The 104,229-nt window shown below is 41.0% G+C and overlaps 8 protein-coding genes and 2 long non-coding RNA genes across 10 annotated transcripts; 4 read left to right on the top strand and 6 right to left on the bottom strand.

The window, feature by feature from the left end:
- Positions 1-7,005: 7,005 nt before the first annotated feature.
- LOC145448541 (small ribosomal subunit protein eS12-like) lies at positions 7,006-10,975 on the bottom strand. Its single transcript, XM_080326949.1, has 5 exons — positions 10,860-10,975; positions 10,598-10,632; positions 7,425-7,569; positions 7,150-7,347; positions 7,006-7,093 (listed from the first exon to the last, which is right to left on the bottom strand). Exons 2-5 carry the CDS (start codon positions 10,612-10,614, stop codon positions 7,028-7,030), a joined length of 426 nt encoding a protein of 141 aa, XP_080183075.1. The 5' UTR covers positions 10,615-10,632; positions 10,860-10,975; the 3' UTR covers positions 7,006-7,027.
- On the top strand, positions 10,011-10,894 carry LOC145448542 (uncharacterized). The gene is made up of 2 exons (XR_013917948.1): positions 10,011-10,082; positions 10,129-10,894. It is a non-coding gene; the product is annotated as an uncharacterized LOC145448542 (long non-coding RNA).
- A 1,400-nt stretch (positions 10,976-12,375) lies between the features above and the next one.
- LOC145448229 (GPI ethanolamine phosphate transferase 3, catalytic subunit-like) lies at positions 12,376-21,344 on the top strand. The gene is made up of 14 exons (XM_080326588.1): positions 12,376-14,545; positions 14,596-14,796; positions 15,739-15,891; positions 15,966-16,081; positions 17,292-17,422; positions 17,480-17,576; positions 18,371-19,274; positions 19,333-19,489; positions 19,547-19,737; positions 19,793-19,869; positions 20,416-20,572; positions 20,632-20,828; positions 20,888-21,003; positions 21,145-21,344. Exons 1-14 carry the CDS (start codon positions 14,226-14,228, stop codon positions 21,328-21,330), a joined length of 3,003 nt encoding a protein of 1,000 aa, XP_080182714.1. The 5' UTR covers positions 12,376-14,225; the 3' UTR covers positions 21,331-21,344.
- LOC145448230 (cilia- and flagella-associated protein 263-like) lies at positions 21,270-26,281 on the bottom strand. Its single transcript, XM_080326589.1, has 9 exons — positions 26,054-26,281; positions 25,865-25,991; positions 24,494-24,670; positions 23,914-24,069; positions 23,770-23,850; positions 23,558-23,713; positions 21,860-21,967; positions 21,645-21,800; positions 21,270-21,582 (listed from the first exon to the last, which is right to left on the bottom strand). The coding sequence occupies exons 1-9, from the start codon at positions 26,164-26,166 to the stop codon at positions 21,484-21,486; spliced, it is 1,173 nt and encodes a 390-aa protein (XP_080182715.1). The 5' UTR covers positions 26,167-26,281; the 3' UTR covers positions 21,270-21,483.
- Positions 26,282-30,135: 3,854 nt separating this feature from the next.
- Positions 30,136-30,894, bottom strand: LOC145448839 (thiopurine S-methyltransferase-like). Its single transcript, XM_080327293.1, has one exon. The coding sequence runs from the start codon at positions 30,892-30,894 to the stop codon at positions 30,136-30,138; it is 759 nt and encodes a 252-aa protein (XP_080183419.1).
- An 11,679-nt stretch (positions 30,895-42,573) lies between these two features.
- LOC145448309 (YTH domain-containing family protein 2-like) lies at positions 42,574-49,844 on the bottom strand. The gene is made up of 6 exons (XM_080326686.1): positions 49,705-49,844; positions 49,477-49,570; positions 47,670-47,753; positions 46,530-47,482; positions 43,845-44,499; positions 42,574-43,175 (listed from the first exon to the last, which is right to left on the bottom strand). Exons 2-6 carry the CDS (start codon positions 49,498-49,500, stop codon positions 43,113-43,115), a joined length of 1,779 nt encoding a protein of 592 aa, XP_080182812.1. The 5' UTR covers positions 49,501-49,570; positions 49,705-49,844; the 3' UTR covers positions 42,574-43,112.
- A 10,850-nt stretch (positions 49,845-60,694) lies between these two features.
- Positions 60,695-61,506, bottom strand: LOC145449041 (uncharacterized). The gene is made up of 3 exons (XM_080327500.1): positions 61,350-61,506; positions 61,081-61,182; positions 60,695-61,020 (listed from the first exon to the last, which is right to left on the bottom strand). The coding sequence occupies exons 1-3, from the start codon at positions 61,417-61,419 to the stop codon at positions 60,827-60,829; spliced, it is 366 nt and encodes a 121-aa protein (XP_080183626.1). The 5' UTR covers positions 61,420-61,506; the 3' UTR covers positions 60,695-60,826.
- A 14,983-nt stretch (positions 61,507-76,489) lies between these two features.
- LOC145449177 (uncharacterized) lies at positions 76,490-89,062 on the top strand. The gene is made up of 5 exons (XM_080327648.1): positions 76,490-78,851; positions 82,469-82,635; positions 85,614-85,670; positions 88,328-88,501; positions 88,748-89,062. The coding sequence occupies exons 1-5, from the start codon at positions 78,782-78,784 to the stop codon at positions 88,898-88,900; spliced, it is 621 nt and encodes a 206-aa protein (XP_080183774.1). The 5' UTR covers positions 76,490-78,781; the 3' UTR covers positions 88,901-89,062.
- On the bottom strand, positions 83,209-84,845 carry LOC145449179 (uncharacterized). Its single transcript, XR_013918160.1, has 2 exons — positions 84,302-84,845; positions 83,209-83,581 (listed from the first exon to the last, which is right to left on the bottom strand). It is a non-coding gene; the product is annotated as an uncharacterized LOC145449179 (long non-coding RNA).
- Positions 89,063-92,478: 3,416 nt separating the features above from the next.
- Positions 92,479-102,143, top strand: LOC145449178 (uncharacterized). Its single transcript, XM_080327649.1, has 3 exons — positions 92,479-93,039; positions 94,439-94,591; positions 100,595-102,143. Exons 1-3 carry the CDS (start codon positions 92,906-92,908, stop codon positions 100,926-100,928), a joined length of 621 nt encoding a protein of 206 aa, XP_080183775.1. The 5' UTR covers positions 92,479-92,905; the 3' UTR covers positions 100,929-102,143.
- The last annotated feature ends 2,086 nt before the right edge of the window (positions 102,144-104,229 follow it).

The raw sequence follows: 104,229 nt of genomic DNA, 5'->3' as shown, positions 1-104,229 counted from the left end.
CCATTGACAGTCAGTACAATAAGTTATCAGGTACTGATTCATTCAATCATATCGTGCTTGGCCTGGAATCGGTGTCCTGTGCTCCCACTATGTTTTATGTTTTAATTTTAATCATTTTTTATAAAATTAATTCAACTTGGAAAATCAGGCAACGGCCAGCCCAGCGATTCCAATCAGGCTTGGCCAAATGACAATACGATTGTATAGGTTAAATCCAGATTGTTAAGGAATATAAATCACGTTTTGCTGAGCTCAATTATCAATCAAAAGTCAAATATTCAACATGGTGTTTCAATGGAAAAATTAGTGATGAGGTTGTTATATGATGTCAAGGCCGCATACATGACAACTCGAACAAACAACAGAGACTGTATCCGCTTTTAAACCTGTTTTTTCATGGGGTATGTCCTCGTTTTGAATTTCTTTGATGTTACACTTATAAGTATGGTTCTCTCCACTTCAAACCGAATCTAGGAATACCTCGTTAATCACTCGTATATATACCATGTATTATGCTGCTGTATATGCACAGGGCCTTCTCACAACATACCGATAATACATAATTCGAAATCGAATTACCGACCGTAGTCGTCTCGAACCGACAGTAATGCATTCCGCCAAAAGGCACTGATTGACATATTATGTTAAGAAATGTAGCTGTTAACGTGACACAGACAAAAATTTAGACAAACAATGACGTTTAATACTCCGACAATCCATACAAACCTGCCCGACTTTACCAACCCGCTCTGAATTTCGATCGAATATTGCCTCGTAGCGGGAGCAACTAAATTGAATTTATAATCGGTAATATAAAATGTTTCTCACGATAACTCTGCGACGGATTTGAGGTAATGATCTCTATTCGGAGAGCTACCGGTTACTAAAACGACTTTGTTCGAAACGTCTGGGCGCTGAACGATATGGGGGTTACGTCCTGGGCCTGGAGACAGATTAATAAGTTGGAATTTGGATTGTTCTTTCTCGGTTGATCAGGAGCAGATATCGTCGGATTCCAAAATTTCCGAATCCGAGTCCATCCGGCTCCGACTTGCAATTTGAAACTCGGAGTCCGGAAAAATCCTGTCAAAATCGTGGTATTTTTCATTTTTCAGTGGAAAATTCCACTGAGCTATATAAAGGCGAATTCACATACGCCCGGTTCGTACGGTAAATTCGCAAGATCGAATTCACGACTCACGATATTACTATAGATTACTAACCTACGGCGTATATTCACACAGTCTCGGTCGTTCGTCCGTCAAAGCAAATTCATAGTCCGGATTCAGTACGGCTACGTCGGAAATCGATGAAATCCTACTCCAGCTCTAGAAACGGATTGTGGCCGTCTCTGTTCAGAACAGGAGTCGAAACCAGAGTGGCAGTTTTCAATTTATTTGAGCCGATCAAGATAGCGTAATGGTTAAGCGTCCGGCTTCTTGATCGGTAGGTCGTGGGTTCGATTCCCGGCCGGGTCAGACCAAAGACCTGATTAGTAACACTGGTATCCATGGCTTCCCTGCTTGGCGCTCATGCATTACTGGGAGAGCATGGAGGGGTGGTGCATGACTTAGAAAGTCGTAAAGGCTATATCTGCACTTCATTGTCCAGCGGCATATGCACATCATGCACTCATGGTATGCATATGCGCAGATCGTGTGTATGTATAATTGTATATCATGAGTCGGTGTATATGCCGCAAAAAACATCAAGGACAAAAATAAACTACGTCCTTTCCTTTCCATCATCATCATTGGTTTATTAGTTCAAAAGGCTACACCACAAAAATGCGATACAATGAAAAGATGTGTGCTTGGTGGGTGGGCATTGTTTAGAACAATCGGGTAACCGCAACTCAATGACCATAACAATGACCCGTTGCGACTCTCAGATTGTTCGAACAATGCCGATATTTCAGACTTGGAGGACAGATTCTAGGTGGATCAGTGCCTGATCATTATTTTAATTTATATTTTCGAAATCGGTGCAACAGTAGCTTTCGATCAAGACCAGATTCAATAATTTCTGCGCTCGGGAAGATAGCTTTTGGATTGCCAGAAATCCTACAGTCGCTTACGCAAAACAATACTCCTCTCCAGCCTCTGCGAAGCGGAATGAAGCTGCAAAATCGGTCGTTGCCGTTCCATGTTTAATTTCCATAGTTAAACCAACAAAGTAGTTACTATGAACGGGCGTGTCACGGTGATCTAAGTTGGCTTACTTCTATTCAATCGTACATCATGCACTCGTGATATGCATAATTACAATGCATATGCACTGATCGTGTGTGAGTCGGTGTATGCCACAAAAACATATAACGTCCGCTATTCTCCATCAGTTTTGGACGTTTCCAGTATGCGTGATCCGTTGCAATACCAGATATTTAGAAGGCGATGCGAACTCTTCGATTTTGGTTTATTATAATTATTATTAGATTAGGGTTACCAAATTTTAGGATCCGGAAAGAAAGACACTTTTACAATTACAAATAAGTTAGATTACTGGACTAAAAAACTGCCGATTCTAGACTTTTTACGGGAAATCATGAAAAGAACGAGGTCATTTTTCCGACTTGACTTCAGAATGCCCCAATTGCCCCATATTATAATACTCTGCTGAAGGTCATTTTTCCAGTCCTACTCCCGGAAGACCCGTCCGAACATACGCATTGCAGATTTTTCGTCATTTATGCAGATTATTAGTTGTGCCTGACCATCCATTAGCCTGGCTGTTGAAGCTGTGAAGGGGGACGAATTCCCAAAAAAGACGTCCTTCGGACGACATTTTCGATTTCCTGAAAAAGGAGGACAAATTCTAATAAATGAGGACATAAAAATGGTAATAATCCTATATTTGATGAGCATTGAGCATTCGGGTCCCTCGGATAAGATTATGGCGACAAGGGAGTTATAGCGTAGTAGTGGCTATACCGCTGCTAGCTACGCAGGAGGCCCGGGTTGAATTCACGCCGGTAGCGGAATCGTCGGGTGTTTATTACCTGGGTTGCTCTTCCCCGGGGCCCACAGAAAGGCTAGATGAAGCAAAGAATCAATTGAATGAAAAATGGCAAGGAAGAGCTGTCTATGAAATGACAAAGACTGGAAAAGATCGAAAGCAATGTTATCGGACCGAGGTGGATGTCAGATTGAATGACCGCAGCTGGGCGTTTCGGAATCCTGCTATCTCTATTCGTTACATCGCATTGTGTCTTGTATATAGCATTGAGTGTCTTGATCGGATGAAGATGTAAAATTTGACGAATATGGTCCTCCCTTGACAACTTTTGGCGCATTGTGAGCATCCCTTCTATAAAGATTTTCTGAGGTAGGGTTTCAGATAATACAGACTTGAAAGAATTCTATACAGTTTCGTCGACAACTAAAACTAACACATATTACAAAATTGTTACGGCACATGTATCATATCATCATCATTTCTCTATCAATCAATGCACCACAAAATTGCGATACAGTGAGAAAGGGGGGTGCCGAAACGTCTTTAAATCAGGCACTATTGGCCTATAACACGTAAAAAGGCATATGCAGCGCACTGAATAAAAAAAAGGATCACACAAAAGTAAGCAATAAAAATGAATGCTGCCTGTGTCGATAGGCGAGGTCGAGACGTCAGGTTCTGGTCCGGTAATCTTTAGGGTTGACTAGTATTGATCCTGCAGAAATTGCTTGTATTTCGATTTGAATGTGGACGGGTCAACTGGACATGCTCGACGACTGTCGGATAACCGGCGAGATGCGGTTCCACCAATTCACGACAGAGAGTGAAAGTATCAACTCACGTGACCGTCATTAGACCACATGCTGTTGGAAAATCGCCCTAATTGCTGGCCCTGGTCGAAATCAACTGCCAACCACAAAACTCAGTACTGCCTTTCGTTCCATACCGACTGCGGTGGTACAATCCCATGTTAGTGACTGGCATAGGGTTGTGAGAGATGGGTTGTCCTATAGCGACGGCGAAGTATTGAGCTTTATCAGTTTTAGATTGAAGGCTCTGGTCTGACCAGACTTTGGATTGAACCCACGGTTAACCTATCAAGCAGGACGCTTCGCTCGATTGTGAAAGTACTGATAAAAGTGTCCTCCGTCTGTCAGTTATTTATATGTAGCGGAAGTTTGTTTACTAATAACCTCCAACACTGTCGATGATTTGCATGCATCTGTGAATAGGGAACTCCCAAAAGTGTCGAGATGGCTGCAAGCAAACAAACTAAGTTTGAATGCAGATAAAACCGAGATGCTCGTTTTAAATAATGCCAGTCATAATTTCACTGTGAACATCAATCATAAACAAATCTCAATATGTGACTCAGCAAAATATCTCGGCGTCACCATTGATTCCAAATTGTCTTGGAAGCAGCATATTGAATGCACAATATCAAAACTAGCTCGGTGTGTGGGAATAATGACCCGTCTCCAATCTTTGGTTTCCAGATCAGTACTACGAACCATCTACTTCTCTCTTTTCCACTCGCACCTGCAATATGGAATCGTAGTATGGGGAAATGCATGTACAACATTTTTGTGCAGAATTCGAACCCTGCAAAACCGTGCGATACGGCTGATCTCATCTGTACCTTTACGTACCAATCTATCGCCTTACTACCGTAAGCATCGAATTTTGCGAGTTGATGAACTGTATCGCTTCGAAGTATCAAAAGTTGTTCACAAATATTTTTCCAATAGTCTCCCTCCTGTGTTTGATGACTTTTTCATACCTGCTAAACATGTCCATTCCCATTACACGAGATCTTCGTCTAAAGGAAACGTCTACTTACCCCAACCCAATAGCAACCTAACTAAGAGATCTATCGACTACTCGGGACCTATCATCTGGAATGCATTACCATCACATATCCGTGAATTGCCTTATAATAGATTCAAAAAAGCCCTACTTGATCACCTCTTGTCGTTACACTAACACTGTTGCCCTACCTCGCCCAGACATTGCTTCATTGATCATTTGCTACCATTGTTTAATTTTTTTTATATTTTCCTTTCCTAACTAAACATTTTTTCACAGCCAGACTGTTCTGAGTCAAGTGTACCTGTTTGATGCTGGTGTGATCAGACTAGATGACCTTCACGGTCTTATCGATCATTCCTATCTAATACCGAATACTGTGCACGCATATTTTCTGTACCACCATCACTGCCGTTTGTTATGTATTTTGGTTCGATGAAAATAAAGACTCTCTCTCTCTCTCTCTCTCTACTTTGCTGTTTTGGATGAAATTTGACTAGGCTGGTTTCTGCATTATTATACCACAACATTGAATAATCGCTAATAGCAATCAGAATGCATTGCCAAGGCATAACTATAGAAAACTGCAGGAGCTATGAGCAGGATATTTTTGGCAGGGATATCCCCATTTTTGGTTCCGCATTGTAATTAGAATACCGGATTCGGTTGCATAAACAGGAGTGAATAAAAAAAGACGATTGTTGATGTACAATGTTCTTTTCAATTCTCTACTAGTTGCTGACGAGTGTCAGCCGAAAATATTCGGGTTCATTTCAATATACTATTTAAAAGACGATCTGTAGAACTCTATAATCAGTGTGAATCACCGATACCGGTGACGTGCGGTTCATGTCGCAGTGCTACGATTGTCCAATTGTTAGCGAATAGTTCACGAGGCTGTTTCGTTTTGTGCCTATCCTAGCTATTGTTTCTCTGCGATGGCATTGTCTGTAATAAAGCCGAATGCCATATTCCTCGGCGATTTCTGTTGCTCTGACACTGTTAATATTTGGATTTTCGGAATTGGTGCGACGATATCATTTGATTGACGCCAGTTATTATGAATTCTGAGCAGTGTTGGGATCAAGTCACTACCTTCGAGTCACGAGTCATTTCGAGTCATTGCACATTTTGACTCGAGTCAAGTCAAGTCAATCGATTTTCGAAGGTGACTCGAGTCAAGTCAAGTCAATCGATTTTTGGAGGTGACTCGAGTCAAGTCGAGTCAAGTCAAGTCAAGTCACGAGTCAAGTCACAATTCAAGTCAAATTGCCTTTTCGAGGTATGAGGCGTGATTACGTCATTGTATTTTGCTAGCTGTCTGAAATACAGATTGAGTGGTCATTGATTTTGAACCGATGAACGAATATAGAGTTAAATATACGTACCCAAGTAAGGTGCTGTATCGCTCAGATACGAGTAGAACTAATAAACTACGTAAGTAATTGCACAGCCTCAGTTTATAGTTACCAGTCAAAATAGAGAAACGAATTGATAAGATGCAATACATTACCCTTTTGCATATTGATATGATACAATACGACCCTGCGCCAATGGTTGAGGACTATGTATTTCGAATTCAATTTCAACAAAACAAGAGGTGTGGTCAAGTTAAGAACGCAGAACAGAAATAGACATTTTGCTATTAAATTACCTTACTATACTATAGTTTACGACAGGGGAGGCTGAAAGCTTCGATCACTTCGTTTGCGATCAATATATTTGTGAGAGAACAATGGAGGCTCAGTAAAACGCACGATCATTAAATGATAGGTAGCTCTCACGGGTTACACCAGCGTTGCGCGAACAATCCGAACATATGCAAGATTACAGTGATTTTTATCGACACTGATTACTTGCATGATGACTTGAAATTGACTCGTGAATTTTGCTCCGAGTCACGAGTCAATCCACATTTCTGATACGTCGAGTCAAGTCATTTTAGCAAAGTGACTCGAGTCAAGTCAAGTCATACGAAAAAGTGACTCGAGTCAAGTCATGACTCGAGTCATCCCAACACTGATTCTGAGGTATTTATGATGAATTGCATTGTCGCAGGTGAGGCACGACCCGCCCGTGCTAAATATAAATGTACTGCTGCGTTGCCAATTTCAGGGATCCAGCAGCTTCTAATCATGTACGAATTGAAATCATTCGCCTTTCCGAATTCACAATTGTTCCTAATTACTCCCATCGAACATAACCCTTGCTTAGTCAGCGAATCTGACACCCAACACAACAATGTACAAAGCGGGTTGCTGTCAATTTATTTCTTGGCAGATTTGAGATGCTCTAACAACACGTCGTGAGCTTGAGTTTCTTTGCCGTAATCCTGAGAAATAGAAACATGTCACCATTGGCGTAGAAGCACATTATCGAAAAGTATACCTTGACAACAACACAGCTACAGCCCACAATCTTTCTCGGCTTGCCCTCACGGTCAATCTTGCACAAACCAGCCCACTCTCCCAATTTCTTATTGTCTTCAATTTTGAGGAGTGCGATCTGGTGCTCGAAGCACAAGGCCTCAATGAGCTTGCCATATCCAGGTTCGTCACAGTTCTTTGCGAGGACGCAAAGGTGAGCCTGTATTTGGTGATAAAAATACTTACCAACATGCAAAGGATTTGCGATCAAAATACCAAGCCAGACACCACACTAACCTGTCGCTTATCCAAAGCCCTGGCAGCTTCATTGAGTCCACGGGCCAATCCATCGTGGATCGCCGCCATCTTCAATACCTCTTGTAAAGCAGAGTTCAAGTCCATGCTGGTCTGTTCAGGGGCTGGCGCTGCTGGAACATCATCTCTGTAATATACTTACCGATATTTAGGATCTCAAGGAATAGCAATTTACTCAACGTCGCGGACATCATTGTAGTGGAGGTAGTCGCATCACACAGTTCTTCCATTATCAACATGTTTCAAATCAGGGGTTCCCATGAAATATATTGCAAAATTACAATTACTTAAATTTGTACTTGTGTCTACCTCACTATAATTATAGGCACAATTTTTTTAATGGAAATGTTTTTTAAAAGGTTTCAAAAATAATATGGGGACAAACGAGTTTCCAAATGGGGCACTGGTGTAGATAAGGTTGAGAACCCCTGTTCTGTTCTAGGTAAATTTCATAAATAATAACTATTCAGACAATATTGGTTCAGCATATATACTGAATTGTGCGGTAACATGTTGGTTATTGGCTCGAGCAATGCATAATTCCGTTATTTCGCCAGATCAAAAATCAGCAAAATAGTGACCAAAACATAGACTAACCGAATTCCGATGGTGAAATTCACAACCACAATTCAATACCAATTTTTATGTAAATGGTATCCGAGATTGTTCAGTGCCCAACTTGCTCATAGCGACTGCTCAGTACTCTCATTGTGCACTCAGTTTTGATATATCATAGAGCTGATATTTTTTACAGAATACTGGCATCTTGAACTGATGAGGAACAAATTGATAGTTTGGATTTGGCGTGCATTATGTTTGTCGCGCCTGCTCATACTTTGCACTGAATTGAACCAACTTTGAACGATATTGTTGCCCTCCGTGCATTTCACCTGGTCATACATCTGACGGTTAAGCAACCATCAGCACAGTACCGACTTGGTTATACTATTGGTTGTAAGTGAATTCAGCACTTGCTGAATTCGGCCCCACGAACTCGGCCTATGAAGAATTTTGCGTTGAAATGCATAAACAACTATTATTATGAATTCATAAACCCATAATATTATTACCGGTATCAAGAGATTTGTGAATATTGTACTGAGGTCATGGCGTGATTAGATCACGGATTGCCTGAGCGCGGGAAATAAAGCGACATTCATATATCGACCACGCACGGTGTGCTCGTTACTGGTAATTTGACGACGCGAGCGACGGACGTGTGAGTTCTGAGAAGATGGATCTTTGCGTTGTATGTGAGATCCAAGTTTTAGAAGATCAAGTGATGCTTTGCTTTATAATCATGACAAGCCAGCGTTCCCTCATGACATCAACAAATGTTTCCCATGAAACACAATAAAATAAATCGTTTTTTGCCTTTGGAGAGATAGATATTGGGGGATGGGGATATTAGGGTCGCTGAACGTTAGGGTTGAAATTGGCAGGATATTAGGGCTGTGGTATCACAAGATTACGAGATTTACCAGGGCACGTAAAACTTTCCTATCTGAGAATTTACTCATTCATAATAAATGCATTTTTAATGCAAAATTGTTCAGGGGCCGAATTCAGCACGTACCGAGTTTACTGGTGAACATATTATTATATCATTCAGATGTAACATAATTAAAAAATGAACATACATTATTTCACTGTTCAACTCAAACATGAAATATATCATTTTACTTGGCATAATTACAGCAGAGCAGACTATATGTATTCACAGGATAACTACAAATGTATCAACGTATGAAGCGCCTTACAACTCTATGTTCCCATGAACATAGATAAATGTGCAGAGCCTTCTTGAATTACACATTGACACGCATGTATACGAAAAACAGATATTCATATCCAAAACAAAGGTACTTTTGAATGTGTAGCTGTAGATGCATCTCCAAAGTGATGAAAATTTTGTAGAACACTATTCACGATCACAGAAAATACGACATGTACATAGAGAACACATATGATTTTTATTGTTGTGAGGAACAGTGGTATGGGAGTTATGTTATATGGTTGCCAGTAAACTCGCCCCAAAGTAAATTCGGCCCAGGCAAATTCGGCCATTACATCAGTAAATTCGGCCCACCGAGAATATTGTATTAAAATGTATTACCAACCGTTAACATGAATTAATTACATAATTATACTATTATTAAGTGATTTGGATGTCAGGGTATGCGTAGATCGCGTAATCACGGGAGATAGCGCGGATATTCACGGGGACCGAATTTACCGACGGCCGAATTCACCGGTCAATTCACTGGTTACTCGGTCAATTCTGCCCTCGGAGAATTTTTTACAAAAATGTATTACCAACTATTAATGTGAATTAATTTCATAATTATATTATTATCAAGTGATTTGGAGAACAGGGTATGCGTATAAATATATATATGTATATATATATGCCGATGTTTACGGGGCCGAATTTACCGACAGCCGAATTCAATCGGTATATTCGGCCCTCGGGGAACATTGTGTGAAATTATATTACGAACTAATAATGTGTATTATATTACATAATTATAATATTATCAAGTGATTTGGAGGTTAGGGGTTAGGTTCAGGGTTAGGATTAGCGTTAGGGTTAGGATTAGGGTTAGGTTAGGGTTAGGATTAGAGTTAGGTTAGGATTAGGTTAGGATTAGGGTTAGGATTAGGGTTAGGTTAGGATTAGGGTTAGGTTAGGATTAGGGTTAGGTTAGGATTAGGGTTAGGGTTCAGGTTAGATAATGGTATTGTAACTGTTGTTGTTACTCTGGCCCTGGCCGAATTTACCGAGGGCCGAATTTACCGAGGGCCGAATTCATCGACGGCCGAATTCACCGACGGCCGAAGTGACCAAGGGCCGAATTCGACGGGCCGAATTTACCTTGGGCCGAGTTTACTGGCAACCATGTTATATCAAAGCGATAAATATTTTGTGGGTGATTACTAACATGTTCATGGTCTGTTCTATATAGATACTACACTAGGTCATGTCTACTCCCTCCTATATTTCATTGTATCTCAATCATTCTTTGATGTTTTGAATCGATGAAAACAATAATAAATGAACATAGACAAATACGGGTATTGGAACCCGTAAAAGCACCATTGTTAGCTAAGAATAATCGTGATATAACGCATAAAATGTAATAAATATCACTTACCCTTCCACGTCAGACATAATGATGGGTTAGTCCTCCTGAAACCACAGAAATGCGGATCAATTTTGCGCCGAAAACGAGCGGATTAGTGCTATACCGAGGTCCGTGTCAGGCTACGAATTATCACTCGTCCTAGGTATATTCACAGTGTAAAAACGTATTCCCTTTGACTGAACGACTATGAAATGTGACTATCATTAGACTTCAGTGACAATAAGTTATATACTAACCAGGATTACAACAGATATTCAGAAATCATACTCACGATGCGTCCTTACAGCGGATAACTTCTTACCAAAAGGATGATACGTGAAAAACATAACGTTACGTCATCACGGCAACTATATTCAGGTGGTGTACACATGTAAAATTCTATTTAAACATGTACAATTGTTCCGTAGTCCGATAACTTCGCCAGAAACATGTGAAAATACAACAATGGCATTCAGTTGTGATTTAATTGGAGCGTATAATCATGATTTGAGTGTAATCTGATCAAATAGGTAGGGAATTTTGAGCTTCCCAACAGAAATCAGGTCACGTACTCTCGGACAGCTCAGTGGTCGAGAGTCAAAAAAATCAATCCGTCGATCAAAGTGACACAGCTGATGGCGTGAACCGTGCAGAAGTGATCATTGTAGTGATTCTCCGTGTATCTCTAGTGTATACTCAGAGGTGGTCAAAGTAGTCAAGAAAGCTACTCAAGTAGAAGTAGAAGTAGCCACGCAAAAATCTACTCAAGTACGAGTAGAAGTACTTCTTCCTTAAGCCACCTAAAACTACTTGAAGTAGAAGTAGAAATAACTTACTTTAAATCTACTCAAGTAAGTAGGCTAAGTAGTTTTGAAAACTGTCTTAATTCGTTCGCATGTACTGTCAAAAGCTGCCAATTGAGCTATGCGGAAGGTGCAGAGAGCTTTATTCGTATTGATGCATCCCAGGAGGTATCAATTTCCGACAGAATAAGCATTCTTTCGCATCATGGGATGCAAATTATAGTATTCCCCATTGGAATCGCTGGCCGTTTTGCCTGATATATCAGGTGAGCAGCGTTGATTTTCCAAGTTAAAGTAATTTAATAAAAAGTAATTAAAAAATGAAACATAGTGTGAGCATAGGGCACCGATTCCATACATGAATTAGTATTGATATGAAAATGCGATACTAACATCATGGCTTGGCGCCCTACCCCATATTATAAGGTCCCAATTTTAGGCAAAGAGCAATACGGAGAAGTTGTATCAGATACGGTTTCAACACTTTGCGCGATTAGAATACGGTAATAACAAATATTGTGGATCGTAAAATATATATTTAATGTAGCTTATTTTCGGAAAATAGAGGCATTTCTACACTTGCTTTTATGCTTCAACATGGGCACTTCTTCGTTATTCCCCACACATCGGAAAAATGATCCCCATGACACCAATAAATGTTTTCCCATGAACATAAACAGAAAAATTTATAAACGTCAAAATGAATTTTTTTTCGCGTTGGGGTGGGATAGATGGAAATTAGGGATGGGAGAGAGGGATATTAGGATGGGTTAGGATATCCTAAGATTAGGGTGGGGGATATTAGGGTCGGGAGATATTAGGGATGGGGAGGGAAATATTGGGGTGGTTTAGGATGTCCTAAGATTAGGGTTGGGAGATATTAGGGATGGGGAGGGGGGTATTAGGGTGGGTTAGGATGTCCTAAGATAAGGTTTGGGGATATTAGGGTCAAGGATATCCTAAGATTAGGGTTGAGGGTGAAGATTACAATATTCCAAACCCTAATCTTGATTCTTGGGATACCCTGACCCCAAATTTAACCCTAATCTCGGGATATCCTACCTCAAACTTGACCCTAACCTACCGTAGCACCCTAATCTTAGGATATCCCAACCTTGACCCTAACCCACCCTAATACCCCCTTGCCCAACCCTAATATCTCCGACCACAACCCCAATACTCCCTTCCCACGACCCTATATTGCCTTCCCCGACCCGACCATAATATTCCCCTAGCCCTAATCCCAGAAAAAGAATATATTTTGACGTTTATAAACTGTCACATGTTCATGGGAATCATTTATTGGTTTCATGGTGATCACTTCTGGATGTGTGGGGAATAACGAAGAAGTGCCTCAAAATGTATATGCTGCGGACAAAAGAACTGAAAGTAATTGGAACTGAAAGTATGATACTCGGAATTGAAAGTGAAATACAAATGCCACTTAAATAAAGCGGAAAATTTATTTCATGTCTTTTGTCGATAAAGCTTCAAAGGTGATCTGCTAAAACCGGTGTAACGTTCAAAAAAGCCGGATTTTCCAGATTAGCAGGACACATCATGGGCTGCTAGATTCTGATATGATAGTTAATTGCTAGATTGTGAAACGGTAGTTTCAAACGTTATGGTGGGCCATATTTACTGTGATGAAATATTTGATACGGGCGACAATGCGGTGTGAGCGGAACCAAGCATTCCGTTCCCAAAATTAATTTCACTGATACTTTCGTGAAAACATATTTGTCACTCCATAACCACTGTGCGTGAAGCACAACAAAATTTCTGGGCTTTACTTGACTTTTATGAATATTAAATGTTGGTACTCCGTGAAAACAGCCCCGAAATTCCTCAGGCTATCTTTCGTATTGGGGGATTGAACTACTTCTACTCGACAAACTGAAAATAGCGAAATATAAGTGAGTAAATAAAAAAATATTATGAAGTAGAAGTACAGAAAATCAGATCTACTTGAGTAAGTACCAGAAGTAGAGGAAAACTACTTGAGCACTTCCAAAAAGTAGAAGTACTTCGTTGCTGACCACCTCTGTGTACTCAGATAGCTCAATAGCGGCAATGCACCAATCACTTTTAAGTGTCCTGATCAGATCTCTGTGTGGGGGGTTTCCAAAAAATGCGAAGTGCGCGCGTGTACGTGTATACATCGTAGAGAACACAGTTGATGATCACGTAAAACCGTTCAGAGAGTTTCATGGGGAACACTTGTTGGTGACGGCCATGTTTTGCGGATAAGAAAGTACACTCACACTGGACTCTAAAACAGGGTCAAGCACAGTCAACTGCATACCCGCATTTCTAAAAGTGTTCAAATCTGCACTGCATATCACTCCATATCTGACATTTGCTCTATCTTGCATATGAATTTGCACTATCCATCATCATGTAACTAATACCCAAGATTTACAATTTGTGCATTATAACATTTAGATTTTGCACCCTTTATGCACATTTTCATTCAAGATCGGCAGTCAACTTACAGTTTTGCTTTTCTCATATCAATTTACCAACATTACCCAAAAACCTGCCACTGTTAAAATGCTAACATACACCATAACTAATTAGCGTCCGCTAAGGTAGAAAGGGTGTAGAAATATACTACTTCAGTCAACATTGTAATTCTCCCAAGTGTCTGGCTATTAGAGGTGAAATACGCTGCTAAAGTAAAACCTGATAATATGGGTAACATTAACAAGCAGGCTACTTGAGTAGCATAAAAATACACCTAGCACATATATTTGTATACTTCTATATGATTAAGAGTCATATTTCACAGATAATACTGATTAATCTAGCAAGCGAGAATATTCAAGGTTCAGACATTCTTCAAAGATGCGAATATGAATACTCTGCAGTGCAACACCATACTCGTAGCATGTGCACTAGTATTCTTCACAAAAGGATTTCTATTAATAAAACTGGAAATTGGGCATAAGAGCAATTCCTGTAGTGGAATGCCGGATGGAGATGTCAATTGCCACAATCTCATGGGGAGTGACTCCTTGTACAAGAAGTTGGTTATTATAATCATCGACGCTTTGAGGCATGATTTTGCCTTCTTTCAAGGGGACAATGTGACCAAGATGCCGTTTCACAATAACATGCCTGTTTTTCATGATATGATTGAACAAAAAGGCTGCAAAAATGCCCAATTATGGCGGTAGGTTCGAATCTCATGTTTAGTCCATATTTTATTTTTATTTTATTTAGGTTCAAGGCTGACGCTCCAACGGCGACTATGCCAAGACTGAAGGGTCTGACGACTGGCAGCCTGCCGACGTTTATTGATGTGAGTGGGAATTTTGCAAGTTCCGAAATAACGGAAGACAATCTTTTGGATCAATTTTTACAATCAAAATTGAACATAACCTTTATGGGTGATGATACGTGGATGGGGCTGTTTCCAGGAAGGTAAAATTATCAATCTAGATTCATGCGTGCTCACTGCTCATGCTCATAAAAGAATTCCTTCCACTTGAGCAGTGTTAGGACTTAGGACCAACTAAGACACTACCTTTTAGATTTCAGTCATTTCAAAAATTTTCAAGATGCGATTCTAATTCAGGAAAATTTTCAAACTGACTCAAGTCGGGTCATCTTTGATTTCCTGTATAGCCATACCAGGTGTATGAAAGCTAATAGTGTGACTGAAAGCTTTAGAATACTATGTCAAATAGACTACTCGATGGCTCGCAAATTGACTGGAATACTTGACTCGAGTCGCGAGTCACTTGATGCTTTTTCATCCAATAAGTACGAGTCAAGTCACTCAAAAATATCGCTCGAGTCAACCTGAGTAGATTATTGGGAATTGCACTTTCATGTCAATATTCAAAACTCTGTCAGTGAGATTACATTAGGTACTATTTGTCATCATTCGGTAAAATGATTACGGTATGAAATTACTGTTCATGTGTGGAACAATTCTGGAGTGGTCACAAATGTGCAAAACGATACATGGAACTGTTTTACAAAACCAGTTAGTTACTCGACTGCTTTTACAACAGTCTCTCATTTTTTCTTCTACTTGAAGTAGTGTTGGCTTCTCGTAAAAGGTAGGCTAAGTTGCACTTTTGAGAAAATTTTCAACACTACGTTCACTTTACGTTGATTATCATCAGTGAGCAATCCGACCGTTACTGTCTTAATTTGACTGCATCACATCTTGTGCATTAATAGCAGCAGTTCGAGGCAAATTTTGTAGTTGCAATTTACCTCTGCTCGACACAACTAGTAGTTGATTCTGATACAGGTATTGCAGGCAATGCAAAAGCAAAGTAGGCTTCTGTCAACCTACTGAATGTAGAAGTAGGATTACATTTTTCCTGGCCATTCGTATACCTACTTTGACAGATTCAACAAAGCCTTTCCATACCCGTCCTTTGACGTCAAAGACCTCCATCTGGTTGACGATGGCGTTATCGAACATTTGTTGCCGGAGCTGGGGAAAACTGATTGGCAAGTACTAATCGCCCACTTTTTAGGCGTTGATCATTGTGGTCATAGGTAAGATTACAAGACGAATTATTCCGAGCTTAATTTCTATTGCAACAATGCGGATTGTTGAACTCTCCTTGCAGATATGGACCGTTTCATCCCGAAATGCCGAAAAAATTGAAGCAAATGGATGGAATTGTGAGAGATGTTATCGATGTCATTGACAATGACACGCTGATGCTTGTAATGGGTGATCATGGTATGGTATTTTATGTTGCTGCAACACCTGTTCTCTAATGCATTGCACAATATCACATCCTCGAAAAGTACACACAAGTACGGTTAAGTATTTACTAATATTACTCAGAAGGAAAAGGAGTGTTGCAAAATACCATCAACAATTTCCAATACTTGCCAAAACTACTTACTAGAGGTAGTCAATGTTACTACTCAAGTAGAAGTAACCCTATAATATTATTCAATTCCAAGTTCAAGTAGCAATTTCAAAGACATTTCAAAAACTACTTCAAGTTGAAGTAGAAAATTAAGATCTGAAAGTACTCAAGTAAGTAGTTTCAAGAGGTAGATTTGGTCGATGGCTCGTATACTTTGAGCAGTTAATAATCTCGAGGTGACCACTTTCGAAATTGTAGGGTGACGGACGTCACTACAAATCGGTGCAATTTTTCAAAATACATCCAGTGATATAGGGGCTATCAGTGCTGTAATGACTCGAGTCACGATTTTTTGGTGACTCGACCTGACTCGAGTCATTTTTTCAAATGCGTAAAATGACTCGACTCGAGTCAATTTGTGTATTGACTCGAGTCATTGAGCATGACTCCAACCTAATCATATGACTCGAGACTTTGGACGGCCAAGACAGACATTTCATTGCGACTTCGAAGAACGGTAAAGTCACCACGTCATTGGTTGAAAAAGTGGGTTGACCGGGACTGAACTCGAAATTGAACAACAATGAACACAAATACTTGGACTCGGACTCGAGTCACAACACTACGACTCGGGCTCGACCCTCTACTTAGCTCGGACTTGACTCGGTGGTGAATTGAAAATGACTCGAGTCAAAACTATAAAAGTGAGATTGACTTGCGACTTAGTTACAACTTGCAACCCTGCAGGTTATTTCTCCTAGTTACCATGACAATTCCACATAACTACCTGAGTAAGCAGTGTAAGTAAGCAAAATCTACTTGAGTAGAAGTACTTTGTTACGGACCCCTTCTGAGAATCAATAACAATTTGTGTTTTTGAAAAGTACACTCGTAACTTTTAAAGTAATTTTGTTGTGTTCCCCACTTCTGAGGAAGTGAAACAGTCAAAGACCCATCTACTTGCCTGGAAGAGAATGACTATAAATTGCTTTCAAGGAACAAGTCCCAACAATATTCCGTGGCTAGTAAGCTAGCAGGGTCTTGCTTGAAATTGTGCATATTTTTCGCACTTAGGAATGACCCCTACTGGTGATCACGGTGGAGAAACGTTCAACGAAGTGTCCGCCGCTTTATTTGCTTACAATGCAGCCGGTTTATTCAGCGAGTGTAGCGATGGTGAAGATCCAGAACGCGAAGTGAATCAGGTCAGACGTTATTCATGTGTTTCATGATGGATTGAAATGAAATATGCTAATTTGTAGGTGGATATTGTTCCTACGATTTCGCTGCTACTCGGCACTTCGATACCTTTCGCGAATTTGGGGATTGTCATGAAAGATATGCTCCCGAAATCTGAAGGTGTGTCATGTAGCATTGCAATTAGTGATAGCCAGTACTCGAGTTCTCTATAGGTGGTCACTCTTCAGTAGCAAAGTACTTGGTCTTTCTGAAGTAGGCCTACTAAAGCAGGTGGGGTTATGTTTTTGTGACTGCTTCCAGTTTTCAGGCGAAACTTCAGTACTTTACGGGAATTAAATTTTTACTTCCACTTGAAGTAATTTTGACATGCGTTGGATATTGCATATTCTACTTGTAATAGAGTAGAACTTTACGATGTTACTTCTAAATAAATATACAATTGAAAAGTATATTTATATTGATATGAATCCGAATATTTTCGGCTGACACTCGTCAAGGGTAATTGTCAGCAACTAGTAGAGAATTGGAACATTGTATATCAACAATCATATCACAAAATAAAAACCGACATGAAATTTCGAATAATCGGGGCGGAAAGAGCGCTTGAGCTCTGTCAACTATTATTAGATGGTACACAAACTCCTTTAGGCACAGGCTTGGCTGGTGTATTTTGATAAAAGTTCACTCCAAGGCACCCAAGTGGAAGTGTGAATGGTCTCTCCCGACAACACGGAATCTGTCATCCCGATATCGCAATCAGGATTATCCAACAAATGTTTGCCAATGGCATAATTTATGGCCTTTGTCTGTTCTGAATCAAGCTTCAGAGGATGAGGTAAGGGTGAGCCTTTCACCGAGCGTGATGCGAGTGTTCTTCTAAATCGAGCGACATGTTGTTTTGTGTGGTCCTGCAAATGTTGTTTCGTTTTTCATGCAGTTTCTTTGCCTCACAGGTCATGTCGCGAAAGCTATCCTTCTGGAAGCATTGGCCAAAAATTTGCAGCAAATGCACGCCTACATAAAAACTTACCAGAAAGTCACCAGGAGTCTGCCGACGGAACAATATCAAAATCTCGAAGACGCGATTGAGAATTTGCAAAACGCACAAGCGACCAACTTGTCTCACAAATTTTTGGAAGAACAATACAGAAAAATAATGCATTCGGCTAGGGACATGTGCCAGATGGTCTGGGCGAAATTCAACATTGGACTGATGCTGTGTGGACTGTCTGTTTTGTTTTATTGGTTATTTATCACTTGTAACGTGCAAAAGTCTCGCTTTGTATATTTTAATTTAAATTCTATGTCCATCATAACTTTCTTGCTATTGTTTGTGTGCATTTTTATACCTAACTTAACAATCATTGGGGGTGAATATATTAGCAATACACTTAGTTGGGCTATGGTGATATTTATTTCCATTGCAGTAGTAGTTCAGTCCTGCCGACCCACGTTCGTATTTGACTCTAGAACACTGTGTGCACTTGCATTTGCAATATTTTACGCAATTTCCTTCACATCGAATAGCTTTGTATTGAATGAGGACATTGTTGTGTTATATCTGCTGGCATCCGCATTAGCCATTTTGTGCTTTGATTGTTCGAAGTTTAATGTGAGAAAAGCTTCCGAGAGATTACATAATGTACCAGATGAGAATGTAACATTATTAGCGTATGTAAAAGATTGTGTTATGCTACCAAAATCGTATACAAATACGCCAGGTTTTTGGTACATTCTGGTTATACTAAGTTGCGTTAGATTTTCATTCTTTTTCCGTGTATGTCGTGCCGAGCAATTTTGGTGTTTCGACGAGAATTCCGCAACTACAGCAACGGACCATACGTATGTTACTTTCTGGTGAGGTTACGACGTTACACACTTTGCTACACACATATAACAATGTACTATACTTCAGGACTGTCTTATCCTGCCTGAGTTTGGTGGCGTACGTACTTTACGCAGTTGCACGTACAAAATCTTATCGAGGAATGGAATCATACCACAATAAACTCATTATATTGTCTTCCATACTTTGTGCAACACATTGGATATTGTTGACCTTCCTGGACAAGGTGCATTATGCATTGGTTCATACAGAAAGCAGTAATATATTCACTATTTCTTCGCAGGTTCATGAAACTTTACCTTCATGGATTGCCACCTTGTTCCCGAGATGCACCTTTGCAATTTTGCTCGTTCATTTTTTATTTCAATGGATTGATCCTACCATCAGTTGCATAAATATTGAAAAATTTAAAAGCAAGCATTCGACATCGCATTGGACTGAAATGGTGTTTGGTAAAGTAGATTTGGAAAATTGGTAGGTGAATTGCATTCAAATCAAATTTTGTGATGCAAGAACTTATATCTTGAAGGACCAAGAAAAATGAAGATCGGCTCCCTTCTAAAGATTGTGATCTTGCTTACGTGGATGAGAAATATAAAACACAATGTAAGTTTTTCCATACATTCCACATGCATGCAGTGGGGTGCACAGAGAAAAAAATATGCTGAAACATAATTATTTTACCACCACGGCACTAACAAAATAAAATGTGAAAAATAAAAATGAATGCATTGCCTGACCTGTAATGTGACTGAATTTATTCAATACCTTTAAAAGGCTTTTCACGCAGGAAGTTCACCTGTGCTTTCATAAGGGTTAAAGTCAAAGTTCTAAATGAACGACTTTCCCTTTTATTATTGACGGAAAAGGATTTCAGTCCATAGTGTCAACTCAGTAGCCTGCGACATAGCAACAAGCCTGCAATCAACAATGACCCGAAATTCTCCAGTCTTAGTAGATTTGACATACTGGTGCAAAATCAGTATTTGCTCCTAATTGTACTGTAAACACTCGAAGTCATATTTGAAGTAGAGACCAATTGAAGTTCACAATGTATTTTTTGTTGGGGGAAATGATAAGAACTACTGACATATGATAACTAAATAATTTTGTAGTCTTGATATTCTTTCAAATCCGCATTTTATTTTTCAGATTTGCACCCACACCAGGCTGTGATGTACCTCACGGTGTCAAGACTAATACTGTGCTTCACAGTTCTATTCAGCCTGTTGCTAGGGCCCATGCATGCAACTGCTATCCCATTGTGGATGGTCGCCGCACACTGTTATTTTAGATCAATTCAATTCAAGTTCGTACGAAGATCTGCCTGCGGACGCAACCAGATTTTTGTATTCATTTTTTTCATAGAAAACCCAATTATTTCACTGTGATTACCTGGAATCTTCTATGTTCATATTGGTGGTTTGCGACCGGACACCAAGCTTCTCTTTCTAGCATCAGGTGGGATGCTGCTTTCGTGGGGTTTCAGGGCAACCATGTCACAAACGTGATACCGGCAGCGCTTCTTGTGCTGGACACATTTTCTGTGCAAATACTTTCGTCAGGTATGCCTGAATCCTTGCACTACAGAGGTACTAGATATTTAATTTGCTCATATTCGCAGTGTGCCTTCCGATTCTGCTTGTTACTGCAAGGATCCCTGGTAAAAACGCGAGCGATGTGATAGAAAAGGATTTGCTAGATATTTACACTAAGCATTATCTCTACCACGTCATAAAGGTACTGTAGCGTGTTATCTGTTTTTAATCTTAGTTGTAGAGCTACAAAAATACCCTTCACTACACTGATTAACGACCATTGAATCCTCTACATATCACAAGTGCTTAAAATGTGATTGTATCGAAAAAAACTTTCGTTAAGATGATTGGATGCATGGTCGCTGCCCTCATACACAGAAGACACCTGATGATCTGGTGGATATTTGCACCACGCTTCATATTCGAGCTGCTATCGATTCTCTTTGTGATGCTGTCGAGTCTCTTCACTTTTACGTTTGTTCAGAGGTGTAATAGAAAAGTTCAGCTTTATATTAATAATATGAAATAAACTTTTGTATGAAACAGCGGGTGCAGTTGGTGTTGGCTGGGATTTACGATAGGCTGATATCAGTCATAAGTTGATGACAAACGGGGCTTTAAGAAGTCTCAAGCTTCTTGATTGGCCATGAAATAATTTCAATGTCTGAAATGTGGTAGCGGCTCAATTCTGAACCATAAATTCGTGCGGCATCCAGTCGTTAGTTCGAGTCTTTGCCGTTGTCAGTAGTTTCCACGACTTTTTGTGTGTGTTCAACGCCATCTGAACGGACGAATCCGGCTCTGTCAGTGAATGAACTGAGTACGAATGAGTATCAACTGTACCTGTGCGATCTCTACTTTCCTCTCCCAGCTTTTGACGGTTTTTCGTAGCTCCATCAAAGAAGCTTTCTTACGTACGTAATCCTGGACTTCCGGCACTTTATAATCTGATAACTTTTGCCTTTGGAATTTATTACTCCTCTCTGCCACGTTTCTTTCCTGAAATAGTCCGATTTCATCATTATCAATGCGACGGTAGTTTTATTCGCATTCCGTACCTCTTCGACGATAACAGTCTCGGCTTGCAGCTTCTGTAAGCTGTCGTTCCTCGACAGCATATCGCTTTGCAACTGCTTTGAATCGTTGGTCAATTTATGCAGCTTTTTCTATAATGAAGAATAGATTGTGACAATCTTGTTCATTAACGTTGGAAATTGGGCTTGACTGAGAACAGCAGCAGTTACAACTTATGAGAAGGGCTAGACACAATGATTTGAGTACCATAATCCGAGTTGAGTATAAATTGCAATGATGCGAGTCGAGTACCGGTAGTGAGAGTGTATTTTCTAATGATGAAAATACACGCCCTTTACGTTTGATCAACAGGCAATATAAATTTGATACTTTTGCCCAGGGTTGTAACCAAGTCAATCTCACTTTTATAGTTTTGACTCAAGTCGAGTTAAATTCACCAGTCAAGTCCAAGTCAACTAGTTGAGGATAGAGTCCGAGTCATTATGTTCAGTTTTTAGTTCAATCTGATTCAACCCACTTTTTAAAACTCTGCTCGAGTGATATAGAATGGCTCGCATTCATAATATAGCAATTTTTCAAGTATTAACAGTTTCTGGCCTTATTTTCCAAGTATCAGGACTGATAGACGAAATACCAATACGGTGACTTTACTTTCTTCGAAGTTACAATGAAATGTCTGTCTGAGCCGGTCTATTCTGGAGTCACATGACTTGGTTCGAGTCACAATTTGACTCAAGTCGAGTCACCAAAAAATCGCAACTCGAGTCATTACAACCCTGCCTCTGCCCCTGTGGAAGCCTCAAAACCTCAGTCGTTCACAGTTCTACTAAGGTTGTGAACAAACCGACATATTCATGGAGACTTGAAAGAACAATTCTGTGAGTTAGCAATCGACCCGAGGCATAGCTACAAAGTGCTATGATCAAGAAAAACAAAATTACATTCAATGACAAGTAACTGACATTACTGCCCTTGGGGTGCCAAAAGGTTGCATATTTCAACTTCCCAGGATATAATCATTGCAATGATGTCATAATAATAAATAGGTGGTACTCGACTTGAAGCTGAATACTACCCGGTCCTAGTTATGAGATGCTCGATTATAAGAAGCCATTTATCAATGGGAACGCGCTGCAGCTATTTCTGTTGAATTTGTATTGTGATATGAGATGTCCCAACATAGCAATCAGGTGTCGCGGCAGGTTACACTAGAATCCAAACATTGCAGTTGGTGTTCTAATTCACCTCTTCAATATAATAAAATGTTCACTCTGAACTTGGCAAATCAACAAAAATCGTACTAGAGCAAGTGCATATCGCACAATGCCTACATTGTATATCCAAGACAGGTGTACTAATTTAAAATTTTCTACAGCTGACAAACTTACGCTAATTATTTACCGGTGGTACGGTAGAGGTTGTCAAATTGATATCAATAACGAAAATGAAGCTAGATATCCCTGCTATACTGGGTACAACACATAAATATTCAAGTAAAGCTGTATGTCATAAATCTCTTATGGTATAAATCTCTTATGGCTAGGGTAATTCATTAGCCTATAAGCTACACTCGAGAAAAAGCGATCACAAACTAATTTCACGCCAACATGAACTCAAAAAATTGCTGGATATGTTTGATCTCGGCCATTACCGAAATTGTCCAGGCCTATTGTGGTTCAACTTCAACTATAAATATACAAGGAATAAAAAGTCACTTTTACCTTTTCTTGGTTCAGTACTTGCAGTGTATTGCCCGCCATCAGCTTCAAGCGTAGAAGTTCTTGATTTTTCTCTTCAATCTTCTCTTGGTATTGCTGGTTCTCGATTTTTAATTGATTAAAATCAACCTCGTGCAGAACCTCCCCCATCTCTTCTTTCTGTACAACGAGAAGAAATTCTCGAACTGCCTTTGTACAAAGAGTGGTGGACCAACCTGTTTCAATTGCAACTGTAGTTTCTTTTTCTGAACCCGTAACGTTGAATTCTTCAGTCTCAATTTCTCGATCAGCGTGTCCTATTATTCAGAACAACACAAAAATTTCTGGGTGCTTGTAATTCAGGTTTAACATTGTCTTACTCTTGATCGTAACTTATCTTCGTAATATCGTAGAACCTTTTCCGCGATCACCTTGTTGGTACGTGGATTAACCGATCCTTTACAAATATCTCGGTCGAATTCGTAATAAGCTTTTTTTATCTCTTGAATTTTCAGTTCGGCTTCTTCTATATTTGCCTGAATTACATAGCGTACCTTTGTATGTTAGGATTTATCAATGAGTTGTGGGTTTGCTGCATTAAAACCTTTGTCACTTTTTTGATAGGGCATACTACTAACTAAAAATTGGGAAATCCCTTGAACACAATTCATAAAATGGGACATTGTTTCACTGACAAATACTTTTCTGTTCTAAATAAAACATAGATGCCAATGATCTGCATGAATATTTGTATCACATACCAATTATACAGTGACATGTCTATGAGAAGCAGGTTAACACACCCAATATCCTTACCAGATAGATGATATAATTAAATCAAATGTACTAACACTATTTGAAAGGACCACATATAGACGGTATTTTGAACTCAACACTGTAGCATATAACGGCCAATTTAACCTGTATAGCAACTGAACTGGCCAGTAAAAACTATTTTACCCTATAATTATCAAGAATTCTTTCGGAATCATCCTTCAGTTTTTCAATATCGTCTCTCAATTCCTCGAGCTCGCGTTGCGCTATATCGCATTTCTGCTCTGCCGCAAGTTGCAGTAGTTTGTCTGCAGCGCTTGTCCTTGATTTGGACTTCTTGCGATTGCCTCGCGTCATCTGAATCTAAAGAAAAATAAAAAATGCTAATCATGTTCTATTTCATATGGAGAATGAGAGAGCTCTGGATAAAATGGGATCTTTCCAAATACGAATCAAAATCAGTCAAATATGTTACAATGAAACTATTTTTTTTCTATGATTTGGAATTTTCATATTTCTCCAGCAATATGACCTATCTTGAATTTTGTGAATAGAAGCCCTAACTTTGAAATCATCAACAAATGAAAATAATAGAAAACCCCTGAAAGAAGTCGCAGAGTCATACTTACAAGCAAAAATTTATACAAGTCTTGTACTATTTTCGGAGAAACATGGTAGGCCTATACATTGATAAAGGTGATTTTTAGTCAAATTTCGTAGTATAATATACACTGCCATATAAGAATTAATGGCTTTACAGGATTGGAATGATATCAGGGGTATGGCTGAGGTTGATGCAATTCAGTGCACAATTTTGCAGTAGTGTCGTCCGGTATCAATTAACAAAATAGTCCATCGATCCTTGTATCAACTCATTCCACTAAAACGGACATATTTTACATACAATGCACCAAATAATTTCATTGTTGGCGAGAAGTGAGAATGTTCGCAGCTATTACAGAGAAATATCACGCCAGAAAGACAAAATATAGTCACTTTCTGCATGAATAGAATGGCTCATATGAAGGACTATAATGACTCGAGTCATGACTAGACGGAGTCTTGATTTTTGGTGACTCACTTTAATGGAGTCATTTTTTCAAATGCGTAAAATGACTCGACTTGTACTCGAGTCTTTGTGCATGACTCGTACCAAGTCATATGACTCGAGACTAGGACAGCCAAGACAGACATTTCATTATAACTTTGAAGAATAGCAAAGTTACCACATTATTGATATTTCATCTATCAGTCCTGATAATTGGAAAATGGGGCCAGAAACTGTTGAGACCAAGAAAAATTACCATATTATGAATGCGAGCCATTCTATATCACTTGGGCATATAGTTGAAAAAAGTCTGTTGAACTGGATTGAACTGAAACTCAACAGTGAACATGATGGCTTGGACTCGGACTCGAAACCATAAAAGTCAGATTGACTTGTGACTCGGACCCTTGTGATTTGGTTACAAACTTGCTCGTATGTCAATCAGGAAAAAGGATGGATGTACCAGGGACATTAGTACCTGACGAATAGCTTTTAATCAGTCCACTTACTTCGTGAGTTTGAGGAAGGGGTGAAGTGAATTGCGATTGAACGACGACGTTCGTTTCCTTCGGCTCCACCCGCCGTAGATATTTTTCAAACATCTCCGTTTCACTTTTGATGACTGCATTTACGCGTCTGTAAAAGAGTTTTCATTAAGGATGTGTCCCGCAAAACTGTGTGAAAGTGCGAAAACCTACTCGGTATCTTCTACAAACTGCCCCAGTTGTTCAAAAGTTAAATCTGCAATCGGATCATCCTGATCGGTGCCGGTAGCCGTTGCTCCCGACACAACGCTGTCGCTGTCCGCCATTTTTTCAATATCTAATTCAATTCATAGTTTTAAATAAGAAGCAATAATCCTATAATCGTAAAAATTTCAGACGAAAATAAAAATCACGGTACCATTCATGTAACAAAGCGTTCCGTCAATCAAAACATCGTGATGTCGTATCTGTAGTTATGGCAACGCCGTTGTCGATTGCTGCGCTAGTGAGGTTGCATGGTTCATTAAACAGCTCTATGGGAGCAAGAGCCAACAATTTATATATCATTGGCAAGAGCATAGTCGTTCACAGTAAAACGATTATGGTGAGAGTATCGTGATGTGATCATTCGATTATTGCGAAAAATGAATGGAAGCTGCTTACAAAATCATCAGCAATCTAAGGCCATCATTACTGCCATTGGCAAACATCTGTTGAATAATCCCGCTTGTGCGAAAAATTATTGAGACGACAGATTTCGCGTCGTCGGCAGGGGTCGTTCACACTTTCAATTGTTTGCCTTGGAGTCGACTTTTATCAAAATACACCAGACAAGGCTGTGTCAACAATAGGAATTCGTGTACCATCTAAAAATAGTTCATTGAACGCTCTGAAATTTCATGCTGGTGACGTCATATTTTGTGATACAATTGTTGATCACTGAGCTATATAAACAATATATATATATAGATAGATACAATGTTCTTTCCATTTCTCTACTAGTTGCAGACGATTGCCCCTGACGAGCGTCAGCCGAAAATGTTCGGGCTCATTTCAATATGAATATATACTTTTCATAATGAAGTTCCGTACCTCCAAGTGGCTCCAAGGAGCTCTTCAAAACCATTAATGTGGTTTGGATTCCTAAACGTACAAGATATGAGCAAACTAGAAATTGTCAAGTTTATGCATCAGTTCTATTGCGGTCACTGTCCCGGAAAATTCAATGACTTCTTTACCTCAGAAACGGATATGAGTACAGCACACGCACGTCCTAGTCACCCAACTACCACATGCTCGGGACGAACTACAAGTGCTCGCATCGCTCTATCAAGTATTCCTGTATGTAGAACGGTAGGCTATTTCCAAGGCATTCTGACCATAGCATTTAAAGACCATGATGTGAATCAGAGGTGTCAATAAACAACCGGTCGCAGGCATGATTTAAACTTTCTGATCGCTCGGGGGCCGGAGCAGTCAAATGATTCCAAAATATTACCTCCAAATCCATATCGTTGTTTTTCACTGAAATACTGCATTCAAGCCTTGGGTCAGTAGCGATGTAATTCTACTTTTTGTAGTAGGCTACTTCAAGTAGATTTTTCCTATTGCACTATACTTCCTCAGGTTGTTATTATTCTAGACTACTCCTACTTTCACTTGACAATCTTCAGTTTCTTAGGCAGCACTAGGCCTAACTTTTTTACTCACTTTATTTAAATCGCTACTACTAGCCAACTTCTATTTGACCGACGATGACCACCTCTGTACGGATCGTAGGGGCTCTATTCTAGGATTCATATTCGCAAACAGTGACATTAGCAAAAATACGATAATTTACCGGTTGAATAACCGCTAAAACAATGACTTTGATGACGATATAAGTTGGAATATTTCTGTGATTCCATTTTTTAAGTCGTAAATGTCATCGGCCCTGCGTATGTGTTGTGAGGAATACAAGAAGTTTAGCTGTAAAAGCGGACGTTGGAATTTGGATCAATAAATTATCGCAATTTCGACATTATCATTATAATCCTCATTCGGGTTTCTTTGGCGGCCGGGGAGATTTGGAGTCAGTTACAACATCCCTAATAGGATTGCGTTTAAAACAAAAATAACTTTAAAACAAACATGTTTAAGACATGACCCTTGTTTAAAACATGTTATTCATTGTTTTTAGCCATGACGTCATGAATATTTAATTGTAACGTCACAGTGGATTGTCATTGACAATTGAAAATATAGGGTAATAATATGGCTCATTCGACGAAAGGGCCCTCGACCACTGTCATAAACAGACTAAAAATATCTTCAATCAGTACTACATCATTATGCAGCATATTTACTGTCGGCGGGAATCATCATCAGAGGACCCATTCCATACCAATGATCAACTTGTGGTACTTATACTCAAGTAAATCTCATTTTCGCAACGTCTACTTATACTTCGTAATATTTTGTGATCTGCACTTACCTACTTTGCGCTATTTTCTGTTTGTTGAGTAGAACTAGTATAATCCTCTAATTCGAAAGAGAGACTGATAATCGCAGGGCTGTTTTCCTGGAGTACCAACATTTAATTTTCATAAATGTTAAGTAAAGCCCAAAATTTTATCGCGCTTCGCGCAAAGTAGATGTGGCGTGACAAGTATTTTTTCACGAAAGTATTGTTGAATAGGCTATAACTTAAGTAGCGGTAGCGTGGATCCCTATACTCACATCGCATTGTCGCCCATATTAAATATAGTTCATCATAGTAATTACGTCACATCATAAGGTTTGAAACTAGTAGCTCCACAATCTAGCATTTACCTATCATATCGTAATCTAGCAGCTCAGCATGGCGTGTCCTAATCTGGTAAAGTGGTCTCTGACTTTTTGAGCGTGAGACCTGTTTTAGCAGACCGCTGTTGAAGCTATCTGGACAATATACATGTAATACATTTTTCGCTTGTAAGAAGTAGTGTTTGTATTTCTCTTTTAATGCCTAGCATCATTAGTTTGAGTTTGGGTGAGGGCGGCGCACCATGACGTTTTCTGAAACTGGGTGTTCGGGTAAACAAAGATTGGTGTACATAGCGATTTCCACAGTGATACTATCATTTGCATCCCATGACGCGGAGGAATACTTATACTCCCGAAAATTGATACCTCATTTGATGCATCAATATGAGTCAAGCTCTCTGCACCTTCCGTGTAGCTCAATTTGCAGCTTTTGGAAGTCCATGTATTATGTCCACGTATTATGACCGTTTTCAAAACTACTTTCTTACTTGAGTAGATTTCAAGCTGAGAAATTTTACTTCTAATTCAAATAGTTTTAGGTTGCTTTCAAAAAGACTACTTCTACTCGTACTTGAGTAGGTTTTGCGTCGCTACTTCTACTTCTACTTGGGTAACCTCCTTGACTACTTTGACCACACCTGTGTCTAGGTAGATATACTTAACTTAAAGTAGCAGACGCACGTTCCTGAGTTCGTCCTTGATCTGACAACTAAACGAGAATGCGACGACAGATATTGCCTCAGATACATACATTGGTCGAATGGATGGAATATACAGTAGCATATGGCGGTATGAGTCTGCGTATCATTAAAACACGCGTTTATAAATGGCAAGTCACGCGGTAACGAGAAAAAAGACATAAGTCACGTTATATACAGATATATGGTCGGATGTACCACAATGAGATGCCATATCTTATAAGTTTGGGTTACCATATTTTGGAAATCTGAAAAGAGGACACTTTTTCAAGATTTTCAGACTTGCAATACCGGAGGCAATTCCTGAAAAAATGGTAAATTTTCCACACTTCGTGGTAGGTTGACTAAAAATGTAAAAGGTCAGCTTTCCTGCTCAGCTCCCGAAATAGCCGCAGGAGCGTTAATACTTCAGTGCTAATTTACTGTATCTCAGTCAGATTTTGCTCTATATTTAACCAGGATTCTCAAAAAAGAGGACGACATTTGGGCGTCCACCGAAGACATTTTCAAAAAAGTCAAAAAAAGGGACAAATCCACTTAAAAGAGGACGTATTGTTAACCTTATTTATTATAACTGTATGAACCGCGAAAGCGTGCGGGGCGACCTACAATGGCATGCTATTCGTGTGAAATTTGACCGTTGTGACTTCTAAAAATCAGCTTTGATGAAAGTGAATAGTGATTGCACTGCGCGTTAGCTGCCGATGACAATGGAAAGCAGACGCATAGCACTTAGAAATCTGAAGTAGCCTAACATACAACGAATGCTGTAAATATAGGTATACAAGTACACTGTACGTACACGTATAGGTTTTATTTTATTTTTGACAATATTGATTTGAATTGCTTAAGGTCTGGGGATATTTCTGGAAGAAACCCACCAGTGAGCATGATCTTCATCATTAATGTTTTTAACCGAAGGATCGACGTGTAGATAAAGCCATCCTGATCTTCATACGTTTCGAGTGTGCTCACATTGAAATCAGCATAATCTTTAGCTATCCCTTCCATGGTCATAGAGTATGGCGGCCCGCAAGCAAAAGACCGGCCGTGTTGACGGGTTTCCAGTAGGATTGCACCTCCCGTATTCAATAAAGACTGAATGACACTGCAATACGCTTTACGCGCAGATGGACATATGGAATTATACCCGCCGCGGTCAAACGCCCCGTCAAACTGACCACAAATTTTGGTAGCCATGCTGAACACGTCGCCCTGATATATTTTAATATTCTTTTCGTTGGTGCAATAGAGAACGAAGGCCCCACCGTCCACATCATAAGTGGTGTAAGTTAGCGAATTTTCTATGTGAAACCTTTCAATAGCGTTTTTCGCATATTCCACTCCAATAACTTCGTGACCCATATCTGCTAAGTAGATCATATCGCGTGCTTTTCCACAGCAAGGAACATACACCCTGCTTCCATTTCTCGGCTCGGGAAACAGGGCGTTGTGGTTCTTTACAAGTGATTCCGAAAAATTCTTCCTCTGGAAAATTGGGTCCGTGGTTGAATCGATCCAATACATTTCTTCCCATTCTTCCTTCGTTGCAAGAACAATTTCAGATGACATTTGAAATTAAAATCACAAATTTTTGATTATTAAAGCTATATACTGAGGAGATCTAAGTAGTCAGCATTTCCACCCAGGTAAAAGTAGTATAATAGTATCCATTTTTAATAGGGCCTACATACCAAAACTACTTCAAGTAGAGGAAATGGTGCAACAGTAGTAGTCAAATGAGTTGCTAGATCGGGTTTAAATTGAACGAAAAAAATCCACTCTTTTCAAGGAATCCCTTCAACCAGTCTGACTATTGTACCGTTCTAGATTGCCGGTTCGACGATGTGCACAATTGCACATTCCCGAAATCTGACTTCTCTGGGATTGTGTAGGGCAGGGAATCACCCCGGCTGCTCTCGGCGTTACTTCATATTTTTGATACTGAAAACTACTGGATCAAAGCAATATTCGAGAGTGGTTTCGATGTGAAGAATCAAGGGTGGTTTAGCTACTCTCATTCAATATGTTCGATACTAGCAATAGGTCTATATGCTGACTGGTTGCAAATTTCGGCGTACCTCTCCTGGTAAAATTTAAGGGTCAATCGTAGGCCTTCTTTTCGGAATTGGATACGCATAACATTAGATATATTGTTCACTGGATCATTTCGTGACGTCTATAGCGTGACTATACAAAACAGGCGTCGGGAAACTTTTTCGTCAAAGGAGCCATATTGGCCCTATGTTTTCAATTGTAATTCCCAAAGAGCCATATAACTATGATACTAAACTGTGACGTAAAAATTGAAGACGGACTCATATCAGTCGGTATAGGCATGCGATGCGAGCCCATCTTCCCTTATAACCTAACGCACTTTTTCTGATCAACTCTTTATAGCTTTCAATACAACATCCATTGTATCAGTATATTTATTAAACTCGAAGACTATTCGGGTGCCTCTTTTCAAGAGTTATCGGCACACTGAAGGGATTTAAACAGATTTAAAAGCAAAACCAAAAAGGCACAGTATGACGCAACAATCAAAATCACAGACCATGAAATTCGCATTGTATCAATGGCAACAATAACAAACTACGAAGTATGCGGACATACGGTAGGTTGCCAGTAAACTCGCCCCAAAGTAAATTCGGCCCAGGCAAAGTCGGCCATTACATCAGTAAATTCGGCCCACCGAGAATATTGTATTAAAATGTATTACCAACCGTTAATAATAGTATAATTATGTAATTTAATCATGTTAAGTGATTTGGATGTCAGGGTATGCGTAGATCGCGTAATCACGGGAGATAGCGCGGATATTCACGGGGACCGAATTTACCGACGGCCGAATTCACCGGTCAATTCACTGGTTACTCGGTCAATTCTGCCCTCGGAGAATTTTTTATAAAAATGTATTACCAACTATTAATGTGAATTAATTTCATAATTATTTTATTATCAAGTGATTTGGAGAACAGGGTATGCGTATAAATATATATATGTATATATATATGCCGATGTTTACGGGGCCGAATTTACCGACAGCCGAATTCAATCGGTATATTCGGCCCTCACAGAACATTGTGTGAAATTGTATTACGAACTAATAATGTGTATTATATTACATAATTATAATATTACCTAACCTGAACCATAACACTAATCCTAACCCTAATTCTAACCTAACCCTAATCCGAACCTAACCTAACCTAACCTAACCCTAACCCTAATCTTAACCCTAATCCTAACCTAACCCTAACCTAACCTAACCCTTACCCTTAGGTTAGGTTAGGTTAGGATTAGGTTTAGGATTAGGGTTAGGTTAGGGTTAGGTTAGGATTAGGTTAGGTTAGGATTAGCGTTAGGTTAGGGTTAGGATTAGGGTTAGGTTAGGTTAGGTTAGGTTCGGATTAGGGTTAGGTTAGAATTAGGGTTAGGATTAGTGTTATGGTTCAGGTTAGGTAATGATAGGTAGGTTAGGTAATAACTTATTTTTGGCATTTTTCGATTTTTATTTTTGGCAGTTTTGGCATCGTCCTCTAAATCAGTGGTTCTCAACCGCCGGTCCGCGGACCGGTGCCGGTCCGCCAGGTATATTACAATTGTATACCTTAAATTCAAGATGCAATTATAGAGGATGTAGGTCTCTATACAGTCTCTATGATGCAATGTTGAAGGCTTGTCCATTGATAAAATAAATAAAACATCAAATTTTAAACTGATTCAGAACTTCGTGAGGTAACATTAGGGCTGGACACATGTTCGATTAGACTTAAAGTTCAAGACGCATCATTTGACGACATGCGAGCGACAAGTACTGTACAGGAATGAGCTAACTCATCGCTAAACAGCGCAGTTTGCGAGATCATTCGTTTTCGATTCATTCATTTTTTGCCGGACTGGAACCGGGGCACCCCAAACCGCCCGATGGGAGAGGGGCCGAGTTTGAAAAGAGCTCAAAATTATTATGCAAATGTACATAAATAATAGCGTATTTTATTGAAACTTTTTCCAACATTTTTTAATTTCTTTTCGTGCTTTGCGCGATTTAGTGTCTCTAAATGTCTTGCTTATTAGGTGCCCTTCTCCGAGAGATACGCATGATTTATAGAAATAGGCATTTCAGCGTCAGCCTTTATCGCGTCACGACGTGCCAACACATAATGAAGTTCAGGCTAACATGGGACTCCGATAGGTGCGCCAAAAATTCGGCAGCGAGAAAACCGATTTAGTCATGAATGATCGAATGTTTTCGCTGTTGGCGCGATTAAGCTACATAAACTCTGTGTTTACACTGAGTAGAATAAATGGGCTCACAAGTACAGGGGAAAACATCCGCCCAATGCCCAACTGTGGGGTCTGGGGGCGAAGCCCCTGGAAGTTTGGCTTATCGCTCTATAGGGGCCCAAAACCAACGTTTTGGGGAGGGCTGACGAAGTGCTTTTTCGACACGGATTGGCTGGTGGTAGATACAGTTGCTGTGCGGTGTTTTCTTGCGGCACGCATTGTATTCGTAGTTGCCAGAGTAGCCCATGCGTCCGGTGGCGGCGGGCAATGACCAAGGCAGCACGACAAGATGCTTGGTTAGACTCCGAAACGCTTCTTCTCTCGATATTGTCAAGGAGAAGAATATTATTCGAGTTGGCGTGGTTGGTTAAACCCACGTCCTTCGGCGCGAAAGACTGTAAACGACTCTCGGCGGTAGCACGTTTATCTGGACAAGGCAATTTTACCTCGTATCAGCAGACTGACTACCTTAAAATTACATGGATGCCATCATGATCACGATCAAAACTATTTAAATATCCCTCTCTAGCACCATATAATTGCAAAAAACGGTTGCATATTTTACATTTTGAATTCATTTGAATTTTGAAAGTTGACCGGTCCGTCAAAACATTTTTTGAAATTTTACCGGTCCGTTAGGTGAAAAAGGTTGAGAACCACTGCTCTAAATAGATAGTTTCAGCCTCGAATTAGTCACAAAAACGCTTTATTTGGGCTAGTTTGTCAAAAGACACCACAAAATGTGCAGCATCCACGTATAATCAGTGCCAACAAACAATAAGAAGAAGAAAAAAACTAACGATTTCATAGGTTAATAATATCAAACGAAACCACAAAATGTGCAGTAGGCTATCCATCGGAATCGGTGCCAATAAGCAAAAAAAAGAAAGAAAAGCCTAAGAAACACGCTCAACAGCTGATTGTTACAGCTGTTGAATAGACTTAAATCGTTTGCACGGTAACAGTGCTTCCAAACTCAGGTCAGCTAAGTTTCTCCTAAATTCTTTTCTCGCCCAGCGAATCTGGGAAATATCGGCTTCAACAGTAGCCGCTGAGGGAAAGAATGTTGCCAGTCATCCACCAAAGGTTTTCAGAGCTTCAAAATCTTTGGAGGGCCGAACCGGCTTCCATGCATCATGAAAAGAGAGATCACTTCGCCAGTGCCATCGATCTTATCGCGGAAAGAATTTTCTTCCCGATCCTTTTCCAGGAGTTTCCTGTGTTGTCTCTCAACACATTCTATTTAGTAGCCCGACTATCATTTCCCCTTCAGTCTACCGATATATTTTCGGAGGACTTTTGTCACTTCAGGTGGCTTTAATATTACCAACTCGCATGGAAGAGTCCTGGGAAAGTTAGCTTGTTTAAGAACATTGACGCAACAAGACTGTCTGGCAAAACGAGACTATGCAGCTCAGAAATAGCCAGACAGTTTGTTGCGTCACAATGTTCAACTCGATCACAATGCAAAAATTGTGGTTGATTTTGGGGATTCCAGTTCCATGAGCAGAATATAATTTAGATTTTAATAATCAGAACTGCGGCAGCTTCTCATTGATACCCGTTTTATCAAATTTAGTGCCCGACAAGCCGGTCAAAAATGGTTGTAAAATTGCCTTTCGACAAATGGAAAGTATGACGTAAACCAAATGCAGTCAGCCGTTCAATCTCGCGGTGTCCACACCATTTAGGACACCATGCTTTCCCCCTAATGGGTGGGCTGGACCCAGATTAAGAAACCTGCCTTTCACAAACGCTCTTCTCGCTTGTAACGAGGTCCTGCTAACACAACACCATGAACGAAATACACTATTTGGCAGGCCGTGTTATTTTTGGCATATGCCAAAAATTGCTTATTTTTGGCATTTTCAAATTTTTATTTTTGGCAGTTTTGGCATCTGGCTTCTGAAATGCCAAAAATAACACGGCCTGGTATTAGTACAGGGATATCTAGAACTTCTAGAAGTTTTAGATATCCCTAGATTAGTATCGCATTTCCATATCAATACTATCATTTTCATTCCATAATGTGGATGAATGCTTATGCTGTCGAAAATTGAATACCTCCTTGTATGCATCAATATGAATCAAGCTCGGCTCCTTTCGCATAGCTCAATCTTTGCAACTTTTTACGATCCCTGCGAACGAATTACGATCGTTTTCACAACTACTTACTTACTTGAGTAGATTTAAAGTCAGTCAATTCTACTTCTACTTCAAGTAGTTTTAGGTTGCTTATGGAAAAAGCACTTCTACTCGTACTTGAGTAGATTTTTTCGTCACTACTTCTACTTCTACTTGAGTAGTTTTCATGACTACTTTGGCCACCTCATTTGTATATCGAATATACGGAATACGGTCAAGCTATTCACTCTCTTCGTTTAGAGCTGTGTGCCGAATGTAATGCTGGCGGAAAGAAGTTGAGGGTCTCGATCGCTGAGATGTCGCATGTGAACGCACATTCGAATTTTGAACTTCGATCAAAGAAAAGTTAAGGCGGATACTGCAATATGAGCGAATGGAGCAGAAATTCCTAACAGAGTTTCTCATTCCGATTGTTATCTCCGATGAGTGGCATAGGAGCTCTGGAGCTGCTGTCGCTCCTGGCTTTCGTTGAAAATGCCACCCTAAGAAGACTGTAGCAAATTTTGAAATAGTTTCATGTTCAAGCAACCATTTTACTAAACATAATTACAATATAAAGCAGGGTTATAATAATCTGGAATCCGGAAAAAGGAGACTTAAAAGTTAGTTTACCAAAATCCTATGTAAAGATGCCAAACACGGGACTGCAACGTTGGAAAACCGGATATGGTTTAAAACTAGATGTCGTAATCCTATAGCTTGCGACTCGAGTGCAAGATATTTAAACCGGTCCGAAACGTAAGCTACTAAGGCACTCGGTACAAAAATATCTGTTCAGGTCACAGGACTGCCCCTCCGAAATCCCACTCGAAGTTAGTAATCGGCATTGTTCCCGACAATGGTAAGGCCGCGAAGATAATGACCGACGAAACACTCCCACTCATCTCCAGCGTCAAAATCGCTACACAGTACGCAGCGCTCCGATCGTTCAGAACAACGCCGATTCCTCACTTTAAGGACAATATAATTTTGATAGCAGTGCCATGACCACTGACCAGGTTATATTTTAATCAAAAGCATGGCGGCAGTAGCTTTCGTTGAAGACCGGTTTAATAAATTATACTGTACTAAAATATCCTAGGAGATATAGTGCTGCAACGAAATCTAAAGTTCAGACATTAGCATCCACAGCGGGAAACGAATTCATGACTTTCTTCGAGACCTCACTTAACTATAACGTCAATTTTCAGTTATCGAATAGGAAGAGCTTCTTGGAGGTACAGAACTTAAATAGTATATTCATATTGAAATGAACCCGAATATTTTCGGCTGACACTCGTCAGGGGTAATCGTCAGCAACTAGTAGAGAATTGGAAAGAACATTGTATATCAACAATCGTATCACAAAATATGACGTCACCAGCATGAAATTTCGAATGAGAGAGCGTTCAATGTACTATTTTTAGGTGATACACGAACTCCTTTTGTTGACAGAGTTTTGGTTGGTGTATTTTGAATAGGGTATCGAATAGGGTAGTATATTTTTGTCCCTGATATTTTTGCAGCATGTACTGTATACAGTTTACCGACTCTTGATATACAATTATACATTCATACGGTCTGTGCATTAAGCATAGGCTACGCATACCTTGAGTTAATGTACAATATGCCGCTGGACAAGGAAGATGCAAATATAGTATTGTAAGGCCTTCTGAGTATTGCACCACTCCTACATGCTATCCCAGTAATGCTGCTGTGCGCCAAGCTGGGAATCCATGGATATCAGTATATTATAATCACCCGCGAAATCGAACTCTCCACCATTACACTATCATGTAGGTTGAAGCGGACATAGCGCTTTCAAGTCGTATTGTTTGTAGGCCTCTGCCTTATTTTAAATATTCATAGTGTTCTTTTTAGACACGCCCCCCCCCCCCCCTTTATGATAATTAGGGCGATTTGTTGCCTAAAAACGGAAGATTTCGACCTAAAAAATCAAACTTGACATTTTTTTACCTTAAAAAACTTTTGACCTGATGTATATGTAAATTGTAAATTAGGTGTTTTCCTACATAATGCCAGAATGGTTCTACTTATCTTCATTTCTGGTTGGAACTGTCTGTCCTTACGAATAGTTTGGCCTGAAAAAACTTTTTTATTTGAAATCTGACAAATATTTACGTGAAAAAACTTTATTTCAACGAAATCTGGATCTATGAAGAATTCCAGTAGTTACATCACGCCTTATGGTGGAACTAATTAAGATTTGTAGTAGTTCAACGAAAGATACTCTCCATCATTCTCGGGTAGAAAGTATTTGTCCTTACTAAGTAGCTTGCCAAGAATGGAGAAAGAGCGTTCAACTGCCGAATGTAAACAGAATGTTTACATTATATCGTTCAACAGCAGCAATTGTTGGCTGGCAACACTGAAATTGTACAATGTAGGCCTACATACACTGCTGGTGACACACCGCGTTTTGTTTCATTCTGACAATGTTTTCTACATTACCATTTTTGATCATGCGCTTCAGGATATAAAAACCAATGCCCACACAGTCTTGCGTCATCATCATCACTAGTTTATTAGCAATTTTTATCAGTTCAATACACCACAAAATGCGATACAATGAAGAGATAGGAAAGTGTCAAAGCGACTTGGAGTAGTCTATGGAATCAGACACCTAGGCCACCTAGGCCTAGGCGATGTAAAGAGGAGGCATGCACATTGCACACTGAATGAAAAGTAAAGAAGATAGTACGGAAAAAAAGCAAGCCTGAGTTAGGATATTGCAGTTTGCCTACAGCAGGGGTGGCCAACCTTTTTGTCATTCACGGCCGCATTTCGACTACTCATGTAGCCGACGGTCGCATTCCAAGGCATAGTCCTGATAAATTAGCTGGACGCCAAATGCCCATGTTAGAGTGTCTATTGTTCATTTCTGGTGAACTCCGGATTAATCTATTTAATGATATAGGCTTACTATACGCACCAAAATCGTGAGTGGTCACTGGTCATGTTCTGTGTCTGGACATTGTCGCGCAAAGTGCGATAATTTTTTCAGGTTCACTAATGAATTTCGTGATTAATATTAGTATAGTTTTCTATATTACTATCCAATATTTATCCTTTCTCAACCCATGGATGTGATCAGATTCACCGGTAGAGTTGATGGAGGGGGTGTTTTCGAAAATTTAGGTCAAGTTATAAATCAACCCAACCTTTTTCGACTGACCGCCCTCTTTTCAAGCTCAATCAATCAATCAATCAATCAATCAAGTTTATTAATATTTTCATCGTTTCAAAACATCACAAGACTGCGATACAATGAAAAGATAGGAAGGTGTCGAAACAACTTAGAGTAGCCTTTAAGATCAGACACCCACCTTAGTCTAGGCCAGGGCTGGCCAACCTTTTCAGCCAACGGGCCACATTCGATTGACGAATTATTGCGCGGGCCAGTAGCCGCGCTAAGCGCGAAAATTTTTTGAAGTTCATAGGTCAATAATATTATCACTTGACTATATTGCGGGCCTGTTGTATATCGCTGGGCTAAGTTTGCGAGGACTGGGCTATACGGCGCACGGACATATCCATATCGAAAGATGCGACCAACATGCGTCAATCATTTCGTGCCTAGGTTTCATAGTCGACGGTCTTACTGCGAGCGCAAACGCAAGGTCGCATATGTTGAACGACACTTTGTCTCGTAATCGCGAATATGGTTAGACTCGATGTGATACATTAGGTATTCTTCCATTTTCACAAAAGGGCAACAATATTAAAAACAAGAAATCGAGTGACAACATGTTGCGCCAAGCTTGTAGAAAATTTTTACCTTTGATAAATCTATCGCAAATTAATCTGCTTTATTGTAGTGCACGAAGATATACCAATATGTGAATGGCTGACGAATCTGTCAATGCGTCGGAACTGATATTTTAGTCATCACATCTCAAGTGTTGCGGCCAGACTAATCAAATTTTTGGATGGCCTTGCAAGTTCACAATCTGTGCAATCCATTGTCGACGACATTAGAAATTTCGGAAATTACCTCGGGGGCCACTTAAAACCTTCTCGCGGGCCACGGGTTGGCCGGCCCTGGTCTAGGCGAAGTAAAGAAGAGGCATGCAAACTGAATGAAAAGTAATGCAGAGGATACAAGACGCAAGCGACAGAATGAGGTGGCACGTGGCGGAAGGTGAGGTCGATGTCCGGTAATCCTGAAGACTGGCTAGTATTCATTTAGAAGAAATGGCTTGTATTTCCACGTGAATGCGGACGTGCTCGACGACTGTCGGATAGCCGGTGAGATGATGTTCCACAATTGGGGTCCAGCATACTTGATAGAGCAATGCGTTTTCTTGTAGGCTATTCAGTCCTGATCATATGATAATGGTTCTTCGTTGACGCGCGTGTGCTGTACTTGTGCGCTTTTGCTCAACACCGATCATCGCCCCCCCCCCCTAATATTGGGAACCGAAAATGGGCATACAAACTGTATATTCACCGGCGAGTTGAATAAAAAACAGGTCAACTTTCCGGCTCGACCTCTAAATTACACTTTTACAGCTAAATTTTTGTGGGTTGACTAAACAAAATATGAAAAAGGTTATTTCTCCGACTTGACTAAAATATATCCGTTTGAACGCGCCATCGCCCCCTTCGTTATTTTCGCCCCCCCCCTAGACCGCCAAATCGCCACCTGGGGGTGATATCGCCCACGTTGGGAGCCACTGTTATGATGATGCATCTTCGAGAGGGTCAAGTGTTATTAGTCACTTTGTTGCGTGCTCTTATTTTTGACCTCCCATCAGGACTGTCAGTATAGGAAAGGAAAGGACGTAGTTTATTTTTGTCTTTGATGTTTTCCTGCGGCATATACACATACACACGATCTGTGCATATGCATACCATGAGTGCATGATGAGCATATGCCGCTGGACAAGGAAGTGCAGATATAGCCTTTACGGCGTTCTAAGTCATGACTTGTGACTCGGAGCCTTGTGACTTGGTTACAACCCTGCTTCGTATAGACAGGCTATGGTTCATCGACAGTGCATAAACAATTAAACATCTACGATACAAACGAAATGCAGGTTGCAAAATATTTTTACAATTTTTCGACCTAACGCCACAATTTTGACAAATTTTGACATGTCAAAAAAATCGCCCTAATGATAATGAAAAAATTTTCGCGTCCCCCTTATCGTCATATCACAAAACGCAACCAGAATGCTAACAATCCCAACGGATAGTTTGGTGGAATGGAAGGATTATGAATGTTGATGAGAGAATTCTCAATTATGAAATTCGGCCTCAGGGATTTCTAGAACTCGCGTTTGGAATGCCCTGCGCTGGGTCGCTTGATTCACCCTTTTTGTGACGTCACACGCGCAGTATTCCATCCCGGAGTTCTAGATAGGCCTATTACTGTTCGGATTATACATTGAGAGACGACAGATTTCGCGTCGTCGGGAGGAGCCATTCACACTTTCATTTGTTTGCCTTATTGGAGTGAATTTTTATCAAAATGCACCAGCCAAGGCTGTGTCAATAAAAGCAATTCGTGAACCATCTAAAACAGTACATTGAACGCTCTCTTACTCGAAATTTCATGTTGGTGACGTCATATTTTGTGATACGATTGTTGATATACATAGTTGCTGACGATAATCCCTGACGAGTGTCAGCCGAAAATATTCGGGTTCATTTCAATATGAATCTATTCCCCAGCTTCGCACCCCTCAAGATCCTTTCACGCCCCCAGCTTGAGAACCACTGGTCTAGGCCGAGGTAGGTGTATCATTTTTATCACCAGCACGCGGAAGTTAATGGAGTTGGTCAATCTGGTTCTAGTCTCGGCTGCTGCAATTCTCGAAGTGCTGTAGTTTTTTCCTGAGCTCCTCCTACTCTGAATCGCTGTTCGTGGACTAAAACCTGAAATGAGCATGGATTTGGCGATTATACCCGCTTTTCGAATCTTCGTTGATGGATTTACGATTACCTCGAAACTGGATCCGGCATGAAATTTTTTTGAAATAATTTCACCAAATACCGGATTCGGACATCATACCAAATTTTCTCCGTATTCGGATCTCCAATCCGTGCATCCGACCTACGAGTGATTGGCGCATCCATAACGCCATTCCTCGATGTACCAACCGTTCTGACATTTTAACAAAACCAGTAAACCACATCGCAACTTACCCCGGGGCATTTCCTGGTATCATCATTACCGCCGAGATAACTCTAACATCCACTTACGAAACCAGACTGAGCAAAAACACGAACCGATAATTGCGAATTGAACTACATGATACCCACTATTATCACGGAATCCTAGTCCGGTCTAGCAATGCACTAAGAAATTTTGCCACGTCGCCGTTCTATACAGCGTCCTTATAAATTAGCCCAGGCTCGATGAAGGACGGATTCAAGGAAAGCGAACGAAAAACAGCAAGGCATTTGCGTACGAAAGGAGCCGACGACTGTGGCATCGGGCATTAGACTAATGTTACTCTAAACAGCTTGTAGTTGGTCGTTTCGGCATCCTCTTAACTGCTAATTACGTCACGCTGTGTCTTGTGCATCGCATTGTGCATTGCTCGTCTTGGTTGGATAAAAATAATAGGGCCACTGATTATACTTCAACGATCCCGGAAAAATTTGAGGCCAAATGCTGCAAATCAGAACCATTCTGCGGTTGAAGACACATTTCGATCCTAATAAATTTGATGTCCAAGCATCCTGACATTCTATAGGAGCGTGAGAGCGTCCAACAATAATGCTGCTCGGCTTCAACAAAAATAGAAAATGACTGTACAAGTGTACATGGTGTCACGCCACTCATATTAACCACAGTTACAATACGACTCCTTGAGAATTCTTGATTTTTACAACAATCAAAATACTACAATAGCTTGATACACCGCTAAGAAATGAGATATCGCAAAACATAGGCCATGTGAATAGTCCGTAAAATTTTCAGAAGCGAAATAACTATGATCGACTACAAGAACGATCATCAGAAAAAAGACTGCGCAAATCGTAACATCTTACCCGTGACCTCGCGTCGGCGTATCATGATATTTAATAGGCGTCCACCTCGCATTAGCAACGACAGTAGCCTACTAAATCTACAGAATCTGAAATCGCGGCCAATTCCCACAAATTTACAATTTTATACAAGCCGCCGTCAAAGGATACCCTTCGCGACAGCTGCTGGTGGAGGCAAAATTTACACATTGTTTGATATCGGACAAGGAGAACAAGATTTCGCGATACCAATTGTTTCCACAATAGAAATTGGTGTCATAAACACAACAATTAAATAGGAGCACAAGTACAATTATAGTAAATGAGTTGGTAAGACATCCGCCAATAAGGGTAGAGTATCCACGGGTCGAGATATATCAAGTGGAGACGTTCTTTACAGCAGATGGCGTATGGGAATCGGTCGTTTTTCTCTCCCGGCTCTGAAAAACAACATGCGGGTAGTTACGGGCACTACTTTATAGAGGACGTCAAAAAGTTGGTTCCCAAGTAGAAAAACTCTTGACGGGAAGTATGCGAAGAGTTCTTCGAGTCAATAAATGTTATTATGAAGGTACCGTTGAAAGCTGTGCGCAAGTTCTGTACCGCCAATCAGTTACTAAAACTCAAACCACTACTTGATTGCACGCGGTAGTGGCAATTGCCAATATATGTCAAAACTACTTCCAACATGAAAACATGACTACGTAAATTCCCACCCAGGCACAAGTACATGGAGGATTCCCAAGTGAGCAAAAACAAACCACTCTAGACCTAGCTTTGCATAAAAACAGAAATCTCAAATCACCAGTAGGCAAATTCCTATTCGAGTGCTTAATAAAAGTAGAAGCAAATCTTTACCGACCACCTCTGAGTAAAAGGAAGCAAAACCCACTCAAGCGCACCGCAAAAGTACTGCTTAAAGTACTCCGTTACACCGATAGTGGCGGACTGCTGGCTTCTCGGGGTGCGCAACTAGAACAAGAACTACTCGATTTTTAAAATCCGAAACTAGAACCGCTCAAAAAACCGTACGTTAGTAAACCGTCAACTGACTAGTTTGTACAAGCCTGGTCAGTTACCACGTCTCCAGTCTTCTATCCGAGACTTACATTAACTGCTTGGGCGGCTCTAGTTTTCTGATCGTCTTCCTCTTGCTGCCGACGTTCGTAATGACCGAAGTCATCGAAAATGCTGGTCTGATGTTTGTAGTTCGCGATAATCTTCAGAACCTGACGGCCTTTCTCGGCCGGCACCTCCTGCGTGTCACGCGAGTTGGTGACCGGCTTGTTATCGTTATTCTCCAGCCGAATGTGCCGAAGGACAGTGTTCGGGACGTCCTTGACGTAGATCCACTTCACCTGAAACTGCCCCTTCCACTTGTCCTGCGACCAGACGCCCGGGCGTCCGCTGTAATCCACGCAGGTTTTCATTTCCGCGACGCCGCAGAAATGTCCAGAGCCGTTGACAGAGTACAACAGCAGCACCGGACCCCGGTTCTTCTGCGCTCGGAAAGTACCGTCCAGCCTCTTATTCCCGTGCTCCGTCGAGCACCAGATGTTGTACTTGATCGACCGGTGAATGTCGTCTTCCGAGTAGGACTTGATGACGAAAAATCGCGAGTTACGCAAGTCCATCGTCAGACGCTTCGGGTTGTACTCGTTCTGCAGCTGTAGCTTGTCCAGCACCGGGTGCGCCATCGGGGCCGCGCCGGATTGGTCGCCCGATTTGCCGTCGTCCTTATCGGAACGGGAGCCGTCCTCGTCTCTGTGAGTGCGCAAAATGAAAGGTTAGAGCAGTGGTTCCCAACGTGGGCGAGATCGCCCCCAGGGGGCGATTCGGCGGTCTAGGGGGGCAAAAATGACAAAGGGGGCGATAGGGGGGCGAAAATGGACAAAGGGGGCGATAACGCGTTAAAACGGCTATATTGGAGTCAAGACGGAGAAACAACCATTTTCTTTCAGTCAACCCACCAAAATTTGGTTGCAAAAGTGTAAAATTCGACAGCGAGCCAAAAAGTTGACCTTTTCTTTCTTTTTTTAGTCAACCCGCCGGTGATTTCAGTTAGTTTGTATGCCCATTTTTCGGTTTACAAAATTTGGGGGGACGATGATCGGTGCTGAACTTGAAAAGGGGGCGATGAGTCAAAAAAGATTGGGAACCGCTGTGTTGGAGCAAGTTTAAAAAAACAACAACAGGTCAACACTCTTGCCCAGTCCTTATCACCAGTTCACGGCCTTTTTGGTAAGCTGACGACTAAAAATAAAAGACATCACCTTCGGCCAGCTGTGATCACACACTCATCGCCGCAAATAAGGACACAAACTCCCCACAAATAAGGACAAAATAGCAACCCTGGTCAAAATATGGGCGAATCGAATGAATAAGTGCCAGTCTGTTGGTGCATCTAAAGAAACTTTGCAGAAGACGAAGTCGGACATTCGTTCATAAAGAGAGAATTTGTCAATCGGACGTGCACATTTGCGGTACAGGACAATGCTTGATAAGTATCGACCAATAATGGTGATATGATTGATTGCCAGAGTTAATTGATAGTTCAAACATAACAAAGTCTTAATTATAGAATATTGGAAGAAATATAGAATAACGTTACCGTATAACGTATTGTGCAGCAAAGAAATCCTTTCTCTGTATCAGTGGTTCTGAACTCAGAAGGGTCACAGCTATTTTGATCGTTGTAAAATGAGTGAGAAATTTTGGTTTGGTCGTCTCGTACTTTCATTCCTCCAACTAATATATATTCATAATACCAAATTTCATGCACTCCAAGATCTTCAACTGACTCAAAGGTTAATTACGAAAACCACATTCAAAATAGCGAAAGACATAAATAATTATGACAAGTTGGCTCAGTTGTCAACATTATAAAACCAAGATCAAATTTTATCCTAGTATCCTAGTCATCATAGCACATTGATTATAAAACTACTATACCTAGTTTGTGGAGACAGGGTGATGCCAACGTATAGCCTACTGCTGGTTATAGCATTGTATTGTCCGAAGTTTGAGTGGATATGGACCAGAATAGGGACTGCAGTCCAAACTCTCTATGGCTTTGATCGGTCTACCAATGTACGTTGCCTGCATACCCAACCAGAATCAATATGATACTAGTTCACAAATTGGCATATCAAATCACAAATATTTTACGATGCAAGACAATTGTCAAATGACAAAAGGTGAAAGCACCCCATGCCGAATTTTATGTTGCTGTTATTTTTTTTTCAGAATTGCAGATGGTAGAGTATTAATAGGCTTACAAACTGCCCAAATACTCTCTACATAAATTTATGCAATCATGCGTGGAGCTGATGCAGATATCTTTATAAGTCACAAGGATCTCCGGAATAGTGGGTATCGATATCATTAGGGGGGTAAAGAGTTGGTCATGACTGATTAGCGGGTCTTGACACAAAATAAAAATGAACGACTGATTGGCCTGTGCCAAGCTCTCAGAGCATCTTAGCCCAGCGAGTTTGCATTAGATCCCCAAACCAATCTGCCAATCTGCGTCTACTTACAACAAAAGATATAACAAGCACATTATCAAGCCTCCCATGCCATAACCCTACAAGACGACAACACAAGCACTTTCCATTGCAACAAACATTGATAACTAATGGGTGATATGACTGTTGATATACAAAGTGCTGACGATTACCCCTGACAGGTGCCAGATTCGGGTTTATATCAATATGAATATATTATGAAATTGTATACGGTACTGAAGTTTCGTACCTCGAAGAGTGTCTACAACTAATAAACTGGTTACTCACTCAGTCAAATGACCAGGCATTTTTGCGCCATTCCATCCAAAGTTTCTCGGGCCATTTTGAGACCCAGGTATTCCACGTGCACTGGGTTTACTACCGTCCCAATTTGCAGACTCCATACCATGTTTAACGGGCGCAGGTAGTCCGACAGAAACCTTCGGTTTGGGCTTAGCCTGCGGCTTAGCGGGTTTCGATGCAATGGCCGCCCATGATATAGGTTTATTCACTGCCGCCGGCTGCGGGCTGTTGCTAACGGAGTTCAACTTAACCGGAACCTGCGAGTTGGTGTATTCCACTTGCTGAGAGGGTGTGTCAGGTAGTGGTGGACCGTTACTCATGGCCGGTTGAATAACTTTACCAGCAGGCTCGTTAACAGCCGCAGAGTTGGTCATTAGATTTTGCATACCGTGTTCCAAAGAGTGCATCGAGCTCGAACTACCGGGCATCTTATTAAGAGCGTCCCCGGTGGTCGAGAATACGCCGCCCGACATAAATTCGACTTGCTGTCCATGACCAGTTGTAGGCAGTGTGCCTATCGCAGCATTATTACTCATATACTCGTTTCTTTCGAGGTAATCCTGTGTCATTGTCGTCGGCAAAATCTGATGGTAAAAGTCAGCATTATAATTGCTGCCTCCGCTCTGATGACCGACGCCAATGTCCAAGCCACTGTGACTCGATGGCGAAGTCCACGCGTTAAAATCGTTGCCTTGTTGAAAAACAGGCGGGTTAAAATACGCCTGTCCATTCCCAATAGCGTTAGTCTGCTGGTTGAACATAGGCTCTTGAACGAAGTTCCGGTGCGGCTCCCCGTTACCAATGTTACCGTACGGATGGGACATATAGGAGACGGAATCGCCGCCTGTTGACCATTCGCCCATGTAAGATGGGAAGGTCATTTGTCCATAGTAGTTTTGGATGAACGGTTCGTTCGGAGGGAAGCCGTAATTTGGTTGCTGAAAAAAATTCCATTATAAATTTCGATGCAAACTACAAACGATAATATAATGATGCTTATCAATGCTGAATTGTACAAGGAAAGAATAACGGAGAAAATATAACCGCACAGTAACGGAGTGATGAGCGATCAATATCAGAAATACATATCGGCCTGAGATGCCGTTATATATCATCTTGCCATACCTGCGATGATGGTTGCATGTAGTTTGAAAAATCTTCTTGTAAACCGTCTTTACCGCCGAAACCGTTTTGTGGCGCTTCACCACCCTATTAAAGCACAAGGTGTTGTAAATTGCTGGATTTCTGACAACAAAGCTGTTAAAATTTTATCTGGTCAAAGATCACACGATTAGATTGATCCCTAGCCTAACACAACACATTTTTGTTAATGAAAAACAAGTAGGCTATTCGTAAGAAACCCACATGTTCATTGTGCATCAGAATCATATATATCATTGAATTCCTCCTAGTTACAGCGAACTGCACTTGCTGCTATACAACCTTAGTCCTGTTGTTGATTATTATGGAAGGCCCTCTTTGGTGCATAAAGAAATTTTTGCATTATTTGAAATTCATAACGCCTGGGCGGAATCCCTTTCCCCATTTTATTGCGTGTAATTGGTAAATTCGCTGCCCTACAGAGTTGATTTAGTGATGTGATAAGACTTCAGACCAACAGCGTAGTGTTGCGGTAGAGCATTGGATTCACGGTCAGTATAGGTCTTGGTCCTTAATTCCCGGCCAAGCGCCAAGGTAAACCATCGACTCTCCCGTATAACTGGTATCCACACCTGTCCTGGACAGGGTGAATGGTGGCGATAACTCCATATCCAATTCCAGACAGGTTCTTTGTATACCCACCGTCAAAGTACCATGATGGTTCAGAAAAAAAAATCAACTGCCTCCTTTCTTAATCTTACGAAGGGTTGCCGGAGAACCCGGCCCTTGGAGAACCCGGCCCTACCAACTCGGCCCTCGGAGAACCCGGCCCTCGGTGAATTCCTCTTGAAATTAAGTGTATTCACAAGTATTAATATGAATTAATAAAGTAATAATGTTATTATCAACTGATTTGTAGGTCTTGTAAGGGCATGCGTAGGTCACGCAGTCACGGCGTGATCACGGATTGCGCAAGCGCCAAGCGCGGGAGAGAACGCGACGTTCACATATCGATCACGCGTGGTCGGCTCATTGTTGAATTGACTTGGCGTGGGGCAGACGTGTGATTTTCGAAAATATGGATCTGTGTGTTATATGTAAAGAAGCTTATTAGGGGTAGGGTTAGGGTTGCCGGAGGTGGGATATTAGGGTTAGGGTTGTCGGGGTGGGATATTAGGGTTGCCGGAGGTGGGATATTAGGGGTAGGGTTAGGATATTAGGGTTGCCGGAGGTGGGATATTAGGGGTAGGGTTAGGATATTAGGGTTGCCGGAGGTGGGATATTAGGATTGCCGGTGAATACAAAATTTCCCGAGGGCCGGGTACACATTTAATGCATTTTTAATTCCAAATTGTTCGAGGGCCGCATTCATCGAGGTCCAGAGTAGTCGAAAAACACCGCGAATACCACAACAAGTAGACCACGCGTGCTTGATATACAAAATTTCCCGAGGGCCGAGTTCGTCGAGGGCCGGGTTCTCCAAGGGCCGGGTTCTCCGAGGGCCGAGTTGGTAGGGCCGGGTTCTCCAAGGGCCGGGTTCTCTGGTAATCTTACGAAGTACCGGTACCTAAATATTTGGTTACTGGAAGGTTGCGTGGACATGGGCTGGACATCAAAGCATATTTTGTACTGACAGATGATTTTGAGCCAAAATTTGGATGGGTGGAGGATAGGCTACTGGTTCCTGCCATTTTTTTTTTACAATTCATTTGGTATGGACACACGGTTACCATGTTACCGCTATATATCATGGGCCATATGATTTATGTTAATGTTCATCGAGATTGATAAGGTTCATGAAAATCAGCTTCCTTGGTAGGGTGTAACTTACTTGGTGAGAAGTTACGTCAGACATTTCTATTATTCCAAGTTTTTCAAGGTAAACTTCATACAAACACGCCAGTAAACTCCACAAGTGCCCAGCACTGAAAATAGATAGACATTATTAAAAATATAGAATACGATTGAAACAACTTGCTGTCACTGATATCTCTGCATATGCATGCTTTGGACCAAAATCGCACGAATTTTCTTTCAGAATCCAGAATAACTGAACTACCTTCTAATGCCCACTGAAATTCAAGCAATTCAACGGCAGTCCATGGGCGAGCCCTCTTCGAATTCGATCATTGGGATGGGATGAGTCGATGATGAGGAAAATCTAACCAGAAATAATAGATGTTGCACATTAACAATATATATAGAGTCGACGACTATAAAATGACCACATAAAGACAGATTCTACTTCTACATATACTCTAACATTTAATCCAGCATCATTTACACGATATTCCAATGATTAATAACCCCATAACCCACACATTGATTGACTGCCAAATACACCATACACTTCATAAATTAAGTGCTGTCACTTCCGGTTCTCCCACCACATCGAACCGGAGTCCAGCAGCCACTCACTATTTTGTCGGAAAAAGGTAACTGAGGTTGATATGAGATTATGTTGGGGAGATGTTCGTTTGTCGGATCAACTCGAATAACTCCGCTTCTAGACTAAAATTTGTTTTGCATCTTCCTTGAAGGCAGCTCAACAATTTAGTGAGGTCGACAGAAAAATTTATTTTCTTTTTTAATTTTCCTGATAAATTTAAAAAATTTAATTGGATCTACGGAGTTGTAACTTGTTAAAATTGAACCAAATTTGGGGTGCAGCGTTTTTTAAGGTAATCTGACAATTTAATCAGTGAATGGCTGGAATCGGAAAAAAGTTATCTTTGAACAGCCGTGGTGTACAGTTGGATTTCTTCACTTAGCTAGACATTCAGAGCAGTGGCAGGGTTTCCGCTCCTTACCAAGAACAGATAACTCTCACTCACCGAGTCACCGGGATTCATGCCAGCGTCTCCGGGCTCATTTACGTTACCGCACTGCTCTCTGAAGCCTTAATATCCGCGTCGAGACTGGAATATTAACTAGATTCCCGTTAAGACTCCGCATGGGCGAAGACGAGCCATGCCCCGATCGAAAATTTCGTTCGTATGTTTCTTAGGGTCGATTGACCCATATGTTCAACTGATGTTCATATGAAACCCTTATCAGCCCCCCCTCCTATTTTCAAATCTCTCATTTGAATATATGCTACTGCGACCGCGAGCTACCGACAGCTCGTGGCCACTACGTTGAAGATCCCTGGTCCACAGCAGTGGTTCCCAAACTTTTTCGGTGTGAGGGCCAAATTTAGAATTTCAGAGTACGGTCGGGACCGCACGAATACTACGGCTATGAAACGGACCCAAACAGTCATCATGGCTATTTCGGAGTGGTTTTATCGTCCTGGTGAGATTTCCAAACTGTATACTGTTTACCGCTACTTATCTGCTACATTGGGTGTCCGTTGAGTGAATCAGCTTTTCTCGCCTAAACGCGCGAAGCGCGAGAAATTTCTTTAGTTTCATGACTTAATCGGTCAATATATGATCTGGAAACGCATGTATTGCTATCAATTTTCATCCTGTCTCTGTTCATGTAATCTGATTTACCGGTAGAGGTGCGGGGGGTGTGTTTGAAAAGGTATAGGCCCCCTCAATAGTAATTAAACATCTCCGGGAGTATACCCGTTGGCAGGAACGTCAGGACCCAGGGCTCCCATAGGGTGATAAACTGGCCCCGCATCACGTTGTTCGCTTTTGCCAGGAAATTAAAGTTGTACTGCTTAGTGAGACAGCGCGACATGCGAATATTTCGATAATTCATGATAAAATTGGTGAATAAAATCGGGAATTGCATGGTTGTCCTCTTTGCCCATCACGCAATCAGATTTACCGGTAGAGCTGAGTGAGAGGTGTCTTTGAAACTGCAGACCCCGTAAAATTAAACATCTTCGAGCGGGCGGACCCCTAGGTATAACTTCTTTTACATGATGTTATTTCGTGACCTCCTGTCTGCTATATCAAAAAATGTAGAATTGCCTAAAAAACCTACTAAACTGAAAGATCACACGATTTCAGATTGGTATTTCTTCACTGGCATATTATTTTCTTTCCTGCGGGATGGTATTTGTCTTGTGAGGTTCAGATTGCCAAGACAAGAACATTCGGCATCAGTCATTTAGGCGCCTATATAGACAATTAAACCTATATGTATTTGTATATATAACGAAGTTTTGGGTATTTCGTAGTCTTTGGTCAGCATAAAAGCAGTCCTTTACGGCCAAGGCTTTCTCGCTGCCAATCGTTCTGACACACTTCTTGGAGTCACATGTTACATGGCCTAAAACTTTGTCTTGGTGCGTTGTGGTGCGATCATGGCCAACGCGGATATGCCCATTTCTATAAATCTTGCGAATTTTTTCTTGGACAAGAGTACCCAATAATCAAAATATGTGGCGAATTGAAATCGCGCAAGGCGCGAAAAATTTGCATGAAAAAGTTGCATAAATTTTCAAAAAATACTCTATAATTTATGCTAATTCACGAAATAATTTTGGGCCCCCTTCGAGCTCGGCCCCCCTCAATTGGGAGGTTTGGGGTGCGGCAGTTACGGCCCTGACTATAGGACTACCAATTATGCTGCTTTTAGCCGGCTAAGTAGTATGCATCTCGGCGTATTCAACCGTGAGTCACGTGTTGTACATCTAGTTATCACAGGGTTACCATTCGTCCTCTTTTAAGATGATTTGTCATCTTTTTTGATTTTTTCAAAGTGTCCTCGGAGGACGCCCAAATGTCTTCTTTTTTGAGATTTTGGCTTCTTTTTGAGGATTTTGGTTACATATAGGGCCAAATTCGACTGATATACATTAACTCAGCACTGTAGGAACGCTACGGCGGCTATTTCGGGACCCGGGAACCTTTTTTCAGTCAACCACCTGTTAACGTGAAAGAAAAACTGTATTTTCCGGGAGTTGAGCCTCTTTTTCTTTTTTGGTCAAGCGAACACGAAGTGGGAAGAATTTACCATTTTTCAATATTTTCCTCCGATTTTGAAAGTTATCAATACATATTTATATCTATAGCTACTGCTCGTTCAACTGGAAAGTTAGGGCACATTGCATTGACACAGCAGTGACGTATCGTTAGCAGTCTATACTCACAACTTTTCTGCAATTCTATAATTAAAAACTACAGAGGCCAGCCAAGCAAGAGTATTTTATAAATATAAATTTTATTTTTTGTCATAAATCGATTTCTCAATATATTTTGGGGGCCGCAAGAAGGCTATCTGGAGGCCGAACTTGGGAATCACTGGTCCACAGCATGTAAAACTTGTAGCATAAGTGGCTGCGCAATATAAGCATGATCGTGGAAACGCATCTCTATAAAATGGTGATCGACCTGAAACATTTTCGCTAGGAAGTAATAGGTTATGGCCAAGAAATATAAATTCACTTTAGTTAGTGCGGTATATCAAAAGCGCATGTTTTGATTCTCGACACCAGCACCGTGATTACGAGAGGACAAACTAATCACAGGACCAAAGGCCAGTACACATGCAAATCTGATAATGTGATATATTTAATTCGTTGCAAAAAGGGATGTGATGCTGCGTGGTACATTGGCGAAACTGGCCAACCACTCCACAGAAGAATAAATAGTCATCGACATGACATTTTTAAACGAAACAGATCGAAGCCTGTCGGTGAGCACTTTTCTTCTGCGGGACACTCGGAAAATGATATGATTGTTAACGTGTTGGCCGGGAACATCGCGGACTCAACCCTGCGCAAGGCCACTGAACAGAAATACATCGACCAATTCAATACGTTCCATCAAGGGCTTAATATAGATCGGGGGTGCATGTCACATTACACCATGCAAATCTGCAGTTGAGAAATTCGGTGCATATGTGCATGCCTCCTCTTTACTACGCCTAGGCCAAGGTGGGTGTCCGATTCCATTGACAAATCCAAGTCGCTTCGACATCTTCCTGTCTATTCATTGTATCGCATTTTTTGTGGTGTATTGAACTGATGAAATTGCTAATAAACCAATGATGATGATGATAATCATTGTATATACGCTTTCAAACCTCATTTTCAGTGCCATAACTTGCTGCAGTCCTTTCAAATTACAATTTCGATTATATTGTCTATGACGTCACAAAGGTACAAACTTTTTCGGCCTGAAAGTTATCTTCCCTGTGATGTCACAATACGCGTATATGTTTGAATCCAGAATCGCTTTGCGTTATTTTCATTTCAACACCTGAAGAAGGAGCGGAGCTCCGAAAGCTCGTGTAATAAATAAAATTATTACGTTGCAAGTGGACGCTAAATAGGGTGTGAAAGCAACCAAGATCCTAATATTTATTCTCAAAGTCATTCTAATGATCACCATGTTATGACGTCATAATAATTGATACTTGACTCGTACTCGAATCACTCAGGTAGGTCCTACTGGATTTTGATGTATGAGTTCATTATTAATAGTAGGGTTACCTCCTTTTTGAGAATTTTTGTTAAATGTTGGGCAAATTCGACTGAGATACCGTAAATGAGCACTCAAGTAACGCTCCGGCAGCTATTTCGGGAGATGAGCCGGAAAGTTGACCTTTTTTTTCTAGTCAACCGAACACGAAGTGGGAGAAATTTAACATTTTTTCAAGATTTCCGTCCAGGATTCTAAGTTTGAAAATTTTGACAAAGTGTCCTCCTTTCCCGACTCCAAAATATGATTACCCTAATTCATAGTTGTGACTGTGTGGTGAATAAGTTATAATGTTACATAGTAGGCCCCGATATCAGTGGTTTGGTTACCGTACGTCCTCTTTTAAGAGGATTCGTCCTCTTATTTGACATTTTTGAAAGTGTCCTCTTTTATGAGAATTTTTCCTCTTTTTCGCAAATTTTGGTTAAATTTATGTTAAAATCCAACTGAGATATAGTAAATCAGTACTGAAGTAACGTTCCGGCGGGTATTTCAGGACTTGAGCCAGAAGGTTGATTTTTTTTAGTAGTCAACCAACGGAGAATTTAATAACAGTTCTGGAGTCGAGTCGGAAAAATGGCCTTTTACCAATTTTCCGCATTTTACTCCGGTATTGTAAGTCTGGAAAATTATAAACAATGTCCTCTTTTCAGATTCTTAAAATATGGTAACCCTAATCAGTGGTAGTACACGGATGGAAATACATACTATTTTCGCTTACAGTGTAGTATATGGATATGTCAAACATCCGACTCTCTGACGGCCGGATCATTTCATTCAGCAATGCTGTAAATGAAAATATATGCTTGTATTATCCAGCACATTTTCATCACAATGTTGCGTTTTCACTCTAGTCACCATCAGAACCAAATCTGAGACATCGGCATCGAATTCCAAGAAAGTAAAAAAATGTGCACACGTAGTTCACAGTTTTCACGGATCATGTTAATAAATAATGCAAATGTCTGCTGTCGCAGTTGCCATCAAACTTCTCTGATTCGGAAAGTCCCCGGCATTACAAGGTCATTTGGTTCATTCTATCCATCGTATGACGTGCACTATCAAAGTATATATCAGTTTACAATTCTCACTGTTTTGTGGTGTGGGGATTTGGTTCAGTGCGGTGGTCCAATAACCTTTCTTATGGCTTGACTCAAAATCGAATCCATGGAAACCCGAATGGTGATTTAATTATAAAAATTGTTAAAACCAAATTGCAAGAGCTCGTGCTGTTTACGGTAAAATCGGCCGTCCTCACAGCGGCTAAGACTAAGGAACTATAGGGAGCGTTAATATGACAAATTATATAGTCGCGACCGCATGTTGGAACCAATGTTTTAGTGGTTTATGATTGTAAGCCAGGGACGGACAGCATACGGCCCGCGGGTCGGATCTGGGCCGCGACGGGATTTTGAGTGACCTGCAGAGAGTGTCTGTCCTGAAAGTGGAATTCTAATCTGAAAGTATTGACAAATTTTATGCGTCACAGAATGAATCAAAGTTCGCCAATCTGAGACAGATGGTTCTGAAACTACTTGTTCTGGACGGGTCCACATACATTTGCGAGCAAAATTTTCGACCATAGGCCTAGACCAGGGGTTCTCAACCCGCGGCCCACAGACGGGTATTTTGCGGCCCGCGACGTCTTTCATTATGAACGCAATTACCACTGGCAGTATTGTTACATATTGATTGTACTTGTAATTGTAATTGACTGCCGTACTCACTATTTATTCTGTTCTAGTTTCTTGATATATGCTCGAGTTGATTGCGATTGTTTTGAATCGGTATTCGGCTGGACTCTTTGTCCAAAAGAATCCCGCTGTGTAGTAGGCCTACACTTTTAAAGAGTGTTTCACTCGCCGCGAATGGTTCGAACAGAAATAAAGACCCATGGATCCCACCCGAAAACATTCGTAAATCGCATGCTGATGTGCAAGGGCCTTCAATATCATAATCATAATCAAAGGTATCCTATCCGCTCCAGACACACAGCCTATAATCGGATAGATACGAGATAATGCGATGAAATCAACATGAACAGATATGAAGATCAAGAAACGACCATTGATGTACGGTCTATCTATAGATAACTAACCTACGGATAGATGCGCAACACGTGACTCACGGTCGAGTGATGCGACAACGGCAGATTTGTTGTCGCTTCATAGCATGAAACGGGAGCGTAATTGCTAATCCTGTAGATTACGACACTAGCGCTCAAATTAAATAAAGTTGATCTTATTTGAAAGCTATACAGTCGCGCTGATTCTGATAATATACATTAAGCTTTCCTCAAGGCAATGAAACCACCCCGAAATAGCCTTCAAAGTCTGAAAATCGGCATTGTTCTAAACAATCGCAACGGTGCAGCACAATGACATAACAACGGTCCGTGCGTGGTGACGATTGTCTAGAACAGTGGTTCTTAACCTTGCCCACAGCGCCCCCCAGGGGCGCTGGCGATTTTGAAGGGGGGTGGAAGCGCTCAGGGGGCGATATGGGGGGCGCTGGGCTCAGGGGGGCGGTATGGGGGGCGCTGGAGAAAAATGGCTTCGCAGTAGATGATGTGGTGATAGGACATATCCTTGATGAGTATTCAGAGCAAATTAACACCGAAAACTTCGTTACATATAGCCTTCAAAATACATATAGGTTTATTTGTCCATGGGCGCCTAGATGACTGACACCGAATGTTCCTGTCTTGGCAATCTGAACCCAAGAAGACGAATTCCATCTGGCAGGGAAAAATTATATGTCAGTGAAGAAATACCAATCTGAAATCGTGTGCGTCTTTTAGTTTAGTACGATTGGGCGACAGGGATATTCCTGTTGGGCGATATCCCCGTAGAGCGATTCTATATTTTTTGATATTGCAGACAGGGGGTCACAAAATGACATCATGCAACGAAGTCATACCAACGGGTTCGCCCGCCCGAAAATGTTTACTTATTAGTAACGGGCCTCACAGTTTCCAAGAAACCTCACAATGTTCGCTTCAAGTTTTGATGAGTCTGCGCACACTCGACAACTCACTGCGCTGACCCTTGGACAACAGTGCGTAACGACTAAAAAATGGTAATAACTTCGGATTTGTTGTGCGCAACGTAGATTTTCTGTGCGCAGAGACCGTGTCAGCACTGCGCACGTGCGCAGCTTAGAGGGAACATTGCACCTCACTCAGCTCTACCGGTAAATGTGTTTACGTGAGCAGGAAAAGGATAAAAATTGATCTCAATTTACATGCAATTCCCGATTATATTGACCAATTTAATCATTAATCAGTGAAATTTTTCGCGCTTCGCGCGACTAGGTGAGAATAGCTGCCTCAGTAAATGGACACCCAATGTAGATACCTAATAGGCTATCAGCAAATAGCGGACAGCCTAATAGGGCTCTGGGAGTGAAGTCCCCCGGAAGTTTGGTTTATCACCCGATGGGGGCCCTGGACCAACGTTTTTTCGTTTGGAGGGGGGCTGACGAAGTGCTGTTACGGCCCTGGTAACGAATAATTGTACCTGCGCACACGCCCGAATATGTTTAATTATTAATTACGTGCCCTTTATTTTCCTATATAACAGCTCACTCAGTGCTACTGATTAATCTGATTACGTGGGCTGAGAGGATAAAAAGTTTATAGCGACTTATTTATGTAGGCTAATTATCACCTATTCATTCATGCATTATAGAAAATTTTGGTACCTAGGGCGACCAGGCCACACAAACTTTGCTGACCATCAAAATCACGATATGGGGTTCCTTGGGTCGAAGCCCTCAGAGGTTCAGTTTATCACGCTATGGGTGCGCAAGGCAATCGTTTTTAGGGGGGTTGACGAAGTGCTGTTACGGCCCTCCCTCTTACTCATTGTCTTTATTACATTCCTTACAAAATGAAGTTGGGGGGGGGGGGGGGGGGGGGGCGCTGGAGCACGATGATTTTTGAAAGGGGGCGCTGGAAGAAAAAAGGTTAAGAACCACTGGTCTAGAACAATGCCGATTTTTTTTGAAGGCTATTTCGGGGTGTTTCCGTTGCCTTGATGAAAATTTAATGTATATTATCAGAATCAGTGCGACTGTAGCTTTCAAATAAGATCAACTTTATTTAATTCGAGCGCTAGGGTCGTCATCTATGGGATTAGCAATTACGCTCCCGTTTCATGCTATGAAGCGACAACAAATCCGCCGTTGTCGCATCACTCGACCGTGAGTCACGTGTTGCACATCTATCCGTAGGTTAGTTATCTATAGTCTATCAATCTAACATCCACAACGGCCTACTGGTCTTCCTACAGTAGGGAATTTCCCGGACATGGCCGGGATTTTACTGTTCAAACAGCGTCCGGGAGGAACTTCTAAAATATGCGGAATTCTGAAGGCTTGAAGTAGACAAAAATCGTAAATCAACATAAACAAAATTATTGTTAAGCCAATGTATGCTGCTTGATATATTTCTTCGCGCACCGCGCGATTTAGTGTCACATTTCACTCATATTGAATTTAGTAGGTGGGTCCACCACCCTCGCAAAACATGCAATCAAACATGGGAAGCGAGTGGCGCAGTTGGTTAAACACTGCAGTCACGACACCAATGGTTGCTGGTTCGAGTCTCGGCTCTGCCATGTTTCTATGTGTCGGAGGTTTATCTGGGCTCCTCATCGCCGACCTCGCTGTGAAAGCAGCGTCTTGAAAAAGCCCAGAAGAAGAGTGAGCCGCGCTCGAAAGTCGGCAACAGAGACCTGAAAGAGGACGCACGAAACGGAGAGAGAATGGAGAGTGGGAGTGCGCGTGGAAATGAAAAGTCGTCCTCATTGCCAACGCAAAGACATTGGACTTTAAGAAATGTACGGTTGTGGCGCACAAGGCCTAAAACAGGCGATACGCGCCACTGTAAAATGTGTATTAATAATAATAATAATAATGCAATCAAACATAAATAACTTGTATTGTACAATTACCTAATTTTGAGACCCGCTAGTAGGCGCTAAAGCGTGTCCGGATTTTGAGCCTGAAAAACATGGTAAACCTATATCCTATAGTGTTATGGTCCGATGCAACATTGTTCGAACTTGGACTCCCGGCTGTCTCTCATCTGAATCTTCTGTGCTCCTTTCAACCCTTATACTTGTATTCGCCCGTCTCTTCTGTTATATTCTCCAAGAACGGCGGGAAAGAACGACACAGAGCGGGAGGTGGCCACTGCCCATATAAAACTCGACATCGAAATGTGATGCAGCCAGGCATCTCTCTGCGTTGCCATGTATGCTTTAGTTTCGAAATAAATAAAATGGGGTTCGTTCCGATTACGCACGGTAATCACAAACCATTTCAAAAAGTTACCAGTCCGCGTGCCACTGGGCGAAATCCAATGCTATGCGGATGCGCTATCACACACGTCAGTGTATTGAAGACAATGTCTGACGCCGGTGGCTCTAAGCAAAAACCCTGACCTCACGCATGCACATTACGGCAAATCCTAGTATGCTGATGCGAAGAAACCGTCATGCGTCACTATAACATCGAGCTCTCCCTGACTGTTGCAATCAGACATGCAAGTTACGAGGTTGCAAATGGAACTGCATATCCACTATTCATAATTTTCATCACTTCATGGACAAAAATAAGGTGGTAATACATACAAAAATTTAACAGCCTTATAGTTCCGAAGGATATTATGCTTTCTAGCTTTCACAAATAATCTATGAAATAATCCAATCCTACAGTGCCCGATCATATCTTCCCTATGCACTCGAGTGACATGTTTTCAACCTCGGAAAATTTCAGTTTTATGTTATTCAACTCTGTCGATATAGTGATGCAAATATCAGATGTAGAAGATTACAGGAGTTTAATCATTAACACTAATTTTTGTTGAGTTTGGAGAAGATCTGATTGATTGTAAAGATAGATATGTGTATGGCTCAATTATAATCCCATATTGTGTCCCATTAAGCCTATCGAAACCATATGAACCTCAACTCAACGATTTTAGGGAATCGAATTTTATAATATGTGGAGGTGTCAACTACTATAGCTCCTTTATCGATGCGAGCTATAGGCCTACATATAGATGAAATTCTTTGATAACATAATTGTTAGGGTGGAATCTGCCTTGGCCCGTAGAAAACAGGCTACATAAAGAGCAGTAGCTGCATTCTCTCAATTACAGGTACAATTGGCCAGAACAATAATTAATTTTAAAGCTAATGACTCTCTCAAGTAATCTTTAACGGTAGTCCTCCATAGCTCTGATTTTGAGGATGTATTCGTACTTGAACAAAAATATATAAATATTGATGATGTCAGTTAGGTAGACTTCGGACGTTTTAAGGAGTTCATTAATTCGTAATGACGTTTTTATGGAAAATAGCCCGCCATGAACTATAACAGTCCGTATCGAATTGATTTTTCGAGACAACTCCGGGATCAATCCTTGATAATCTTGCGGAGTGCTGATGCTTTAAAATTCGATTTGACTAAATTGACATTTGCAGTAAAATGTCGTAATACGTTTTCTACTGCCTTTCATTGGCCCGTTAATGCTCCAGAGAGTCGGGATTCGGGAAACTTAAGCTATACTTACGGTATGTCTGATGTAGCTGTACCAGCAGATAAATTGACTTTCCAACTTAGCTATCCCAGACACTTGAAGATATATACACTTTTAGGTCTTATGAATAATTCTGACATTCGTTGTATTCATAATTTGGCAAGGCCAACGTAAAACAAGCAACATTTTAAATCTATTGTATATATATTTGTATTGGATTACGAAAAACTAATCATTGAGAAATCGGTTTCTCATATCACGTACATGGGAGCATCGAACTGCGCCTCGCCGTCTCTTGCTTCCCGACTGAATTGCTTCATCAACAGATCGTTCTCTCGCACTTCATTATTTTCATCTCTGTCGTAGCTTCCGGCATCACGATACGAACCGACATCGATTCTTGGCTGCTCAAAACGTCTTGTGAACATATACGACTTTCTCGGCGCTGAATAGGATATCGTATGCTGTCATATTCTATAAATCCACCAGTCCTGATAGCACTTACTGCAAATATTTTTCCAGATTGCATACGAAATGCTAGTATACAACTGGTTGCAATTGCTCCGCTTTGCAATGGGACTCATTTCTATAAGATCATCCCGAACGGCTGTGAAGTGAAGAATGAAGTATTTTAGCGCTCGTAATCTTAGACGCACAGAGCAGTCCCCATCATGATTGCGTATTGAAGAGCATATCATGACAATATTTCGACAGCACTATAGCACAAGACGAAAGACGTTAGTCTCATGAAGCAGATGAGAAAAAATGATTCACCTGAGGGGGCTCCATTCACGACCGCAGCTGTAAGTACAATGCACAACATCGCTTTCAAACTTCCCGCCATCACGTTACCTTCAATCGTTGGCGACTCACTTAATCACTATAGTATAATAACTTTGGTATTGAATGTAACAAAATTGAGTCAGAGTAGGCGACTATATACAACGAAACTTCGACCGCCAGGCCAATCTCAAAACCTCTTTCGTAAACATGTTTTATGGCAGCCTCCTGCTGCGTGAGTACTATGCGTTCGGCAAGCTAAAATTTCAATTCTATAATACATGAGCACTGAGCAGCTACTGAGATTTATTTACCGGGAAGTTATGGTTGGGCCTGGATGTCATTACGAGGAAATCAAGGGAACATCCGCAGTCTCTCCACCACATGCAGCAGCGAAGAGACAGCGACAACTTAAGCCTTTATGTCCGTATTCCACCATCAACATTAGGTCTGTCTAGGATTTCAGTAAAAATATACAAGTGCACAACATCCCGGCATCAAGCAGTATATTAGATACTGCTCTCTGAGAAAGAAGGCTATCGCGCTCCGTAAATGCAGCCTCTCTCCGTTTATATACCTTGCAAGTATGAGGATGCGAGTAAGAAAAAAATGCAATCACTATTTACGCAATCAAATAGAGGCGGATTCGTGACGCTACCACTGTATCATGTGAATCCTATGGTCTTGGTAAATATGTATTAGTTTCTACGTATGGAACACCAAATGTCAGGGTTAGTAGCGATATTTGTATAACTGCCGGGACTGATTCAGGTGCCATCAACTCAATAAATCATATTAATGGCTATTTCGTTGTCGTCACGCTGAATAATTGGAGAATTGAGTTGTGCATCACGCATTAATTGAGAAATGACTCTATCTGCTGTATTATGCTGGACAGTAATACTGAAATTAACGGAGGTGAGCGCCAAAAATTGTGGTAGAGTTGAAGTTTGAGGCCACTTCAACATATTCATTTATCAACTAAGGCACCCATATTGCAGCGCGTGCTAATGGTGACATTTTATACGTTAACACGCCTTGAAAGAGAGTCGATAGTATTTTGTACACAAGGCTTTTCTTGAATCCATCTGCTACTCCGTCTCAAGGGCAATATTTGAGATATTTTCAAGGGTCATTCATTTTATATAATGAGACATAGGACGAGTATGACACACCATGATTTATGATGTCTCAACAGAGGATATGTCATTCTGCATAATTGAGGGACGGAAACAGACTGAAAGGCAACGAATATTTGATCATTCAGTCGGGGTAGAAGGGGATGGACTTTGATTTTGTGTCCGTCCGTCAATTTACAATAATCCTACCGTTTACCAAATGTATATTTGTCTAACGCTTTATTTGTATTTTCACATGAATAAACGAATTGATTCTTTAACCAATTGTCTCACATTTATTTTCTTTCTGCCATTTTACCCCACAACTGGTTCTAGCGCTGGACATTTATGTAATGATACGCATAACAACATGGGCTAGTAATACACTAAGCAGGAGAAACATACAATAAGGTTGATTGGTCAATTGAGTTGCTAAATTACAAGGACTCCTTTTTAAATACGGTCTCATCATTTCAAGGTGTAAACTGCATTCTCAATTATCTCTGTATACCTATCGCCTAAAATTGAAATATTTGACATGGAAACTTCAAGTCAAACTAAATCCGAATGATATTTTTAAAGCCAGTTAATCCCCACCGACCAATTACGACTAAAATTAGTATCAGTATCTATATAATTCGAGTCATTGGAGATGGAGATGAGATGATTTACCGTAACAGTACGACGCAGTAAATGCCGAGTCCTCAACGCTTCACTTCGCCAAGTTGGCAGGAAATCAAACTTTATTGACGCTAATGGGGCTTCCATCTATCACGTCATTGCTACTGATAAAAGTCTAATCAATACCGGGAATTATGCATAGCCTATGAGTTTATGGAGCTATTTTTTGGAAGCGCTTTGATCTGTTAAGTTGAAATTCCCATGCGAAAGCACACTATTATATTTTTACAAGCATAATAGCTTAACAACCAAGGGAAAAGCGGTGAGTGCCTTCTTTCTCACGTAATTTGCGATATATTAGCCAGCCGATCTCAGGTGACTTTGACCAAAGCTATAAACTAGTAGTGTTAGGGGAATGTTTAACGCAGTAAAAAAATTATTGAGTGTCATTAACCGCCTTCCCAGTTAGGCCCCAACCACACGCATATAGCCTACATATTGACTATAGAGAGTGTGTATTTTTGTGATATCATGGATGCATTGGTACGCGCTCATTACCCGATGATTTTGGGGTATATATAGCCTACATATCAAGTTACGTAGGTCTGGCCGGTGTTCGAAAACACGATAATCACATTCTAACCTATTTTATGAGGAACCACTGTTGGATACCGTGACAAGGACGAGGTGGCATGGGAAGAGATTGAGAAAGGAGTTATAAGGTCTCAGGGAGTCACAGTAGTAACAAAGCTGAGAATTATGCCATCAACGTAAGTTGAAAAAAAAAATACCGCAGATCGAGCTAAAATTTAATTTTAAAAATACCCAGACTTTGCACGCATGTTTTAGGCACTCTTGCCGAACAGCAAGGTCATCAAAATTTTGACAAAATTGTAGCGTTAGGTCAAAAAATTGTCAAAATTGTTTACAAAGTCAAAATTTTTTGCAACCTGCATTTCGTTTGTATCGTCGATGTTTGCACTGTTGGTGAACTCATCATTTAACATTTTACAGCTTGTAGCCTACTTTTTAGGCCTGCCGTTGTAGACGGCCCATTGTCTGATCCTTGTGAATCATAAACGGTCAAATAGGTTGACATGTTGTAGTGCTCAACGTACCGCAATATTCTAACTGAAGCAAGATTGCGCGGACATTGGTTCTTATATCAAGAAGCGCATGATGAAAATTGTGATGTAGACAATATCGTCAGAATGAAGCAATACGTTGTGTCATCAGGAGTGTACGCACAACTTCAGTGTTGCCAGCCAACATCTGCTGCTGTTGAACGTTCTTTCTCCATTCTCGGCAATCTGCTCAGTAAGGACAGACACTTTCTACCCGAGAATGTAGGAAAGTAATTTTCGTTGTACTACATCATATTTTAATTATTTCTACCGTAATGCGTGATGTAACTATACTGGAATTTTTTAAAGGTCCTGATTTCGTTAGGATAAAGTTTTTTTCATGTAGAAATTTGTCAGTTTTTGAGTCGAAAATTTCTTTCAGGTCAAACTACATCGTAAGGACAGACAGACAGTTTCAACCAGAAATGAAGATAAGTAGTACAATTCTAATATTATGTGGGAAAACACCTGATTTTCATACATGATGTTAAAATTTGGTCAAAATATTTTTTTATGGTCACAAATGTCGAACTTTTCATTTTTTAAGTCAAAATTTTCCTTTTTATAGGTAAAATCTAATCGCCCTAATCATATGTTATATCACTGGCTCGTGTCCGCCTTGAGGTCGACTTCAGAATTTCTACCAGTGTTGGAGGTTTATCTATAGTTTCCTACTCACCACCCGATCAACGTAATCGGCGCCTTGCAATAGCTTAGATCGGAAGTAGGTGCTTTAGCAAGCTCAGGAATTGTATAAAAAACATCGGCCTTGTGAAAGCGGACCATTGGTGTCGAAACACCATGAATACAAGAACAACAGTAGATCATATATAAGATTTCAAATGCGAATATGCAATTACAATAGAAGTCCATATTACACAGATAATAATAGATGATCAATGCTATCGATCGGTGCATACGAAGTACAGGTTAGCGTCATGCTAATTGCAAGCTTGGAAACGGGTAAATCGGCACACCAACGCTATTTCGAGGAAGACTGACAATTCTCATCGGAACATGCAAAAGTCGTTTTGTAAAATCTAAGGCGACCTATGTCCGAACAGAGGTATTACAGAGATAACCATCTTCAGTCGTGTAAAAGAATTTAAATCTTTTATTGCGGGGAAGTTGAATAAACAATGAGAAGACTTGTGGGCAGTAATCAATATTTATGCTTTATTCCGGATATCTCACTATTAGTTTTTGCTTGAACGTTTCATTCAGCGCACGGATATAACAGAGATTGTAATAAATCCCGCTGAGAACAGATTATGCACATTGGACTCATTTTTATTGCATAATATATATATTATTCATTGGATTTAGGCTTGTGCGAGAGCGATCTAAGACGATATGAGAAAAGTTTCGGAAGTGGGCAAACTGTTGGACAGCGGACATACGTTACGTTTGCCGGAGAACGCTCTTAATCCGCTGTGGAGTAGTCGGATATCTAATGGAAGTGTGTGACCTAGGGCCGTAATATCGCTACCCCCACTCCCCAAAAGTGTATATAGTAGTGATCCCACCATAAGGTTGTCGATCCAACTAATATGGGGCTTGGCCCCCAAGACCCTCATTTGCTGTCCAGTCAATCACGTGATTTATCATAATGTATATGTTCATCACACTACAGGCATGTCTCTTCCATAAACGGATATTTGGCGATTCGAGTCATGGCGTATCAACTTTTACGCGAGTCATTGCACAATGCACATAAGCTGAACAAGTCGTATTTTAATGCCTTTTTTCGGGTGTCACATATTTTCTCACACTGATTTAGCGACGCGACAATACCACCATTGTTGTATGACAATTCAAATTTCTGGAATACTTCTACACATCAATAACAGTCGAGTGGTGCAAACGATTGCCCGACAGGGCGACATATGAGCATGTGATTTCACAATCCCAAAACTTGCCCTTACAGGATGCAGCGGTTCTTAACCGGTGTGCCGCGGCTTACACTAGATAGATAGATAGATAGATCATTTATTAAATTCGTCTCACCAGGAAAATTTGAAACATTCAAATAATCGGTATGGACAGGGAAGGGACGATACGACCAAGAAGTCATCTAGTCAATCCCTTCCCTATAGAGCATACAAATTATAACTCACGAGACAGACGAACACAATGATAAATTTCGAAAACACAAAAATAAAAGAGATCGGTATAAACGAACAACATACACATAAGAAAGCCATGTTCGAACAGCAACAACAACAGTGCATCAATTACAGACCAATAGGTTGATTAGAAGGGTCCAGCAAATAGTCTATCAGTGATTTTTTAAAACCGTTGAAGCTTCGTTCACGAATTGTAATGGGTACATTATTCCAGATGATAGGACCGGCTATCAAAAGAGATCGTTTGCAGAATTCCTTCCTTACTAAATTGTGGCGATAATTTGGTGCGGCTGAAAATCTGGTATTGTGACTATGGGTGGATGTTGATAGTTGTAATTCATCCTCCAAACTAAAGGCAAGCTGTTTATTGTGAAAACGATACATGAATTTAGCTACTTCCAAATATTTAATTTCTTCAACTCTCAATATTCTCCACTCCCGATATGACTTCCCAAGATTACATCGAAATGACCCCGTAAGGGCACGAATGGCGTTGTTTTGAATCACCTGTATTGGATGCAAAGTACTTTTGTTGCAGAAGCCCCAACTCAAAATTCCATATTGCAAGTGACTGTGAACCATTGCAAAATACACTTCTCGGAGCACCGTCTTCGGAACTAGATGTCTAAGGCGCCGTAAGATGCCAACACCACGGGAGAGTTTAACCGCTAGCTTCTGGGTATGGTCCTTCCAGGATAGATCGCCATCAATGAATATGCCAAGATATTTTGCAACCCTAGAAGGGTTTATCGTCTTATCATTTACCATTACACTAACAGTGCGATATTCTTTAGTACTTAAGACGTTACTAATGAATATAATCTGGGTTTTGGCAGCATTCAGCGTTAATTTATTACATATCATCCATTTGGATACCAAAGTCATTTCCCTATTAAGCTTCGCATTGAGCTCATCAACGTAATCTGACTAGTGTGTCAGTTGGAATGCTCAGGGGCCGCGAGCAGATGTGGCAAACAAGGTCGACGTATATAACAAAAATGAAGGAATCCAAATTCTGAGCGTGGCATAATCGGTGGTTCAAATATTTTTGTGAGACGCAAGACGCACTAGACAGTGTGATACAACTAACTGATACAAGGATGTCGAAACGACCAGTTACGGCCTCTCAATCTGGCAGCCCCATCAACCTAATGCCAGTGTTGGATCTTTATCTTTTTTTTTATGCTTCCTCGCCCTTTTCATTCTGTTCGTAGCATAGTTCCTTGGTCAGGTCTTTCTCTAATCTATTTAATGCAGTGGTTCTTAACCTTTTTTCTTCCAGCGCCCCCTTTCAAAAATTATTGTGCTCCAGCGCCCCCCAACTTCATATTGTCAGGAATGTAATAAAGACAATGAGTAAGAGGGAGGGCCGTAACAGCACTTCGTCAACCCCCCTAAAAACGATTGCCTTGCGCACCCATAGCGTGATAAACCAAACTTCTGAGGGCCTCGCCCGCACGAATCCCATGGCGTGATTTCGATGGTCAGCAAAGTTTGTGTGGCCTGGTCGCCCTAGGTACCAAAATTTTCTATAATGCATGAATGAATAGGTGGTAATCACATCGCTATAAACTTCTTTTCCTCTCGGCCCACGTAATCAGATTTACCAGTAGCTCTGAGTGAGCTGTTGTATAGGAAAATAAAGGGCACGTAATTAATAATTAAACATATTCGGGCGTGCCCGCAGATACAATTATTCGTTACCAGGGCCGTAACAGCACTTCGTCAGCCCCCCCCCAAACAAAAAACGTTGGTTCTGGGCCCCCATCGGGTGATAAACCAAACTTCCGGGGGACTTCACTCCCAGACCCCCATTAGGCTGTCCGCTATTTGCTGATAGCCTATTAGGTATCTACATTGGGTGTCCATTTACTGAGGCAGCTATTCTCGCCTAGTCGCGTGAAGTGCGAAAAATTTCACTAATTAATGATTGAATTGGTCAATATCATCGGGAATTGCATGTAAATTGAGATCAATTTTTATCCTCTCTCTACTCACGTAAACACATTTACGGGTAGAGCTGAGTGAGGTGCAATGTGCCCCCTAAGCTGCGCACGTGCGCAGTGCTGACACGGTCTCTGCGCACAGAAAATCTACGTTGCGCACAATAAATCCGGAGTTATTACCTTTTTTTAGTCGTTACGCACTGTTGTCCAAGGGTCAGCGCAGTGAGTTGTTGAGTGTGCGCAGACTCATCAAAACTTAAAGCGAACATTGTGAGGCTTCTTGGAAATTGTAGGGCCCGTTACTAATAATCAAACATATTCGGGCGGGCGAACCCGTTGGTATGACTTCGTTGCATGATGTTATTTCGTGACCCCCTGTCTGCAATATCAAAAAATATAGAATCGCTCAACGGGGATATCGCCCAACAGGAATATCCCTGTCGCCCAATCGTACTAAACTAAAAGACGCACACGATTTCAGATTGGTATTTTTTCACTGACATAATTTTTCCCTGCCAGATGGAATTCGTCTTCTGGGGTTCAGATTGCCAAGACAGGAACATTCGGTGTCAGTCATTTAGGCGCCCATGGACAATTAAACCTATATGTATTTTGAAGGCTATATGTAACGAAGTTTTCGGTGTTAATTTGCTCTGAATACTCATTAAGGATATGTCCCATCACCACATCATCTACTGCGAAGCCATTTTTCTCCAGCGCCCCCCATACCGCCCCCCTGAGCCCAGCGCCCCCCATATCGCCCCCTGAGCGTTTCCGCCCCCCTTCAAAATCGCCAGCGCCCCCTGGGGGGCGCTGGGGGCAAGGTTAAGAACCACTGATTTAATGCAAGACGCTGTGAGAACAGCGACTTATAGGGCGAGATAATCTCAGATCAATCCCCGTCGCTTCGAAGACTGCGCAACTGCGACGCAATGATGTCCACAATTTTATCAATGTAAATCGACGTTCCCAGAGCAACCAACTGGATGTCGTTTGTCAAAATTCACTTACGAATTAGTATTGTATCATTAAGAACACGATGCAAAAGTTCATTTTTGATTCAACCAACCATTGTAGCAATCTCTTGACGTTCGCGCGTCATCCTTAATGATCCATAAACAGGTCAACCTGCATCATGACCGCATTTGCGAATTCAAGCATAATGTACATTCGAAATGGGTAGTAGAGATAACTTTATGGGATCGCAGGTGCACTAGAAATGCGCTGAGGTCACTTCCATTCGTTGGTAACGCAAATCGATGAGGCTCGTTGGTTTGAGTTCAGAGGGCTGAATTATCGAATGTAACTATAGTCGTAGCCAATGACCAGCTCAATGTGTCAGGAAAGAGATTCGGTAACATAGGGCTGAATCCAACCAGCTGGTCAATCGTCACAAGTCTCAATTTGAATTTCAATATTATCACTGGCGTTGCCACGCAGAGGGTAGGGCGAAACTGGCTTGCGTCCCACGTCACCCATGATATATTGGCTAATTCTTAGTTCCTAATTCTGCTGATAGAACTTAAGTGATACTGCTGATATTTCGGGTGCGGCAGGGTTACATGTCGCATATTACCGTTATTTCTAGTGCACATAAAGCCATGATCGTGCAACATTTCCTTACGACCATTACACCATTACGACATAATTATCCGGTTTTGTTTAAAAAAAAACGATGTCTCAAGAGCTTTTGTGCAAACCACTGTTTAAAACATGTTTAAAAAGACTTGGTTTAAAACACGATGTGTTTTATATGCTATACCCTTATGTTCGTTCGTTTATCCTAGATATTTGTTATCGATTCAAAACATCACACGACTGCGAATGAGCAGATAGGAAGGTATCGAAAAGAGTAGTCTACGTTATCAGGCACCCCCACAGTGGCATAGAACATGTAAATTAAAGGCACGCAAAATTGCCCACAGAATGAAACTAATACAAGATAACCTATAACATATGTCATACACATAAAAAGCGACGATTCCCATTTAGAAAAAGTAAGTGAACTCATATTTGTAAATCGTGCGAAGCGTGAAATTCGCTTGAAGCTCTTGAAGGAATTATGTCGAAAGTATATATACAAAGTCAGCTTGTGCAATCATGCATATCTAGGTATTATTTGCTATTTGATGAGTCTCGTTAATTTTTCTGTCGGAAGGTGGGGATATATAAACTGATTAGTGATTATTGACTAGTCATAAAATGCACGGAAACTATTTCGGTTGCCATGACTTCCCGCGATTCAAGTTGAGGCGGTCAGCGATCGGAAATGTGAAATATTACGCTGAAATTATAGCCGTCAAATTAGAATACGTACTACGATCGAAATCTTTAATAAGGACACCCCTGCAAAACTTTTGTAAATCCACAGCATCTGTACAGGTCGCCGACACTTGTTGTCGAATTGTGCATCACAAATCAAGGCATATCATAACGCGTGGTGACAATGTGATCAAATGCCGCCTCCGCATGTTTACTATGTTCCTTAAGAAAACATGAAATATTCATAGACGCACTCCACCCTTGGGGACGAAGCCAAGTGAATTGTTCAAGAGATTTTGGTAGGGATTACAACAGATTTATGATAGTACATAAAGCTGGTGAATGCCCAAATGCCCGGTGGGATTGGACAAACTACAAAAGGTAATTATACCTCTGATGTAAACAACGGTTAAGGATCACTGTCAAACCGTATCTGTAATTGGGCGACAATATATTTTGACTCTGTGAGATTCACAGTTAATTAAATTAATCGTATAAAAGCATTTCAGTCTCGATGATTGTAGTGAGCGAGATTCCTACACTCGGGTCTCGTGCTGGATTTATAATAGACAGACACCAACTATAATGATACAGAAGAAAAACGCATATATACACAAGTATTTGGTATCGGATATGAATGATCGATACAACCTTAGAGGTCAACAATAGTCTGATCACAAATGCATCAAACAAGTACCCTGTGTCTATACATGTTTTAGTTCTAAAATGCGTTGATAAAATATTAAATAACAGCAGCTAACATAAAAAACATAAAATTGTCAGCAATGTCTGGGCTAAGTAGGGTAACAGAATTAATATGAAGATAAGAGGTTATCACGTAGACATTTTAAAAATCCATCATACGTCAATTTACTTCATTTACTTTTATCTCCGATTGTGCACCTATACAATGCACTCTACTTATTATTGAAAATATACATTTATCGGAAATACACACGACCAAAATGCGCGACGATTATAGTCAGTGTGACCAGCATCCATAAATTAGACATGGCATAGTAGCAGGAACGAACGGTAACGACATATTGGTTCCGGTTCGCCATGATAAATTATAGTCGGCAGTGATCTTCCACATGTCCAGTTGTCGCAGCGATCAGTAACGGATCACTGTAAGCTATAAATTTTGAATTTCCAAGAACGCAGGCATGTCACTGTATCGATCACGTTGTTTATGGGCAATTCACGTTACCTATGGTCGAGCGATCGTTCGAGACATTCGTGCCTAGTCGGCGCAGGATTTTCGGAATCAATTATAATAGGCTTTCTATTTTTCAAGCAGTAATATCGCAGACTAATGTCTTGTGTTCCGCGACAATTTTTATTGACCTTACGGCGTTGCCAGGGAGTTTAGTCTAACATTTAAGACGTTTTTATCTCGACAACGCATACTGACGCGACGGAATACGCTTTTCACGAATATAGGAGCAATCTCATTTATTGACATGAAAGAGAAGCACATGGATATCGCCACGACACGGTAATTGTAAATCCCACTTCGGGGATTAATGTGGTATATTCCATGGTCCCATGCATGAATGGCGCGAACATTCGGTGCATGTTCGCGTTCGCAATGCGAAACTCGATAATTCAGAAGGTCGAGTTCGAAATCAACCTTGGTCGGTGCTACCATGTAACCAGGGGTGTCAAACATACGGACCGCGGGCCGCATCCGGCCCGCGAAGTAATTCTCAGCAGATTGAAAAATTGTTATATTATCCAGCACATTTGTAACAAATGTTGAGATTTATCGCAGGAAATACTTCTATTAAATAATCCCTCAAGACCGCAAATGTTGAGCATGTTCATAGGCCACATTATAACGACCAGACTACGACGTTGCGGTTTCGCTCTCTATAATTCGCGAAGGCAAAAGTGCACACTGAGTTCAGATTTTTATGGAAAAATGGACCAAAAAGTTATTTTTCACAGAAGCGAAAACGCCAATACGGAACCATTATATGCAGTATACAAGATATATTAGTTACAGAAAGATATGATTCAAATATCTATTATCTTACTGCTGTGTCACTTTTCATACGATAGGTCCCCGGCTGAAGAGAAACTCGATTTGCGATTTAATAATAATAATCCAAATTCCAACGTTCGTGTTTACAGTTGAATATTTTGTATTCCCCACAGGGCATACTCTGGGCTAACGCCAGATTACGACTACAGCAGAGGGAGAATAAAAATATGCCAACTTTTGTCGTCGTTAGCGTCACTGTTTTAACGGTTCTTGACTGGATTCAACCGGACAATCATCGTATTTTGTCAATTGCTCGCGAATAAAAGTGTTGTGACTTGCTAGAATAAAACCCCTGTGAGCCGTGTATTTTCCATATATGCTTGATATTAAAGTATTGAAATGAAAAGCAAGGGCACAAGGTAGTATTTTGTACTCAGTTGACTGGTCCGGCCCGCGGGCGATTTGAATCATTGAATCCGGCTCTGAGTTTGACACCCCTGCTGTAAACCTTTTAAAGGGATGAAAGAAAGTAGGCTACTGGTTATTGCAACTTCTGTAACCAAACGTCCTTGAATTTCAATTTATGATCACTCACTGTGTCACGGTCACGGTGGTAGTAAAAAGGAAATCCAACGTAACGGTGTCCTGTTTGTGGGTAACATGCAAGTCAGTTACACGTATGACCAAGAAACAGACTGTGCTAACAACATGAGCGTATATTCCTGAGCAATGGAAGAGTCAGCTCTACGCCTGACACAATCCCGTATACTGCATATGATATTATTATTTTTTGTGTATGATCGTGACTGCATGGGCTCCGAGGACTCTCTCCAATATCGGATAGAATGAGGGGCTCTTGCAGTGCGGAGCAGTTTCTTCGAGTGATGGTGTGTCACATGTGAATCATGCGTTGACTTCACAAATTTCATCGCGGTATATAATGACTCACAGCTATATTATGCTGAAAATAGAAATCGGCCGGATATTTGTTTTCTATAGGCCCCGGTTCAGGTCTTTTACTTCTGAGATTTCCAGAACTCAACGTAGTCATAGGCTAAACCAGTGGTTCCCAACCTTTTTCGACTCATCGCCCCCTTTTCAAGCTCAATGCCGATCATCGCCCCCCAGATTCTGTGAACCGAAAAATCGTTATACAATCTGTAATCATCGGCGGGTTGACTAAAAAAAAGGTCAACATTTCGGCTCATTGTCGAAATTGACACTTTTGTAACTAAATTTCGGTGGGTTGCCGAAAAAAAAAGGTCATTTCTCCGACTTGACTCCAATATAGCCGTTTTAACGCGTCATCGCCCCCTTTACTTCGCTATTTTCGCCCCCTGTCGCCGCCTTTGTCCATTTTCGCCCCCCTATCGCCCCCTTCGTCATTTTCGCCCCCTAGGCCGCCAAATCGCCCACGTTGGGAACCACTGGGCTAAACTATGTGCGATTAACGACCGGAGTCGAACTGGACCAGTGCTACCATATGATTGATGATTGTTTGTTTGTTTATTCACACAAACAATTGGTATTTCTCCGCTTTCTTGCGTACTTTTTCTGATCTCTGCTGCCGGCTTTCTCGAGTACGGCTCTCTCTTCCTCTGGGCTTTCGACAGCTCTGTATTTACAGCGGGCAAGTTCATTGTTGATCACTATGCACTGTTGTCGCGTATGAAATGTTCATTTGAACAAAACTTGAGATGAGTTCAATTTCAATACGAACTCGCGTAAATTTTCCAATTATGACACAAAGAAATAAGTCGTATATAATTAATACGCATATTGTATTGCATTGTAATAAGATTAAAACCATGTGGCAGGGCTACTGAGAGTTGATGAACTCAGTGGGCAATATGCAGATCTCGAATGAAGCCATTTTCGACTCTATCATATTTGCGAACGACACAACGGAAATCTGATGTTATTGCGTTTTGTAAAGCTTTTTTATCCCTCAAGTATTGTATATGTGTATACATTATAAGCTGACGGAGAATAAGTCTTTGAAATCAGCATTGGAACGTCAAAGGTTCGTGTTCACGTTCGCGTCAATAGCAAAACTTTTAAAAAGTTTGTGTTCAATTCAAACGGACCAGAACTTTTCTGGTGTTCGTATCATCCGTAGTCATCCGTTTTCCTCTCTAGATTAAATTCGATTGTCATTATTTTTGGCGATAATACATTCACCATACAGGCATTACTCAGCTTTTGTAGCGGTGAATAGAACAGTTTCGTGGTAGCAATCGAAAAATACACTCACGAATAGCATCAGGACTAGATCTTAATCATTTCAGAACTTTCCTACAGTCACGTTTTTGGGTCTATTTAAACCAACTCTAATGCCAAAATAGAATGAAGTTAAGAATATACTCTCTGATTTTGCAGGACAGGCAAGAATGGGAATGGAACATACATGTACCCGTACATGTCGCAATGCCAAAGACGCCTGTGAATGCAGTGAATATTACTGCTCAGTGCGCATCAGCTGTTATGCGGATTAAAACATTTTGGGAGGACAAAAATTCACCATTTAGAGTAGGCTAAATGTCAGTCTTGTAACAAGATGAAGAAATGTCGCAGACACTTGGTCATCATGATTATATTATTCATGGCATTATCAAGTCCAATATTCCTGATTACGCAGCGTACTCTCTTCGCGTTTTCCCGCCAGAGAAGGGCTACTCTATTGCGCCACCCGATGACAGAGCATATGAAGGTTCAAGTGTCATGGTCTGGAGAAATATTTCGGTCAATTATGCAATCGAAAACTTCCAGGAAATTACGCAGAGGCGTCCGCGAGTTGATATATCCCACGCCCTATGATCTTTCGTCAACAAATTTACAAGAGGATAAGTACGGATAATACGTAGCGAAGAATTTGGCCGCAATTCTTTTCAAGCTCCCTAAACTGAAAGCGGCAATCTTGCGAAAAGTCAAGAAGATGTGTTTTCACTAACGCTAAATTATCATGGCTTAAACCCGTCTACTTAACTTCTGCGAAACACCTACAAAAGTTATAAAGCATGAGATAGGAACGACAATGACAGAAATATCAGCATTATCCCATGGATGAACTGTATGCGGAACATTATTATTACTGAATAAGCCCGATATTCACAGTAGCGGGTCATTAAATACTTTGGTCGCCTTTAAGGTCAACATCCAGATCTCGTCTGTTAGAATTGTGCACACGGCACGTATTTTCGTCGTGATTTCAAGTCACGCTATACTAATACCTACCACGCATTACACCAGGAAATGACGTAATACAGTCATCAATGTCCCTTCGATACGAATGAGCTACACATGCATGATGCCTAGTCAGAGACAGTCGCTAACGATTCGATGAGCTAGATTATGCCTTTGCTGAAGTTGCTTGAGAGTTGATACCTGTGGTTTTATGACGCCTGAGAAGATAACGTATGGAAGATTTGAAAAATGAGCATTGTCAGTCGGCTGCCGATTTTACAAAGAATCTACATACCGAATATGTTAATCATATTGAGTTCAACGAAGGCCAAAATAAGTAGGCACTATAGACTCTGTAGAGAATGATTACGTCGTGTTTTAGATGTCGGTCTTTTTTCTTTATTAAACGATGACCAAACGATCTTCTCAACGAAGCAATGAAAAATAGACTAAAACAAACGGGAGATCAATTCCGTTATCTGACTTGTCGTCTGTTATGGCAAATTTCCTGTCAGCAAAAGTAAGAAATCAGCAGCAAAGCATATCAAATGGCTACACAAGTGTCACTGTACTGTACAGGCATGTATATATGTCATAAAATAGTTGACATTTAGCGCGTGAACGAAATTATATAGCTAGGGTTGCATTTAAAAAAAAACAAGCGGTGTTTTAAAACACTTTGTTTAAAACATGTTTTAAACAGTGTACTAAACAAACGCCTTTTAAAAAAATCATATCTTTTTTCAAACGGATAATTACCCCATACTTATTTAAGTACATTCGAAAAACATGTAGCATGAGCCTTATGGACGATTTTCACCCAATTTAGTCGACACGGAGTATCTGGAACCAGCGAAATAGTCGTCGGTTCAGCAGTTATAACAAGTAATATTGATCATTGGTACGGAATGGGTGTTCTGATGATGATGACCACCGACCGTAAAAATGCTGCATAACGATGTAGCCCTTGTTAAAAATATTTTTGATCTATTTAGTGGTCGGAAGCCCTTTTCCGTCGAAGGAGCCATATTTACCCAACATTTTCAATGGCAATGTCAATCTACTGTGGCGTCAAAATTGAAGAGTAGTGACGTCATGACTAAAAAAAAACATATTTTAAAGAAGGGTCATGTTTGAATCATGTTTGTTTTAAATTGATTCTTGTTTTAAATGTAGCCCTAGTATAGACCTTCTCCTGTTATGATTTTTACCTTCGCCTATAAGTATACGGGTTGTTGTACTAGTCTGATTACATTGCTTGCTAACAGGCTTCATAAACCTTGAAGAAAATTCGATTCATTATAGTTGTGTACCTGTGACAGGATCTATAGTGTACAATGGCACATGTGGATTTAGTTTTTTAGTAGTAAACAGACATTTGCTAGCCATATCGCAAAGGCTATAGGCGCAAGCCTTCCAGAAATGACGAAAGTTAGGGATGTCCGATACAGCTGACCTTGATGTAATCCAAATTAGTAGAGATATTGTGAATCCATGCAATGCAGAGTTCGCAGTGACATCCAATGATGATACATATAAATATCCACCTGTATACGGAATTATATGGAGGTCAGACAATGCCTATACCGAGCCACAAATCATATTGACGCACCCAAAAATCCGAAGTCGGAATGAGACATTCACAATTGGTCCCCGATAACCATGTTGACATTGTTATCGGAGTTTTTAACCATATAAAATAGCCTTGCGGAAGTGTCTTGGGAGAATTGCCTTTCGGCGAATGACGCCTGACTTTGTATTTCAATGAAAGTGTACGATGGTGATTGATGACGAGTATCATGAGATGACTAGAAGGTGGAAGGAAACTATCCAGTTTGGTGGTACTGTGTTTGCCCCAGCACAAAATAGGCAGTCTCTATCGTGCCGATGCTATACCTTAACTGCCTATTCATGTTGATTGCTATTGATTTCTAGCTATATTCGTAGACGGCTCACAACGGAATGATTATAACGAAATTTGTAATCTTTACCAAAGCATATTCTGCGTACACACTCATAGTTGAGGAGCTGAATAATTACTCATATTTTGCTAGTATATAGCAAATATTTACTTCGGCTGAATCAAAGATGCTCGAGAATATCCAGGAAAATAAATCCCGCTGTCGAATTGACATGAATTGAAGGACAGACGGATATAAGAAATACAAGCATTATGTCGAATGCAAGCCGGAATACATTCACAAGTCGTTTCGCGAAAATGCAATTAGAGCATAAGGCCGTGAATTCTAATTCGTGCAAGCCCGAGCCTGGCATGATCATAAAACCTCCTCCCGATTTCATCCCTCCACCTGCGGGCATCTCTGGTGGTCGGAAACAGATAGTTGCAGATTATGACAAAATTATGTACAAGTCAAAGCATGGATGATAACAATGTCATCTTTCAGATTTATGTAACGGTTACAATCAGAGTGTCAGATCAGTCTGTGGATAAGGGCGATCTTTTTGCTTCTTTAGGCACGTTCTGGTTAACTATATCCTCATTTAGCAAACGCAATCATAATCACGGGGATTATCCTCGACGAATTGACACCATCTCTTTCAATCTGTCAGAATTGTTGCGATGACGTACGGTCGAACACGCGCTATGAAAGAGGATCACCAAAAACCTCGTTAAGTCAAAATGACGTATCCATAGTACGGACAGGAAATTACCATTGGTGACTTTTACCGTGGATGGACCGTGTAATTGAAAGAGTCGAATCAAAATATTGCTTAACGAGGCAGTATACTCAAACTCCCGTGCGAAAATTTATTTTCTATAAAATAGAGCATCGAATTTGCAAATATGCCGACGATGAACGAAATGAATTACATTTGCGATTTTAACTCTGGGTCTGAACGTATGAAATTATCACATATAGCTAGAGTGAGTCAAATTTAACGTAAAACATGAATGTTAATTGTCATCTGAAAATATAGCCTACTTTACAGAGAACGTGATCAATGATCAATAAAAATATAGGGTGTCTAATCCGCAGTGCTGATATCCGCGCGGATTCTTAGTATATACTTGGAAGGAGAATCGAAGCAACCCCAGGATGTCAACAAACTCCTTAGGACGAGGATCGAATAGCGGAAGTAATTCGGAGCCGGAAGAATATAATTTATGTAAGAGCCTGTATTATATTCTCTAATTTTAGTGAAGTGTCAGTTTATGCAGTTTTTGGTGAAGGTGACATTTTCATCAACGAAAGTATACCTGATAATTGTATAATGTATAGTGCTAGCTTTCTACAATACATCTCTGCTTATCATTTCTTTGGCGTATATCGGGCGTTGTGACGTGATCAATATTATAGCACTCTGCTGCGAATTCAATATTGAAAATTTCAACTTCCTTGGAATTTTTTGTCTTCCGCCATAGTCATTGCTGGCGTTGCGCATTAGGTTTATGGGCTAAACACCGCCGTTGAATGAACGGGATCGTTACAGTCTTCAACGTAATTTGTGTTTACTTCCCTCATTTCTGTAACAGCATTTTCACACTTGCAGTTGAACAGTTAACAAGTGCTTTTCATTTTGAGCGCTTTTCAATGTATACAGATTACGTGACAGAACCCAGCAAAACACGTTTGCTGGTGATGATGAGTAACACTTCCCAGCCCCATTCGGCAATGTAACACAACAGACGGCCACAATATATGCTGCACAATAGGGCGGTTCAAAAATAACCTTTTTTCCTTAATCTTGCGGGCTACGTGATTAAATCGTTAGGTTGCCTTAAAAAACGACGCATACCAAATTTGAATTCATTCCAAGCAATATTCGCGGTTTACGTAGAGTTTGAAAATTTTGAATTTGCCCAGAAACGCAAAAAAAAAAATTTTTCCAATTTTTCTGCCAACCCCATGAAATTGTTCGGCTGTCTTCAAAGACTATGCAAAACAAATTTTACTCAATTCCAAGCCGTAGAAGCGGAGTTATTCCAGTTTTTCGATGGAAATTATTGGATTATCCACCGATCAAGGATAATCCCAGAATTATCAAAGAAAAACTGATATAACTCCACTTCTACGGCTTGGAATTGAGTCAAATTTGTTTTGCATAGTTTTTGAAGACAGCCCAACATTTTCATGTGGTTGGCAGAAAAAATTGAAAAAAAATTTTTTTTGCGTTTCTGGGCAAATTCAAAATTTTCAAACTCTACGTAAACCGCGAATATTGGTTGGAATGAATTCAAATTTGGTGTGCGTCGTTTTTTAAGGCAACCTAACGATTTAATCACGTAGCCCGCAAAATTAACGAAAAAAGGTTATTTTTGAACCGCCCTACTGCACAAAGTACATGGCACCTCATCAAGCGTGTCTTCGGTTAGCGTATAATTGTTGGCATTACATCGCCTGTCCAAATGAAGCTTTGTCAGTGCCAATTCCAGAATTCGTGTTGATGTCGATGACTGCATTGGCATTGGTATATCATGGAGACCATACAAAGTTAGCGATCCCTCGCTTGCGCTAAAAACAACGCGGTGAAATGACATGTGAAACTTTAAATGACAACCCACATTTCGTTTTGTATATCCAGCAGATTAGGGCGATAAACATCACTACTATCTATACTACTAGTATCATTTCTCACGAATATTTCATGAATGCAGATATGCGAATTCATCAGTCTTTGATAGCAAGAGTAAAACTACAATCGATTCACGTTATGATTTCAGTATGACGTCAATTTGCTATAATGTGCATGATGGTGATGCAATAGAGTATTCCCAATGACGATGCATAGCCAATTCGCGGTTAATTTACGTCGCATGATGCATATTTACTCCAAATACTCCAAATTACCGCTATCTCGGATCCAGCGAATTACAGAGCAATGATTTTACGGATCCATCGTTATTTATTGATTTCCGCAATATCAAATATGGTCCAAATCAAGCCATCGGTAAATTCTGGTACAAATTGTTTCTTTCACACCAATTCCAATGGCTGAAAACCAATGAAACGCACCAAGGGGTTCAGTTGATGTAAACCACTTTTTTGGACATTCGTGGGGTGGGTAACGCGAATAGAATCCACTTCACCCTATAGTAGCCTTACCATACGTCCTCTTTTAAGAGGATTTGTCCTCTTTTTTGACTTTTTTGAAAGTGTCCTCGGAGGACGGTCTTTTGTCCTCTTTTTTGAGATTTTGTCCTCTATTTTGAAAATTTAGGTCAGATTTAGAGCAAATTGCGAGTGATATGCCGTAAATTAGTACAGAAGTGACGCTCCGGAGGGTATTTCGGAGCGAAAAACGCTATATTGAGCTCCGAGCGGAAAGATGACCTATTTTTTTAGTCATCCACCTAGCAATGCGGAGAAAAAAAAACGGTATTATGAGCTCTGAGCGCGGAGAGATGACCTTTTTTTTAGTCAACCCGGCACAAAGTGGGAAAAATTCACCGGTTTTTGAGAATTCTACTCCAGTTTTGCAAGTCTCAAATTTTTGAAAAAGTGTCCTCTTTTTAGATTTCCAAAATATGGTAAGCCTACCCTACAGGGATACACATCTGCCATTGGTACAATGCGAATTTCATGGTTTGTGATTTTGATTGTTGCGTCATACTTCGCCTTTTTGGTTTTGCTTTTAAATCTGTTCAAATCCCTTTACTGTGCCGTTAACTCTTGAAAAGAGGCACCCGAAAAGTCTTCGAGTTAATAAATATTATTATGCAATGGATATTGTATTGAAAGGATACACATCTATAGGACATGGTGAAATTTCGCGCCAGAAAGTGCAGCTCACCTGATTTTCACGATACGATATGGTGGAAATCGGAGAAATACAATATTTTCGTTTGCACAGTACAGTGTTATGCCGCGCCAGTTGAATGTTACCTCATTCGAAAGTGAACCAATTCCTTTTGACTCATCACTATCGTCCACTATATGCACCACACGTATTGACTAGTCACAGATATAAATGATGATCGGCAGATCCGATTTACCGCCTGTTTCACATGGCGAGACGGAAGTTCAGCGTCGCTTGTGGACTGAAAGTCACCCTGAGCGCCCTGTTACCGATCCCAAGTACGATAGGGGATTTGTTTATAAGGAAATGCAGTGATCCGTCTTTAAACCGGCCGGGTCAAGGAGGTATTAGTGATGGAGGACTATTTCCTTATCCCTACATAATAATTAATTACAAACTTGCGATCTGGAGTTTCCTGTGGATTTCGGCACGAGGTGCGGAATGACACGGGCAGGTCCCACCTGTCCATAGATGAGAGATGCTTTATCCACGGGCAACATGTCAACGGGAAAACCCGTGTAACGCACTCCTTTGACACGCCCTAATGCAGCCATAAAATCCTTGTTTCTACTACCCAGCTTTGTATTATTGGTTGCCATTCGTTGTTTATGTAAGATATCCCTTTGCCCTTGAGGCTGTACGTGGGTACTTTAATTGTGTATATTTATGTGTGCTACATCGCTTTAGTTTATTCACCATTATCTCACAGAAGTCGATCAGGTACACGAGCCTGTGCGCAATATGACGACCGACACTGAAATAAATGTTGAAAAATCAACTGTTATAAACTGGTACCTGTTTCGATAGACATCGGGAGTATTCCCCACGAACAACACAATACATCATTCAGATACGAAATCATATCAAGACGCCAAGCCAAGGCCCATGGTTCCATATCGGAATTGCAATACTATTCAGAATATTTCACAATGCATCAACCGTTGTGCAGACCATGAATTTCTCTAACGCGGCTCGTTTTCTTTCAGATCTGGGATTCATGATACCGATTGGTGCAATATTAGCCCTTTGCATAATCTGCTTACTCGTAATAAGTTGGCAGCTTATATGCCCGAAGTGCTCGCAAAAGTTCTGTCCGAAAATTTTCACAGATTCATTCGCGGTGCGACCGCGAATCAGAAACCTGGGCGAGGAGGTAAGTAGAAGCAGGCTGAATATTTTTTATTAAATCTTTCATCAAAGCTCATGAAATATCTTGGTTATGTTCCTGGTTGAATTGATAGTACAGGGAAAATGTCTTGGTACTATTTGATTAAGGCTTAGGCCTATAGATTCCCCCAAATTTACCTACGGATAAACTCTTGTTTAAGGTATCTTAAGGGAAGGTGGTTCTAGATGAAGTGTGGCAGGTTTGATGATAAATATTGGATTAGCTCCCCAATGTTATTGTCGCATCTATCATCATATGAACAATACACGCACGCGCGAACAATACAACAATATCCGGGGGAAGTAACGTCATGATAATTCGTGCGTCACCACGGAGTTGATGTAAAATGTCGGCTTGCGCTTGATGGTTAGTCGGAAATATGTGACATTATGAGTACGATGGTTGACATCAAATTTTAGTGTTTGTGTATGCAGAATTCATATGAAAAAGACGTCAATCATGAATATATACAATATACATACGACACGGTCTTGTGACATCGTATAGTCTTGGTTTCGTCACACAAAATTTCCGACGGCTTCAGGTGTTTTGTAGCAAAGCAACGTTAGTAATGACAAAACTGATCCCAAATAGTGCGAATTCCCGACTTCGTGGTTAAAATGCCATTATTGCGACGATTCCTTATAGTGCAAGCCAAAACCTTTCAGCCACATTTTGTTCTGCTGCATTCCATTCACCATCGGAAGCATGACCTAGTAGTTTAGTATGGTAGGCCGTTGTGTATAGCTGGCATTGTATTAGCGGTGTTTGGTGTATTACATATAGAGAAAGACGCGGGTGGACTAAAGAGCGATCAACGGATAATATAATTCTTACCATGAGCTAAGCATGTGTAGCCGTTTCCCCGCCTACACCTATTATACCTCCTTCGATGCTTTAGCGAGATTAAAAAAGCTGCGGCTGATGTTGGCTTAGGGCAGTGGTTCTCAACCGGAGGGGGGGGGGGATTCTGAAATTTTTAGGGGGGAATCTGGCTTAACTTTTGAAGGGAAAATCTGACGTTGGCATTGTATCGGAAGATACACTGGGTTCACAAGGTTTTTAGATTTTAATGGTATAGAACTGTTAAGTAGAAATTAGTTCTTTACAATTGTATGTTTCTTTGGCGGATTTCAAGCTAGGCGTATGTTTAAATGCCTTCCGTAGATATTACACCCCCTGATAAAGTGAGGCTGATGAGACGATTTCGTTGGGTCCGTGACAGCCTCGCGACCGAATTGCTACCAAGCAGGAAAACGTCGAGCCGAATTCAGCACAAGGCCGCTAGTGAAATTGTTTAACTTCTCAAGTCAACATATGAGCTAACGTGAAAAACATACCGTACCAAATTCATCGATTCAACGCAAGTCCATAGCAAGCGGACTTGGTGATTTATTTTTCGTCAGCGGCTACCCGACCGGTCAAAAACAGGTCAAATTTGACTGTACTTTACCAAAGTTCAGTGCGTTCCGCATTCGCTATAGTTCGGACATATCTGAATATGTTTGGCCATTAATTGCTCAGTCAACAAATGGTTGCGCGTTAAAAAGCACATTTATTTAGTCACGGACAACTTTTTCATAGGGGGGGGGGGGATTTTAGCTCAAATATCGGCCAAGATGGGCACGAGACGAAAAAGGGAACCACTGGCCTTAGGGTGTTTTGAGAAATAATGTCAATATCTATGACGTGGAGATAGATATCTGGCATAGTTTGTTAATATCTGCGGGCCTCTGTGTGAATATACTTCTCTAAATTTTGACATATTGCTGTGATTGTACCCATGTCACCGCAGTCGATACTGTAATAGTTCCAAAAAGCGAGTTCAATACCGGTTTATCAATATAGTCACACATCCGAATTAAAATGGTGCAAGATTGTTTAGATGTGTTATTTACCTGAACGAATGGGTATTGTAATGACTTCACTACCGATAATAACATTTGATAATGTTGATTAAACATTACGACATTGCCATTCATCACGCCATGTCTTGCTTCGTAAACCTTCAAAGAGAATACGCAGAAACGTTGAACTTTTTTGTAGCTAGTAAAATGTGTTTGATGTGCATGTTTAACATGATGTATTGCTCGGAAACAAACTACAGCTACAAAATTTCCGAGCCGTTTTCAGACCGACCAAGGCCACGTCGTGGTGACATATATGTGTTATTTGCTGTGTTTCCTTTCCGTGAAATCGTTCCACGACATTGACAATAATCCAGCCTGTCGCGTGCAGATTGCATACCTGTTGTGCAAAATATATATATTTATCAGCCATACGCTGCCTCTGTATTCCTGGTAACAAACCGGCGGAGTTCTAGGCATTTTATGAATAGGGGAAACTGTTCATACACATACACGGGATTAAAGAGTATTGGCAATCACCTAAATATGTATCCAACACTAGCTATGCGTGTTGGTTTCAATGTCACGCTGTCCAATACCATCTTACTTCTTCCAGACCAGTCGGAAATGATGATAATTATGATAGTATGGGAGTAGCTTTTTCATTATATGTTCAATATAATATACTAGCAGAGAGCTATCCACCAACAAATTGGTCACAGGCACCACGAAAGAGAAAGGTCGCGACTGTTTGCCGGAAGCCCTGCTTTACATGATAATACGTTCATGCGACAAGATGGTACGCAATCAAATCTTATACTTGAAGGATTATTGTGATAAAAAAATTAAACGGCAAAGTATAGTGGCAATGCCAATTCACAACTGCCAATGTCGGGGCCAGTACATTGGACATAATATATTTTACTCCAAATGCCGTGTCACAATATATCTTGAGTCACAAAGTCTGTAGATGTTATGTCCGAATGTAAGTCAGGTTTCGCAAATACAAATCTAATACGCCTACGAGTCTGACCTAAATTTACATCTCCACTTGACTCAATACGACTGATCTCCGTGTTTTTCTCACGACAAACGAATGCTTTTCTTATATTTCAGGGGGAAGAAAATAGAAGTGGTGCGGCTCCCGGCTCGACCAGACGATCCATAACGTTGGTAAGCAGTTAAAAATGTAAAAATTCGCCATTCTAATCGCGAAGAGCTGCTACAAACAACAAACATCGTCAAGGCGCACTTATGATTGGATTAGTCATGAGTCATTTCATTAAGAAATTGGATTTTCGAATGCAGGGTTGACGGAGAAGTGGATATACACTGTGGGTCTTGTCAAACAACTTGCTCATTATGGCACAAAACACAAACGAAACCGACTCTAAATATTGCGATACCGACCGGTGTTTCTTGAACTCCATACAGTTAGTGTTTTACCAATCGCAAATAATTACGAGGTCAGGCAAGTCGATGTTGTTAATTGCAGTCCGCACTGTGTTTTCCCCCTGCAATTACTCGGATTGGATACACTATACACGATACTGTCAATCTTGAAACCTCAGTCCCGGGGACTAATCCAGAGGGTTCTTCACGGTTTAAGAAAACATTTGGTGCTCTGTTCAAATTAGTAATACGTAATAAGCATAGGATATTGTGGTCTGCATATACGCAAAGGTTATTTGATGTACTAATTTGATTCTTGGGGGCGTCTTGGGTACGACTAGGGTTGCATTTAGAACAAACGGTGTTTTAAAACACTTTGTTTGAAACATGTTTTAAACAGACTTTTAAACGAAGGCCTTTATAAAAAATGTTTTTTTTTCAAGTTGCAAAATTATGCCATAATTGTGTAAATACTTTCCAAAAAACATGTTGTATGAGCCTATGGACAATCACAATCACCACCCGATTTAGCCGACGTATATCGATATGGGATGGTGGGAACCCTCATAATAGTCGGTTCAACAGTTATAGTATAGATATTTCATCAAAGGAGCTATATTTTCCATACATTTTCAATTTCCAATGTCAATCCATTATGACGTCACAATTGAATATTCGTGACGTCATGGCTTAAAAAAAATAATAAACATGTTTAAAATTGGGGGCTTGTTTCAAACGTGTTTGTTTGTTTTTAATTGTTTTTTTAAGTGCAACCCTAGGTACGACGCCGTCTCAGATATGATGCAACTGAAGTTACGAAATTATTCCGTCCATTAATGCCCATATCAGAGGTTGTCAAAGTAGTCAATGTTGCTACTTAATTGATATCAGTGGAAGTAGCTATTTCCAATACATTCCATAACTACATCAAGTATAGGTGGAAACACAAGTATTAATAGTACTCAAGTATGTAGTTTTGAAAAGTAGATGTCGTGGAAGAGTCGCATTCACATATTAGTTGATCAGAAAGGGGTTACTTTGCAAAATTAATCTTTGCGACAACCAAATTGGATTGAAGACTCCACTAATACATAAATGTTCGAACATATAGCTGTTACCGTGATATGGGGGCTGCTTCGCCCACTTTATATGATAATTCATATCATAAAAGTGATACAAACCAATGCCAAAAGTCCGTCTTTTTAGACGAGACCAAATGTAAAAAGTAGTTTGGCGTCCAAATCTGTTAAGTAGAAATGGGAGAAGTCGAAAAACATGACCACTTGAGTACGTAGCGTATGTAGATATAACCTATACTTGATTACTCCGAAAAAGTAGAAGCACTTCGTTACTGACCACCCTCTGTCCATAGCAATTGCTTGAATCGAAACTGTGCTTAATCGACCGTTCTGTCCTCTTAAACCTCGCCTCGTGTTGAATAATCTCCTTGTCTATGAACGAAAGACAATACCTAATCCCGGTACCCTTATAGAGCGTGTGATGTGCGTGTTTCGAATTGATAGGAAACATTAAGGACGGCATAAGTCACCGATGGCAATGTCTTCACTATGAGGTTTGAATCCAGAATTAGGAAACGAGCCAAGCACCGAACCCCGCCTGTTTGACATGTTCTCCAGGTCGGTGGCAAAGTAAACAATTCGGACAAAAGTGATAAAGCACAATTTAATCCAGGCTCTCTGTGAGCGTGGTGGGTTTTAAGACTGTCCATAGGAAAGGGGATATATATGACTCGCGCCTTCAGTGATTTATATTCGCAGAGTTAAGCGATGAAAATCTTTATTTGTTTTGGGCTTGTCCAGTAGCCAATATACACAATGTAACATGTTTTGTATACGCGTGAATACGTCGTGTTCATCTCTATGCATATGCATATTGTGTACTCTTACGATAGGACTTTATGTTGTGTCAATATACATTGAATACATCATAAAGGTCAATACTATTGCACGACTGTCGTCGATATGCGTATATATACAATATACATGAACGATTTGGGTGGATTGGAGTTCGATCAAATGAATAAAGGTTTGAGAATTGCAGCAGGAATTGATTTAACTGCTTTTCTCAAGTCATATTATGTGATTTGGATTGGACCTATTGAATTTCGAATTCTTCAGGACCATTTTGAGGCTATGCTATTCTGCCAACTCGAACGGGAATTTAAACAGGGGTTCACCAGACATTGGAAAATACGTGTATACAGTAGAATCTCGCCGATGTATACTGTGTACAGTTTAGAGAGCTTTTAGAGCTCGTCCAAGTTTAAGTTCGAGTTCAAACTTGTCAGAGCGCGGGGTTTTATATTTGAGCTGTCACTGGATAGCCTATGGGTTTGATTTGAAATCTAATCAGGCGCTTGATCTGGATTTCACCATAATAATATACCGATAACTTACTAACTATCTCGATTGTTATAGGTCCGTCGCTACAGTGACTTTCCGCCAAGTTACGAAACGTTATCGCTGCAACCGCCGTCATACGATTCAGTCGTTATTATCGAAGAAGACACCGGCACGTCGTCTCGAGACAGGCGTCGAAGTTCAACAGTCCGAACATACGTGTACGACCCTATGAGAAGGGTATCAATCGAGGTATCTCACACGGAGATTTCAGAACCTATATTTTCGCTACTCTGCGCCTTGTGCGCAATAATCTCCGGAAATCAGGGGAAAATCGCTTTCAGATACAAATTCCCATACGCAACAATAACAAACCTGTCCAATAATTGGCGTATATCGCCTGGAGGAATGAATCCATGATGTGTTACGAATTTCGAAACCATTTGTGTAGGATGTTGTTAGCAGCGGAGAGTAATTACTTCCGTTTCGTATTCTCAGGTTCACGACGAAGACACGATAAGGGTGGTGGAAGAGCTTTTATCAAGGAGAAGATCATCGTCGTGGAGCTCGATTGAGCCTCCGGTTTATAGTCACGTGGTCCGCGTTCCCGATAAAGTACCTACATCGCAAGCGACTCAAGCCAATGTTTAACGATTGTAGTTCCATTCTACCGAGACTGATCCGTTTACAGCGATACCCGTAAACAAACTTTAAAACCCAGTTTACTTACAGCGTGTTTCTCATCTTATTTTTATTACTTTTGCCTTTGACGAGCTTTCTTGAATTACGAATGAATTTGACGAAAAACTGTGAGATGAACTCGCAAAGCGACCATATGCGACCGTATGTTGTGTAGTTACGGAAGAAATTCCCGATATTTAGACACAACGTGTTTCACAATGGTTATTTTACACGACGCCGGGCTTGCCGCTCGCCTTGAGCGCGTTGTTTAGATAATATGACATACAACGGTACATGTTTGAATGGATAGGTGAGAAAATATGTATAATCCCACGAAACGGCACAGTGTGAAGTTTATTTTGAACACACATTTCCTTCACGGTGAGTAGAAACCAGCATGCCGTCTCTGGCAACTCTTTAGGCCAATGTCGTATAATCCAATATCTTCTAATATCGGCCGCACATCGCAAACTTTCGCTATAAGCGATAAGCATGTCCAGGTCGGTCGAAATCGATGATGCGGTATCGACACGGAGCATGAGCAAAGGAAAACAACGTGTCGTGAAGGCGTATTGCATATACGGATGGTAACTTATATTAGTGACGGTATGTAACGATGTTCATTGTTATTGGTCGGACACGCAAGTTGGCACCTAATCGGATTTTTCGCTAAGCCTGGGAGATGAGCAGGTGTGCACAGTGGGCAAAGCGCCGCCAGGCAGTCCGGGAACATGAAGAGGCCTCGCGAGGGGATGCGCTTAAACCAATTAATACCGCCTGTTTCCAAAATGAAAGTACTAGCGCCCCGGTAGGTTTATTCGGCATAATGCTACATCAGGCTCATGCAGGGTCGTAAGCTTAGCTGAGGTCACGGCACTGGTATGTGACAAGCTGCTTTGCGGAGTGTTTCGCGAGGACTTTATTATATTTGAGGAACGTAGACTCCTGGCAAGCTGACTAAGCCTTCTCGGGAACAGCGAGACTCATCTTCTGCGATTTCGTAACTTCAAAACGAATAAAACGACATTTTAAAGTCTCCGTCATCGTGTCTCAACGGTCTTAAAGTTTAAAGGCGCTCTATCATTCCAAAATTCTATCCGGTGAGACAGGTTTTGTTTTTACAAGTTTTTATGCCCGATAATACTCGCCGTTACGACAAACTTGTAAAAGTAGATGTTCAAAATATTTCGCGTGATAAGGCTCAGGAAACAGACTACTTCCGCAAATATATTCAAAATGGTGGCGGAAACAGTTCCGAGTTTGCTATCGGCGTGAAATAAGAGATAGCAAAAATTAGGTAGAAATTAAAGTAAGCCGATTTTGTCTCCGAACTTTTACAATCTCCCCACTATCGTATGATCGGTAACTTACAGACTGTTAACAATCGGGTATACCTGCGATGAAATGGGCATTGGCAATGTTCGCGTTGACTTTAGGTCATAATTTGCCGCATATTTATAAAAAGTAGGTGACAAATTCTGGAAAGAGTTATGCATAGTTAAGATGATTGTCGAAGTTGAATACGCGGCATCCTCGCTTAGCATAAAGAAATGTATGATGATACATACCGCACATATATGAAAAATTGGGCAAGGTACAGTCGCAGGTTACCGAATTCTTGGATTTGGGAAAAGCAATAAGCAATCAAGGTCGTTGTTTATGAAACCATAGTGTCCTATAGATGAAACTAAAAGATGTGGCGCTTATCGCCTAATGGCCTAACGATAAGAGGAGGTCGTATGAAATAATGACAAGCAATCAAGGTATTTTCATTAATATGTAGACAGCAGATCTCAGATCAGCAGACTTCATTACGTTTCATAGGCCGATAGAGAAACTCTGACTGAACGTTCATTCCACTTCGAAAATAAAACACTTCCAAAACCAGCAATTCCTAAAGTTTTATTCCATGAAACGTGTATTGTGCCGTACCACTGGTATTTCCCGGATTACGGAATTTACGATGTAGACTTATTCTTCCTATCCAGTCCGCCCCTGTCGTAAACCAAAACCTGTTGGAATACTGGTGCTCACAAGTATCGCAAAACACAACAGCCGGTAAATCCGACACCACAAAGTCGTTCGCTGTTGGTCGAACGAAATCGATTATGTTCTAAAATAACAGTTTTCGAGCGCTTGCTGGTAATCCGCAAGAGTGCTGTGTTCCGACGAACGGGAGATTATGCGACGATTAGTACACGGACGGTTCCAGAAACGCTTATAAACCACCGCCAGGCGATTTTTATCGATTTAAAAGTGTTCAAACTATCCAGCAAATTACCAATCAGCTTCTCTGGCTAGACTAGAATTTGGCATTTTAACCACAGATGTGCCGTAAAGCTATTGCTGCTAAAACAAATAATGCAGTCGCCGGGGCCCACGATAACTTAGTTATCGTAGGCCCCGCAGTCGCAAGTGTGACTATGCAAAGCGATTTTGAGTTATATCAGAAGATTAAAATGACAGCATCTTTATTTATAGCAATGACTCTCGCCGCTAGATGGTGGAAGCATTGTAGTCGCTAGCGGAACGAGCTTGAAATAACACCGATATGGAAAGCTAAGCTAGTTCAACACTGTTGGCAGTCCGGCCGGAATAGGAACAAGCTGTACCGCAATAGGTGTAGTGATCACAAACAGGTAATGAAGCGATGTACCAGTTAAGCGCGTTAATAAAACAAATGATATCTCTTTCGAGTGGAAAGGTTAGAGCGGGAGTACCAATCATATGGAAGTGTCTTGACTTCACACCTCATTTACCGGGAAGCATAGACAATATAGCTGCACCTTTAGGCGCCGTATCGTGAGAAATTCGAGATGCAGTTATAACAAGATGGAAACCGCGTTCTCATGCTGGGCCATGTCGTCAGTGAGCATGCGTAACCGCCACTTCTAAAACGCTTCATCCAAACTCTTATAAACTCGAGAAATATCTTTATATGGAATCGGTGGCGGGCGCGAAATTCGATCTCACGAAGGCTACACGCTTACATATACACCGATTCAATACTTCTAGTTCACAAGTGCAGGCCGACGTGCAAATGGTTGCGGTTGATATTACTCGGAAGCGTCGAGTTACAATTCAAATATTAGCCTTCGAGGTTCGCGGTGAGTGTAGCATAAAGACTGCGGCGACGAAGGATTACTTCAGTAAACGTTTGTAATACCCAACGTAACGTTGTGTTATAGTATATATCATGTGCGACTATGTACGAGAAATCGCAGGAAACGACATCGTTGGGTTTCTAGGATCGAGCAAATTATGATGCGCTTTGAAAATGGCCACCCGGAACCGGAGAGGTGGATTTATAAATGGCGAATGCAGCTTAGAGGATTTCAGAAATGTGATACTAAGCTTAAGCGGTTTTCTTCTCGTGTTCTTACAACTAATATCATGTGCCATTAGTGTAAATCCTTCCACGTACACCATCATGCTTACAGTTATTACCCGCAGAAGCCTCTGGTAATATCGTTTCGGGTGCCGATTTCCGTTTGAGGATGGCGACAAACTGTTGTGCGCCGTGCGGCCTTCCAAGAGAGATCGGTCACGGCTAGTCGCTTCCAGCATATTTATACGGAGTTCAATTCAAAAGCTAAGCATATCGGCAATGTTGTGGAGAGAATAGGTACTGCTCGCAACTTGGCAACATCAAGGCATCCCTGTATCCGATGGTATCTACTTTTAGTAATGGATGCATCTTAGATCTTTGTAAAAGGCGTTCGAAACTTTAAAGTCGGCTACTTCAAAACGAAGAGGTTGTTTACGGTGTTTGCGAAATGGCGACTGTATAAGCGAGAGCGGTCGATGACGGCGAGGTATTAGTTATCCGCCGCCGGAAGATGCTAAGTATCAACCGCCTATACTGGGATGCGCGTTTTCTTCCATGCTATAATTGACGCGTACAAGATCTAGGAAGGCCAAGGCTAACATTAGATATGGTTAACAATTCTTTCTCATTCACCAGCCTTAGTCAATATGAGTGTACACGATGTTATAAGAAAGTATGGTCTTGTGCTGTTAGTGATATATTGCGCGATGGACGAGATTGCGAGTGGAGCTCAAGTCCAACAAGAATCTTCAGATCCAGCAATGGAGAATCACATTCGACGGTAAGCTGTTATGCTACGATATAGCGCACCGATTGTGGTATTATTTTATGCCACGCGATTTGTAGCAGGTCATCATTATAAGGTTGCCATAAGACTTCTTCTCTAAACTGGTTTACATTACATTGATACCACACGCAACTACTTCTAACAAAGTAACTATAGAATCAAGATTACGCCCGATTCCGTTTGGTATTTTACACCACAGAGGTTATTTTAGCCGGTTTTATCTTACGTCGAATGGTTTATCGGCTGTATTATGAAGAATGTGATCGTAACTGTTTTACAGAATGGCTTGTTTTATGTAAGCATAACTTGTTTGAATTCACGTGAATATTGTACGGTTTATTGTCACGGCACGCCATACGTAATGGTTCATCCGTTATTATGGTTCATCAATCAATCGTCATATTTGCCGTAGTAGTATAATTTAGTCATAGGACAAGTGGATTTTCCCAAGCTTTCGATTCCATATTGAATATCATTAGGTTAATTGTGCCGCTAAACTTCTCAAACCGGTGATGATATCTGACCAGAGAGTCAAGTGCTTAGCAAATATGATTGTGTTGGTACATTTACTCGAACGTAGTAACTAAGAGACAGCGGCATGATGTATTACGACAACGTCTGATTGAAATTACATTACTCAGGACGCCGGCGGTAGATATTGTTTTATCACATAGACTGGGCAACGTTCGGTACCATGCCTTTTTATCGACGCGGAATACCGTTGCCCGTAGTATGTGTAATATGTGTAATAAATGCGTATTATATTTCATCACTTTGCGCTTAATAATACGACTACGATTAAGACTAAGACAGAACTGTCAACACTGCTGGTTCTTATAGCTAAATTGACTCGCATAATGTCGTATCTCTTTCACTGAGACAACTTATTGTCGGGAAGTATAGCGCCGTCGGTATAAAATCCAGGGGTCGTGATGTTAACATAATAAGAGACCGCGACTTTCCGTAAAGAAGCTCTTGATGAAAAGGCGTTGGGGCGAGGTGAGACCGGAATGTAAACAGCAGTCGATACAATATCCTCGTTTTACTACACACTATACGCGGCCACCCGCCGAAAATCTGTAGTGTTTTGTAAGGTAATTCTGATCTGTAGCTTCGTAAGATATCAGTCCTAACTAGATCTGAGTAATGAACCTTATCCAGCCCGGACAAATACTAATTTTGATAATACAATAAAACGCGTATAAGCGCACTCCACTTAGTGAGTAATGAATGGCATAATTTCGTCCCCGTGTCATAACAACCACGAACGGCACCTGCTGCGATAAAGTTAGGTGTCGGATTCCGGAACGCGCAAGCTTAAAACCAACAGCGCCGCGCAGACAACGAGCTTATTATGTCCAGTTACAGATAATAAATCGGTGTATATTTTCAGGAAACGTCATATTTCGGACCACCTGATTACCGACAGACGCATGAGAGATTTACAGGAATGGAAGCGCACCCAGCTGCTGTATAACATCGCGAAATTCGAGGGGTCGCAAGATCTGTGTAAATGTAAGCCGCCGAGGAACGCAATTGAGCGCAGGTATGGACTTTCGGATTTCCCGTGGGAGTGCTCCGGCTCGTCCGGTCAGGCACCGGAGAATAGCGATAGCCCGTAATTGATTTTAACTAATTGATGCGCGCGTGCAATATAGCCTGATGTGGATTACAGTTGAAGCAACGGTGCCAAGTATGATAAAAGACACATGGAGATGGAGATGTATACTATACGGACACACTCGATTAGTATGACTGAGCGGGTATTACCGGTACCAATGTTGGGCAGGGTTAGCGACTATCTCTTTCTTCTAACCCAGTAACCACGATTGCGATTCAACACAACGAAAATGCCTTCAGCATGATTTTGTGAAATTCGGAAACATCGTTACATAATCGTTTCAAGTTGTTAACATATAATTTAGAAAATCGCAATACTTATGGCAACCATAATGGTACTCTTGGTTCAAATTAGAAGACAGCCAACAACAGTTACGAATGATTTTGTTTAATAGCGGTTCCTAATTCTGCAAAACGTGTGTGTAGAACAGCGTTTAGGGTTATTTAGTCATAATTAGGACTGGGCAAAATCGAGTACCTGAGTGATTCGATTGTGAATCATGTATTACGCTTCGAGTCGAGTATTCGAGTATCACTCACTATGACGTCGCAACAGAAGGTGCTATGTCAACGTTCAAGTGTGTACCTTTTAGGCCACCACAAAGAACATAATGCCTGTTATCCGTCACGTTAAAGAGATACATTGGTCTTTTTTCGACCATACCGATTTCATTACACTTCTTGACAATGTTGTGGGATGATCATGACTTCGGAAATGTGTTTATTTCCAGTAACGTTTGTAGCTTTTGTACGATGTCTCGTATGCTGCGACACGGCCAATCAAGGCTTCAAGGCTTCCTCAGTGGAAAATAGTATCTTAACTAAAATTCTCGTTAATAAATTGACTTTCAGTTACGAGAAGCGTATAATTTCAGTACTCGAAAAATAGTCTATTTCTACGCGACTCGATTCATTAAAATTAATACTCGATTCAGATTCGAGTACTCGAATCATTGTGCCCAGCCCTAGTCATAATCGACCGCGAAAATGCGTCACTTAAATGTGGATCGGGTACTCTTTGTTTATCACAATGGTATTTCAGTTTCCTTCGCGGAATATATTACCGGATTGGAAACCGGATCCAGTCCGACAGGTTTCGATCATTGCACAATGCACATTACATTACATTCTTGGCGATTGGGGTTCATAAATGGAGGTGTCGGGCACATAAGCGCGCGTGTGATAACACAGATTCACTAGTTCGAACTTTTATGGCGACCCTTAAATCCGCTGCTCGCGCATTCTTACACGTGCCCCACAACAATATGGCGCCCAATGCAGGTTGAAGATGATAGGCATGGCTATTTTTAAAAGGCTAATTATTATGAGCAATAGATCCTTTTCGTTTACTATTTCGCGGAATCGCGGTTTTCATTTGATTACCGGCGAAATGCGCGCCCAATTTTCTGTTGATTAGCTACCGGTATTTCCACATTTTCCCCACCGCGATATTTTCGGTTGCTCACATGCGACCGATTCATTAGAACCGGGTTTAAGAGATACGCATTCACGCCGGGATATCCGGGTTAGCTCCCGAAAAGTGTCAGACCGCACAGCGCACACTTTAGAATTGCAATACATAATATCCACGCTGAACGCTCGGTGTTGAAAAGCACAGGGGGAATTGTCCTCACGGACGCACGAATGAATAAATAGATCTTATATAAAAAAAAGCGATTATAACAGTCGAAAGGGCAAATATGGATATTTGATTATTATACGGTCCCTATCTGTGTTACCCATAATTAACATAACAGTTAAAGCTGGCTTTAGTTGGCGTCTTAACAGCACATCGCCCCTTGTAATGTCCTGTTTTCCGCGAATGGTTCTCCTCAACGATTTGTTCGCGTTAGTCAATGCATACGTGGGTTAAATGACAGCATCGCACATTGTATCCCAAACTACATATTTAGGTAGCGACGGACTTTGTTAAAATAAAACTTGGTAGATTTTGAAAGATGCTTTCGCGTTAAACAAGTCTTGTATTTCGTCCGTACTTGAACGAATCTCGACTATTGCATTTTCTCATTTATCGACCGCCATAAACTGGACGGCTCAGACGCGCTAAGCGTGCATTCAACCCTCGAGATACCGCGTAACCTCATAAGGTCATCGGGCGCGTCTCGGGTAACAATGGGAAAGAACTTCCCAAGTTAAACATACAAGTCTGATCCCTCAGAGGTCAATTGCAACGACTATGCATTCGTATAATTGGATTCGTAGTGAGTAATGTCCCATAATGACGCATCAAAAAGCCGGCGAGTCGGGAATTCTCAAATTATTCGCCGTTTTCTAAATCGCGAAGTAAGCGCTTCGGAGAAGGAACATGTAGAAGATCATACCGGATCGCTTACAGACGCGTAAAAGCCTGTGTTGCATTTTAAAGCTACGGTTTTGACTGGAATAAATCTAACGCTGCGTTTCTAAATAGCTGGGCGTTGTTAATGAAATTTTCGCGGCGAGAAAATGCGCAGAAACGTGTCAGCGACCGTCATTTTTCACGATCGCGCGTCTGAAATCTCGCCTTCTCGCAAATTCCGTACTTGCAGCCGTTTTAACTTGCCGTTTAATACCGATAATTATGTTGCTATACACATGCGGCATTGGTAGAAGGTGATACTTTCATAAGTACATAATTATACGGTTAAGTAAAGTCAATGATGTGTTGGCTTTCCACAATCGAAATGGCTGGTTATTTCGAGCACCTGCCCAGTAAACCCATGTCTGAGTAATGCGTTCCCCCTTCGGTAACAATTGACAAAATAGATAACGCATCCAGGGAGATAAGAACGTAGGTCCCGATTTCCGCCTGTGAATCCCATGCGAACGGGTGGTCCGCCATTTGCAATGAAGTTTTTCAGTGACATCATTTTGTCCGACTAATGTGATGCATAACGGAAGACAATGAAAGGTCAAGCGAATCCATAATGTCAACACAGAAAACGTTTCCGAATATCATTGCCTGTTATGGTCGCGGCAATGACGTACATAATGGCGCTGGTCTTCAGTCGAGAGTCCTTAAGACCATTCTTACATAGGAGTGCAGTCATTGACGTTAATGCAGTCAGTTTCCTGTAATAATTGCTACTTATAAGATATATACTTTTAACATCCTCTCACGGTACATAAGCACTCGAATAACTATGTTTTCAATAACACACGGCCACAAAACGAACGGATCTCAGATATAATAACAAGGTCAGTGCGGGGCTTCTCACTCAGTGCACGCAAGAATCCGTGAGATCGGTGTAATTTGTTATCTTTGTTTGTGGTCAACTGTAACACAGCGCGGAAGTATTCATGGGCGATGTGAGAGGCCGGCGAGGCGCGCAGTATAATCGGAATGCATTACTGTTGATTCAATTAATCTCAACCTTCAACCATTCGATCCTTCTTTATTGAGACAGTAACAAATTAGAAGATCAAGCAAAGCCTTAAAGTAGACGATTTATCCGTTCAATGTGGTGTTAAGTTTCGCAGCTCTCAAGCCAAATCCGAAACGCAGACACTTATTTTCCGCTTATATCCAGAAAAATGGCCAGACGCGAATCTGGGCTTAAGCAAAGAGTCAACACGCCTTATCAAAAACCCATGTTTGATAATTCCATTAAACCCATATTTTGGCACAAACTAAGAACATTTACCCCATTAGTACTTTCCCACAATGCCTGACCGACTTTGGTACATCACCGTCCCGAGTTTGAGCGGCGTTCATAGATTATCACTTGGGTGTCCAAGATTATCTCGGGCCAAAAATTATTTTGTAAAGAGGTCATACACATGAGCCTATTACGTATCCCAAGTCTGCGAGACTTCAGAGCACACAGCGCCGTAAATATCCGCAGATGACGGATGATCCTGCGGGACTTTGTTTCAAAGATTAGATGCATCATAATCCGAATGAGTACACAAGCGCTCTCGCTTCTTCAAAAAAGTAGGTTATTTAATGTATGTTTACGTGACGGGACGGACTTTGAAAATCCAGTAGATTTATCTGCAGCAAAACGCAATGTAACAGGACGTGACTTTCCGTCGAATCTACTCACGGGCCCAGACCTTTTCAAAGCTGATCATCAATGCTAACGATATTTACCCAATCCTATTTACCGGCGAGAAATATTTAACTTGTATGCGGCCAGCGCGCACGATAGCGAACGTATAAAAAGATCAAGCGTCCGTCCGTTTTATTAGGTTCCGTTTCCGAGATGTATGGATCGAAAACGCCAACAATATACTCCGTGTCTAGTACAATCGCTAAACCTGAAATCCGGTTCTTTTAACAGTCACTTTACGTCCCCGACGGTATGGCTATGTGTCGACGCACCCGTAACCCTGCTAATTTACATTCGCGTGTGTTGAAGCACTTTTTTATTTGTATTGCTGATCCAGGCATGAGCCACGACTAAGGTATTTCGTGACAGAATTGAAACAGCACCTGATATTCCGTTGGGTGTGTCACACAAATTCCGTAAGCGTACGGCCGGTCGCGTAGACAAAATATGTAGTAGACTTTCACTTACATCCGTTTGCATGGCAACGATGCATCCAGTATCACTGAATTTGTATTGCAGCCATTTTGTGTTCGGACTTCACTCCAAAATCAAAGTTAAATTGACAAAAAGCTAATGATGTCACTGATAACGCAGCACACAATAAGTCTATTTAGAGTGGTGTCATTACTGCTTTGACAACACCTCTGTGACGTCATTGTCGGATATTTAAACTGGAAAAGAATTGGAAATTTGCAATCTCTGTAATAGAGATTGGGTTTCAGGCCACACGAAAACACCTGGTGAGACTCCACAGTTGAGCGGCAGCCATGTTGCCCCCTCTTCAAATTCAAGGCCCATTTACTCGGGGTTAATGTTTTTTTAATGAGCTTAACGGTGAACCGATAGAGCAACCATTAGACACTGGAAGTTTTGGAAACGTAATTCCGCGAAGTATTTGCGACACGTTGAACCCTTGTCGGCAGAATTCACGTAATCACACGGCGAGATTCGTTGTTGCTAGAAGACGGTAATCTAGTATACGTACACATAACGCTTATCTCTGTCGATCTTTCGACTCAAGTTCTTTGCATGTCGCACGTTTGGGAGTATATGAACTGATCGCGGTAATTAGGCAACGGCATCTTCAAAGGGTTTATAACGCTGATCCAGCGGAATATCGCGGAGAGAATGCCCGATAGTTGAGCAATTGCAAATACTATGATTTGTGCGCCCGCCCGTTAGTACACACGCCTTAAAGGAGTTCCTTATCGGTACGAAAGTGTGATTCAGAGAAGTAGGTGACCGCAAAACGCACATATGTGGTGGCATGCGTTATCTTATCAAGCTAGTCCAACTTGATCTCAAGTCACAGTTCACACTGTTATTTGACACTTGCTCGCCACGGGTAAATGCACACTTTCGCAGTCTTACCGCGGCGTTGGGGGCTGCAGTGAAGGAAGCAAAGTGGGACTTTGATTTCCGTTGACGGGGTCAAACCGGAGTAAATTCTTCGCCACGAGAGTATGACAAATTGAATTTTGACTGTTTGACCTACGCGTCAAATTGAACAAGCAAACATCGCCAAGTTTACCCAGAGCGCTGGTAGATTTTCTGCGTTCTCGAAATTGCAAGGGCTGCCGTCGAAACACTATGCCGATAACCGCACTGTTATGCAACTCTAGTTAGCCCGCGGGGCACGCTATTGGTCGGAAATTATTTCACGTTGCCTTCACGGAGTAATAACCAATTGAGTCGCCGTCGTAACAACAATAATGACACATATTTTCTGCAGATATCACACAAATACAGACGCCCATAATATTTGCTCTCCCCACTTGAGTAGCTATTCCAATTTTTCGAGTGGCCTGGTGCCTCACACTTACGCGGGTATTATCGCGATCTATCACCGGGCTGATGGGTATTACTGCCGTTCGCAGGTCCGGGTCTCGTGAGAAATCGAAGAGAATGAAGGCCTTACAAAGGCGAGGGTGCACTTGCGACAGGGTCGCTACTATGCGGCAAATGCTGAAGAAGGCGCAGCACATCGGGAGGAGTAACCGGAGAGAGGATGATCCCTTTTCGGCGTACTTGTCGCAGCTTGACGACAGCCAAAAGGCGATTGTGCGCCACTTTTTACAAGAAAGAATCAAGCGAATACGAAGACTGGAGCGCTTTCGAAAAATACGCCGCAGAGGCAAAGAAGAGAGGAGAAATCTTTTGAAGCACCGCTCACACCTCTTGTTTTATAGGCAGCATGTCTTGATGAGTTGAAAGGCGGACCGCCCGGTCGCCACGATTACGACACGCAGCAAAACATTCTCCCGATAAGAGAAAATAAGTCCGTTCCGTCAAGCGCCAGCTATACGCCCTTGACAACGACAGTAACCTAGAACGGCGCATTTCACGTTTGAAACAGGATAATCTTTAACACATACGCGTAGATTCCGGCGATCGATATAGTCAATTATGTATTGCAGGTTAAATTGTTATGTACAGCAAACCGTGTTCTTAGTTCTTACTATGGAGCTGCAGTAAGACCCTGTTTTAACGGGGAATCAGCTCCTGTCAATCTCTGATGTAATCACTCCCTTGTAATAACTTTTCCGTGCAAACAAAAAATTGACCCGAATCCCACCCGCGTTGATTTTTCTGCGAGAGCAAATCAATTTTGATTCTATTCAGAGATATTGCTCTGTCTACACGCATATAAAAATATAGTCGTCTGAACGAATCTCAAATAATCTAAATCCGCCAGTGTGTTTTGTAACGTGTATAAAAATGTGGCTAAATCAAAGCAAATGTGTGTCCTCAGACGTCGTAAATAGCAATTTCATTCCCGCCTAAACCGCGTCTAACACCTGAAGACGCCACTTGTAATATGCATGTACATGTAAATAATGCGTCACTAACAACTAAGCCTTAATTAAATCACAAATGTCGCTAGATCCTTTACAACACCTTCATATGTTATTTACGATACATGTTCAGATTGTTCACGGTACTTGACAGTGTCGGGAAAATTTGCGTAAAACTGCCTATCAAATTTTGAAGTTTGCACCCGGCATCCCAATTTTTATTAGTTGCTGCATGGTGCCAGCACAACAATAGCAGTACAAGTATTTATACATTTTCGCACGCCAAATGGAAAGTCAACAGTTAAGACGCAGTATATTTTTGAGCTTGTTAATGTACATTGTACACATGTGTTGTCACATGTCATATTCGCATTCGCACAACGAAGTTTGGTATATCCCATAAGGATATCTTCGCTATCTAAATTACATCGTATCCATTTTTATCGCCTTTTTGTCTTCAAACGCCAGTCTTCCTTAATGGACGTGGTCATTTATTTTCTTGCAGCATGTCTCTGTTATGGTCATACCTGAACGCACTGTTGTATATTTCATCGTATTTTTCTCGTTTTGTCATTCCGCCTATACTAACCACTAACAGTTACACGGAAATAATAATTTCAAAACCCCCACGCATTTCAGTGGTTTACCGATACAGCCGGTATGAACGCAAATTGAGAGGTTGCAGGCTGCTTGAAACACGCTAGTACGCTCTGACAGTGTCAGAAACATGATTATTAACCAATAGTCGATATTCTATTTGTGAATTATCCCCGGTCACTAAACTGTAGGTTGGGACTAGCCGCGAACGCAACAATGGAAAAAAAGGACCCATGCTTTAGAATCAAAACAATGTCAGCCTATTTGGGGGGATGAAAGATCCGGGGATGGACGTAATTCCTGGTAATTCTGTTGTCGAAAATAGCAACTGAGTCAGATGGATTGTTGAATTCTCTTCCGCAACAGTTGGGGATTATGACGCATATTGGATGGACTGATCACTATGGGATTAACTGACTAAGTGGTCAACGTTCACAGCGGCCTCATGACTGTCGGTATCGTATATCACAATCGGCTACCCGTTCCTTGAAATCCCTGACAGTAATCTCCGAGACAAGACCAACTAAATGCAGGTGAAATCAGGATGACTATTGTCAGGGCAGATAAACGAAGAATGACATATAGGAAGAAACTCGTTAACAGCTTTAGCTAAAGTAAACGAGTCCTCCATGAAGTATTGACTCATCCCGTAATAAAATATTGCAAGTGCGATCGCAGTTTATTATTATCTTTCATGATTTATTTATCAATATAATTCATAGCCACGAAACTCCCGCTAAGTTTGATCGACTGTTTCGAGTCGTAAGCCAACCCTTGCACTCCTATTGGCATAACCAACCGCGCATACGGCGGACGACACGGACATGAAGCGTCACAACATACACGACTGTCCTTGACGAAGGATTGGCCAAGGGACTCGGAACGAGATGAGCAGTTGCGTACATAGTCTTGATTGATACGAAAAAGGTACTAGGCTATGGCTGTCATCAAAACGGTCGAATAGTCAGTTAGAAAGAGACACCCAAACTACTCGTTGTAAACTCTGCTCATATCCAGCACACAAGTTGAGAATAGTCAGTGTCTAGCAAAACATAGTAGAAACGACAGTGGGCTATGTCAAGTTGGCCGTTTAGGATTTGTCTTCGACCGCATGCGATTGGTTCAAAATGACCACTAGAGCAGTGGTTCTCAACCGGGGGTCCGCGAAGCATTTCCAGGGGGTCCGCGAAACCTAAAGCTACAAAACGGTTGATAACCTAATTTGTATTTTTTTAATTGGGAAAATCACGAGGCAGTTTCGCTACATTACTCCAGGACTCGCATCAACCGAGTGACCGTCTGAGATGAAATATTCTACTGTGCAGACTCATTTTAATTGCTAAGTTATCAATAGCCTACTGATACAAATAGATGTTTTGTTAGGGATAGTGGATAAGAGAAAAAAGTTGAAGTATGGTATGGTCATGGTGACTTCGACATGATTGCAAAAATACATTTTCTCCTGTGATATACATAACCACTATAGTTCCTAAATAACTTTAAGATGAGCTGCTAGATCAGAGGTGGGCAAACTTTTGAGCTCGCGGGCCGCATTTAACATCTGAATCCATTCGCGGGCCGCACTATATAAAATTGGGATTATAAACCAAAACGCAATATTGATATTTGATTATATGGCGAGGACATGGAGATAATATATGTGCTTATTTAAAACAAACCAAACATTGCTTTGATGACATCTTATCGTACACGCGTCGGAAATATGGTGGCGAGATTTCAAAGGCTGGTCGACCTCAATAACCAATTTGTCAAAACTATAGATGTGAAAGTCGGTTGTCCCGATTCTTAGAACAGGACTGAAATTTAAATCTGTGAGCAGCGATCTGTTCATAGATTTACTAATTCTACTTTTGGTTCAGCTCCAGGACACATAATTCTGACAGCATCATATAACCATGTTTGCTTCAAACGCGCTTCTACTATGTGCAGATAAAATATAAATACCCCAATTCTACGCGTACAGAGAACGAATCTACCTAAGACACGCGCGAATCGTTTTTATAAGCACATCACTGAAATGATTAAAACTGGAGTGGCCAATCTGAAATACCACTCGTGATCCAAATTATGTCAATCTCGTTAAGTTTTCTGTGATGTTT

This window comes from Botryllus schlosseri, chromosome 10, assembly GCF_051294905.1.
Source record: "Botryllus schlosseri isolate E-star chromosome 10, Bs_hap1, whole genome shotgun sequence".
Classification (NCBI taxonomy): Eukaryota; Metazoa; Chordata; class Ascidiacea; order Stolidobranchia; family Styelidae; genus Botryllus; species Botryllus schlosseri.
This window is presented reverse-complemented; position numbering and strand designations above follow the sequence as displayed.

Coding starts and splice junctions, on each gene's coding strand:
- LOC145448229 (XM_080326588.1), top strand. CDS start 14,226: ATGAATACTCTGCAGTGCAACACCATACTCGTAGCATGTGCACTAGTA. Junction 15,892..15,965: donor GTTGATCATTGTGGTCATAG/GTAAGATTACAA, acceptor CTCTCCTTGCAG/ATATGGACCGTTTCATCCCG. Junction 16,082..17,291: donor GCTTGTAATGGGTGATCATG/GTATGGTATTTT, acceptor TTTCGCACTTAG/GAATGACCCCTACTGGTGAT.
- LOC145448309 (XM_080326686.1), bottom strand. CDS start 49,500: ATGTCTGACGTAACTTCTCACCAA. Junction 47,754..49,476: donor CTGACGTAACTTCTCACCAA/GTAAGTTACACC, acceptor GTGCTTTAATAG/GGTGGTGAAGCGCCACAAAA. Junction 47,483..47,669: donor ACATGCAACCATCATCGCAG/GTATGGCAAGAT, acceptor AATTTTTTTCAG/CAACCAAATTACGGCTTCCC.
- LOC145448230 (XM_080326589.1), bottom strand. CDS start 26,166: ATGGCGGACAGCGACAGCGTTGTGTCGGGAGCAACGGCTACCGGCACC. Junction 23,714..23,769: donor TACAGTTGCAATTGAAACAG/GTTGGTCCACCA, acceptor CTCGTTGTACAG/AAAGAAGAGATGGGGGAGGT. Junction 21,583..21,644: donor GGAAAGTAGAGATCGCACAG/GTACAGTTGATA, acceptor TCGTCCGTTCAG/ATGGCGTTGAACACACACAA.
- LOC145448541 (XM_080326949.1), bottom strand. Junction 7,348..7,424: donor GGGCTTTGGATAAGCGACAG/GTTAGTGTGGTG, acceptor CACCAAATACAG/GCTCACCTTTGCGTCCTCGC. Junction 7,094..7,149: donor GTAGCTGTGTTGTTGTCAAG/GTATACTTTTCG, acceptor TCTATTTCTCAG/GATTACGGCAAAGAAACTCA.
- LOC145448839 (XM_080327293.1), bottom strand. CDS start 30,894: ATGTCATCTGAAATTGTTCTTGCAACGAAGGAAGAATGGGAAGAAATG.
- LOC145449177 (XM_080327648.1), top strand. CDS start 78,782: ATGTCAACAAACTCCTTAGGACGAGGATCGAATAGCGGAAGTAATTCG. Junction 82,636..85,613: donor TCAGAAACCTGGGCGAGGAG/GTAAGTAGAAGC, acceptor CTTATATTTCAG/GGGGAAGAAAATAGAAGTGG. Junction 85,671..88,327: donor CCAGACGATCCATAACGTTG/GTAAGCAGTTAA, acceptor CGATTGTTATAG/GTCCGTCGCTACAGTGACTT.
- LOC145449178 (XM_080327649.1), top strand. CDS start 92,906: ATGAGTGTACACGATGTTATAAGAAAGTATGGTCTTGTGCTGTTAGTG. Junction 93,040..94,438: donor ATGGAGAATCACATTCGACG/GTAAGCTGTTAT, acceptor GTATATTTTCAG/GAAACGTCATATTTCGGACC. Junction 94,592..100,594: donor AGGAACGCAATTGAGCGCAG/GTATGGACTTTC, acceptor TGCCGTTCGCAG/GTCCGGGTCTCGTGAGAAAT.
- LOC145449041 (XM_080327500.1), bottom strand. CDS start 61,419: ATGGCGGGAAGTTTGAAAGCGATGTTGTGCATTGTACTTACAGCTGCG. Junction 61,183..61,349: donor CGTGAATGGAGCCCCCTCAG/GTGAATCATTTT, acceptor TTCACTTCACAG/CCGTTCGGGATGATCTTATA. Junction 61,021..61,080: donor AATCTGGAAAAATATTTGCA/GTAAGTGCTATC, acceptor TATCCTATTCAG/CGCCGAGAAAGTCGTATATG.